The 144179-nt window shown below is 31.6% G+C and overlaps 1 protein-coding gene across 1 annotated transcript; it reads left to right on the forward strand.

Moving 5' to 3' along the window:
* Positions 1–61138: 61138 nt before the first annotated feature.
* Positions 61139–105280, forward strand: LOC134717536 (poly [ADP-ribose] polymerase tankyrase-1-like). The gene is made up of 11 exons (XM_063580025.1): positions 61139–61162; positions 62468–62560; positions 62848–62906; positions 64461–64644; positions 69485–69583; positions 71165–71263; positions 72751–72840; positions 74398–74496; positions 103173–103271; positions 104777–104875; positions 105182–105280. The coding sequence occupies exons 1-11, from the start codon at positions 61139–61141 to the stop codon at positions 105278–105280; spliced, it is 1044 nt and encodes a 347-aa protein (XP_063436095.1).
* Positions 105281–144179: the final 38899 nt, after the last annotated feature.

Below are 144179 nucleotides of genomic sequence, written 5' to 3' on the forward strand. Positions count from 1 at the left end.
GTTTACCTCAATTGATTAAGGAATGATGACCAGTAGGTTATACATAAATATTCATCAATGAGAAGGCACGTGAGGTGCATGGATATGATATGTTATAAATGTTACCATAACTGTATGATACTTTATAGATTTACGAGTTTGACTGTCCCTTTGGTGTCTTTCGTCCCTCTTTTATAATTGTTGTCATTAACAAATGATCTACAAAAAATTAACAAAAATCAGCAACAATACAGTTTGTATTTCTCCCTTCTGTGCATGAAAATATACAGCCACACAACACATTACGGGCATATAAAAGGTCTAACACACAATTGAATGATAAATAAAAGAGGGACAACCGATACAAATGGGACATTTAAACTCATAGATAAAAAAAAACAAGGCTAAAAAAGTAAAAGATAAACAGATAAATAATAGCACACAAAACATCACCTAAAAAAAAAAAAAGTAAAATCACAAAAATACTAAACTCAGAGGAAAATCAATTTGGAAAGTCCATAATCACATGGCAAAATCAAAAAACAAAACGCATCAAAAACGAATGGACAAGAACTGTCATATTCCTGACTTGGTACAGGCATTTTCAAATGTAGAAAATTGTGGATTAAACCTGGTTCTATAGCGCTAACCCTCTCACTTTAATAAAAACGACTTTGCAACTTGTACCCCATTAAAACTCGGGCTTATCTCATATTCTCCAGGGGGGGGGGGGGGGCAGTTCCTGTTCGATTTGATAGTACACACAAGGTAATAAGTCTTATTCAGTCGGTCATATAGGTGAATTATATGCATTAAACATAATTACAAAAAATGCATTATTCAACTTCCATTATTTTATGTTTTTTCTATCATTGACATAACACAAACTAATCATTTTTCACATACATCAATGTTTATAAACTACAAATCAAACAACTCGAAAAGTTTTAAAATGTGTATTTCAGTCTGACTGTTACAATGCTTACTGAAACATCGAGTATTCGCGCTCATAATTTCATGCATTTGTAAATCCGACATTCGCTAAGTTAGGCATGTTCCTTAGCCTGTTAATTATATCAAATTAAACATGATGTTATGTCTAGTCGTTAGTGGTTTGAGTTATGTCCTTTTTGCTACATTTTACTTATGTCTTTTTTGTACTCTTAGTCGAATTAATTTCCATTTTCCCTGCATACAGTATTCTGCTAGTACAATTATTAATTACGACGGTCGCAGAATTTTTAATAGTCTTTCAAAATCGTCATAATGAAGATAGTTATAAGGACTAGTATTGTAAAAATAATTTACGTGAACTTAATCTTAATGTGACCAAAATTACGCAGGTCGATTTTTATACGACCGGGCAAACCACAACAATGTAAAATCACAAAAGTACTCCAAGGAAAATTAGAAACAGAAAGTCCCTAATAAACTTGCAAAATCAAATGAAAAAAACACATCAAATGAAAGGACAACCACTGTCATATTCCTGACTTGGCTGGTTTGATAGCTCTAAACCTCTCACGTGTAAGACCGTCACATCAAATTTTATGATATTGATAATAATGCGTGATCAAAACAAACCCATACACAATAAGTAAAAATTTCTCAAATAAAGGTAAATAGATTAGTTCGATAGGTCACATTCGTGAAATGAGAACGGGATTGTAGTTACGACAAAAGGAGCATATCTGATATCATCTGTATAACAGGTATTCCATAACGGTCAACCAACCCATGCATGTCATGAGGGCTTCAGTAAAATTTTATATTGAACAGGTCACAATTGGGACGCAGAAGATACACATACATCACATAACACAACCGTGAGGTCAGTAGGTGCATGAAATATAAATACTCGTCTTTTCGGCATGTATAATTTTCTTTCCTGTTTTCTCAGACTTAAAATCAAACATTTCTGTATTTCAAAATCAAGCTTGATATTATACTGCTATATCCTTGTTATACTGAATATATATTTGTTTTCCTAGACGGGATGTCGTATTTGTTTATAGGGCATGTTAATAGTTTTTTTAAATGATTTTATCTTAAATAAGGCAGATTTGATTCTCTTTCGATTCTTTTCTGATCCCGTAATGTAATATGAAAGCCGATTGTAACAGTATATCTTCTTTGCGATATATATATTGCTTTTTGCTGAAAGCCTAAACTTGAAAATTATAAAGAATCATCATACTTTATCACGATTTAGGTCGCTTCTTACTATTTAGAATACGTCAGGTCATAAGTAGTCCATTTATTTAAATCAAAATGAATAATACATTGTAAAATAGTAAATTCGCAAAAATGAAAGATTCCATTGTTGCTGTTCAAATATTTTGAAAGAAAACTAAATATACACATTTGGTTGTTTTATATAGTCATTTAATGGTTAACTTATTGTTAAATTGTTAGTTGGATGGAGAGTTGTCTCATTGGCACTTACACCACATCTTCCTATATCTATTTAAAGACACTTACAAAATATTATATATAATAATACCAAACAATGTCAAAGGTTGTTTTATGAATAAACAACACATTGATGATACCTCGACTGGGGTAACTTATTCATCTAATAAAATAGTTATAAAAGAGGGACAAAATATACCAGAGGGACAGTCAAACTCATAAATGGTACCAGGCTCACAATGTAATAACCAAAGTTTCCCTAATGTATGATTTTTTGTTTTATTTACATAATTTTGCCAACAGCATGATAAGCTGTAAAATGATATACTTAAGTTTTCATAATTATACAGAGCAAGCAAATATTTGTCAAACCAACAAGAAACTACTTTAACATGAAGGGTTTAGCAACACAACATTATTTATACATTTTATATTAACCCAGTGCTAAAATCAATAGTACGTCTACAGGCACTATTAAACCATCGAGCATTTTCAGTGTACCCACTGTTAGTTATATTTTAAAGACATGTAGTCGTCTGAAGCTCTTTTTATTTAAACAGATTAAACCTTATATTTCGAAATATATTTATTTACATGAAGAAACAATGGCAGCTACTTGAACAACATGAACTCAAACTTATCGTAACAAGCTTAAAACCTTATGATAAATGCTATATGGAATAATTGTAAGGTAACGAAATTAGTTGAAGAAAACGTAACGGAACAATAAACATCCTAACTCACAGATGATACAAGTTTGTCATGTCTAAAAACGTATTGCTCGCTATGGACCGAATCTTGTTGTATTGAAGATGTCTGAAATATAAAACATGTCTTTGTCACTATTATACATGGCAGGATAATAGGTCAAAAGATTAAAGATAACAGTTGCGATCTTTTTTGCTACTGCAAAACATAAACGAAATTGACCTAACTTTGAAACCAATATTCAAAGATGTAAAGGATTCAAGAACTGTCCTTGGTATTACACCGGTGTGCATTTAAGGATAGCATGATAATAAACACAGATTTGGTTTTGCTAATATACATAAATACATTTGCTTACATTTTGATTCTAATGCAATTTGGATGCAACAATTTTTTTCATTGGCTAAAAGTTGCCGTCAAATCCAAATGTTATGAGTAGATATGTGTTTGCTTACTACAACAGCTCATTTATTAGATTCCATGCATCAATCATTAGCATCTAGCACAACATAATACTGATATCTATTTATTTATTTGTTTTTGTTTTTGTTTACATTATTATAAAACAATTACTTGTAGAATTCAAATGGAGATAGGATTTAAAATGTTGTCCTGTATTTTTTTTATAGTTGTAATCATCATCATTATTGTCCTGCATTTTTTTTATTTTTCATTCTTTAGGGACCTGTAATTTTCATTAGTTCACTGAAATTGTTTTCATAAATAGTCATCCTGTTATGCTAAGTTACTGATCCTGCCCTTGTTTGTCCCAAAGCCTGTCTTGACTTTTTCAAATTTCATCCAAGCCCCCCTACTCAAATGAGGGTGGATATGACCTTTATCGGGACTCCGGGATCGAGTGTTTCTACGGTCAAGATTTAAGGATTGACCCTTTCGAGATCCGGATTTCTCTTTTTTCGAATATCGGGATGTCGGCATTTTAATTTATTTAAATTCGGGACCTCGGGATTTCGGAATAATGACCCCCTTCTACCCCCAATTTCTCCAATGGTAGCTCCCTCCGACAATAAAATTTTAACCAAATAAATAAGAATCCCTGGACAATTTCACTATGCTTATGTTCGTAGATCTTCTCATCAAATTGATTAAAACAAAACTGAAGTGACTCCACAATACTTTTTAAAAAAAAAAACTAGTATGTTTAAATAAAATGCACTATGGCCTTAGTTATACATGTAGTAATGTAAAAAAGATTACGAATAATTTATGATTTTATAATTGCTGTCATACTATTTTAAGTGCAATTGAATATTGTATGGAATAATTTATATTCGTGTAAAAAATAGAAGATACCCAGAGGGATAATCAACCACTAGTGCATCATTAACATGTCACGGAACAAGGCAAAAAGAAGAAAAACACATTCCATTCAGTCCAAAAAACACTACACATATTGTTGCTTTCTTAATTCATCTGAATAAAATAAAATATATCTTTCTAGTATATTTTTCCAACCTTTATCTTGACAGGTGTAAAAAATGAACGGGTGTATTCTATTCCGTCCGCAATTTTAGGGAAAGTAAAGTCTATATTTAGAATCATAGTTGAAAATGAAACTACACATACATGCGAGTATGATATAAATAGAACATGTTATTTTCGCTTTATCAAATTTTAATTTCGAAGGGATAGCAACATTTGTTATTTTATTTTGTTGTGCTTTTGTCATGTTTGTGGATCTTTCAGATTTTTTTTTATCAAATGCAATTTTGAAATAAATATGAAAAAGAAAGTGTGGTGTTATTGCAAGTGACAAGTGAAAATGTTTTATTTTTCAAGTCTCAATTCAAGATTACTATTGAATAGAGTAATCATTCTCTTTAATACTAAGGGGCCCAAAAAATAATGTGAAACTTGTAACTACCGTGCTTTTAACTAAAAACCCAGATGCATCTAATTGTCAAAACTTCTGCAGAAATACTAAAAAAAGTTCTATGTTTAACGAACTTGATTTAACAGTAGAAGGATTTTGCACATTCAGCTCTATTTCATCTCTCAGAAGCCGTGGTTTTGTCCTTAAGTTTTGAATCGTATATTATTGAATCTTGCAAAAAGACCAATAAATTTGAAAATCTTGATCATGTAAAGCATCTGCCAACTTTAAAGCTTTTACCTATGTATCATGTGTATTTTTGGTGTGTCATGCTTTTAATTTCAACAGCTCGTATCTGAAATCAAAAATCAATTACATCATTGTGTTGCCCCTGCAAAGTCGGGGGGATTGTTTTACCCCTGTCCGTCTGCCCGTCCGTCCGTCCCATTATTGGTATATAGTTATTTGGCATAACTCCTCCTAATGTTTGATTCATAGGAAGTATTCACTTCGCTGTCTTTTGAGTATATGAGTACGTACACTGCGCTTCAAAAGAAATGAGGCCCTTTTCAAACAATTTTATGTGACTACATGTCCATTATGTACTCCGTGTGCATTGAATGGCTAAGATGTCATAAAATGTGTCTATATCGATTAAAGCTTTTGTTACATGATTTTTAAAAATTAATATGAATTCATAACTATGTGAAAGTCATGGCCTGTACAAGTGTTTCTTACCAAAAACACAAGTATTGTCTTTGAGGTCAAAGTTCAAGGTCACATGACTGTCAACATTTTAAGAAGGCACACCACCTAATGATTATATATCCACATGCCAAAGATGTAGGCCTAGGTCAAAAGGCAGAGAAGTTATGGCCTACATGGTTGTGTTTTTCACGGAAAAAAACCCATATAGTTGACCTTGAGGTCACATTTGAAGATCACATAAAGGTCATCATGATGCAAGACACTTAACCCTGTGATGATACATCCACATGCCAAATAGCTAAGGCCTAGTTCAAAAGACGAACACAATTATGGCCATTATGTACTTTTTAAATAGATTTTGCTCTTATTTAATGAACCAATTTGAGGGTGGGGCCTAATTTAAACTTAAATTCCAAAATATCTGACGGTTAAATTTAAAAAAAAAATTGCAAGAACAAACGATTAGTATAGCACTTCAAATGCTTAGTTTTATGAAAAAATTAAACGACACATTTTTTTTTCAAAAAAAGAATTCTTCTTCAAATACTAAAAGCACAGCATTCACTTTTCGGGGCTGATTCTGATACCCCTATTAAAGTTCTGGCAAAATTTTTAAACCGGAATAAAAACACTTACAAGAAAGGGGTATCAGTCAACATATATTCACCTCAGCTATCATTTTTTTTTATTTTAACAAATTCAACCCTATACCCATATTTCAGAAACTTTCAACTTTGGCCGATACTAGTATGTAAAAGAGATGCCATATTTAAGTTTTCAAAACTTTTAAACCTGTTTTAAAATTGTTACAAGATGTTTAGGTTGACCTAGTTTATCAATGAAAAAAAATAAGAAAAATTAAACGACAGGATTTTTTTTGGGTATAGTGTTGGGTACCCCCTTAACTTGATGATTGAATTGGTACATTGTTAAGTCCATCGATGAACACTGTTTATTTCGATCATTGATTTCAATACATATGACTTAACATGCGATTAAAACCGTTTTTAGTGTTTTCAGGCCGAAGTTTATCGGTCTAGCTGAAGAGAAAAGTGTATGTTGCGTGTATCCTAAACATGATTTACTGTGCTTCATAATAGAGTGAAAACCGGACGGTTGAATTAATAATTGAGATCAATTAGAAGAAAATCTGTATACACATATTTTCTTTTAAAAACATTAACATAAACGTAAAACTCCCACAAAATTATATATTTATATTTGATAGTGAATAGTAAATGGACAAAGAGGCAAACAAAAAGGTTTTTGTAGTTAATAGTACATACATCTACCCTTAATAGTGCATTTTATTCCAATGAAATACACATTAAGCTGAATATGAATATAAGGGAAACGCAATAGAAACCAAAAATGTGAAAATATCTTGCATATAAAAGGCACTACATGTCAAAATATCCTATTGTTTCTGTCATACCGACGTGAACAAGCTAATGGTAGTTATGTCACTTAATAAATCTGGATACAAAACTATGCTTTAATATAGTATATTTTTAAGCATTTTCATGTTGTGTCACTAGTGTACCTATTTGGTGTCCATGTCCTATGTACTTCAATACAATACAATAATGAGATAACAAACTGACGTAACATGTTTACTTACATTCCATACAGTTGTGCACAGTTTTCAAATGCATTTACAGGAATTCCAGTAATCAAATTGTTGTTGATGTAGCTTATAGACAATAGAAAAAAAAATCATTGTAATTTTGAGGATCAAAGTATCTCCCTCGACAATCAAGATATATATAAAATTAGTTTGTCTTTTTATAATAACAAAATGCTTAAAAAACTAATACATTCCAAAATATGTTCCAGTAGAAACATATTAAATGATTCAAATTCAAATTGCTTAACCTTTTATGTTAATGATGTGTGTTTAACAGTTTAAGCAAAAAATCACACAACCGTATTGATATTAATCAAAATGTCCTGAACCGATTTTGAAAAAAGTTGTCTCCTGGAATGTTTGCCTTATGTGTGGGAAATATTGTTTTTGAAGTATTTGAAAACTATAAATCTGAAAATCTGAAATGTATATCACAAACTATAGTCAACTTAAACACATTGACGTTACTTGCTTATTTGGAATTACGTCTTTTATACAAGACGAATTATAAACAAATGATATTATTATATAAATGCAATCTCAACAGAACAATTAGTTTAAAAAGTTCATCACATGAAATAAAACTTTAAACATGTATCAAGTTTTGCATATAATTTAAAAAGAACATTATACTACAGGTATTTACATTAACAAGTGCATCTGGACATTTTATGTTTTATATATAAATTTAAAGTAATTCAAAACTTCAAATAAGAAAATGATGCATTTGGTTATTTTTTTTAAATAATATGTCTAGTTTGTCCATTGTATTATAAAACGTATGTAAATATACTTATTCTAAAAACAATCCATAATATGTCAAAACTCAGAAGAATTTTCTTTTTTTTATTCATTGTGGAAGATTCGCCGATATGTTTTCTGTACGCAGCGAACTCATCCTGACCTTTCTCATAAAAAACTGTTCATCGCAATACGCATTGATCTGTCATTGATATAAACATTTATCTTATTTTACATGCTCCGTGTATACACGTGCTTATTTATCCATGCTTCTGTGATGACTGTTTACTTTAAGGTGACAATCGGCAAACTACAGATCAGATTCAAAACAAGACAATTACTGAGCTGTCATATTGTCACATCATAACAGATCGAGGAAAATATTTTTTAACGATTAGACTACATGAATGCATAAAATATGATAAAATCGTGCACAGAAGACAACGTTGATGATAAATACATGTATTGGTTCAAGATTTGGATAAACACTATTTTTCACCAGTCACTCATATCAATTAAAACTGTTATGTGACAAATTTAGTTTTTAACGTTCATTGTTATTGCTATTTACCTTTATAGATCTGAAAACTGAATTATTAAATATCAATACAATCACTACAATAAAGGACACACCTACTAAAACCACATGGGACCAATTATATATGGTATATGTCACAAAACTAATTTTATGTACATACATGGTGTGTAAATTTGGCATCTCTTTACAAAACTGAATGTCAATGTCTGTTATATTGTTTATCTGGAGATCTCTAGAAAAAAAATATCATCAAGTCACAATATTATTCGAGCATAGTTCTAATACTGCAGGTTTTGTAAATAAAAACATGTTTTCAAATTAATATCTTATAGTTTGTGAACATAGTCAAGCATTTGATACTATTGTATTTATTTCGTTTTCGACAATATTTTGAATATACTGTTTTTTGGTCACACATTGTCTTTTAATATTTTTTTAAGATTATTTGAATATAATTATCATTTCTACCAGGTGATTTTGTGATGAAGTTGGTACTCCATGCAATTAGAAATAACAGCTATATAAAAAATACCATTATAAGCTTATCCTTTGATTTTAAATAAGTCCCATATTGTTGGTAGGAACAATACGATATTTTTAAATGTCGCAAAGGGTATTCCTTGCTGCAGGAGGAATATCGAATCATTTCAATATTTAGACAAATTCGTTTTAACATCAGGCCAACCATGTAAGATGTGTACTTTTGTGGAACCACATTTTTTGTTCTTCCATAGGTGTTTGAATTACGGCCAAGGAAGAACAAATAATCTACAATTAATATATTTAGTTTTTTATAATGTGTTTTTAGCTAGATTAGATGGATTAAATCCAGCGTAGTATTATCACTGGTTCAGACGTACTCATTATATATATGTATATGTATCTTCCTTCCGTACGCCTATATCACCCTTCTCTGTCGCTCCATAATCCTCGTATCAAGACTTAAAAACGAGACCAGGCATTATCAGCGACGTCACAATGTGAGAGAAGAAGTTATCAGAGACGTCACAATGCGAAAGGAGAAGTTAAAAAACTTGCTTTCGTCAAGCTTAAAACTGTCTTAGGGAGAAAGAAAACACCAGTAATAGAACGATAAAAAGATAATCGGGTTTACTACGTATAGATATAGTAAAATATCAGCCGCTCGACACAATGTGAAACTCTTTAGCTTGTTCGCTTCGCTCACTCGCCAAAAATGCTTCACATTATGGCTCGCGGCTGATATTTTTTTATATCAATGTGTAAAAAAACCCGATCATCTTTACATATATATGAATAAATAAATAGTCAACGATACAATTACAAGGCAAAGGATCATATAAACAAGATAAACATGATTCAGTTCACTACAAAATATAATATATAGCAAGTCTAAAAGGGTACAACATAACCAAAAACACAATAAAACCAACAATATGTTAGATATTTCGGATAACAGATATCCTCCCTCGGTAATTGCACGATGGCAAATGAATCATGTCAATTCAAACTAAGATTATATCAAAATCTTGAAATGTTTACAATTTAAGCGAACGGTGGAACAGTTTTAAAATTTCCAAACACGGCGCATGGAATACAAAGATATGCCAAAATAAAAATAGTTTTTTACGATGTAAATTGGCACAACTCTAAAATCACAAAGGTGGTGACAGTTCAGATGTTACACAACTGCGTGGAAATACAGCCCAAATAAACAGTCCTGATCGATCTAAGCTGGTATAATATTTAAAAATATGACAAAGTTAGAGCAAGTGCAACAGAGACTGCGTATTTAAACATCCGAAAAATATAGTAATTTGATGATAAAAAAATGAGTAATAAATCTTTACTAAGCTTAAGTTATAGAACGTGGCTGCGTATTTACACATCTCTGCTAACTGTAATTAAAACACGTATATTTCAAAAATTCCTGAAAAGTGTCCAGTACGGAAGCTGGAGTTACTGGACACAAGTAATGGCAGGGCCAATGAGTGACTCTTCTATGTTTTTTCATTAATGCCCTCTCGGAAAACTGTCCTAAGCTTTCTTATCCACAAACTTTAAGTCTGTCAGCCTTTGATCAATCCTCGTTGTGATCTATGATGGTGATGGTAAAATTTTTAAGATCAGCTTGGGCGTGCCCATGTGATCTTAAATGACGACTTACGGGGAGTTCGGGTTTGCAGGTGAAGTCACTTCGATAACCATATATGCGTTTGTTGAATGGCTGTTCTGTCTCGCCAACATACTGCATGCCACATCGATACTGAAGAATGTATACAACATTCTTGGTTTTTCAAGTTACATTACAAAATAGTTTGTACACAGACCCAGTTGAGTGGCAAGTAAATGTTTGAGTATTCAGTATTTGTTGGCAAGTCAGACATCGTTTGTTACCACATGCATCGCACCAGCCTGTAGTTAAACAGCTTTTATCAGAGAAGACGGCAGCTTTCATGATTAATAATTCTTTTAGACTTGCTGGTCTCCGTAAAGCTAAGACAGGAGGATCGGGAAATATTTTGGATAATTTCGCTTTTACTTACATTTCACGTTTAATCCGTGCCAATTGGCAAAGTTTTGCCAATCACCCTAAATTATCCAAAATCTTTCCCGATCCTCCTGTCTTAGCTTTATGTCTAAAATACTTATTTGTGAAAGCCTCAATCTTTAGAGTAGCAGATAGCATAAAAACCAAATGTACCAAAGATACATAAGTTATTATTATTTTGCATGATAAATGAGCGACAAGCCTTATTTATATATTCAAACAATCATATGTGTACTTACAGAACATATGTATCATTAGGAAGTGCTGGAATGCGTCCCAAATATTTTGAGGCACAGAAAATGCTAGAGCCTGACGAAAACTCATCACAAGAGCAAGTCGACGGACATGTTCCTCCTTCTATTCCAATACTGACCACAGCAAAAAAGAAGATAAAACTAATTTTCATGCTCATCATAATATTTGAACTGATTTCGTCGTTTCAGACACTCGTATTCAAGCTTAAATATGAAAAATATATCAATCAGGCCATAATATGTCACTTTTCAGATAGGTTTTGTAAAAAATAAAAGTGTTCGCATCCGTGTATACTCTCAACCTTTTTATATGTAATGTATAATCACTAAATACAATTTACATTTAAATATAAAGAATGAACACAAATGCGGCCATTTCTATTGAAGACGAAAACCGTGACGTTTTCAGTAATTTAGCATGACTTAATGATGCTACATGTAGTAATCGATATATGTGTATCATATATTGTCAAAAAACTGCCAATATATATGCAACAGAGGTATTCTACTTTCAAATAAATAGCTAAAACTTAACGTTAGAATTATTTTGTAAAACTGATCTATTTTAGACCAAAAAGGGGTATTACTCCTTTCTGTTGATACTTTAACTATTTATATATTTATTATATATAGCAAAAAGAAACCAACATTGAAAAATAAGGCAATTTGCTACATATAATGATTTTCGTATTCAAGCTTTTTTAACGAAGGAACATTTGATTAAAATCAGAAAAAATGACGTTTTCAAATATTAGGAAAATAGCTACGCTTTTTTTTTGTTATCGATTGAAGTATTTTTTTAATTTTAGTAAACTTGCAATTTTAACCTTTTACAACATAATGCATAAGGTGATAAACACAACACACTTAGTGTATTTGAAGCGTCATATTCGGTTATCCCGAGTAAAGGTTATATTAAGTGCTTCAAGGATATAAACAATTAAATCTTAAAGTCCGAGTATTTTTTTTTTTCAAACTGCAAACGTATTTTGAAACATTTTACACATAGTTTTACATAAATGTCACAAGGTTTTGTTTTCTATTATCTGAAATTAAATCATCCACCATTAGGTGCTATTACTAATCAAATGTTTATGTTTTGTATTGGATACTTTTGTATATACATTTGATATATTTAGTATTAATTGCAAAAAAAATTGAGATAAGGAAGAACTATATTTATAATTATTTAATAAGTTTTATATGGCTTTGTCTATTTAATACTATGCGTAGCTTTATTTTCTTTTGTGACAAACATAATAGTTATCAAAAGTACCAGGATTATAATTTTATACGCCAGACGCGCGTTTCGTCTACATAAGACTCATCAGTGACGCTCAGATCAAAATAGTTAAAAAGCCAAAAAAATACAAAGTTGAAGAGCATTGAGGATCCAAAATTCCAAAAAGTTGTACCAAATACGGCTAAGGTAATCTACTCATGGGGTAAGAAAATCCTTAGTTTTTCGAAAAATTCAAAGTTTTGTAAACAGAAAATTTATAAAAATTACCATATAATTGATATAAAAATGTATAATTTGACAAGACTCATGAAAAATATCAATTCTTACTTGTTACTGAGGAATAGTATAATCGGAAACATAGCAAAATTAGAAAGATGCCAACTAATATATTTCGGAAACCTATTCAATTTAAAGTCGTCGTGTTGCCATCCTCCTGTTGCCTTTCTGTACGTTAGTAGTCTAGTCTTTTTTCCTTTCATTTCGTATTCGAAACCAAGAGTTTTCAAATTTAAATTTTAGTTCCTTAAATTTGATGACAACGAAAGTTATGAACAATGCGGTAAACACTCGGAGAAATAATTATGTATACTTTAAGATCAATAGATCAACATCAAGGTCACTACGAGTATGACTTTCTGAAAAATATCATTCCCGTGTATAAATTTAAGTTTATTTAGTTGGCTTAAATGGTAACATAAAATATTGAATAGAGAAAGGGACATTTTTTTTCAAATCACAAGTCAAAAGTCACTGTTCAAGATGATAATGTAGACAATTAATAGTAAATTCTAGTTTGATTTTGGTTTTGATAGTTTCTGAGTAAGGATATGATGGAGGGGTTGTTTTGATGTAAGGTGTTTTGAATATTCGATTTTTTGTTTTATAGAAAACTAAAATCATGTTTGTGTTTACTCAATACTATGGATTTATTATAACTCATAAGTTACTAATTGTTGTGGGTTTCGTTGGTATATTGTTAACCTTAAATACATGTGTTCAACGAATTCCAAATGTTATATCCACAAAAATAGATAACCACGAACGACAATTAATGAATCCAAAATATAAACAAAAGTGCACTATATGATGACTATTAAAAGACACAAAAATAAATAAAAAAAAATCCATCTTTACTTAAGACGAAAACAACATTGAAATATCTACTACACACATGGTTACATGATCAGGAAACACAGAATTAACTTCACCGGTCAAATATTTAAACACGATTTCCATAGAGTTTTTTGTTCTTGTTCTTCAAACGACGTTGCTTTGGGATGTTCCTCAACCATCCAAACATGCCTGCACTCTGTCCTTGCATCTTTCGTGGAGACACGTACTGACAAAAGGAAATCGAAGAAAAAGATATATATATACGTTATTGCAAATTGTTTAATATTCCGAAACTGAGAGAACAAAACATGGCGAATATAGGTATACTTTATATGTCTTATGCTAATGACCATTAGTTCAGAGTTATGACAGCGCTACTATAAACGATGTGCTTTTAAATAATCATCAACCTATCTTGTGAGACTAGGTTTTAATGTGCGATATTTTCTATTGCTTTGTTCAGTCTCACCTTTCACTCGAAAAGTTATAAACAAACCAAAAAAATGGCAGTAATTATTATTTTCTGTTTCGTTATTTTCCTCTTGACGTCTCTGTTATATCGATGAAAATTCTTTGAAAGTACTGTTTGTTGTAATAAAACAGGTTGACGTCATGCATTACACTTTATCTAAAAATATACTGTCACATTATATTTCAGTAGTTACGGAGGTTCAGTAAAACATGTGTATGCAGGGTAACATCATAAACAGTTACCCTGTTGGTTTCTATACAAAGTTTTAAGACCACATTGCTTGTGTTGATGCATTATTGTAAACACATATTATTTACAAACTTGGTCGTCCATGCAGCTCTTTAATTTGTTCGGTTTTTAAACATCCGTGGCTTTTAAGTTTTGGATTTGAGTGTTTCTTAATAAGGTTAATCGAAAAAATATGCTTCAGACACATGAAATGCATTTGCTTCATTTTAACAACACTTATAAGATAACTTCTCTGTCCCAAAGGCTACCCCAATTGTTAGTTATTCGGTACTGATATAATTTCGAAAAAAACCTTAACAACTTATTCAATATAGATATAAAACTAATGAGGTGCAATTAAGACTTATGTTGGCAATACGTTTCAGTGTAATTTGAAATTTCACTTTTTTATCGTTTGGGCAAAAAATATATAGGGTCGACGAAAAAAAAGTCGATTCGTACAGAGAGGGATTTGGCAAAGAAATGATATATATCCCGTGCACAGATTATAGCAGATGCATCTAGTGGGAAATATAATATAAACCTAATTCTTTCTGAGGGACTAAACGAACTTTTCCTAATAAAGATCGCAATAGCGTATTTCAAAAAATTATATGCCATTATAACGCTCAAACCATTACCTTCTCTTGTTCTTATATTTTAGCAGTTCACGTCGGATCATGCCCATCGTACGCTGATGTTGTATCTAGACTATAAATTCAGGTCACACGTACATACAATGATAATATAATACATTGAATGAAGTAAAAGAATTTCTTAATCATCAAATTGTTGTTTGATAACTATGTAAGTTCTGATTTAACAAAAAATTAGCAACAATTTTTCCAGTGACAATACAAAAGACATTTTGTTTTATTTCGATCACATTTCCATTAATAACCAAATATAATAAAACAATTCATTGGATTCTAACATGAACAGCTGGTACGGTTAGTATGCATTTAACTGTTGATAATATTGATTGATAATTAAACTGAAAATACAGTATATAAATCAGGATATATGGTTAAGCACAGAATGTATACAAGTATAACATTCATTAGCACAATCGATTATCGAAATATCTTGTACTGACAAAATATAATTAACATAATGAAACATTTCGAGAATAACTATATACACTTCAAAATATTGTATATCGTCATGTCTAATAATAACATACTAATGAATGATATTGATGGGATATGACATAATGTTTTATAAAATCATACTAATTTATAACATACTTATGATTGATGTATTATAGCAAATAACGTAATTCTACTGGTTCAATAGAAATACATTCCATGCTTGCTCTTTTAATTAAGCTAGACAGGACTAGTTTGATATGTAGTTATGAGTACGTAGTTGTATGATTATAATAACTAATGTTTGCAATCACGTAATTATTAAAGGAACGGCAGACTTCTGATCTTGAGTTTGAATTTCACTCTTGTATGTTTCTGCTAATGTGCTCTGTAAAATTATATCTATTTTTAATCGTTACTGACACATGTGTTTTAATGATTGAGATTTAAATTTAGATTTTCTGTTTACCTTGAAAACCATTCACACATAACGCTATGCACACTACGATGGTTATTTAGTTGACTTTGTGATAAAATGACGGGTAGTTTAACTGGATTATCGTGCATGTAAAGGTAATGATTAATTTTAGGTTTTTCTCATGCTTGATATTATCTGTAGAACGGATGATTTGGTCTGCCATGTAGCATGCATAATCTATGTTGTGAGTGTTCCAAATCATTGCATGCATTACAAAGTGGTTTACTTATCTACATGCAGACTTCTTATACGTTCATGTATTTCACATCCAATTTTTTATGGACATAGTCTTTATAAAGCACAAAGGTGACAATATTCACCTCAGAAACTTACAAAACCTTTGAATAGACTTATTAAGAAGGGATATAATTACGATACTGTTGTCAATTCATTAAATATTGCATATTTTGGCGTCAATATTGAGTCATTGATAAGGTCTTTGCATCGGAACTAAACACATTTATTCTAAAAACAGTTGTTGGCATGACACGGGTTATGTTCTTCTCATATATGTTATGATGATATGATACTAAACCCCTAACGGGAAGAATGGTGCCTGATGTTCATATGATGAAATCATAACCTTTCAGTCAGTTTGCTTGAAGTCTGCAGCTGGCATGTCAGTTAACTGCTAGTAGTCTGTTGTTATGTATGTATTATTGTCATTTTGTTTATTTTCTTTGGTTACATCTTCTGACATCAGACTCGGACTTCTCTTGAACTGAATTTTAATGTGCGTATTGTTATGCGTTTACTTTTCTACATTTGTTAGAGGTATAGGGGGAGGGTTGAGATCTCACAAACATGTTTGACCCCGCCGCTTTTTTGCGCCTGTCCCAAGTCAGGAGCCTCTGGCCTTTGTTAGTCTTGTATTATTTTAATTTTAGTTTCTTGTGTACAATTTGGAAATTAGTATGGCGTTCATTATCACTGAACTAGTGTATATTTGTTTAGGGACCAACTGAAGGGTGCGGGAATTTCTCGCTACATTGAAGACATGTTGGTGACCTTCTGCTGTTGTTTTTTTATTTGGTCGGGTTGTTGTCTCTGTGACACATTCCCCATTTCCATTCTCAATTTTATTTTAGACTATAGACTTACATATATTGTAAATGTTAGAAACCTCATCGTATGTTTTTTTGTTTGTTGGTGACATATCCTTCAATGTGTAAGTTAAATTTATTAACAATCATTTAAAGACAAAAAACGATAAAATATAAAAAAGACGATGTGGTATGATTGCCAATAAGAACACTCTCAACAAGAGACTAAAAGTCACAGAAATTAAAACTACCGCCTTCAACAATGCATGCATATTGGATTGACATTTTTATATATTTATGGAGACTATTAACCACTCTCTATAATCACGTCTCCCTACTATTATTCTCTAATACGAGAGTCACTAAACTGATATCTTATGAACCCTTGTTGTCGTATCAGTTTTGCCATTAAAACAGTACACTGGAAGGTACGAAGGACACGTTAGTTTTATATTTATTACTACACCAGAATAATTCTACTATGTTCATCTCGCCAAACATGGCAATTTTTTTTACTATAACATAACACATTAAAACCAAGGACTTTCTTAGCTTAGTAGCAAGTGCTTAGGGTTTCTTAATAATGATGTTTCACTGATTACACTTAAAAAATATGACTAAGGTTGACCTCAGGCAAACTTTAGTCAATCTCTTAAACTCCCTTATTTTGCATACAGTTTCAGCTCTCGGTTCACGTCAACTTTTTCTGGCCTTTTACATTTGTGTATTATACTGTAACTGATAAATATTTTGTAGACGATACTCGCGAATTATATTTACATATTTAAACAGACTGTCCTTTATATATTTTGTTGATAATTAATATTATCATCGCCTTCTGAACGAAGGTTATTCTGGGAACAGATATTTTAATGAACCAAATATATGCAGTATTTGATTGTTTATGAATGTGTTGAATGCACATGACTACAACCATATATAAAATCGTATCCTAATTGTATTTTCTGCTCACCATATTTTCTAAAATGATCAGTTACCACGAAATCATTTGTTTCTGAACACAACAATGTCTTTTAAAGGCCATGAAAATTTAAATACAATTATTTGCCTTTCGAAAATAATGTGACTAGAACTTGTTTTTTAATGGTGTTTGATCATTTAGATATCACAAAACCAAACATAGGCGGATATTAAATGATTTTAAAAATCTTTAGATTATTTAATTGCTTTTAGATTTGAAGCGTTTGTAAAGAAGGGTATTCATTATTTTCTAATACAAATATAATTTATGTGACACAGCACAAACATGTCAGTAATACAATCCAACTACATAAATGTCAAATAAAAATAACAAAGAAAGCGGAGATTTAAAGATAATCAAATTCATTTTCACTGGTTTTTATCAAATTCTCATAGTTGATTTATAGCCATGTAAAACATTTATCCAAACTATTAATAATCAAAAATTAAACAATAACACGGTGGGTATGGTTGTCCTGCGAGAGAACGTACTGTGCTGGTGATTCGGTCCTGACGGGTGCTGGTGATCAATGAAAAAATGTAAACAAAGACGAAAATGATGATTTTTGAGGTTTTCACTCATAAAAAATGGAAGAAAACAGTTGAGATTTTTCAATTTTGTTTCTTATGGGTTCATATATAAACCATTGAAAAGTTGACCCTCTAAACTGTTTCAGAAAGCGTAACACAAAAATGCTCATTTTCAGAAAATCTCGAACTGAAAAAATAAAACAAAAATGCTCATAGAGTCCGCTTTCTATACCGCAATCCACACGACAAAAGTATTTAGTAAAAAAACATTGCAATCTATTAAAATTTAGCATTTTCTCAATTTACTCATGTCCTGATACTGTGCTGGTGGGTCCTGTCATTGTGCTGGTGGGTCCTGATACGGTGCTGGAGATTTTGGATAAGAGGTTGGTCATATTTGAAACAAATGTTACAAAATCAATAAAATGGGGCAGATAATTGTTGTCAATAGGATCTATGACTCCTATTTTAGATCTTGTGCATTCATTTGGCTGTTTAATATGTGTTTTCAAATGATCGTAACTTGTATAACATAATTAAATAAAAGGGCAACATATTTCGTCCAATATCAGAGAACAATATATAGTATCTAAAATAAGAATAGTTTTATTAAGATATTAAATGCCCCTTACATTGATGCTTCAACAATAAAGCCCATGCCGCATAGACATGTTTGTCAGCGCTCCGCATACCCCTTCCCACTTCCACCTAACCAAGCCTCCTCATTTCCTCCTTCATTGCCGGTTACAGTGGTGTACCAACACAAAAATGTATCACATTAAATAATAACACAAAGACACACATTATTGAACGACGAATGCTCGCAGGTACTGAAAGCTATTTCAAAGCCGCATTTTCAACTAATAGATAAACCATGTTCTCATATACAAAAATCTCAATCGTGTCGATTAAAAAAGTCTCAAAACTTAAGTTCACATTTTAATGTTTGATGAACCAGAACTGTAAAAGTGTGCAGTGAATCTTGTGCTCACAACAGTTATTGTCATAATTATGTTTACATAAGACTTATAAAGGAATTAAGAAGGTACCAAAAAATGTTTTACAGTTCAATTTAATGATCATGAATTGAAAGTGAATGGTCACTGGGAGGGTCAAAATCTTAAATTGCTTATAAATGTTGCGGGACCCAGTTTCGTTATCTGATCTGAATGTTCTGAAATGTGCAAGGTAGATAGACATTTTGATTGTTTTTACTCGGAAAGTTTTGCCCTAATTGCTTGAACTTTTGGTATTAAAGCCGATTTCAAAGGGAATATCTTTGGTTATATTGCTTGATAAACAGAAAAGTCTTAGGTAATGTAAACTACCCTACTTTAAGAGTATACACTAGTCCGACAAATGACACATCTTTCTGTCTGTACGACCAGGCTACTTCGAAAGGAGGGTACGGTTTAGCTAATAAGCAAGCTAACCAAAGATATTATGTTTGCCTACATACTTAATGGAATCGGCTGTAACTAAAAACTCGAATACATTTTAACAGACAATGGTCATGTTTGTTGATGCATATTGTTTTTCCTAGATTCACTCTTGAAAAATCATTTGGTAACATTTGGTCAAGTAATTTCAGAAAAGATCTTTTTGTAATTGCGGACGCCAAGAAAATACATGAACCTCACACGACCCCTCGACAAAGGTGAGCTTATATATGATCTGATAGCGTTTCAGGTTGATAACCATTTGAAATTAAGCTAGTTTGTGTGTGTGTGTGTAGATTTGTATTGTTTTAAACTGTTATGACCTTTTAAAGTTAAATGTAGGTGTTAAATCTGAGAATTTCTTTTTTAAACTTATATACTTGTTTTAAACTCAATTGGTAGTATGAAGCTATTGATTGATTGATTGTTGGTTGCTTAACGTTCAGTGGCAAATATTTCATGCATATTCAGGACAAGAACAAGTTCACAATAAATACAATAGGTAGGTCTTGTCATAAAAGAGGCCAATTGTCGTGGAATTTTGGACTGCCACTGGAAAATGAGGATGTTTTCAGTCAGTTTAATTGAAGTCTGGAGCTGGCATGTCATTTAACTGCTAGTAGTCTGTTGTTACTTATGTATTATTGTCATTTTGTTTATTTTCTTTGGTTACATCTTCTGACATCAGACTCGGACTTCTCTTGAACTGAATTTTAATGCGCGTATTGTTATGCGTTTACTTTTCTACATTGGTTAGAGGTATGAGGGAAGGTTGAGATCTCAAACATGTTTAACCCCGCCGCATGTTTGCGCCTGTCCCAAGTCAGGAGCCTCTGGCCTTTGTTAGTCTTGTATTATTTTAATTTTAGTTTCTTGTGTACAATTTGGAAATTAGTATGGCGTTCATTATCACTGGACTAGTATATATTTGTTTAGGGGCCAGCTGAAGGACGCCTCCGGGTGCGGGAATTTCTCGCTACATTGAAGACCTGTTGGTGACCTTCTGCTGTTGTTTTTTATTTGGTCGGGTTGTTGTCTCTTTGACACATTCCCTATTTCCATTCTCAATTTTATGTATTGGATAGGAACAGAAAGTTTGCCTTGCAGCAGACCACCTACGGACCCCTCAAAAAGTTTTAGTTTAGTTTAAACATATTTATTTATAGTGGATTGGGAAACAAGTTTTGCAACTTATATTAATCCCTTTCCACTTTGCGAGTGCGAGTGCTGCCTTGTAGCGGCATTAGCCTACTCTTTTTCGAAATCTACAAGGGTGTCTTTAACGTGCAAGAGATATGGCGTCTTCTCGGGAATCGAACCAGGAACCTTTGTGTTAGTAGTCCGATGCACTACCACTAAACCACGGCTCTCTCAAAGAGTTGGTGCAAGGGTTCTTAACGTGCAAAGAGTGTGGCACTCTCTTTACACGAGACATCGGATTTAACGTCCCCATTCTGACCGGACGCGACTGCGAACTTGATAGATCCCGCACAGCCAAACGGACGCCCCACTTCGGCAAGAGTTTTACTGTCGGTCGGGAGAAGACTAAGTGACTATATTTCTAATTCCCAGTAACCCTTGGGGAATTTTGAAATGCACAATTAACAAAGCAAACGTTAGTTTCAAATACTTTTAAATAGATTTTTAAGGATAATGTACCCTTGCGTTGATCCCATGCTGAACATAACAAAAATCTCTGTACAAAGGTCGGTGAATTTTCTACAAAAATAGTGATTTTATTTCCCCCAAATTCTCTTTTTCTACTAAATACAATAATGAACTATAATTACACTAGTACTTTTTGGGGCCCTTTATAGCTTGTTGTTCGGTGTGAGCCAAGGTTCCGTGTTGAAGGCCGTACTTTAACCTATAATGGTTTACTTTTTAAATTGTTATTTGGATGGAGAGTTGTCTCATTGGCACTCACACCACATCTTCCTATATCTATATAAATAATAATGCTTTGCAAGAAGTTTCCCCATGACATATATACAAAAGTATGTCTCTATTATTCATTGTCTGCAGCTGTTTTGATACTTTTGCAGTTTGCACATTTCGTAATTGACATGCCACAGAAGGGGTCATAAACCATACCCGAAAAGATAAACTATTGATCTAAGTACTTAATTTGCATCTCTGAACCCCCACCCCGGTTTGTTTTTAGGAGGGTGTCTAAAAATGGTCGATTACAGACAGCCGAGTACGCATTTTACTTTCCAGGCGTGTTTACGTTGATTGTTACTGTCCTGAAAACTGATAGATGGAAACAAAAATGTTTGATATATCTGGCTTTAGATTCAGTTTTTTTTTAATATAATTTAAGGCTACATTTTAATATAATAATTCTAAGAATTCACAATAAAAAAAAATGCAGAAAAAAATGGATGAAGTGAAATATCTTAGTTAGGAGTCCTTACTACAGAGATGGTGTGTTTGACACACAAAACGTAAAAGCTTAGTGATATTACCAATATTAAAATAAAAGTGTCTTTTTGTTAGGTATTTTTTCAATTTACTCATTTTCAATTATAACTAAGGCACATTTGATTTTTATTCTTAAAAATATTTAAATATAGTAAAGTAGGACACATTGTTCACTTCCTCACCCGTAATTCTTTATCAAAAATATTTATTTATGTTGGAATTTTGAAATGAAAAAGCTAAGAAATCTAAGTTTTGTTAGTGTTCTCTAGGTTATCTCGTCTTCGTTCTCTGACATATTCTAGTCTGCCCTTTCATAAAATAGTGATTTTTTAGTGTTCTATCGAACTTTTGAAGAAAAAAAACTGATAACCATTCAGACAAAAAAGTTATGTTGAAAAAATCTTACAGATACAGCAAGTGATTCTTAACAGCTATAAGATACATTTTTCTTTTAAAATACAAACTTTTTCATCTTATGGGAAACTATTCCAAGCTTAAAACTTTCACTGTAACCTTGCTCTTACTTATCCCCATCTCCCAAATAAAACCGAAACAAACAAACCCGCAATACTATTTTCATTCTTATAGTCAGCACTCAATTGTTCACAAAAAATGTGTTTTAAGCTGATAAAGACATATATAGCTTGTTGTTCGGTGTGAGCCAAGGCTCCGTGTTGAAGGCCGTACTTTAACCTATAATGGTTTAATTTTTAAATTGTTATTTGGATGGAGAGTTGTCTCATTGGCACTCACACCACATCTTCCTATATCTATATATGATTCAAACGATCAGAAAGTCCTTTGTTCTATATTTTTGCTCTCCATTTTTATGCAAAACCTTTTACATTTTTATTTAATGGGTTATTGTTGAAGGTATTACGATGACGTATGGTTATTATCACATACTTCCTTTGTTTTCTTATGGAAATTTGTTCATTGACAACAAACATACCACATCATCTATACTTTATATAAGTATTGTATAAATTACAACGTATTTTCGTGATCTTGCAAAATGATCGTAATCCCGAAAATCGTAAACACATTTTCTTATCTTAAAAGGGGGCAAGAAGGGTTCCATTAACCGGCAAATAAATAAGATTAGAGTTAATTTTAAAAAAAAATAAAAAAAATAGGGGTATTTTTTCTTGCATAATAACAGTACACGGATTCACAACAATGTCAATTTCAAGAAACCAGGCAACAGTTAATTAGTAAATAACAGTACAGCATCAATGATCTTGAATATATGCCACTTTTAACTAAAATATAAAGGCACAGAACCAGGACATAGGAGCACAGAACCAGGACCGTTTTTCTTATCACCAGCACCGCGTCAGGACAATTCCGTTTAACGAATTTGCACGACATTTGCAATATAATATTGTTGTAATATACTTTGCATGGTACTTATGACGCATCAGAGAAAAATTAAGCGACAAAACAGTCGTTTTATTGCCGTTCTGATACAATGTAAACAAACCCACCAGCACAGAATCAGGACCCACCAGCACCCGTCAGGACCAAATCACCAGCACAGTACGTTCTCTCGCAGGACAACCATACCCACCGTGAATAAACATGGCACGGGAATGAAAATACCTAGCTTCGTTGTATGTGTATGTTAGGCCGTGTTCACAACAAATGATATGTACAGAAAACTTGTTTACATATAGTTTAATGTAATGTACACTGGTTTCACATTAAATTTGTTCACATCTATAAATCTTGTTTAATTACCTGTACATAAGATTTGTTCACACTAGTTAACTGTTTCTCATTTAAATGTGCATAACGGAGTACCGAAAGCAATTGTTTCGGACAACTTTTTGAAACAGTTAGGGAACGACCATTTGACCTCTAAAAGACGGGATGGATTTTTTTCCTTAAAATATTTCGATCCTCTATTTGAAAGAAAGATATTTTGGTCATAGATATGATAAAAAAAAATTCTGAATCCAGATTTTCCTCAACCATTATAGTGTTCAATATCGAAAAAAAGATACTTGATTGCTGGCATCGAAAACAAAAATGAATAAAAACGTTCACGCGAAAAACAATCCGACTTAGAAAAAAATGTCCCACCCCCCTTTCTTTGTAGTTGAATGGGTGCGCCCTTATGAAAGCCTTTTTGACGATTTGCAGTAGTTTGAAACTACTAAAGATGTCTCGATTATGCATTAATAAACGTAGGCTGTAGCATAGTGCTTACAGACGAAGAAAAAGTATTAAGATGTTAAGGATTACTACAGTTTTATCTTTTCGGGTTCTTTAAAATTGCATTTCTTCTCCAAGGAGTATTTAGAAAATATAGAGTTTATCATTTTTTTTGTTTTAAGTGTTTTTTAACAAATCTGAGATATTAAACAAACAAAACAATTTACCTCACACTTTTTTTAGTATTGCATTTATGAGTGAATCGTTGTTGGAGTAGAGACCAGTGGCAAATACTTCCGTGTACGTCCGATCGATTCGGGAAGTCCTTTTTGAATGAATCAGGTGTTCGGCAATGATGATGCTTTGAGTCCTGATAAGGGGTTAATAAAGCTACCTACAGTTTTGTTGTATACAAATAAAGTTTAGACACATATATTTCTGTAAAGAACTTTATTAATAAATGTTATAAATATCATTTGTATTACAAAATCGTTCCTTTCTTAAATTTACTGTGGATTCAATATTATTCGTTGGATACCAATTGTCATGGATTTAGTGGGTACAGGTGAACCACGAAATTAAATGTTCAACGAAGAACATATTTTCTATAGGTTTGTACGAAAATAAATGAATCCACAGTAGTTGGTAAAAATAAAGTTCTACATTTCCTAGTTTTGTGTACACTTAACCTACACAAGGCCTTTATTGACTATCGACTGCATGTAGATAAAACATGAATTAAACTACATGTAAACATTGAGTTTTATCAATGGGAACGTAATTGTGTTTAGTTAACGTGTGAGCTACACTTACACAACACCGAGTTTAGGTCAATGTGAACACGGCTTTAGTCTAGGCGCTATCTAATTGATTATTGAGTTGACCTAATGACTATAAGAGCGATGTAAACATAAATATAGATATACAGATTAAGCAAAACCGTGCTGTTAGATTATTCTAGGTATGTTAAATTTCATGTTATAGATGAAAAATAAATGTTCAACGTCGTTTTTACCTGTATTCGAATGAGTTGTTTTGTGGATCGAATCAGTCAATCAAATGATTTACCTGTGTTTCTCTTGTGATACAATGACGGGTAGTTTAACTGGATTATCGTGCATGTAAAGGTAATGAATAATTTTAGGTTTTTCTCATGCTTGATATTATCTGTAGAACGGATGATTTTTTCTGCCATGTAACATGAATAATCTATGTTGTGAGTGTTCCAAATCATGGCATGCTTTACAAAGTGTTTACTTATCTACATGCAGACTTCTTATACGTTCAGGTATTTCACATCCATTTTTTTATGGAAATATTCTTTATAAAGCACAAAGGTGTCAGTATTCACCTCAGAAACTTACAAAACCTTTGAATAGACTTATTAAGAAGGGATACAATTACGATACTGTTGTCAATTCATTAAAGATTGCATATTTTGGCGTCAATATTGAGTCACTGATAAGGTCTTTGCATCGAAACTAATAACATTTATTCTAAAAGCAGTTGTTGGCATGAAACGGGTTATGTTCTTCTCATACATGTTATGATGGTATGATACTAAACCCCTAACGGGAAGAATGGTGCCTGATGTTCATATGATGAAATCATAACCTTTCAGTCAGTTTAATTGAAGTCTGCAGCTGGCATGTCAGTTAACTGCTAGTAGTCTGCTGTTATGTATGTATTATTGTCAGTTTGTTTATTTTCTTTGGTTACATCTTCTGACATCAGACTCGGACTTCTCTTGAACTGAATTTTAATGTGCGTATTGTTATGCGTTTACTTTTCTACATTTGTTAGAGGTATAGGGGGAGGGTTGAGATCTCACAAACATGTTTGACCCCGCCGCATTTTTGCGCCTGTCCCAAGTCAGGAGCCTCTGGCCTTTGTTAGTCTTGTATTATTTTAATTTTAGTTTCTTGTGTACAATTTGGAAATTAGTATGGCGTTCATTATCACTGAACTAGTGTATATTTGTTTAGGGGCCAACTGAAGGGTGCGGGAATTTCTCGCTACATTGAAGACATGTTGGTGACCTTCTGCTGTTGTTGTTTTATTTGGTCGGGTTGTTGTCTCTGTGACACATTCCCCATTTCCATTCTCAATTTTATTTTAGACTATAGACTTACATATTTTGTAAATGTTAGAAACCTCATCGTATGTTTTTTTGTTTGTTGGTGACATATCCTTCAATGTGTAAGTTAAATTTATTAACAATCATTTAAAGACAAAAAACGATAAAATATAAAAAAGACGATGTGGTATGATTGCCAATAAGAAAACTCTCAACAAGAGACTAAAAGTCACAGAAACTAAAACTACCGCCTTCAACAATGCATGCGTATTGGATTGACATTTTTATATATTTATGGAGACTATTAATCACTCTCTATAATTGCGTCTCCCTACTATTAATCTCTAATACGAGAGTCACTAAACTGATATCTTATGAACCCTTGTTGTCGGATCAGTTTTGCCATTAAAACAGTACACTGGAAGGTACGAAGGACACGTTAGTTTTATATTTATTACTACACCAGAATAATTCTACTATGTTCATCTCGCCAAACATGGCAATTTTTTTTACTATAACATAACACATTAAAACCAAGGACTTTCTTAGCTTAGTAGCAAGTGCTTAGGGTTTCTAAATAATGATGTTTCACTGATTACACTTAAAAAATCTGACTAAGGTTGACCTCAGGCAAACTTTAGTCAATCTCTTAAACTCCCTTATTTTGCATACAGTTTCAGCTCTCGGTTCACGTCAACTTTTTCTGGCCTTTTACATTTGTGTATTATACTGTAACTGATAAATATTTTGTAGACGATACTCGCGAATTATATTTACATATTTAAACAGACTGTCCTTTATATATTTTGTTGATAATTAATATTATCATCGCCTTCTGAACGAAGGTTATTCTGGGAACAGATATTTTAATGAACCAAATATATGTAGTATTTGATTGTTTATGAATGTGTTGAATGCACATGACTACAACCATCTATAAATTCGTGTCCTAATTGTATTTTCTGCTCACCATATTTTCTAAAATGATCAGTTACCACGAAATCATTTGTTTCTGAACACAACAATGTCTTGTAAAGGCCATTCAAATGTAAATACAAATATTTGCCTTTCGAAAATAATGTGACTAGAACTGAGTTTTAAGTGGTGTACGATCATTTAGATATCACAAAACCACATATAGGCGGATATTTAATGACTTTAAAAATCGTAAGATCATTTAATTGCTTTTAGATTGAAAGCGTTTGTAAAGAAGGGTATTTATTATTTTTCAATACAAATATAATTGTTATTTGACACAGCACTAACATGTCAGTAATACGATCCCACTACATACAAATAAAAATAACAAAGAAAGCGGAGATTTAAAGATAATCAAATTCATTTCCACTGGTTTTTATCAAATTCTCATACTTGATTTATAGCCATGTAAAACATTTATCCAAACAATTGAAAATCAAAAATTAAACAATAAACATTGATAAAAATGGCACGGGAATGAAAATACATAGATTCGTTGTATGTGTATTCTAGGCCGTGTTCACAACAAATGCTATGTACAGAAAACATGTTTACATTTAGTTTAATGTAATGTACACTGGTTTCACATTAAATTTGTTCACATCTATAAACCTTGTTTAATTACCTGTACATTAGATTTGTCCACACTTATAAACTGTATGTCATTTAAATGTTCATTACGGAGTACCGAATGCAATTGTTTCGGACAACTTTTTGTAAGTTAGGGAACGACCATTTGACTTATAAAAGACGGGATGGATTTTTTTCTGTAAAATAATTCGATCCTCTATTTGAAAAAAAAAATTGTCATAAATATGATTAAAAAAAATTAATCTGAATCCAGAGTTTCCTCAACCATTATAGTGTTTAATGTCGAAAAAAAGATACTTGATTGCTGGCATCGGAAAAAAAATGAATAAAAACGTTCACGCGAAAAAACATCTGACTTAGAAAAAAAATGTACCACCCCTCTTACTTTGTAGTTGAATGGGTGCACCATTATGAAAGCCTTTTTGACGATTTGCTGAAATTGAAGATACTAAAGATGTCTCGATTACGCATTAATAAACGTGACTGTAGCGTAGTGCTTACAGACGAAGAAAAAGGGTTAAGATGTTAGGGATAACTACAGTTTTATCTTTTCGGTTTCTTTAAAATAGCTTTTCTTCTCCAAGGAGTATTAAGCAAAGAAAGAGTTTATCATTTTTTTGGTTTCTAAGTTTATTTTAACAGATCTGAGATATTAAACAAACAAAACAATTTACCTCACATTTTTTTTTTGTAATGCATTTATGACTGAATCGTTGTTTGAGTAGAGACCAGTGGCAAATATTTCCGTGTACGTCCGGTCGATCCATCCGGGAAGTCCTTTTTGAATGAATTATGTGTTCGACAATGATGGTGTTTTGAGTCCTGATAAGAGGTTAACAAAGCTACCTAAAAAAAAAGTTATAACAAATAAAGTTTAGACACATATATTTCTGTAAAGAACTTTATTAATAATTGTTATAAATATCATGTGTATTACTAAATCGTTCCTTCCTTAAATTTAATGTGGATTCAATATTATTGATTGGATACCAAATGTCGTGGATTTCGTGGCTACATGTGAACCACGAAATTAAATTTTTAACGAAGCATATATTTTCTATAGGTATGTACGAATACAAATGAATCCACAGTAGTTCCACTTTCCTAGTTTTGTATACACTTAACCTACCAAGGCCTGCATTGACTGTCGACTGCATGTAGACAAAACATGAATTAAACTACATGTAAACATTGAGTTTTATCAATGGGAACGTAATTGTGTTTTGTTTACGTGTGAGCTACAAAACACAACACCGAGTTTAGGTCAGTGTGAACATGACCTTAGTCTAGGCGCTATCTAATTAAATATCGAGTTGATCTCTAAGTCATCCGATGACTATAAGAGCGACGTAAACATAAATATAGATATAAACAGATTAAGCAAACCCGTGCTGTTAGATTATTCTAGGCATATTAAATTTCATGTTATAGATGAAAAAAAAAAGTTTAACGTCGTTTATACCTGTATTATAATGAGTTGTTTTGTGGATCGAATCAGTCATTCAAATGATTTACTATGTTTCTCTTTGAATGTTGACATTTTGATTCTTTAAATAACTTCACAAATACAATTCACGTGTTATCCATCATAACGACGCTCCTGGTTCTCCGCCTTCTTCCACCAATGGAAATTGACCACCATATAATAACATAAATAGGCTGTTATTAGCGTTTAGAACTAACCTATCAATCAATCTAAATGAAGACTGTTTTCCGGTAAAGAGTATATTATTTTTCCGGTAAAGAGTATTTTATAACATACAATATAAAAAAAATCATTCAAACTATATTTACTCATTTTTAAAGCTACAATGTATGTTTGAACTGCTGGCCTCTAGGCTAATTAAAACATTTGGGAATATAAGTAAACCAACAGAGGTATCGTTCCACACCATGAAATATTTTAATAAACTGATTAACTTCTTTCATCTAATGTCCTGATATTTTCTGAGGGAAGTGGTATTAAAATGATGACAAAGTGGCTAAGCAAGATATCAGCTCTAACCTGAAACACTTCAATTTCACGTGAACATCATATTTTATTTTAGTTTAGAACTTCACATGAATTCTTAAAATTTAGATTTTCAAACAATATTTAAATTTTCAAATTTATTCCAAATCATGTGAATCTCAATTTAAATAAATTTTACAGGAACATTTTCACTTGAGTTTTAGGTATAAGTTCGTTTGAGGTGAATCTCTCATGACGTTTTCACATGTATACTAAACATTTCTGAAGTCGTTATTATTTCGAGACAATTTATTATTCAAATATGTAAAATAGTTATTATATGTTTGTAACAGAGGTTGTTTTAATGTGTCTTTGGTATTTTAAGTCATAAACTCATAACAATACAGACACATGTATACATTTTGTAATCAACAGTAAATCTTCATCGGAATTCCGAAAATTTAACCATATAAGGAATCTCTTCAGCAAACAAAAATGTTGTCTAGAAAAACATTATGAACAAATCATAAGTATATACCTAAGAATGTGCAGTTCTTCAGTGAAAATGATGTCAGACATCAATATACTAGATAAAACCGAATGGCTTTTAAACCTTTTGGGAATTATTTGTTGAGATTTTTTTACTCATCCTCGTTTAATGGCTTAGGCCTTAGTAAATAAAATATTTTCCTTTTGTTTATTTAAAAAAGATATTTACACCATTGAAAGTATATGAGTATGTGCATACGCCTTATTTGAAATTAAATACATTTATAAATGAAATGTATTGTGACGTTACCACGTTGACAACCATTCATAACACTGTTTTGTAGTCGACTGTAATTTAAATATTCTAAAGATAAAATATCGAGCTATTCGTGTGAATATAGTTAACGACTTCAATCATGATAACGTAATTTACATTGTGCAAGTGGAGTTCGTTACAAGTAAAGGTAATGTCTTTTTTTAGTTAAATTTGGTTGTGCAAGCGAATTTAATGAATGATTATCATTAAGGTCATTAAGAAGATTAGCTCATTTATCAACATTAATGACTTTCTCACTTACCTCATATCATTCGGATAGGTTCCCATATCGTCTGTCTTTTAGCATAAGCGTGCAAGCAAAGCACCCACTTAGATCTTAATCAATAATATACTCAAGCATATATACATGTGTTTAATATTATTTGAGCCAATGCAATTGCATGTATATACCTACGAATGTTCAGTTCTGGTGCAAAAATAATGAGAAACATCAATATACTAGATAAAACCGAATGGCTTTTAAACATTTTTTGGAGTTGTTTGTTCAGAAATTTGTTATCATCCTCGCTTAAGGGTATATGCCTTAGTTTATTAAACATTTTCCTCTTGATTATTTAAAAAAAATATATGTACACCATTGAAAGGATATTAGTATGTGCATTATGTGCAAACGCCTTGTTTAAATTGATCCTTGCATTTTATAGTGACGGCATATTGCTTATGATTAATGTTGTGATACCCTAAAAAACGATTAAAAACACATATCGGCACATGATACCGCCATGACATGTAGGTTTATGGAGGAAAATGGTTATAGTGAGAAAATCGCCGTTAACAACGAACATAACATTCAATGTTGTTATGTTGTTCCAATATGAATGTTAAGTCGGAATGCATTTCAGCATTAAATATGAAATATCATATACATTCTTAAACTTGAAGAAATATAAGATAAGTATTGAGACAAAGATTTATTAACTAGAAATCTCCACCAACATTCTGCCATACTGTATTCAGCAATGAGCAAAACCAATAACACATATCATTTGTAATAAGAGGTCATAATATCGGAAATAATTTAACAAACAAAACTTTTGAAATAGTTTTTTCTGCACTTTAAATGTTCAGCTAAATATAATATAGTTCTAATACATACTTGTACGTTGTAGAATGTAAAAAAAAACCCTCATTTTATAGTTGTTATTAGGGACTGACCATTAGCTGGATTTAGCAAAATATTTAGGAATGTTGGACCTCAATACTCTTCAACCTCGTACTTTATTTGGCTGTATAAACGTTTGTGGATTCGAGCATCACTGATAAGTCTTTTGTACACGAAACTCGCGTCTGGCGTAAATATAAAACTATTAAACTACATGTAAACATTGAGTTTTATCAATGGGAACGTAATTGTGTTTTGTTTACGTGTGAGCTACAAAACACAACACCGAGTTTAGGTCAGTGTGAACATGACCTTAGTCTAGGCGCTATCTAATTAAATATCGAGTTGATCTCTAAGTCATCCGATGACTATAAGAGCGACGTAAACATAAATATAGATATAAACAGATTAAGCAAACCCGTGCTGTTAGATTATTCTAGGCATATTAAATTTCATGTTATAGATGAAAAATAAATGTTTAACGTCGTTTATACCTGTATTATAATGAGTTGTTTTGTGGATCGAATCAGTCATTCAAATGATTTACTATGTTTCTCTTTGAATGTTGACATTTTGATTCTTTAAATAACTTCACAAATACAATTCACGTGTTATCCATCATAACGACGCTCCTGGTTCTCCGCCTTCTTCCACCAATGGAAATTGACCACCATATAATAACATAAATAGGCTGTTATTAGCGTTTAGAACTAACCTATCAATCAATCTAAATGAAGACTGTTTTCCGGTAAAGAGTATATTATTTTTCCGGTAAAGAGTATTTTATAACATACAATATAAAAAAAATCATTCAAACTATATTTACTCATTTTTAAAGCTACAATGTATGTTTGAACTGCTGGCCTCTAGGCTAATTAAAACATTTGGGAATATAAGTAAACCAACAGAGGTATCGTTCCACACCATGAAATATTTTAATAAACTGATTAACTTCTTTCATCTAATGTCCTGATATTTTCTGAGGGAAGTGGTATTAAAATGATGACAAAGTGGCTAAGCAAGATATCAGCTCTAACCTGAAACACTTCAATTTCACGTGAAAATCACATTTTCTTTTAGTTTAGAACTTCACATGAATTCTTAAAATTTAGATTTTCAAACAATATTTAAATTTTCAAATTTATTCCAAATCATGTGAATCTCAATTTAAATAAATTTTACAGGAACATTTTCACTTGAGTTTTAGGTATAAGTTCGTTTGAGGTGAATCTCTCATGACGTTTTCACATGTATACTAAACATTTCTGAAGTCGTTATTATTTCGAGACAATTTATTATTCAAATATGTAAAATAGTTATTATATGTTTGTAACAGAGGTTGTTTTAATGTGTCTTTGGTATTTTAAGTCATAAACTCATAACAATACAGACACATGTATACATTTTGTAATCAACAGTAAATCTTCATCGGAATTCCGAAAATTTAACCATATAAGGAATCTCTTCAGCAAACAAAAATTTTGTCTAGAAAAACATTATGAACAAATCATAAGTATATACCTAAGAATGTGCAGTTCTTCAGTGAAAATGATGTCAGACATCAATATACTAGATAAAACCGAATGGCTTTTAAACCTTTTGGGAATTATTTGTTGAGATTTTTTTACTCATCCTCGTTTAATGGCTTAGGCCTTAGTAAATAAAATATTTTCCTTTTGTTTATTTAAAAAAGATATTTACACCATTGAAAGTATATGAGTATGTGCATACGCCTTATTTGAAATTAAATACATTTATAAATGAAATGTATTGTGACGTTACCACGTTGACAACCATTCATAACACTGTTTTGTAGTCGACTGTAATTTAAATATTCTAAAGATAAAATATCGAGCTATTCGTGTGAATATAGTTAACGACTTCAATCATGATAACGTAATTTACATTGTGCAAGTGGAGTTCGTTACAAGTAAAGGTAATGTCTTTTTTAGTTAAATTTGGTTGTGCAAGCGAATTTAATGAATGATTATCATTAAGGTCATTAAGAAGATTAGCTCATTTATCAACATTAATGACTTTCTCACTTACCTCATATCATTCGGATAGGTTCCCATATCGTCTGTCTTTGAGCATAAGCGTGCAAGCAAAGCACCCACTTAGATCTTAATCAATAATATACTCAAGCATATATACATGTGTTTAATATTATTTGAGCCAATGCAATTGCATGTATATACCTACGAATGTTCAGTTCTGGTGCAAAAATAATGAGAAACATCAATATACTAGATAAAACCGAATGGCTTTTAAACATTTTTTGGAGTTGTTTGTTCAGAAATTTGTTATCATCCTCGCTTAAGGGTATATGCCTTAGTTTATTAAACATTTTCCTCTTGATTATTTAAAAAAATATATGTACACCATTGAAAGGATATTAGTATGTGCATTATGTGCAAACGCCTTGTTTAAATTGATCCTTGCATTTTATAGTGACGGCATATTGCTTATGATTAATGTTGTGATACCCTAAAAAACGATTAAAAACACATATCGGCACATGATACCGCCATGACATGTAGGTTTATGGAGGAAAATGGTTATAGTGAGAAAAACGCCGTTAACAACGAACATAACATTCAATGTTGTTATGTTGTTCCAATATGAATGTTAAGTCGGAATGCATTTCAGCATTAAATATGAAATATCATATACATTCTTAAACTTGAAGAAATATAAGATAAGTATTGAGACAAAGATTTATTAACTAGAAATCTCCACCAACATTCTGCCATACTGTATTCAGCAATGAGCAAAACCAATAACACATATCATTTGTAATAAGAGGTCATAATATCGGAAATAATTTAACATACAAAACTTTTGAAATAGTTTTTTCTGCACTTTAAATGTTCAGCTAAATATAATATAGTTCTAATACATACTTGTACGTTGTAGAATGTAAAAAAAACCCCTCATTTTATAGTTGTTATTAGGGACTGACCATTAGCTGGATTTAGCAAAATTTTTAGGAATGTTGGACCTCAATACTCTTCAACCTCGTACTTTATTTGGCTGTATAAACGTTTGTGGATTCGAGCATCACTGATAAGTCTTTTGTACACGAAACTCGCGTCTGGCGTAAATATAAGATTTAAATCCTGGTACAGATGGGTGCAGTCCTAACCTGTAGAGCAAATTGACTTGATAACCAGTCATTAGGACTGGTCAAAGTTAACCTGTGACCAAATTTAGGACTGCTCTGACCAATAAGTAACCACAAACTGATACTTACTGAACTTTATTTTGTCAACAATTTATTTATGCTTGTCCGTTTAAAACACGACGTTTCGCGGAAAAAATGCAAATGACGGTAACTGGAACCTGGCGGTAACTGGTCGTCGACCAGTATAGTATGTTTTACGATTAAATATAAAAAATATTGTGTCTGGTCACTGTACTATAGAGACAATTGTGTATCAGATGGTGGTCTGTAATAGGATGATATTAAGATGATTTTTTTGGAGCCAGCGATATTGATTTCTGCTCAGATTACTTGTCATTCAGTTTCTTGTTCTTTTACCTCTGAACTTATTAATTCTTTTGTAATTGCTATGACACCCCCATAGCTTTGGTTATTGATATTTGGTGCCCTGTCATTGCGATACACATTATATAAATCTGATGGAAGGTACTCGTAGGAAGAGGTGTGTGGTTCGTACCATGTTTCGGTACCTAGTATGATATCTGGTTTGACAGTATCAATGATTTCTAGTAGGTCCAGTTTTTAATTGATTGAAAATTCATGTTTGAATTGTAATGTCATTTTGATATTTTTTGTTGACACATTTATACGACTGTGTAAACTTTCAGCCTAAAGTTGTTTAAACATGTTGCCAACAGACAACACCGGAATTGTTACCGTGACACAGATATATAGGCGATATATTATAAGATCATAACAGAGAACCAGTAAAACGTTGTTATCTCCCTTATTGTCGGGTTGTTACCTTAAATAAGATAGTGAACTCGATCTTTCAATTGAACATGAGGAGTAGTAGACAATCAAAAGTCTTAACGCTGATGCAACATTGCAGTCATTGTGATCTTAGATTAATCAGTAGAACTTTAATTTTGTTGATAATCCACATATGGTTAACAACACTGGTAGAATATATCTCATCACAATATTTTTTGAAGTCTATCTCTTATTGTAGAAAGATTATTAGTAAGATATTTTGAAGTCTGTTAAGTCGAACTGTTTGATGATCCAGGTATGTAATTTAGAAAGCGTATGTAAAATCTCCTAGTATTTTAGGGGACGATTTTTTAAATTATCAAGTCTATTAAACTTGGACACATAGAGGCTCCTATGGGAACATCCACTTTCTGTTTATTTATCATGTTATTAAACTCAAGTTCTGTTTTTTTCTAGTGAAATTCTTAGTTATTCCAGAAATTCTTTCCTTGGTTGGAAAATTAAACCGTGAAACAAAAACCAAACACATAACAATACAGTTAGTATCACTTGTCCAAACATATTTATGTAAGAACAGTTAGTTCATTAGTGTTCTTCTACACGTCAACACGCGAGAAATTGTTGATACCTGTTAAATTTTAATTTAACTGCTAATGTCGTTGTTTTCCTGTGGTTTTTATATCTTACAAAGGTTGATATCATTTAGAAGTGTTTGCTTCTATATTAAGATGGCTTAGGTTTGTATACATTATTCCGGATGTAACGTTTACTTCATTCCATTATAAAGCTAAGTAGTGCTGACAGAGACGACAGTTCTCTTGTATATATCATAACATAATCAAATTGACAATTATACCACATTTAGTCATTTTAACATTGTACGCAAAATAGTCTTTAGAAAGAACTTTAAAAGACCGGTATTGAGAAAATATAAACAAATAAGAACTCACAACGACCTCCTCCTGAAATTTCATGAAATATTCACCACTCGACCTTATTAAACAACCGTTTTAAAAAAATAAAATGCATATGTTACTAATAAATTAAACCTATATTTTACAATTATTTTTCTTACAATCTTGCAAGTTTGCACCTTAGATTAGAGGGGGATGTTAAAATTCTGAAAACAGAGGTCAAGGTACTAAGGAACAATGTAGAAAACATGGAAATTCATGCTTAATTCATGGATGATAGTATTAAAGACATACTCAACACACTACTCCCTGATATTGAGGGAAAATATCAACAGAAGAAAATAAGGGTGAAATCTTGAGTGTTGGGGCCGAAAACGGAATCTGGTGATAAGTGGTGTGAGCAGATCCCCCTTGGCCGAGATGTCTAAAGCGACCGATGTATATGTCCAGTGTTAAAAAAAACAATTTTAGAGATGCCCAAGGAGCGCATCGAAAAAAATGTTGTTCCAGGCCGTGCATAAACTACCAGTTAAAGAGGAGACAAAGAGAAAAGAAAGATTAGTGTGCGATTGAATAGCTTGATAAATAAATGAAGTTCTGACAGCTGGAATGAAATTAAAACGTGAAAGTGGGTTTAGTGTCGTGTCCGATGAACCGCCGTCTGTTGCAAAACTTCGTTTTTATCTATTAAATGAAAGACGTGTACTGTTTTCATTAGAACAGAGGCAAGTCCATCTAGTCTTTATTAAGAAGTACCCGTGTGTAATGCTGAGAAAGGAAAAATCAGCATAGACTTTATATCAGACCTTCTCGTGAATTTTTTTTACTTCAACTGAAATAAAAAAAAAAATCAAACAAGACACATAAGAACACTCATATTGACATTGGGTTTATTGTTGTTGTATGTAATTACTTTGTTTTTGCTTTTTTATTTTTGTCATTGTGTATTTGAAACTCTCTCTAAATTGTTTTTTTTTTGCATTATGTTTGCTAGTAAATCCGCACATGGCTTATTAGGTAGCCATGCGCAAACTAAACGGGATCTTTTGACGCTAGCTATTCAGACAAAAAAAAAACAGATAATAATAATACAATTGTACCCATTCTAAACTAGAGAAAAACATTTAATGTGCCTTTCGAGAGTATTTAGGTAAAAAGTATTCAAAACATGCACTCTCTTTGAATTGCGTCTTGTAGGTGTAAATAGTTTTAATAAGCTTTGAACGTGGTCACGGTCCATCATAAAAGTTATAAAGTTAAGACAGTAATACTTTTCGAATTGCTATTTATGTCTTGAAACATCCACATATACGGAACTTGTCACTAAAGTGTCTTTCAAAACTGTCTCATCTTTAAAGTTACGATCAACCTGAGAGACGAGTCAAATTAGTCAAAGAAAATACAGAATTATCTGCATTAAAAAAAGGGAGCACTCTGGTCAGCAAAAACAAAGTAAATTCCGACCATCAAAATTAATCATTACAAAACTTGAACTGGGAAATAGATTTGCAAATATTTACACCATACATAGGGAAAAAAATTCTTTAAAAAGCATGAAGAAAGGACAACACTTTTTGTTTGTGATATGAACTATACATTTTTTACACAAATTGCAGGGCGAAGAAAGAAACCCATTGTATTCAAGTTAAATAATTTTATTAAAACTGTAAAACTATAAAACGGGAGAAATTTGGTTATTATTGGTTAGAAGGTTCATACAAATAATGTTTATGTCACTTTCTTGTCTCTCTACTTATTTCGACTTTAGTTTTTTAATATTACTCTGAATATGTTAATTGACTGTATAATTTTAGAACATATACATGTATCCTTCACATATGTTAGTGATATAGGATATGGATAGTTGACACAGCATTTTTTTTTTGTGTAAAATTCAAATGAATTGTTTTACGTGTAAAATTCACCAGATTTCTTCAAATATTATAATCGAATATCATAAAGATCTTTAAATTTTAATCAAAAATATTTCACATGCGATTATTGTGAGTCTCCATTTAAGTGATTTCACATGAACATATTTGTTTGATTTGCATGTTTGTTTGTTTTTTTGTGTCAAACCAAATGTTAGCAAAAAGGGCGTTAATTTGACGTGTTTTACATTACAATTACTTTTCTACTTTTAGACTCATTGATGTGCCATAACCATGAGCAATCTAGATGAGGTAAATATGGTTTAAAGTATTATTTATCGGTTGTCAATGTTGCAATGATGAAGAAAACATAACATTTTTCTATTTATATATAATCAATTATATCAAATTAAGAGGGTTCAAGAGTGATACTTCATGTTGTTGCTTTTTGTTGTTTTTTGGGGTTTTTTTTTGGGGGGGGGGGGGGGGTGGGGGGGTTGGGTAATTTTTGTCATTAGTATGAAAAATATTTATAAAAAAGAAATTATATACATATACACACTGAATATACTAGAGAATAAAAACAGAATAACAAAAACTTACAACAATTAAAAACCAATTGTTCAGAGAACAATTGAAGGTCTTTCCATCAAAACAATGTATTTTGATATGAAAAGTTGTGAAACTAAGTTTAAAATGTCATTTCAATCGTCAAATGATAGCTCCTAGTAAGCTGATTCCAAAAATATATTGTTTCCATACATTTTTTTAAATAAGGGAGATAATTTGTTACTTCCGGTTTGAAAAATGTTACTTCCGATTATATTTGAATATTTACTTGACACTGATTCCAAAAAGATCTGGTTCTATATACCTTTATATTAACAAAGTACAAAAAAATAGCTATTTCCGGTTTACAAAAGGTCACTTCCGGTTGTTTTTTACAAGGTTAAATGGTTTGATACCTTTTTCTAAAAGTTGTATATCTTTCTCATGTATACATATAGAATAAAAGCAAAGGTCAAAATCTAGAACGTCAAATTAAGCTATGACCTTGAGATCAATTTCAAGGTCATAAACCAAGGACCTCAAATCAAAAGACCATAGGTCTTTATTATATTTTGTTAATGAGTTATATCACCAAACGCGTATTTTTAAATACAAGAGGGGAGAAAACTCCCTTTTACATTCAACTTACGCTTGCAATCAAAATTTACATCTTACGACATGTCGCAACTAACAATTTAGTAAAAATAATTTGTTGATATCTTATACAGTCTTTGGATATAAGTGAAAATAAGCCAAATTCAAATATTAGAATATGACCTTGACCTTTGACCTTGACCTAATTTTCATTTTTTGGGACCAAGGACCTAAAATCAAAAGATCCTAGGTCTCTATCACTTATGATTTATAAGATAGAAATGCATATCACTTATATCGAATGCATAAGAGGAAATAACTCTCATATGGAGCGGTCATATCGCTTCGGTCTAAACAGGACAAATCATGCGAAGGATATAACGAGCAATTTTGTAAAATAAATTTGTCATAATCTTTAACGGTTGCAAAGGAGATGCGCTAACAAGGAAAACAGTGTTTGGGGAGATAACTCCTACAAAGAAAAGAATTCGTTTACGCAGGGTAAATTTCAAAAGCGCATAAACTGTTTGATATCATATACCAAATATCTAAGCGACATATTGCGAAACACATGTTTATCGCAAGAACAAAATTAGGCGGAAGAAAAAAAAAAAAAAATAATCAGAAGAAAAACAATAGGTCTTTCCACAGAAAAGTGGAAAGACCTAATTAAATCAACAGGTACACATTGAACGAATGAACCGATATGTTGTTATTTCCATCATATGGTTATTCTAAGATAAGTGAATGTCTCAGTGACTACCACATTCTATATTCAGGTCGTTTTCCAGTATTTGAAATGCTTGATAATGTTTGACATCTAATATCATATAATATAACCGAGATTTTCAGATAATTACAATAAAAAATATAAAACACAAAAAGGAAGACCACCCATTACTTTTACTCTGTGATAATGATAAAAAAAAATAGATAATAACTGCAATTGCAATATGCGTGGTTGTATTGTTGGTTATATTATTGAAAAAAAATATGTCGTATGATTGCCAATGAATCAACTCTCCGCAAAAGACCAAATGATACAGACATTAACAACTATAGGTCACCGAACGGCGATCTGGAACCATGGTCAAAGCCCATAAAACATAGTCAACTATAAAATGCCCCGACATGATAAATGTAAAACAATTCAAACGAAAAAGCTAAAACAATGTTAAAAAAATGAACAAAACAAATGTGTAACCCATCAACAAACGACAACCACTGATTGACAGGATCCTGACACATAAAATCCTCCCTATAACCTGGTTCAGGTATGTAACAGTACAACATAAGAACGAATTATTTTTTCAAAAGGGAAAGATCTTTCTGTATTTCTTCTGTTTATTATTATTCTTCCGCCAAACTTTGACGAAGTTAGCAACCTTAACCGTAAGACATGTTGCTTTCATGTTCACACTTTGTATCGGTGTCATGCATATCTATCAGGAACTCACCCTGTGAGTCCAAATATGTTGTCGGTTCGGAGTAATCCCTCCGAAACCTGAAAACCTTGTTATCATTCCAACACCGTAACCGTGATAGGTAGAAAAAAAACGAAAAGGAACAGACCCTGGTTCTTCATTACATTTGGATCGAAAAGATTCAACGACTCATAGGTAGGGTTATGCCCTTATTAAAATTAACCCCTGTCGGTTGGCCACCAAAACTCAGAAACCGTAAGTCCTACACACCTAGGATCTTCACCATTCATCATCAAGTCATGTGACTTTTAAAAATACTTCAAGGTCAAATGTGTATGTTGACCTTGACTTTTGACCTAACACCTTGTTATGGAATAATCTTAGCATCCTTAAAACTTTCAGAAGTGTTGTATAGTGGAAAATGTTTGGGTCATTAATGCGCAACTTTGTTACATTTTGACGGAAGATATTTGACCTTTCTGTAAGGGGCATAACTCTTGTTTTAGGTTTCTGAAAAAGCAAAATCAGCTTTAGCTCTATGACCAAAGGTCCTACACCCATGGGGTCTTCAGCAATGACATTGGGGACTACTGACCTTGACAAAGGTCAAAAGGTCAAAGGTCAAGGTCATGCCCATATTGCGAATTATGTGTTTTTGATCTTATTTAAAGGATTTTCAGTGTGTTTTAAAGCTTTATATTGTTGACCTTGACCTTTGACCTTTTTATTTTTTGGTTGATATCTCAAAACACGGTTAATCTTACAGAAGTAGTAAACAGTGAAAAATGTTAAGGTGACTGAGGTACAACGTTTTTACATTTTGAACGAAGAGATTTGACATATTCTTAAGGGGCATAACCCCTGTTAATGGTTCCGAAAAGGTTAAATAGGCTTTTATTCTTGAACTAAATGTCCTAGACCCATGGAGCCTTTCGCAATGATATTGTTGACTGATGATCTTCACAAAGGTCAAGGTCATTTAAAAAGCGAATTTGTTGATTTCTATATTTTAAGTGTTTTGGGTGTAAGAACTTTTTACATTCTACGTCTATTGGAACATGTATTTTACATTACAAAAGGAAAGACCTCTCAAATGTTCAAGAACAATTGACATTTTAATTACCTTATATTTTTCTTATCCTGTTATATTACTTTCTCTTTGGATTTATTGCTCTCTAATCAATAACTATTTTTTTTATAAAAGTGTTAAGTCCATTTGTCTTTTTTTGCTTTTTGTTGCAGATATTTCGATTACTTTTTGTAGCCTTCATATTAAGCGTTATAATCATATCACAATAAATACACAATAATTAAGACTATATTCTTCATACTGTGTTTGTTGAGTTTAAATACATGTACACAAACACAAACACACACCAAAACACCTACACAAACACACACACATTTAAATTCATATTGACCGATTTTTATAGGGGTTCACATATTTCTATATTTAAAAGCGTTAACTGGTAAAATATACTTTCCTTCACATGTTTACCAATTAAATTGAACTTTTAATTGAGGATTTTCTTTAAATTAAATATTCGTGAGTATACATATACACCTTGCAAAATGCATTGCAGCACTTCCATTAAAAAACAATATAAAATGACATGATTGTAGATAAGTATAATTTGGTTTAAAATTCATGGTATTTACTTACTTTTCATCTAATATTAATGCTACTTGGTTTTGGTTTTCACAAAAAAATACAAATTGTGCAGTACTCGTTTTTCCAAAGATTGGTTCTGTATGAAACAAATACAAATGTTATAAAATTGAGAATGGAAATGGGGAATGTGTCAAAGAGACAACAACCCGACCAAATAAAAAACAACAGCAGAAGGTCACCAACAGGTCTTCAATGTAGCGAGAAATTCCCGCACCCGGAGGCGTCCTACAGCTGGCCCCTTAACAAATATATACTAGTTCAGTGATAATGAACGCCATACTAATTTCCAAATTGTACACAAGAAACTAAAATTTAAATTATACAAGACTAACAAAGGCCAGAGGCTCCTGACTTGGGACAGGCGCAAACATGCGGCGGGGTTAAACATGTTTGTGAGATCTCAACCTCCCCCTATACCTCTAACCAATGTAGAAAAGTAAAAGCATAACAATAGGCACATTAAAATTCATTTCAAGAGGAGTCCGAGTCTGATGTCAGAAGATGTAACCAAAGAAAATTAACAAAATGACAATAATACATAAATAACAACAGACTACTAGCAGTTAACTGACATGCCAGCTCCAGACTTCAATTAAACTGACTGAAAGATTATGATTTCATCATATGAACATCAAGCACAATCCTTCCCGTTAGGGGTTTAGTATCATACCATCATAACATATACATGCATGAGAAGAACATAACCCGTGTCATGCCAACAACTGTTTTCAGAAAAAATGTGTTTAGTTCCGACGCAAAGACCTTATCAGTGACTCAATATTAACGCCAAAATATGCAATCTTTAATGACTTGACACCAGTATCGTAATTATATCCCTTCTTAATAAGTCTATTCAAAGGTTTTGTAAGTTTATGAGGTGAATACTGACACCTTTGTGCTTTATACAGAATATTTCCATAAAAAATTGGATGTGAAATACCTGTACGGATAAGAAGTCTGCATGTTGAGCTATATTTACGAATGATGTCTTTATACCGATGATCACATTTAGTAAATGTTTTGACTAGTTTGTGATATCGAAAACCCTGGTGCAACAATTTGTCAGTAATACATTAATGTCTCTTATTAAATCTAAAACATTGTTACATACACGAGCGAATCGTACAAGTTGAGATATATAAACACCGTAAGATGGTGACAAGGGAACGTCACCATCTAAAAACGGATAATTAACGATAGGAAATGGAAAATCATCCCTTTTATCATAAATTTTAGTATTCAGCTTTCCGTTAGTGATATAGATATCAAGATCGAGGAAAGGGCAGTGGTCATTGTTAGTATTAGCTTTATTTAAAGTAATTTCACCAGGATAAATTTCATTAATATACATACTGAAGTCGTCATTATTGAGAGCCAAAATAGCATCCAAATATCTAAAAGTATTATTAAATTTGTTTATCAGATGTTGTTTTGATGGGTCTTTGCTTATTTTCGTCATAAATTGTAACTCATAACAATACAAAAAGAGGTCCGCAATAAGTGGTGCACAGTTAGTTCCCATTGGAATTCCGATAATCTGACGATAAACGGAATCCCCAAAGCGATCAAAAATGTTATCTAGTAAAAATTCAAGGGCATATATAGTATCAAAGCATGTCCAGTTGACATAGTTTTTTTGTTTATTGCTACTAAAAAATGACCTAAAAGAGTTTGAACATATATATTCACATTCTGATTTTTTGAATGCCCATTTAATTAGGTGTGTGATTTTTTTCTTAATGAGAATTGAGGCAATGTGATATACAGGGTAGAAAAATTTAAACTTTGAACAGATTCAAAATCTCCAATATAAGCATGCATTTTATCAAGTACTTCCAACGAGTTCTTGACACTCCAAAAGTAATTTATTCCACTATTTTAGAAGGCCTTATTTGAACAATTTATTATAAGGTTTTTAATTGTACCAAGTGTGCTGGTAAGAATGATAGACAATTTAGTAGTTGAACAATGGCTTGAAGACGAAATAAATCTATATTAGTAAGGGGTTTTGTGTAGCTTCGGAAGCCAATACATAGTTGGGACTTTCATTGTATTTGGCTCTGCTTGTAAAGCGGTGGCGAAAAGTTTATGTTTGTTACAGATTTCGTTTTCTAAAAATGGAGTCAGTTGGAATGTTGGTGAATTGGTGATTTCCTTTTCAGAACCTCAATGTAAAATTTACGTCAAACAATAATAATATTATTAGCAGCTTTCTCGGTCGGGACAAAAACAAATTCCTTGGCTAGTTCTTTTAGTTTATGTTTGATACGAGAAATAGGTTTATTGTGGTTATTGTTAATAGTAAAATGTTCTTTAAAATGTTGAATACGTATATCAACTATTTTCATTACTAAATTAAAAAAGGAGTCCAAAGATTTTTTGTCAGCTTTTTCCCGTTTTATCCATTTTATACAGTAAGTATGGAGTGAGTCGTGGATGATATTACGACACTCATTCCAATTAATAATTGACGGGGGACGATATTTAGGTCCTTTACTGAGAAATGATTTTAACTCTCGGTCTTGAACGATGCTAAGATCTCCTGTTATTACATGGGAAATGGGTCCATAAATGTATTCGGAATTACTGCAGTTACATGAAGTAGGTGTATTTTCACTGATATAAACATCTTTACACAATTGACTATAATTAAACACAAATTTCCGAGTAGATTTCTTGTAAATATAACAAATAAGGAGTAGCTCAGTATTGTCAAAATATCCAGGAATTTGTTCTTTAACAGAATGGTCGTTAAATATACCGGCAATATTTACAAAATCAAAGCCTTTATTGACATACTTAATTTTAATAAAATGTTTTTTATGATCCTCAGGGCGATCAATTTTGGGAAATAATTTAGAATAACAATATGCCATAATAATTTGAACAATTTCATATTTAGGACTGCTATATGAAATTGTGTTGCAATCCTCCAAAATTTTATTTAACTTATTAACCGGTAACGAACAGAGTTTTGTAAACAGATAATGTCTGCCGTTGTTTTTTGAAATAGAAATTAGGTCCGAAATATTGGAATGATTGGCCCGAAATTTTCTTTGATTGCAAATTGTTCTACGACCGTGAGAACGGTTTTTACGAACAGTTTTAGAAACTATATCCAAAATGTTAACGGAATTGGTTCTAGATATATTACCAATTCCCATGATATTATCATTTAGACCGAGAGGGTAAACTGTCTGTTATTTTTTAATCCAATTTAATTCATTTATTTTCCGTGATCGTACAAACTTTGAATGCGATTCACCAGGCCGCTTATTTACTACTTCTAAAGGTTGAACTGCTAAATATTTAGAAGGATTGGTGTGCTTCTTAAGGTGTTGGTAAATGATATTTTTTAATTTATTTGGTCTTTTAAAACGATACAGATGTTCTTGAGTGCGTTTTGATAAATATCTTCCAGTTTCTCCTACGTACTGAATACCACATCCCGGTTTGTTTCATGTGATTAAATAAATAATACTGTTTGTTTTTCAAGTAATATCAGTTTCAAAATTTAAAGAAAATGTGCGACCATTAAACGTGGACCTTACCGTATTGTTGGTGGAAAGACGGGGACATGTAAGTCATTTTTTGGCATGACACTTATCGATAGAAGGGTAACCATAATTTTTATTGTTAAAAATTATAGCGATGGTAGTATTTTTAGATAACCGATTTTGAAGATTGAGACGTGTAGATACCCTTTGAACAAGTTTAGTATTTAGTATTTTTCCATTTCTAAGCTTCATAATTGTTTTGTTAGTGAATTACATAATAAGGAGCAAAGATTGGCGTCCAGAATATGAACCAGCATAAAATAATTTAAGTTATGTAAAAGTGATAAATTTATTCGGCTGAAAATTTCAAACGCTATCAGTATTAATTACCCGAAAAAGATAGTGAATATCAGGGTAGGACTGATGGCTGACTAAATAGTAGAATGGGGCGGAATATTGAAATACCACTTTTTGATAAACATTCCTAAAGTAATGAACTAGAGCAGTTCTCGCCCAGACACACACTCCATAATCTAGTATATTATAAGAGCATAAACCTAAAGCACGGGGAGGCACTCTACTGCCTCCACACGGCACTAAAGACAAACTCTGTAAAAAATAAAATTGAGAATGGAAATGGGGAATGTGTCAAAGAGACAACAACCCGACCAAATAAAAAAAACAACAGCAGAAGGTCACCAACAGGTCTTCAATGTAGCGAGAAATTCCCGCACCCGGAGGCGTCCTTCGGCTGGCCCCTTAACAAATATATACTAGTTCAGTGATAATGAACGCCATACTAATTTCCAAATTGTACACAAGAAACTAAAATTAAAATAATACAAGACTAAAAAAGGCCAGAGGCTCCTGACTTGGGACAGGTGCAACAATGCGGCGGGGTTAAACATGTTTGTGAGATCTCAACCCTCCCCCTATACCTCTAACCAATGTAGAAAAGTAAAAGCATAACAATACGCACATCAACATTTATTTCAAGAGGAGTCCGAGTCTGATGTCAGAAGATGTAACCAAAGAAAATAAACAAAATGACAATAATACATAAATAACAACATACTACTAGCAGTTAACTGACATGCCAGCTCCAGACTTCAATTAAACTGACTGAAAGATTATGATTTCATCATATGAACATCAGGCACAATCCTTCCCGTTAGGGGTTTAGTATCATACCATCATAACATATATGAGAAGTACATAACCCGTGTCATGCCAACAACAGTTTTTAGAAGAAATGTGTTTAGTTCCGACGCAAAGACCTTATCAGTGACTCAATATTAACGCCAAAATATGCAATCTTTTATGACTTGACAACAGTATCGTAATTATATCCCTTCTTAATAAGTCTATTCAAAGGTTTTGTAAGTTTATGAGGTGAATACTGACACCTTTGTGCTTTATAAAGAATATTTCCATAAAAAAATTGGATGTGAAATACCTGAACGTATAAGAAGTCTGCATGTTGAGCTATATTTACGAATGATGTATTTATACCGATGATAACATTTAGTAAATGTTTTGACTAGTTTGTGATATCGAAAACCCCGGTGTAATAATTTTTCAGTAATACATAAATTTCTCTCGTTAAAACCTAAAACATTGTTACATACACGAGCGAATCGTACAAGTTGAGATATATACACACCGTAAGATGGTGACAAGGGAACGTCACCATCTAAAAACGGATAATTAACGATAGGAAATGAAAAATCATCCCTTTTATCATAAATTTTAGTATTCAGCTTTCCGTTAGTGATATAGATATCAAGATCGAGGAAAGGGCAGTGGTCATTGTTAGTATTAGCTTTATTTAAAGTAATTTCACCAGGATAAATTTCATTAATATACATACTGAAGTCGTCATTATTGAGAGCCAAAATAGCATCCAAATATCTAAAAGTATTATTAAATTTGTTTATCAGATGTTGTTTTGATGGGTCTTTGCTTATTTTCGTCATAAATTGTAACTCATAACAATACTAAAAGAGGTCCGCAATAAGTGGTGCACAGTTAGTTCCCATTGGAATTCCGATAATCTGACGATAAACGGAATCCCCAAAGCGAACAAAAATGTTATCTAGTAAAAATTCAAGGGCATATATAGTATCAAAGCATGTCCAGTTGACATAGTTTTTTTGTTTATTGCTACTAAAAAATGACCTAAAAGAGTTTGAACATATATATTCGCATTCTGATTTGTTTAATGCCCATTCAATTAGGTGTGTGATTTTATACTTAATGAGAATGTGAGGCAATGTAGTATACAGGGTAGAAAAATCAAAACTTTGAACAGATTCAAAATCTCCAATATAAGCATGCAATTTATCAAGTCCTATTAACGAGTTATTGACACTCCAAAAGTAATTTATTCGACTATTTTCGAAGGCCTTATTTGAACAATTTAGTATAAGGTTTTTAATTGTACTAAGTGTGCTGATAAGAATAATAGACAATTTAGTAGTTGAACAATTGCTTAAAGACGAAATAAATCTATATTTGTAAGGGGTATTGTGTAGCTTCGGAAGCCAATACATAGTTGGGACTTTCATTGTATTTGGCTCTGCTTGTAAAGCGGTGGCGAAAAGTTTATGTTTGTTACAGATTTGGTTTTCTGAAAATGGAGTCAGTTGGAATGTTGGTGAATTGGTGATTTCCTTTTTCAAAACCTCAATGTAAAATTTACGTCAAACAATAATAATATTATAAGTAGCTTTATCGGCCGGGACAAAAACAAATTCCTTGGCTAGTTCTTTTAGTTTATGTTTGATACGAGAAATAGGTTTATTGTGGTTATTGTTTATAGTAAAATGTTCTTTAAAATGTTGAATACGTATATCAACTATTTACATTACTGAATTAAAAAAAGAGTCCAAAGATTTTTTGTCAGCTTTTTCCCGTTTTATCCATTTCATACAGTAAGTATGGAGTGATTCGTGGATGATATTACGACACTCATTCCAATTAATAATTGACGGGGTACGATATTTAGGTCCTTTACTGAGAAATGATTTTAACTCTCGGTCTTGAACGATGCTAAGATCTCCTGTTATTACATGGGAAATGGGTCCATAAATTTATTCGGAATTACTGCAGTTAGATGAAGTAGGTGTATTTTCACTGATATAAACATCTTTACACAATTGACTATAATTAAACACAAATTTCCGGGTAGATTTCTTGTAAATATAACAAATAAGGGGTAGCTAAGTATTGTCAAAATATCCAGGAATTAGTTCTTTAACAGAATGGTCGTTAAATATACCGGCATTATTTACAAAATCAAAGCCTTGCATTAACCTCATTTAGAACTTTAAGATTTTAATTTAATAATCATTTTTAAACAATAAATGTATCAAAAGTATTTTGTAGAATCCAAATTATACACATTCTACAATCATGTCATTTTACATTGTTTTGAATGGAGGTGTTGCAATACTTTTTTTATAGGTGTATATAAGTATGTTCATGACTTATATTGGATTTACAATAAACAGGAGTAACTTGGCCGACTATTCATTTGATTAGCTTCATTTTAAGTATTATTAGAGAGTAGAACATATATGTATAATCGCCAATATAATTCTTTTACACAATGGAGTATTAGCATGGTATGAATCCTTACAAGAACTTTATGATGCAGTTTCGATATCGATTTTTTTTTTTTTTTTTTTTTTTTTTTTTAAAAGTAACAATATCTTTATTGCATATTTGCTGTAACAATTTACTAAGTGTACAGCTTTAACTTACAGTACTTGCAACCTTAGGCGTTACTATTTCAGCGATCATTCAGCGGTCATCGATCAGTCACCGATCAGTCAAGTTCGCGTCAAACTCACGTCAGCAATCCGTCAGACTTATAGTAAAAGTAATTGACTGATCGGACTGATCGGACTGATAGAACCGATCGACCTTGATGACGGATTGACCTGTAATATGTCACATGATAAAATAATGCAAATTACGGAATCTTCGTTTCGTTTAGTTTAATTAAAATGGCGACAAGTGAAAATCGAACATGATACATTTTGCTTTAATAATAATTTTTTAGCAAAGTTTTATTGAAAAGAGATGTACAGATAAAACCTAACATAAATATTATTATTAAAGAATGGTATTTTTGTTTTATTTAGGTTATATATTTTCAAACACGGCGGGTTTTAAAACGGTGTCTACATCGCGATTTTTATTTCATTATCAAGTGGGTGAAATAAAAGGAAGTCAGTAGGTATACTTTGTATTGCCTGATATAAATATTTTTTCAATATATTACAAAATACAATATATCATAAATAATTAAATACACAAATGAAAATACATAAACATAGATATATAACCAAATTTTTTGGCAAACATCCGCCACTACGAATTTATAAACGGGAAAATAAAATTTAACAAAGGAGGGAGGGTGGGTAATTTCAACGTAATATCAAATTCAAAAATGTAAAGAAAACACTTTGCAATAGTATAAATAAACAATTAACAACAAAGGAAAAGTTTATATCCAATAAAAAGAGCGAAATAATATAGTGAGTAAATTAAATGCAAGAGTTTATACTAATGAAAATCTAGTTTGAACCAGTGTGATTACTGAGGTGTAAAATATAAATTTCACTGTTTTGCTAATTAAATAATTCAAATCTTAAATTAAACCTTTTATTTTCCAAATATACTCGGGAAAAGCAACGATTTGTATAGTAAGAACAAGGATTTGCATAGCTATACAAATCCTTGTTATCATCATAAAATTCATTAAAAAAAACTTATCATAATCAAGGACTCTCTATAAATATTCCTGTCACAATCGAAGCCTATAAAATTTTAATAAAAAGAAGACTAATTTTTGATATTTTAAACTACACGAAATAAAATGTAAGTAAGATTTATCTGACACTCTTAATTTCATTAAAAAAACCCTATTCTAATCTATAAAGAGTACAAAAATCCAATGGTGGTCAATAATTTTTAGTAAGATGAAGAAATATTTGCATTTAAGTCTATAAAAAGTACAAAAAATACAAAGGCGGTCAATAATTTTTAGTAAAATATTTGCATTTTAGGCAACGCGTACAAAAATTAAATATTTTTTTCCTTAACGTAGGCATATTTTATGAATAACAGCCAATTCTGATGTACAAAAAGTACTCAAATCATATGACGGTCAATAATGTGTATCAAAATAAATCAATAACTGCATTCTTATTCCACCAAAATAAAAGTTTAAGTATTTTAATTCTCATTATATCTCAATTCTGATTAGAAGACTTGTCTCAAGATTGTAAAAATAACTGATTTCAAATAAAATAGCATCATTTCTAATAAAAAGAAGACTAATTTTGGTTATTTTAAACAATGCAAATAAAATTTTAATATGATTTCTCTGACACTCTTTTAATTTCATGAAAAAAAATATTCTAATCTATAAAAAGTACAAAAAATACAAAGGCTGTCAATTTTTAGTAAAATATTTGCATTTTAGGCAACGCGTACAAAATATAATTATCTCTTTCCTTAAAGTAAGCATATTTTATGAAGAACAGCCAATCTTGATGTACAAAAAGTACTCAAATCATATGACGGTTAATAATTTGTATCAAAATAAATCAACAACTGCATTCTTATTCCACATAAAATAAAAGTTTAAGTATTTAAATTCTCGTTATATCTCAATTCTGATTAGATGACTTGTCTCAAGATGGTAAAAATGACTGATTTCAAATAAAATAGCATCGTTTTGAATAAAAAGAAGACTAATTTTGGTTATTTATAACAATGCGAATAAAATTTTAGTATGATTTCTCTGACACTCTTTTAAATTCATGAAATAAAACCTATTCTAATCTATAAAAAGTACAAAAATCCAATGGCGGTCAATAATTTTTAGTAAAATGAAGAAATATTTGCATTTTAGGCAACGCATACAAAAATTTAATATTTTTTTCCTGAACGTAGGCATATTTTATGAAGAACAGCCAATTCAGATGTACAAAACGTACTGAAATTATATGACGGTTAATAATGTGTATCAAAATAAATCAATAACTGCATTCTTATTCCACAAAAATAAAAGTTTATATAGTAAATATTTAACTTTAACTCACTAATGATGGTTATGAAATTAGTTGATATATTTAATATTATTGACGTTATATTTCGCTAAACCAGTTACCTTCATCAGGCGTGTTTATCTCACAAGGTGAAATCGGATACATGACCAAAACAAATGGTTGTAGCTTGAACTACACAAAATTTAAGTAAACGTTTAACATATTTATTGATGTTCTATATAAAAGATATTTTTGGTGTTTATTGTGAATAGCAATTATTAAATCCAAACAAATAGTTACTTAAGGTAAATATAATGAAGTACAGAATGTATTCCTTTGATGTGGGTGGAACAGTTTTTTCAACCCTCTCATTAAGTCCATCAGGTGCAAGAGTGCGTAGCTGATGCATCCATAATCTTTCTCTCTGTTTTCTCCTTTAGAAGTCCAATTTTGGTTTACTTTAATTATTTTAAATGTGATATTTTCAAAAGCATGCTCTGTTTTTACGAGATGTCTTGAATTAAATAGTTTCTCACGTTTGTATAAAATGACCGGTGATTGTTAAGTCTGATGTTGAATTTAGTTTCTGTTTTACCAACATACTGCAGCTTGTAAGTTCCACAAGCAAGAATATGAATACTATTTGCAGTGATGCAATTAGACGTGACATAGATGTTGTATCGCTGTTTTGTTACTGTATGTGCTGCTGAAAGAGTGGTCAGTGTAGGCGACTTGTACAGCTCTTACAGTTGCTTCTCCTGTATTGTTTTTAACACCCAATTTTAATGTGACACTCATTTCCTTGCGATAGGCAATAACAGGAGGCAAGGTTATTTAAATTAAGGCAGACATTTTGACTTAAGTTGTTCTTTAAATCTCTATTTTCTTAAAATCGATTAACATTACACGACAGATATTTGGCACAAGTATGAACCATGTCTTATTGCTTTAATCAGAGTAAAAATCTCATGAAAGTAACACGTACATTTTTTTAATTAGTTCAAATTGTGGTAAATTTCAGCTACAAAAATAGTCTTACTAAAAGCATGAAATACTTATACTAAATATATAGTATTTTCAGCTTTCGTTATATGTATAATTTAATTTTAAAGCTAAATGCTAAGATGTAGAAGATTGTGGATCAAACCTGTTTTTATAGCGCTAACCCTATCACTTAGACCACACAATTTTAGAAGTCTCTTGTTTCTTTACTTTTAATGTGACACTCATGTCTTACGATAGGCAATAACAGGAGGCGATGTTAACATTTCTTTTAACATTTTGATTAAGGGAGAGTCATTTCCGATACTACGCCAGTGCTAGCAGATAGTAGATTTGTTAAATCGGGATGGAAGGTGACAACAAACGGAATTCTATCTGCGCGGGTCGTCTTATCTTTTTATTCCATGAAGATATCCCAATCTTTTTCTTGTGCTTTATCAAAAGCGTCTGTGGTATTTTTGGTTTGATATCCTTTCGATTTCAGTTGTTTGTTTAGCTGTCCAAAACGATAGTTGAGTTTGGATTTCGAGGAGCAAATTCGCTTTAGTCTGATGGTTTAACTGTAAGGTTTACTCATGGAGCAGTGTGTCGGGTGACAACGTTTTTGATAAAGGAACTTGTGTTTATCAGTTTTCTTTGTTTTTTACAAGTGTAGTGGTGTCGAGAAAGGCAAAATATAAAAAAAATCTTATAAATGATCGAAACCAACATTGCGTCATTAGGTAAAGGACTTAAGGGATTTATTTTCTTCAAAAAGTCATATTTAATTTACATGTTTTTCTCGTAAGTTACCATCAAATCACAAGTTGACATTTTGTAGACAATAGACAATACTTTATTAATAACTTTATCAAATAGGTTTCCAAACGAAATTCCTCTTTATAAAATGAATAAAATGCACCTCTTGACGAGTTATTCATTTGTGAAAACCAATGTTGGATGAATTGATCATTCAGTTTTTGTGAAATAATGTTCTTTAATCCCAGTTTATCCAATGGAAGTTGATTTTGCCAAAAAAACTAATTCCATTTTCGTCAAATATGTATTTAACGTACGTAATCCATTTAAATTTTGTGGGGTTTTGAAAATGTAATTTGAGCATTAATTTATACATAATGGAAGATAACTTGTTATTTTCCGATAACAAGTTATTCCAAAACAACACCATTTTACGTTTAATAATGGTTTCCAAAGGGAATCTTCCCAGTTCCCCATACACCATATAATTTAGTGTACTGCTTCTTAATTTCAAAATGTTTTTGCAAAATTGAAAGTGTATTTTCTCAATGCTTTCTTTATTTTCAAATCCCCATACCTCTGAAGCATATAATAAAACAGGACTTACCAATGAGTCAAAAAGTTTTAGCTGCAAATCGACGGGAATGCATATATTTTTTATTTTTCGGTATAGAGCATATAAAGACTTATGTGCTTGAACAAGAAGTTTTTTTCGTGCTGTACAAAAGCTACCGTTGTAATTGAAAAGTACACCAAGGTAGCAGAAGGAATCAACTATTTCAATTTTTTCACCATATATCATAAAATTCTGATTTCGTTTTACTTTCCTTTTACTAAAAATCACTGCTTTGGTTTTGCTTGTGTTAATCTTAAGCTTCCATTTTTTACAATATTCTTCAAAACATGCAAGGTTTTTTTTGTAATCCTTCTGCACTTTCAGACAATAGCGCAGTATCATCTGCGTACAGTATAATAAACAATTTAACATACATTTCTAATGATTCCAAGCACAGCTTTGAAATATTATTTAGACTTTCTATATTATTTTCCACAAAATAACTTTCTAAATCATTTAGAAACAAAGAAAATAAAAAAGGTGATAGATGTTCACCTTGTTTTACTCCTGTATGAGATATAAAAAATTCGGAAAATTCATTTCCTTTCTTGACACATGTTTTTATATTTTGATACATATTATAGATCACATTAAATAGTTTACCTTTAATGTTTGATTTTTGCATTTTTTGCCACAATCCTGACCTCCATACAGTGTCAAAAGCGCTTTTAAAGTCTATAAAAGTGCAAAATAGCTTCTTACCAAATGAAAAATATATAGTAATTAAAGAATACAATACAAATATATTGTCAACAGTAGAGAATCCTCTACGAAAACCTGCTTGTGACTTTGAAATCAGGTTTACGTGATCTGCATATTTATTCCACCTGTAATTCAACATAGCAGAAAAAGTTTTACTAAAGCATGAATTCAAAGTGATTCCTCTGTACATTTCGGGATCAGATCTTGATTCTTTATTTTTAAATATAGTAATCATGATTCCATTAGACCAACTGTCTGGAACAATTCCAGTATCTAAAATCAAATTGAATAGCTTAACATAAATTGGCATTAAATCGTCAATTGTATTCTTTATAAACTCATTTAAAACTTCATCACTACCTGAAGCTTTGCCATTTTTTAAGTTTGAAACAACTTTTTTAATTTCATCTTCTGTTACTGGACTGTTTAAAAATAACTCAACATCGTCTGATAGAGTATCAAATTCCAAATCTTGTTCGAAATAATTTTCTTTCTCAACAGTTTCATTTAGTATTTTAAAATGATCATACAATGCTTTTAGAGATATATCGTCATTGTTATCTTTTTTTTTACTATCATTTAGATTATTAAGGATTTTCCATAGAGCTTTTGTATCCTTTTTAGAAATGTTACGCAACTCATCAGCAGCTCTCTGTTGATAGTTTGCAAAAGATTTATTTAATGTTATTTTATGTTCTTTACTAGCTTGTCTCATTTTACTGCTGTTTTCAGCATTTTTCAAAAAACTATATCTCTTTCGAGCTTTATGAATTTTTTTTCTACTTATCGAGCATTTTCTATTAAACCAAGGTTTTGAATGTTCATGTTTGTAAAAATGTTTATGTTAATTTACTTTCCCAAACGTTTCTGCTGCCGCATCTTTAAAATTTTTGCTAATATCTAAGACTATATTGTTTATATCATTTTGAGTTGCATCATTATTTACGGACAATTCGTCCAGTTTATTCATAACAGTGGTCAAAATACCTTCGGGATCTTTGTGAATCCGATCAACGTATTCAGATTTCTGTTCACTTTTCCATCTGACAAAAGTTTTATCATTTCTATTGTTGATAACAATTGAATCTGATTTACTAAATGTGGCCTGAAGTCTAAAATTTATAAAAGAATGACAATCAGAATATAACGGTATAAAGTCAGCAATTTCAAAATAAACAATCAAAGGGAAGAGCATTGATGAAATAATTAAATAATCAACAACACTTGAATCGTTACATGTTTTCTCCCCAATATCTTTGCAATATATAAATTATTTTTTCTGCACAACTCTAACAGTCTATGACCATACTTATTAGGTCTACATGTACACTGAGACACTCTTTGTGAGGTGATTTTGTTTCGAGTCAGATTCTCATAATTATACAAATAATCTAATATATCAGCATCACAATCTAAATCAAACATACTAACAACTGACTCATCAGGTATAATATAATCGGGTAAAGTTTTTGAGTTAAAATCGCCGACTAGGGCAATATAACAATTTTCAGTGTTTGTAAGGATATTCAATTCATTTTCCAATTCTTCAAAAGCTTCTATAGTAGAATACTTAGAATTTTCAGGTGGTACATAAACACAACCAAAAATTACATCTGAATTAAGTGACAAAATTGATTTCGAAAGTTTAAACCATAAAACAAATTGACTCTCAGTATTATAGAAATTCAACTCTTTTTCTAAACTCTTTCTATAAATAACAACTATTCCACCTGATGCTTTTTTAAATTTTTTTCTATTTTTTGTGACATAAATATAATCGTCTGGTAAGTTTAAATTATCTAAATCAGTTAACATCGTTTCAACATAAATACAGATATCATGTTCAAGCAAAATGTCAATGAAATCAGGAGACAATAGTATTTTCTTAAGTCCACAAACATTTAAGAAACAAATATTTAAACTATCATTGTTAATTGTATATTTCTTATTGACAGTTTCATCATTTTTCGATTTCTTTTGAGGTTGTCCTCTTGCACCATTCCCCTATCTGCCAGAATTTGGTGAATCATCTGTGTGCGGTTGGCCAGGAGACGGTCCCTGTCGCTGTCTTTTGCTAGGAGGGGTATCACTAGAATAAGACCCTTTTGGGCTCGTGTCATGGTTTGTTGATGAAGAGCCCGTATGCTCCGTTCTAGTGTCCTCTAGTACCGTGTTAGGAATGTAGAGCTGATTGTCTATGTATAGCCTATCACGCACGAGAGAGGCTTGTCTATTTTGCTGTTTGGCCTGTTTTAACACCGGATAAAGTTCCTTCCGCTTTTGTTCAATGTCATGAGGAAATTGCTCCCGTATTCCATATGGTCTACTTTTTAGTCTGGTAGCATTTGCTAAAACATATTCCAGATCACGGTGATATAGGAATCTTGCAACTATCGGTGCTCTTCTGTTGTCACCCTTTGTTCGGAATCGATGGACATTCGATCCTGTCGTCGATCCTCAGCTCATCGTATAGAAAAGATCGCAAAAGCTCTTCCGTATCTTCACCCGGAACTCTATGCAATCCCGTAAAGATCAGATTGTTTTTCATTGACCTGCATTGCAAGTCAAGAATGGCTGCCTTTAAGGACTCAATTTCCTTTGAATTGATGACTGGTGGAACACCCCGTCGGACGATGGTGTTGTCTTCGAGTTTCTTAATTCTCGTATCATGATTGTTTATATTACGTCTGTTAGTTTTTACTTGTCCAGATACCTGATCGAAAAGATTGCTAACACCTTGGCAGCTAGTCTCGCAGTCTGACAGCTTTTTGTTGAAATCGCTCGCCTGGTTTTCTAATGTTCTAACCCTAGCTGACACCGTTAAGAAATCTTGTTTCAAATCATCAAGGCGCTTCTCCATACTTGTTTCCATTCGTCTCATTGTAGAGTCGATACCCGTAACTATTTCCAAAATCATGTTAAGCAATGTGCCGGAGTTCAGATTTACATCATTGGAAGCGTCAACTATTCTTTGACTCTCTTTAATCAACCTCGACGTATCGCTCATCGACATTCTTTTTGATATGATTAGTTGTTCTTATAGGTGAATAGGTCAAATTTACTATAAAACAGCTGATTTTACTATAGTCTAAAGTCCACTTTCATTCAATGTTTAATGAACAGTTTTCAATAAATACACTGTTTATCCCCCAGGGTATACAGGAAAGGTCTCAGTGAAAATAATAGTTTCGTTGTTATCAAAAACTTCTAATATGGGTTCAAGATCTCCGAAATTTAGACAATAAGCTCAAAAAGTATAATATTTACAGTTATTGAAATCTTACTCCAAAATCTCCTGTATAACTAACCGAAATCCATTTTTTTTGTTGAGAGAGTAACAACACTTCATTTTCTTTCTTATCACGTGTTATCTTTGCAGCACTTTAAATTGCGGAGCCATTCTCACTGTTTTATTAAGCGTTAGGCCTGAAAGAGATTCAAGAATTTCGATACTATTCAAAGTTAATGAAACTCCTTGTTTTAATAAAGTTTTGTCATTTTCAATCTGGCCTACCTTAAAAGTATGTGACACCCATGACTGATCCCGCACTCAATGAAATCCAGCCATTATTTGATATGTAAATCTTTATATCTGTATACAAAGTATTTATACACCTCAATAAGATTTCTAAAGGCCATATTTTTTGAAAGAACAATACATTAATTCCCATTCTATCGAGTCAAATGCTTTTGTTAAATTAAAAAAAAAAAATTGCTTCATCTACATTGTATTTTTTTTAATAATTTATAATATCTTGGATTTGTCAAATATTAAACCCAATATATCTGCTTTTTACGTTCCTTTTTTTTTTAATCACTGTGCATAGTTTTATGCAATATTGGTTTCAGTCTTTGTGCAAAATAGCATGCTTTAATTGTTTTTGTCTACATTCAATAAAGAAATTGGTCAATAATTATCTAAATGTAATGGGTCTTATTCATGTAAAAAGCAATTAATCCTAGTTTTTATGAGAATTTGTCATTTTTTTTGTCTCATACCAATGATTCAAAACTGACATCTACATCAAGGTTATGTAAGTTGGACCAGAAAGATTTATAATATTCAATTGGGAGACCATCAAAACCCGGTGTTTATAAGTTTTCATTTTAATGTCAGATTTTGTACATTCCTCTATTGTCAGCTTTCCTTTAGTTTCATTTCTCCATGTTTAGTTAGTCTGCTATTTATTTTTGTATTTTCAATATAATGTTCAAAATCTCTAAATTCTGGCTTAGTTGACTTATATAAATGTACATAATAATGTCTTCCCGTTTCTAATATCTTGCCTTGATCTTCGTTTATTTTTCTATGCATCTATCAATTTAACTCGAGATCTTATTTGTGCCCATTTTATTTATCTGTTTCCGTGATATTGATAAGCTTGAAGTGAAATCGCAAAGTGGTCTGTATGAGACAAATAGAAAACAAAATGTAAATACAAATATCAGCAATAATAGAGTTCAGAGACAAAATGATATTTATACGTATATCACGAATAACAGTCTCAGCCATGACTCTGTGAACATGGTGAGTTGCTAGTCTAAATACATGTACACTCATACATTTATTTTCAAATTGACCTACATAAAAGGTTTCCACTTATGTCTATATTTAGAATCGTTGACTGGTAAAATATATTTGCACGAGGATTGACTTTGAATCAACATAACTTACATAGAAATATATAATTATATTTAATTCAACATAGATATTTCTAAAAGGATATTTAGTAAATAATTCGTGATTTGTATATATGTTTAAAACACTTTTTCCAAAATGCAAAATTCCAAAAACGTTCAAAAAAATTAACATAAAAGTTGCATAAAGCTTGAGGTAACTATCAAACACTGCTGTTCTATTTGTTTTTCTTCACATTGATAGTTAATACTATCAATAGTAAATGTTTTTCTCTCGGTTTTGGTTTATTACTCCGTTTCTTTTGTTGTTGATCGAATTATAAATATCGACGAGATAAATACTACTGTTGCCTTTATATATATAAAAAAAATTAGGATAGTGCCCAATCAACGAATTTGATAGATTTGGTTTACGGAATAATACACGGCTATAATTTATATCAATGGAAAGAGGAGAACAGCCTTATTAAAATACCATTATCGTCGTTGTCTGCAGTGGTCACGTTTTATTTATATCAGGGTCAAAGGTAAAAGCGAAATTTTCCGGAAAACGCAGAGTAATATTTATATAGCTTGTTTCTCCTACATATATGTGTTTTGAGCAAATATAAAAAGAGCTGATTTAAAGAAGAAATATCTTTTGTTTTTACATATAGAACTTATTTTATACTCTCGTCACCAATTAAGAATTTAGATTTTTTGCCTAGAAGGGGCAAATTTCAAATTTACAAACATCTGATAAATAACAGTGACCTTGACTCATTTTTGTTTATTTTTTTACAAATTTGGAAATTTTATAATTATCCAATTCGTTACCTGATGACCGGAACCAAATTGACAGACGAACAAGAACTTGGCTCAGCTTTTTAATGAATGCAGTTGTGTCTGCTAGTGTAAGATAGTGTAAGACTTATAGCAAGTATGTAGGTATAATAGTTTGTAATCATCAGAAGGAAGATGATATAGGTCGGAAGCAACTTGCTATACTAAAATATATATATATACATCATCTTTCCATACTCTCATAACCTCGATAAAGCTTTTTTTGTAGTCCCTCGCATATTTATAAGCATTTCAGTAAAAGAAACCTGACTTATAACACACTTATCCCATTGTATTTTATTCCTACTTCATTTAAGGCTTGATACATTGATCGACATATTTTAACAAGAGTTTAAATGTGTGACATATTCCGGATATGAAACGTGACTGAAGGATTTGATTTGTATATTACAATTATACAATAACGATCAATAAAAAAACCAATTCAAGTTAAAAAAGCCAACCAACAAACAAAAGTTCATAAAACAAAACAACGATCTTCAAACTTACTGGACTATTCAAAACATACGGAACAATCATACAAGACATATATGAAGTGAATGACACATGTTCTAGTTGATGACCTGAAAGTGTAAGATACAAAACGATTTACCACATGAGATAATGCGTGTTTGAGTTAAGGCAGACATTTTGACTTAAGTTGTTCTTTAAATTGCTATTTTCTTCACATGATTAACATTACACGAAATATATTTGGCACAAATATGAACCATGCCTTATTGCTTTAATCAGAGTAAATATATCAGGAAGTAACACGTACAAATTTTTATTTCGTTTAAATTGTGGTAAATTTCAGCTACACACATAGTCTTACTAAAAGCATAAAATAATTATACCAAATATATATAAATATTTTCAGTTCTCGTTATGTGTATAATTAAATTTTTAAGCTTAATGCTAAGTACTATTTGAACAAAAACACTGAATGTTAAATTCATATTCCTGACTTGATACAAGCATTTTCAAATGTAGAAAATGGTGGATTAAAACCTGGTTTTATAGCGCTAGCCCTCTCACTTAGACCACACCATTTTGAAAAACGTGATCATGGGAGCTTACTACGACATTCATGATTAGAAAATATCATGATTTTCCAACAATTTGCATATAAATATAGCCGTGTATTATTCGTTGACTTATACTTTTAAACTAGAAGTCACTGGGCTTCTTAACTATGTCGCCGTAATTGTTTCTGTTATATACGTGTGAATTCGTTTGTGTGTGACCATTGTCGATATTGGAATTTCAATATACAGGACTAACTTGGCCGACATTTATTTTATGAACATATATGTATAATTGCCAATATAATTGTTTTATACAATGAAGTATTAACATGATATTTATCTTTACAGAAACTTTATTATGCAGTAGTTCGTGAGAATTTTGGCGAAGTTATAGAATTACTAGGAAGAGGTGCATCAGTTAATTATAAATACGGTTATGATGTAAGTGATTATGCAGTATATACAATTGCTTTTATTGTTGGAATAAATATTTTCTTTATTATGGAATTATAAGTGTCAACAAGTGTAATTCAGATCTTATTTATATATAATATTTTTTGTGCTTGACTACTATCATACTTTTAGCAGACATCTAGTCTCACATACAGCTCTGCGAATGGTTATGCATAATTGTTTTTATGTAATTTTTAGCCATGACGTTGTCAGTTTATTTTCCATCTATGGTCATATTGCTATCTGTATTGATCATATTATGTCATGTTTTTCAGAATCAAATGGATAATCATAACATTGCTTATACCAATGTCGACTGTATAATGTATCACTGGTAAATTATTAAACCAGGGATATCGTTTCCATAAATTACTTAAAACATTTACTAAATATTTCCATAGATATACAGATTTGGTTTTGAAGTTTAGTTGTAGCTGTAGAAAACGTAGTTCAAACAGGATTGTACATCCTCATTTTTACGGAAATGTTGTTGCCCGTGCCCTGAAATTTAGAAATAATCCTAGTAAACGTATCGCTCCTTTAAATAAACTTATTCTAAAAGGTAACCAATTCAACACTGTAATAAGATCATTGAATCTTGTTTTTATTGGAATAAATATTGATTTTGTTATTAGTAAATTAAGAGAAAACTAAATCTTACTAGTATGTTATTTACATATACACATTCATGGATAAACAATCTGTCGATACCTGTATCTTGGCATTGCACAAGGTCATGTTGTTCTCTGACTGTTTATGACGTCTTTACACTGAATCCATTCGATGTTAGGTGTGTACGGTTTGATAATTTAGTCTAAGATGCATGATTTTTTTATAAGTTGTTAGTAGCTTTGAACTAGCTGTCAGTTAACTGCGAGAACTCTCAGCTATGTTCCAGTGCCTTTTTGTTGTTTATTTTACGTCCACTTTTTTTGTCCATATAATGAGTTAAGCCGTTTTCACCTGATTTGTATAGTTCGTTTTCGTTTTGTTCTGTCATACCACTGTACCAGGTATCACGACTTCTGATTTCACCAGTAACTTAACAGGAAATACTTATTATACTCAATCTTTCGAACCTCTGGACTGTTCCACGGACAATGTAGTGTACGGAATCGAATGTACTTTGTGTGGACTACTCTATGTTGGTGAAACTCGACAAACTTTACGTAAAAGGATGAATCAACACCGGTCTGATAACAAAGATCCCCATTTCAGGGTTCTTTATAACCATTTTAATCAACCGGACCATGATCTTTCGTTATCTATGAAAGTACGCATCATCGAGAAAATTTATCACCACACAAATAGTTCAGTACTTCGTACTCCTTTCGAAAAAGATAGAGAAAATTTCTGGATAAGGGAACTAGGTACTGCAATGCCATACGGTTGCAATGTCAATGTTAAAGGAGTAGGAAATTTGTCAAGTCCAGCCTGCAGTGATGTTAATGTAATCATGGACAAAAACGTTACCACCGGCCTAATGTAAAAAGTCTTCCAAATTGAGATCGGCCTCAGGAAGCTTTGATGACCTTCTTTCTCATCTACATCATCCGTTAGGGTTACATTACATTATAACTATTCTTTTTTCACTACCGGTTAGTTTTCTAAAATGTTTGAGAGATTATGCACTTGACGAAGGAGGCACCAATACATTTTCTCCAATATACTGACTTGTCAGTATAATTTGTGATGTAGCTTTTTTCCGTCTCTTGAAACCAGTAAGATCGGAACCTGTACATGAGGAAAAGAGGAAATTCCTTCCTGTTCACTTTACCAATAGAGGAATTGATGCTATCAACACCAGCAACGTTCTACATCACAAGGAGGTAACATAAAAAAAATCCTATTTATTTTCAAAATCAGTCGTTCCTATTGTATCTTACAGTTACACCAAAACCATTGCACCCAAAATATTTAACTATAAACAAGCATTACAGGACCTTGATTTAGAACAATACCTAAACAAACCTCCGACATGTGACTGTTCCCACTCGCCTTACAATTACAGCCCCTCTGGCCATGTTATTATTGGGGATCTAAACATAATTCAACATGAACATCTCCGAAAGGTGATTTCTCGTGGTCCCAAGTTTAGAGAACCCCAACACATCAATTGGAACCATAACTTCAAAATAATTATGGATTCCATTGAGAAATATGCCAGAGCATGGGCTTAACGAGAAGAAGTTCAACTGGACACATTGTCAGAATGGGTCAAAACAATCAGGTCTCTGATAAAACGTCGCATTCATAAGTTGAAGAACTGTGTGATTGATCGAACCAAGTCCATTTTTAGTGACAAAGAGGCTGTAAAATGTCTATCATCTCTTCAAGATAAATATGTTGTTGTTCCTGCGGACAAAGCTTCATATAATATTGTCTTTATATGTAAATCGTATTACTACGAGTGTCTTATAAAAGAATTAGGAATAAATGAGCAATCAGGTAATCTCACATACAAAAACATATCATTTGACAAGGATGAGATTTTAGCGAATCATAAGTCCTTCATGGCTTCTATGAACATTACATTGAACAACAAATCGGAGGACTTACCTTGTTTGTATTGGATACCTAACCTGCACAAAATTCCGTACAAACAACGGTACATTGCTGGCTCAACTGCTTGTTCTACTAAAGAATTGTCCATTAGATTGACTAAAATTCTGTCCGCAATTAAAGAGGGTCTTCAGATATACTGTGAAACTGTTTACTCACGTAGTGGTATTAATCATATGTGGATTCTTAAAAACTCTAAAGAACTTCTGGATAATTTTAAATCTGGATCTTTTTCTGAAATTAGTTCTATTAAAACTTTTGATTTTTTACAACCTTGTATACAATCATTCCCCATGTGAAATTGAAAACCGTCTAAACGAAATAATCCACAATGCTTTTCATCATAAAAATGGTAGCATACGCTATAAATTTATCACGTTGGGATACCATAAGGCATATGTTGTTAATAAGGAACAAAAGGGTAAAACATACTACACAGAGGAACAAGTGATCAGTATGCTAGAGTTTCTTATTGACAATATATTTGTTGAATATGGAGGTAGACAACAAATTTCAACAAATTGTCGGCATTCCTATGAGAACGAACTGTACGCCTCTCCTTGCCGACCTCTTCTTATTGTCATATGGATCGGAGTTCCTTCAGACACTTGTTAAAAAAAAGAAGATAAAAAAGCCAGGTTATTTCCATATACAATCCGAACTTTTCTGATTGGGTTCCATTAATATACCCATCATAACTAGAAATTAAAGAGACCACAGACACGACTTCCTCCGCCTCATTTTTAGACTTATACCTCGTATTTGACATACAGAGTTATCTCAGTACCAGAATCTATGACAAACGAGACGACTTTAATTTTGAAATTATCAATTTTCCCCCACCTTAGCAGTACATTTTTTTTGTAATATACCAACTTCACCTGCATATGGAATATACATTTCCCAATTTATTAGGTATTCAAGAGCTTGCAGCTACTATTCAGACTTTGTAAAACGTCACCAGTGTCTGAGCAGAAAGTTGATGAACCAGGGGTATGTCAAAGAACGTCTCGTCCTTTTTCTAAAAAAGTTCATCGGAAGATACCCAGAACTCGTTGATAAATATTCCGTATCAATAAATAATACAAGATGGTCTTGAAATATCGATTTTGCGTACTGACGTTGGTTTTCATCTTAATAACGTGTTATAGTATGTTTGTTTGGTTCATACATCGTTGACAATGTAATGGAATTTGATGCGACTGTCATACAAGTGAGAGGTTTAGCTAGTTATAAAACCAGGTTCAATCCACCATTTTTTACATTAGAAACTGCCTGTACCAAGTTAGGAATATGACAGTTGTTATCCATTCGTTTGATGTGTTTGGACTTTTGATTTTGCCTTTTGATTTTAAATTTTCCTTTTAGAATTTTCCTCGGAGTTCAGTATTTTTGTAGTTTTACTTTTTATATGATTGCGTTGGATAAAAACCGCAATTTTTATACGTGTGCATGTCAAACAAATTTCGTTGTAGAAGGGTCTAAAAACAGCACGAACATATATAAATGTAAAAAAAGATATTGGTATAGAATGATCTTGTCAAAGTATGATCTAATTAAAGAATGATCTTATTAGAGAATGTTCTCATTAAAGAATGCTATTATTTGAGAATGATCTTGTTAAAGAATGATCTTGTTAAAGAATGATCTTGTTAAAGAATGATCTTGTTAAAGAATGATCTTGTTAAAGAATGATCTAATCAGAGACAGATCTTGGTAAAAAAGGATCTAATTGAGGAATGATCTTGTTAAATAAGGATCTTTTTAGAGAATGATCTTGTTAAAAAATTATCTTATCAAAGGATGATCTTGTTAAAGAAGGATCTTATTTAAGAATGATCTTTTTAAAGAAGGATCTTGTTGAATAATGATTTTGTTACAGAATGATGATGTTAGAGAATGGTCTTGTTAAATAAAGATCTTGGTAAAGAATGATCTTGTTAAAGAATGATCTTGTTAAAGAATGATCTTGTTAAAGAATGATCTTGTTAAAGAATGATCTTGTTAAAGAATGATCTTGTTAAAGGATGATCTTGTTAAAGAATGATCTTGTTAAAGAATGATCTTGTTAAAGAATGATCTTGTTAAAGATGATCTTGTTTAAGATTGATCTTGTTACAGAATGCTCTCATTAAAATATGATCTTGTTAAAGAAAGATCTTATTAAAGGATTATCTTGTTAACTATTCATCTGGTTAAAGAATGATCTTTCAAAAATGCCCCCAAAAAGTTTGAATATAAAAACGAGGATTTGGTATGATTGCTAATGAGACAACTTTCGACAAGAGATCAAATGACACATCAATTTCATTTCATTTTGAGTCTTTTTTTTTAAAACAAAAAGCGCGTCAATCATATGTCAATGATACTGTAGATATAAAAGATTTTTGAAAAGTGGGTGTTTTTAATGACTCTAATAAAAGAGGGACGAAAGATACCAAAGGGACAGTCAAACTCATAAATCTAAAACAAACTGACAACGCCATGGCTAAAAATGAAAAAGATAAACAGAAAAACAATAGTATACATGACACAACATAGAAAACTAAAGAATATACAACACGAACCCCACCAAAAACTAGGGGTGATCTCAGGTGCCCCGGAAGGGTAAGCAGATCCTGCTCCACATGTGGCACCCGTCGTGTTGCTTATGTGATTACAAATCCGGTAATTAGTCTAATTCGGTAGGTCACATTCATGAAAGGGAAGGTGATTGTAGTTACGACGTAAGGAACATATCCGATATTATTTGTGAAACGGTTATTCCATAACGGTCAACCAACTCGTGATGGCGTCCGTTTAAACTTCACCATTTGGAACTCCTGGTTCAACAGCTTCATTGTGAGCAGTAACCTCTATCAAGAAAATAATTATAGGAAATGAAAGCACGGGAATATCGTATCAATTTGAAGATATATACCCCGTATGCAGGTGCTGCTGGAATGTTAACGTTGCTACTTAGAAATGGAAAGTTCACAATTAGAAAGCTGAAATCATCTCTTTTGTCGGAAAGTTTTGTTAACAACCGACTCTCATTGTCAATTTAAATAAATTGATGGCCAGGAGAATTTCAAAATAAATGATTAATTACATTCTCCGGGAAGCAACATGTCATCAAAAGTTTGTTAACTTACTACTTAATTAAAAATCTGGTTTCATAACTGGCTAAACCTCTCATTATTGTGACAAATGTATCGCATTCTATTATGTTGACAAGGCTGTGTGAAAAAAACCAAACAGAAATAATAAGTAAACAATTATACTTTTTTAAATACGTTCAAATAGTGGGTTCTGCAGGAATATCTTATGTCGCTTGCGTCGTCGAAACATAATGCGTTAACTTTTCGTTGTAAATGCTGTCTAAGTATACATCATCTGCTCATTATGATATCTATATTAATTAAGTTTTGCCTTCTGTGTGTATATATGGTAATTTATCACATTATTTACAGTGTTAGGGTGACTGCCTTCTAATTTTCTGCACGTTTTGCAGCTGTAACTATTGACAAGTTTGAATATAAAAACGAGAATTTGGTATGATTGCTAATGAGACAACTTTGACAAGAGATCAAATGACAAATACATTTCATTTCAATTTGATTCTTTTTTTTTTAAGCGCTTCAATGATATTATAGATATAAAAGATTTTTGAAAAGTTTTGAGTTGTTAATTGCTCTTATAAATTGATGACCAGGAGAATTACAAAATAAATGATTAAAACTCTAATTAGAAAAAATGTTTAAAAACGCACTATTTTAGCAATTGTGTATGTTTGATTATTAAAATATCTCCGATTTTTATACTGTTGATACCATTTAAATTGCCATTACAAATCAATAAATGATAACACGAGGAAAGATCATAACGCGTATTATTGGAAATACTATCGAGAAAAACATAATTCAAAGTTTGAAGAACAATCGCAAAACTTCTGACATTATATTTAATTTTTAACGATTTATCTCACAAGTTAAAAAAAAATTACAGGATACAAAGTTTGAATTTTGAAAGAGATCAAAACATTAAGAGTCAAGTATTAATACAAATTAAGTTATAATTAAAGTTATCTGTAAAGCTTACACAAACAAAGACCAACTTCCACTGTCTGCACTAATGTTATGCATCCGTACGGTAACACATTCATTACAGTGTATTGTAGTTGATCTGATATTAAACCGAAAGTGGGTTATGTCTTTTTTTTCATTTTCTTGATGGTAGTGTTTTGCTTGATTGAGTTATGGAGTATATATTGTCTGATGTTTGATTTTAGTTCAATCGGATGATTAGAATCCATCATCTGTTTCTTATAAATCATGTTTTTTTTTTTATTTTCACTTTGTTGAATTGCAGAGAGCTACTCCTCTTCATCAAGCAGCTGTAAGGGGAAATGTCGAAGTCGCAGATTTGTTGATCAGAAACAGCGCTGATGTTAATGCTTTTGACCAAAATGTAAGTCATTTATGATGCTGAAAAGGACACTTTGATACTCTGTGTATTGCACATTTTCGTGACAGAACGATTATGCTTCAAAGCCGAGTGAAGGCGTTTCCCAAACATGTGAAGATATTAATTTAAAAAAAAATGCCCCAAAAAACCAAACAACTCACCAAATCCACAGAAGGTTTAATTTGTTAGATCGATTTAAAAGTGCCATCATTTATTGGAATATATACCTAGAGAAAGTCAGATGGCTAGATTTTGTAGAAAAATAAATCATGTCAGACTCAGTAGCACTAGCTTCGCACGGTATATTATGCTGATACATTCTCCGGGAACCAACAGTTCATCAAAATGTTGTTAACTTACTACATGTACCTAATTGAAAATCTGGTTTCATAACTGGCTAAACCTCTCATTTTTGTGACAAGTGTATCAAATTCTATTATGTTGACAAGAATGTGTGACAAAACCCAAACCGAAATAATAAGTAAAGAATTATACTATTTCAAAATACGTTCACAAAGTGGGTTCTGCAGGTATATCTTATGTCGCTTGCGTCGTCGAATAAAAATGCGTTAACTTTTCGTTGTAAATGCTGTCTAAGTATACTCATCTGCTCATTATGATATCTATACTAATTAAGTTTTGCCTTCTGTGTGTATATATGGTAATTCATCACATTATTTACAGTGCTAGGGTGACTGTCTTCTAATTTTCTGCACATTTTGTAGCTGTAACTATTGACCAATTTGAATATAAAAACGAGAATTTGCTTTGATTGCTAATGAGAAAACTTTTGACAAAATATCAAATGACACATTTCAGATCATTTTGATCCTTTTTTTTCTTTAAAAAGCGCGTCAATGATACTGAAGATATACAAAAAAAAATTGAAAAGTGGGAGTTTTTAATGACTCTAATACATTGATGGCCAGAATAATTTCAAAATAAATAATTAAAACTCTAAAATTGAAAAATGTTTAACAACGCACTATTTTAGCAATTCTGTATGTTGGATTATTAAAATATCTCCGATTTTTATACTGTTGATACCATTTAAATTGCCATAACAAATCAATAAATGATAACACGAGGAAAGATCATAACTCGTATTATTGGAAATACTATCGAGACAAACATAATTCAAATGTTGAAGAACAATCGCAAAACTTCTGACATTTTATTTAATTTTTAACGATTTATCTCACAAGTTAAAAAAAATTACAGGATACAAAGTTTAAATTTTAAAAGAGATCAAAACATTAAGAGTCAAATATTAATACAACTTAAGTCATAATGAAAGTTATCTGTAAAGCTTACACAAACAAAGACCAACTTCCACTGTCTGCGCTAATGTAATGCATCCGTACGGTAACTCATTCATAACAGTGTATTGTAGTTGATCTGATATTAAACTGAAAGTGGGTTATGTCTTTTTTTTCATTTTCTTGATGTTAGTGTTTTGCTTGTTTGAGTAATGGAGTATATATTGTCTGATGTTTGATTTTAGTTCAATTGGATGATTAGAATCTATCATCTGTTTCTTATAAATCATGTTTTTTTTTTAATTTTTACTTTGATGAATTGCAGAGAGCTACTCCTCTTCATCAAGCAGCTGAAAGGGGAAATGTCGAAGTTGCAGATTTGTTAATCAGAAACAGCGCTGATGTTAATGCTTTTGACCAAAATGTAAGTCATTTATGATGCTGAAAAGGACACTTTGATACTCTGTGTATTGTACATTTTCGTGACAGAACGATCATGCTTCAAAGCCGAGTGTAGGCGTTTCCCAAACATGTGAAGATATTAATTTAAAAAAAAAAATGCCCCCAAAAAACCAAACAACTCACCAAATCCACAGAAGGTTTAATTTGTTAGATCGATTTAAAAGTGCCATCATTTATTGGAATATATACCTAGAGAAAGTCAGATGGCTAGATTTTGTAGAAAAATAAATCATGTCAGACTCAGTAGCACTAGCTTCGCACGGTATTTTATGCTGATACATTCTCCGGGAACCAACAGTTGAAACACAAGAATGTGTGAAAAAACCCAAACAGAAATAATAAGTAAAGAATTATACTATTTTAAAATACGTTCACATAGTGGGTTCTGCAGGTATATCTTATGTCGCTTGCGTCGTCGAAACAAAATGAGTTAATTTTTCGTTGTAAATGCTGACAAAGTATACATCATCTGATCATTATGATATCTATATTAATCAAGTTTTGTCTTCTGTGTGTATATATGGTATTTTATCACATTATTTACAGTGCTAGGGTGACTGTCTTCTAATTTTCTGCACATTATGTAGCTGTAACTATTGACACGTCAGAATATAAAAAACGAGAATTTGGTATGATTGCTAATGAGACAACTTTTGACAAGAGATCAAATGACAAATACATTTCATTACATTTTGATTTTCTTTTTTTTTAAAGTGCTTAAATGATACTGTAGATATAACAGATTTTTCAAAAGTGGGAATTTTTAATGACTCTAATAAATTGATGGCCAGGAGAATTTCGAAATAAATGATTAAAACTCTACAATTGAAAAATGTTTAACAACGCACTATTTTAGCAATTCTGTATGTTTAATTTATTCAATTATCTGAGATTTTGATAAAGTTGATACCATTTAAATTGCCATAACAAATCTATAAATGATAGCACGAGGAAAGATCATAACGCGTATTGTTGGAAATATTATCGAGACAAAAATAATTCGAAGGTTGAAGAACAATCGCAAAACTTCTGACATTTCATTTAATTTTTAACGATTTATCTCACAAGTTAAACAAAATTTACAGGATAAAAAGTTAAAATTTTAAAAGAGATCAAAACATTCAGAGTCAAATATTAATACATCTTAAGTCATATTTAAATTATCTGTAAAGCTTACACAAACAAAGACCAACTTCCACTGTCTGCGCTAATGTTATGCACCCGTATGGTATCACACTCATAACAGTGTAATGTAGTTGATCTGATATTAAACTGAAAGTGGGTAATGTCTTTTTTTTTCATTTTCTTGATGTTAGTGTTTTGCTTGATTGAGTTATGGAGTACATACTGTCTGATGTTTGATTTTAGTTCAATCGGTTGATCAGAATCCATTATCTGTTTCTTATTAATTATGTTTATTTTTTCATTTTCACTTTTTGTGAATCGCAGGGAGATACTCCTCTCCATGAAACAGCTACTGTCGAAGTCGCAGATCTGTTGACCAGAAACAGCGCTGATGTTAATGCTATTGACAATAATGTAAGTCATTAATGATGCTGAAAAGGACACTTTGATACTCTGTGTATTGCACATTTTCGTGACAGAACGATCATGCTTCATAGCCAAGATATTAATTTAAAAAAAAAATGCCCCCAATAAAACCAAACAATTCACCAAATCCACAGAAGGTTAAGTTTGTCAGATCGATTTAAAACTGCCATAATTTATTTGAATATATACCAAGAGAAAATCAAATGACTAGATTTTGTAGAAAAATAAACCATGTCAGACTCAGTAGCGCTAGCTTCGCACGGTGTATTATGCTGATACATTCTCCGGGAACCAACAGTTCATCAAAAGTTTGTTAACTTACTTCTTAATTAAAAAATCTGGTTTCATAACTGGCTAAACCTCTCATTGTTGTGACAGATGTATCGCATTCTATTATGTTGACAAGGATGTGTGAAAAAACCCAAACAGAAATAATAAGTAAACAATTATACTATTTTTAAATACTTTCACATTGTGGGTTCTGCAGGTATATCTTATGTCGCTTGCGTCGTCGAATAAAAATGCGTTAACTTTTCGTTGTAAATGCTGTCTAAGTATACTCATCTGCTCATTATGATATCTATACTAATTAAGTTTTGCCTTCTGTGTGTATATATGGTAATTTATCACATTATTTACAGTGCTAGGGTGACTGTCTTCTAATTTTCTGCACATTTTGTAGCTGTAACTATTGACAAATTTGAATATAAAAACGAGAATTTGGTATGATTGCTAATGAGACAACTTTTGACAAAATATCAAATGACACATACATTTCATTTCATTTTTGATTCTTTTTTTCTTTAAAAAGCGCGTCAATGATACTGTAGATATACAAAAAAAATTTGAAAGTGGGAGTTTTTAATGACTCTAATACATTGATGGCCAGAATAATTTCAAAATAAATAATTAAAACTCTAAAATTGAAAAATGTTTAACAACGCACTATTTTAGCAATTCTGTATGTTTGATTATTAAAATATCTCCGATTTTTATACTGTTGATACCATTTAAATTGCCATAACAAATCAATAAATGATAACACGAGGAAAGATCATAACTCGTATTATTGGAAATACTATCGAGACAAACATAATTCAAATGTTGAAGAACAATCGCAAAACTTCTGACATTTTATTTAATTTTTAACGATTTATCTCACAAGTTAAAAAAAATTACAGGATACAAAGTTTAAATTTTAAAAGAGATCAAAACATTAAGAGTCAAATATTAATACAACTTAAGTCATAATGAAAGTTATCTGTAAAGCTTACACAAACAAAGACCAACTTCCACTGTCTGCGCTAATGTAATGCATCAGTACGGTAACACATTCATAACAGTGTATTGTAGTTGATCTGATATTAAACTGAAAGTGGGTTATGTCTTTTTTTTTCATTTTCTTGATGTTAGTGTTTTGCTTGTTTGAGTTATGGAGTATATATTGTCTGATGTTTGATTTTAGTTCAATCGGATGATTAGAATCTATCATCTGTTTCTTATAAATCATGTTTTTTTTTAAATTTTTACTTTGATGAATTGCAGAGAGCTACTCCTCTTCATCAAGCAGCTAAAAGGGTAAATGTCGAAGTCGCAGATTTGTTGATCAGAAACAGCGCTGATGTTAATGCTTTTGACCAAAATGTAAGTCATTTATGATGCTGAAAAGGACACTTTGATACTCTGTGTATTGTACATTTTCGTGACAGAACGATCATGCTTCAAAGCCGAGTGTAAACGTTTCCCAAACATGTGAAGATATTAATTTAAAAAAAAAATGCCCCCAAAAAACCAAACAACTCACCAAATCCACAGAAGGTTTAATTTGTTAGATCGATTTGAAAGTGCCATCATTTATTGGAATATATACCTAGAGAAAGTCAGATGGCTAGATTTTGTAGAAAAATAAATCATGTCAGACTCAGTAGCACTAGCTTCGCACGGTATTTTATGCTGATACATTCTCCGGGAACCAACAGTTGAAACACAAGAATGTGTGAAAAAACCCAAACAGAAATAATAAGTAAAGAATTATACTATTTTAAAATACGTTCACATAGTGGGTTCTGCAGGTATATCTTATGTCGCTTGCGTCGTCGAAACAAAATGAGTTAATTTTTCGTTGTAAATGCTGTTTGAGTATACCTCATCTGCTCATTATGATATCTATACTAATTAAGTTTTGCCTTCTGTGTGTATATATGGTAATTCATCACATTATTTACAGTGCTAGGGTGACTGTCTTCTAATTTTCTGCAAATTTTGTAGCTGTAACTATTGACCAATTTGAATATAAAAACGAGAATTTGCTTTGATTGCTAATGAGAAAACTTTTGACAAAATATCAAATGACACATACATTTCAGATCATTTTGATCCTTTTTTTTCTTTAAAAAGCGCGTCAATGATACTGAAGATATACAAAAAAAAATTGAAAAGTGGGAGTTTTTAATGACTCTAATAAATTGATGGCCAGGATAATTTCAAAATTCTAACAAGAATTTGTATAGCTAGGTAAAACTCTCTTTTGTATGACAGCTGTATCAAATTCCATTTTTTTTTACAACGATGTGTGAACAAAACAAACAGACAAAAAAGATTATTGTTGTTACATACTTTTACATAGTGGGTTCTGCTGGCATAACTTTTGACCTTTTTTTTCGACGAAACATTACGTATTTTCTTTTCGTTATAGAGGTTGTCTAAGTTTTCTTCACCTACTCCTCATGGTATCTCTAATAATAAAGTTTTGCCTTCTTTTTAAATATTTGTTATCTATTGTAATAGTTTATGGTACATTGTTTATTATATCATGAGTATGTTCAAACTAATAGCAAACTTTACTTTTTTTGTTTTGTTCTTAATTTTTTTATACTACATGTAGTATTTTCTGTCATTTTATTTAGACGCTCATGGTTCAAACACATGAACAATTAATGTTTGATATTTTATTTCAAACTGATTTCATGTAAAAGTGCCTATCAAGATTTTATGAGGTAGACGAAATTGACCTTATAACGATCGTATTGATTTTTGTTCTTCGACTATATGTAGATCGGACATATTTTGACGTTATTTAATGACTTCCTTAGTTTGGGATTAATTGTAATTAGCAGGTTCCATTTAGACTGAAAAAAAATGTTTTGTTTTGTAAGATGAATAATAATTTTAACCGGCGTGGCCGTGTGTAAAGTGTATTTCGGCATTTCTCTCCGAAAAATTACTTGTGGATTGGAATAAAACGTCTTATTTGTAAACATTTTTTGTCGGCAATTGACTATTAAATAATAATCTATTTATTGTGTTTTTTGAAAATGTTGTGAATATAGGAGAAATGGCATTTCTTACCCTTCAAACCTATACTTTCATTGATGAAACATAACATGGACTTATCCAGTGTCCAGTTTGAAGGTCGTTTTAGTAACTGTCACATTCATGCACGTTCTGATTTAATCAATAGTCATGTGTGAAAAGTATAAGCAGTTTGAAGGTAATAACTTAACCCAATCAAATTGCGTAATATATAATAGCAATGACTGGTCTACATTATAATACGCAATAGGGGTAAACTGGGTAGGGAAAAATATAAAGATATTCAAATTGTTTTTTTTTTGCGATAACGAATACAAATTTGTTAAGCAAAAGTTTTGCTATAATTTCATAAACATGTCATTGTGTATTGGTACAGTTTTTGTATCTTTCATTTATGTATGACTCGAACTTCTCTTGAATTGAGTTTCAAATGTGCGTATTGTTATGCATTTACGTTTCTACATTGGCTAGAGGTATAGAGGGAGGGTTGAGATCTCATAAACATGTTTAACCCCGCCGCATGTTTTGCGCCTGACCCAAGTCAGGAGCCTCTGGCCTTGGTTAGTCTTGTATTAATATTAATTTTAGTTTCTTGTGTACAATTTGGAATTAGAAATGGCGTTCATTATCACTGAACTAGTATATATTTGTTTAGGGGCAAGCTGAAGGACGCCTCCGGGTGCAAAAATTTCTCCCTTCATTGAAGACCTGTTGGTGACCTTTGCTGTTATTATTGTTCTTTATATGATCGGGTTGTCTCTTTGACACATTCCCCATTTCCATTCTCAATTTTATGTAAGGCCATACAAAGTTTGGTCTTCGAAAGTCCACATAGTTATTGACTTTATACAGACAATTTATCCTTTTAAAACAAAGTAAAAATGAAAAAGACTAACAGAAAATTAATGGTACACACGACACAACATAGACAACTAAAGAATAAACAACAAGAACCCCACCAAAAACTAAAGGTTACACTCTAATTCGTAGACGACATTTGTCGATTTACAATTCAGATCATCGTAACTTCTGGTAAAATATGACTTCTTGGTCAAATTGCTAGTGAATTCAGCATCTGTAATTAAAGTAGCACAAGTTTTGCAGCCTTTGGTCTCACATTTTGAAATGCAACAGTGTTGTACTGTGTCATCAAAAACCAAAATGACTTTAAGGAGAACTAAACAAGGCTGTATATGTGTAATATTGCTGTTGTCACTAGGACGATGATCTGAATAAGTCGTGTTTGGGATTTTGTCATGTCTGGTGATGAGGGGACACCTGCCGTATCAGACGACACCGTGTCCATGGTGACGTCTGTTTCGGACCTTTTTATACTGGGCGACGTCCGAGCCAGTTTCCTGTTCTTCGTGAGTTCATGCAATTGTAGTTTTGCTACTGGGCTGATGTCCTCGGGGACAAAATGTCCACCAGCAGAGACATCGACCCAGTGGTAATAAAAGAGGGACGAAAGATACCAAAGGGACAGTCAAACTCGTAAATCTAAAACAAACTGACAACGCCATGGCTAAAAATGAAAAAGACAAACAGAAAAACAATGGTACACATGACACAACATAGAAAACTAAAGAATAAACAACACGAACCCCACCAAAAACTAGGGGTGATCTCAGGTGCTCCGGAAGGGTAAGCAGATCCTTCTCCACATGCGGCACCCGTCGTGTTGCTTATGTGATTACAAATCCGGTAAATAGTCGGTAGGTCAAATTCATGAAAGGAAAGGGGATTGTAGTTACGACGTTAGGAACATATCCGATATCATTTGTGAAACGGTTATTCCATAACGGTCAACCAACTCGTGATGGTGTCCGTAAAATTTACGATAAAGTGGACCAATCTCAAAAAAATCTTTAAAAAAAAAAGAAAAAAGAAACTATAGGTAGGGGTTGATATAAGAAAGTTTTATCATATTATAATGGTATTTTGTGTCAAATTATCCATGCTGTCAATTTATAAATTTGTGATTTTTCGCTGTTTTAAGAACAACATTTTTTTTTGTCAACTTGTTTGTTAGAAATGATAGAAAAATACATATCTAAGAAAAAAAGGAATATGTTTCTGGTAAAATAATGTATTGAATCCCTTCACCATTTTCTGGAATTTCTTGCTAAAAAGACTGACTTGATTGGTAATAAAACTTGAAAAAAATACTACTAAAAACTACTCCTTGTGAGTACACAATTTTTTCACAGTGTTAAGTTTTTTTTTATTATAACATTTTTTAAATTCATTGATATTTTCCACTTTTATCCCATATTTTTCCAGATTGAGACTTCAACGAGACTGAAACGTCAGAAGAATACATGTTTAAAGCAATGTGCAACATTTTTTTTTAAATCGAGCGTGTATAGAATGGGCCAAGTGAACTTTTCCAATCACTTGTCGTCCGTCGTCTGTCGTCCGTCGTCCGTTGTCCAGCGTCCGAAGTCGTCTGTTAACTTTAACGAACATTTTCTCCTCTAAAACTACTGGGTACAAATTTGGCAACAATCATCATCAGGGTATTAAGTAAAAAAAAAGTGTCCATGGATCCGGCCAGCCAACTAAGATGGCCACCATGGCTAACAATAGAACATAGGGGTAAAATGTAGATTTTGGATTATAACTCTTAAGCATAAGCATTTAGAGCAAATCTAAAATGGGGGTAATATTGTTTATCAGTCCAAGATCTATCTGCCCTGAACATTTCTGAAATTTTAAGATGAATCGGACAACCCGTTGTTAGGTGTCTGCCTCTGAATTGGTAATTTTAAGGAAATTGTGCCTTTTTTGGTAATTATCTTGAATATTATTATAGCTATATAGAGATTAACTGTTAGCAGCACTAATGTTCAGCAAAGTCAGATCTACAAATAAGTTAACCTGACCAAAATGGTCAGTTGACCCCTTAACGACTTATTGCCCTTTAAAGTAAATTTTGCCATTTTTTCTTAAATTTTTAAGAATCTTAAAATCTTCTCTGACACTGCTGCGCTAAATTTAACCAAACTCGGCCACAGTCATTATTGGGGTATCTTGTTATGAAAATGTGTTCGTTGACCCGTCCAGCCAAAAAAGATGGCCGCCATGGCTAAAAATATAAAACAGGGGTAAAATGTAGATTTTGGCTTATAACTCTGAAACCAAAGCATTTAGAGCACATCTGACATGAGTAAAATTGTTTATCAAGTCAAGATCATTCTGCCCTGAAATTGTTGGATGAATAGGACAACTGGTTGTTGGGTTGCCGTCCCTGAATTGGTAATTTTGAACAAATTTTGCCGTTTTTGGTAAATTTGGTAAATGTTTACAAAAACTTTTTTCTCTTTAACTAGTTGGCAAAGTGCATTATAGATAAATATATGAACTCAGTAAAGTAATATATGCAAACACATCACCATTACCAATTCACAAAATTTTGTCATGAATCGATTTGTGTCCTTTGTTTTCATAAAATTAACGGTACCAACAGATACGCATTTCGACAAAACATGTCTCTTCAGTGATGCTCGTGGCCAAAATATTTGAAATCCAAAGCTTACATACAAGATGAAGGGCTATATTACAAAAGATCCAAAAAGAATAGCCAAATCCTTGAAATGAATCATAGCTTTGCATGGGGGAGACACATTCCTTAATTTATAATAATTTCCAATATTTTGTAAGAGCAAATTTGAATAACACAAAAAATCCGTATTTTCATGCTAGTAACACAGTACTGGCTACTGGGCTGGTCATACCCTCAGGAACTAATTGTCTACCAGCAGACGCATCGACCCAGTGATAGTATTAAAATTAACGGTACCAATTTTCTTGCACAGGATGCGCATTTCGACAATACATGTCTCTTCAGTGATGCTCGTGGCCAAAATATTTGAAATCCAAAGCTTATATAAAAGATGAAGAGCTATATTACAAAAGATTCAAAAAGTATTGCCAAATCCTTGAAAGGATTCAGAGCTTTGCATGAGGGAGATACATCCCTTAATTTATAATAATTTCCAATATTTTGTAAATTTGTAAACGATTTCCTATCATGATTTTCTTGATAGAGGGTTACTGCTCACAAGGAAGCTATTAAACCAAGAGTTCCAAATGGTGAAGTTGAAATTTTACGGACGCCATCAAAAGTTGGTTGACCGTTATGGAATAACCGTTTCACAAATGATATCGGATATGTTCCTTACGTCGTAACTACACTCCCCTTCCCTTTCATGAGTTTAACATACCGAATTAGACTATCTACCGGATTTGTAATCACATAAGCAACACGACGGGTACCCCATGTGGAGCAGGATCTGCTTATCCTTTCGGAGCACCTGAGATCACCCCTAGTTTTTTGTGGGGTTCGTGTTGTTTATTCTTAAGATTTATAGGTTGTGTCATGTGTACTATTGTTTTTCCGTTTGTCTTTTTCATTTTTAGCCATGGCGTTGTCAGTTTGTTTTAGATTAATGAGTTTGACTGTCCCTTTGGTATCTTTCGTCCCTCTTTCGTAACAGCAAATTTGAAAATAACACACAAAATTCCGTATTTTCATGTCAGTACCAAAGTACGGGCTACTGGGCTGGCTAATATTCCACTAGTAGAGGCATCGACCCAGTGGTAGTAATACAATTAACGGTACCAATTTTCTTGCACCAAATGCGCATTTCGACAATACATGTCTCTTCAGTGATTTTTGTGGCCAGAATATTTGAATCCAAAGCTTATATAAAAGATGATGAGCTATACTACAAAAGGTCCAAACAGTTTAGCCAAATCCTTGAAAGGAATCAGAGCTTTGCATGAGGGAGATACATTCCTTAATTTATGCTAATTTCCAATATTTTGTAACAGCAAATTTAAATAACACAAAATATCCGTATTTTCATGCCAGTACCGAAGTACTGGCTATTGGGCTGGTGATACCCTCGGGGACTAATAATCCACCAGCAGAGGCACCGACCTAGTGGAAATAATAAAATTAACGGTACCAATTTTCTTGCACCAGATGCGCATTTCAACAATTCATGTCTCTTCAGTGATGCTCGTGACCAAACTATGCACATATAGGCCAAGTTGAGCGATACAGGCTCTTTAAAGCCTCTAGTTTTAACTGTTCTCTTTTTTCGAAATGTTTGTATAGATAATCAATAGAATAATAATACTATATCTTCATTAAGATACAAATATAATAAGATTAACGGTACCAATTCATCGTAAGTATGTCTTCAAAGTATGGTGATTTCTATAATGACTAATGTGGCGTACGTGACAGAGAGCATACATTTATTTTCCGTCTATTTCCTCCGTACGAAATGCGGTTAAATTTTGTTTTCAACTTATAACAGATTTTGATGTACTTTACGTTCGTTTTCATATGTGTTACAAAGGCGATTAACACAACATAAAAGGTGTTCACACATTACTTAAAAGGCGTTTGTCTTTAACGTAATATATGTTTGCATATAATATAATAAGTGTTTGCACACAATGTAATGATTGTTTGCACATAACGTAAGACAATGTTTACACATAATGTTAAATGTTTTTGCACATAACGTAATGTATGTTCTCAAATAACGTAATATGTGCTTGTACATAACATTCCAGTAGATTCACATAACATTCTGAATGTTAATAGAGCGTATCAATGTATTGTAAAACGCATATAAGCTATACCATACCCATTCCATTATATATAATACTTTTCACATAAGCTACATAAGGAATGACTGTAATATTTTTTTTATGAAGAGATTACACAAAAAATAAGGTGCAAACTGAATAATTCGCGTAGCTGATTATCTTAATGTGCACACATTTTGAATGTTATTCGAATAGACAGAAAACATTGTCACATGACAATTTGTTTTTATCAATGAGCTAAAAGACAAAACGTAATCAGTCAATCAAAATATGCGTTGCATTTAAAATTTAGTTATTTATGTAGAAACACAACATAAATCCAAAAGAATATAATCAGGTTTGAATAGAGCAAAGATGTATCAAAGCAAAGCAAAACGTTAAAAAACAATCAATAACATCTAAGACAGGTCGCAATTATTTACGGACTTATTTAAAGCAAGGACAGAAACAACATAGAGTAACGTAAAAGAAAACAAAGTTGGTTAATTTTAACGCAAAGAGGTATCCCCAAATATACAATAGACACAACTTATGTAATGCATTTTGCTCATAACAAAACATAACACTGACTTGTCGTATAACTGTTTGACCAAACAAACAAATTTATTGACATAACACAGAGATGCAGCGTCAAGAAATAAAGAAATGTACACATAATATAAAGAGGAAATGACAGGACGTAAAGACAAAACGTCAAAAACACATTAATATATATCCTGTAAACTGTTACGGCGTTCCATAAATTTGTATTTAAAAAGAAAAAGAAACGTAATGTTTACGAGTTTTTTAAATAACATTATATATTTATTCACCAAAAATGCTTGTGAAATTGTTACATCAAGAAACCAAGCTTTCGTTGATGCATCCTGACATATTCCCATTGGTTAGCCCTTTATGACAAATATTTTACCCTGAACTATATCGGCATAGAGGGCCGACCCGTGGTAAAATCAAGATATATTCAAGCTCCCACGCATTATTTGATTCTAATAGGACTATGACGGCAACTCTTTTCGATCGAAACACTCTAGTTGGAGGCAAATATTTGCCGTTTCTAAATAAACACGTTAATAAATTGGTGTTAACAAATGGAGCAAACTGAATTAGAGACATGCTTAAACTATTTACAAAAACGAAATTAGATAGTTTTGGATGACTTAGATGATTATTTACTTATATATCTCAAATATATAACAACATATGACTTATAACACATTTTAGCATCGGTTTATGGCGTTTCCAAGTTGTGATGTTTTCGGTCTCGCAAGCGTGTATTTTCCCCGTAAAATGCTTATATTTTTTTGTCATTGTTCTATGTCGTGGGGAAGCTCATTCATAAAAAAACCATATGCAGCGGGAGTACGATCGGAACAGCCCAAACAACGGGTGTGTACTCAAAGCGTTTGAAGGACGTCATGTTATAATAATAAGTATAAGTTTTAAAATGCAATTGTACAACATTTTAATACATTATGTTTTATTCTATATGTTCTATCAATCGTATAAACTTCTTTTCAGTGACTTTAGTAATGGATTAAGTTTCATTGTAACAGTACTGTTTGGGTTATATTTTTGTATGTATTCTTGAACAAACATTTGAACTGTACAGGCACTTGCCAAAAATGTAAAAACTGGTAAAACTAATGTTTTTATAATAACATGAATAATAATTTTCCTGATTAAAGTTAAATGACGTTTCCTTCAAAAATGAAATAGTTTATTAATTTTCTCAATTTTATTCTTCCAGTTTAATTTTTCACATTCTTTTCTGTTTTGACCAAATATATTCCCCATGCTTTGACTGGTTTATTTGTCCAATTAATCCTAGCTACCTTATCTTTGCTATTTTTCGTTTCCCTATCCATATACCCTCTGTTTTATTTTTATTCAAAGTTAACCAAGAAAATTATCCAAAAATGTATATTTCATTCATAGCAGCTTTGATTTATTTCGTATTACTGAGAAATAAAGTAGTATCATCTGCTAATTGTCAAATTTTAATGTTATGATTTTTATTATCTAGTGTATCTACGAACCCTTTGATATCTCTGTTGTTTTGACGTCTTAAAGCCATGATATCCACGGATAAGACGAAAAGAAGAGCTGACAAGGGACACCCCTGCCTTATTCCTCTTGAGTTATGAACTATTTTTTTTAAATCCTTCCATTATCAATAGCACAAATTTGTAACCCATTATATAATGTTTTTACTCAGTTTATAAAAGATTTATTCAATCCAAAATGTTTCAAAGTGATTAACATTAAATACCATTCTTAGGAATCAAATGCTTAAGTAAGATCTACAAAACCTATTGCCTTTTCAATAAAATAAGCATCTGCATAGTCAATAATATCTTGAATTTGTCTCAAATCATAACCAATTAATCTGTTTTTAATATATTCTGTTTGATCTTCATTGATAATTTTGGTTTTTATCTTTTTAAGCGTTGCGCTATAACAATGACAAAAGTTTTAAATCTATAATTATCTAATAATAAATTAGCACCATTTTTGAATACTAATGTTCAAATATTAGTGCGTTGTGAGTGCGATAGCCTTCCTTCTTCATTACCAGCGTTTAAAACCTTGATTGGAAAGTATCTTATATCTAACATCTGATAACATTCAACTGTAAAATCATCTAGCACTGGCGCTATTTTTAATTTCATTGCATTAATAGCTGAAGTACATTCTTCCATTGTTACTTCTCCGTCACAAACTGATTTGTCAATATAATTTGAATTATTTTCTAATTCAGTTTAACAAATATAATTTTCGACTAAATCTTTTTGTGACGTTAGTTTTTCATAGTATTGCTTAATCTGTGTAAATAAATCTTAAAAACATGTTAGAATGGAAGTAGGAAATGCATTCGTGATGTTAGTTTTTCGCTTGATATATTTGGTATTTTGTTGTAGATATATATAGGAAGATGTGGTGTGAGTGCCAATGAAACAACTCTCGATCCAAATATCAATTTAAAAAATAAACCATTATAGATCAATGTACGGCCTTCAACACGGAGCCTTGGCTCCAACCGAACAACAAGCTAAAAAAGGGCCCCAACATTACTAGTGTAAAACCATTCAAAAAGGAAAACCAACGGTCTAATCTATATCATAAACGAGAAACGAGAAACACGTATAAATTAGAGATACAAATGACAACTACTGTACATCACATTCCTTACTTAGGACAGGTGCAAACATTTGCAAAGCCAAATCTGTGTTTCTCCTCAACATGTAAAGAGTTTAAAGTAAATAAAAGGACTAACACAATCTATAGACGGTAAAATGTCCTCAACCATTTATTTGTTTATAATTTGGTGCGGTTGTCATACAAGTAAGAGGTGTAGCGCTTTGAAAGCAGGTTCGTAAGTCCACAATTTTCTACATTGGGAATAGATATAGGAAGATGTGGTGTGAGTGCCAATGAGACAACTCTCCATCCAAATAACAATTTAAAAATTAAACCATTATAGGTTAAAGTACGGCCTTCAACACGGAACCTTGGCTCACACCGAACAACAAGCTATAAAGGGCCCCAAAATTACTAGTGTAAAACCATTCAAACGGGAAAACCAACGGTCTAATCTATATAAACAAAACGAGAAACGAGGAACACGAATATATTACATAAACAAACGACAACTACTGTACCTATACCAAGTCAGGAATATGACAGGTGGTGTTCATTCGTATGATGTGTTTTATCATTTGAGTTTGACATTTGATAAGGGACTTTCCGTTTTGAATTTTCCTCTGAGTTCAATATGTTTGTGATTTTACTTTTTACCTCTTTCAAATAAAGATAAAAAATGGTTGCCAATGAGATAATTCTTCACAAGGGACCAGATGACACAATAGGTCACCAGCTGTACTGCCGCCTTTAACACTGAACAAATTTCATATCTCATAGTCAGCTTATATTTAATGCGTTTTCCTCGGTTTTAGTTTGTTACACCGATTTTGTTTTTTGTCCATGGATTTATGAGTTTTGATCAGCGGTATACTACTGTTGACTTTATTTATTTACCTACATATTTTTAAAAGCGGTTTCCCCACTTTTATTTGGTATAAAAGTGCATGTTTTTCGTGATTTTAACTGAAGGAATACAAAAAGGATAAACTGATTCAGACATAAGTACTTTATAACAATGTCAAGATGTAGAGGTAGGCGTTGCCGGCAGGACCCGGTTGGTGGAGGTCAGGAATTACGGCATAGGAAGGCTCATATGAAAACATAGCCATAACCAGTTGTGAGGAATGTGAGAAGGCGTCCTCAAGCTGATGTTCACGAGGAAGCCCCTACAGTAAGAAGACGGAGGGTTGATGAACCACAATTGGTTGCCCTGCACCCAGATCTCGACATACAAGAGAATGAGCCTCAATTAGCTGCCTTAGGTAATGTGAAGTGAACTGACAATATTGCTTTACTGAATGGCTGAATGTATCACAGTCGGAGTCTGGTAGCCCAGTTGCCATTTGGAGAAAACATATGATGGTTGCCCTTCAATGTTTTTATCTGAGACATTAAGGAGACATTGTCGATGAATGCAACTTGGTTAGCCGGTTGGTACATAGTTCAACTGTCCTAATAAATCCATGGCAAACAATTGCCAAAATTCAAACTTACTGTTTGCTGATTTTTGTTATGATAATCTATTACTTTGTCTTACAATTTTTCTACATTTGTATAATGAAGATAATCTGGAGTCGTTTGAAATATTACGAGTGATTTCAATGAATTTGGGTTATCTTTTATCTGGTATATCAAATTCCTAAATTTACTTCTGTTGGTTTCGTTTGAATATTTAATAAAAGGATTTCAGAGATAAGTTCTACTCAAATCAGCTCAGATTAATTATCAATTACAAAGTATATGAGGCCACACAAATGTGTCTATGTAAGCCCTAAAATTCAGTATCAACTTGTTTATATATATCATGCTACACTTCAGTGGTTTTTGATGCTATAGTTATGGCAACAGTCTATTTAAGCTCAAACTTAAACAGTTGTTGTTATTAACACATGTAACACATTAACACATTGCCTTGGTTATGCTCTTGTTCTATTCTGCTGTTGAGTCTACAATATAACCTTTTTGCCTGATAAAAGTCGTCTGAAAAAAAAAGAATAATGATATATTGTTAATTTTTATTAATAAAAATGAATGCTAATTTTCCTATATAGGGATCAATATATCATCTCAGATGAGGTCGGGTTATTAAAATGCATAAATGTTGTGCGTTCTTTAAAGTAGAATTAAGCATTGTAGCTCTGCCTTACTTGAGGGACCTATATATGTATGCGTTGGAAAGGAAATTAAATGTATTGTACATGTATGGAGTTTACCAAATGTACTTTCTTAATAGAGATGTTATATGTTCAACAACATAAGTGAATATTACTGATGCATGTGTAACCCAGTCTTGGTCATTAAATCTTACTTCCGTGTATTGTATACACATTTTAATCTATATTTTCATTATTTTTTGTACCCAAGCAGGACAACTTACCGTATAACTCATCCACCTTTTTTCTTGCTAAATTTTACTTTATTTAAATTTAAAAAAACAGTAAATGTGTAGCAGTGGCATCTTTGTTTGACAATTATTAAAGGCATTTTATCAGGATTTGATGTGTTGTTCTTTGATTTCCATCAAATTGTCTATTTTGACACTAGATTATTCCAGAATGTATTAATTAACACAGATATAAAACTGTCATTAATAAAATTGTATTTGTTAAACAGCAGAGAAATGTGCAATAAAAGATTTATCGTTAAAAAAAAAGCCATATTTTAAACTGATTTCATCTTAAAGTTTCAATTTGCAACATTTAAAAAAGAAATCAAGCGTTAATAAAGTGTAAAAATCCCCGTCAATAGCTTCAGTTCGAATGTTTTCTACGTGTGTAAGTATGATTGTATTAACTATTGTATTTCCTTAGGGTGATACGCCTCTGCATCAAGGAATCAACTCATACTGGAACAGCGGGAACAATTTAGTGATGGTGGAAAATTTGATTCGTCTAGGTGCAAATGTTTCAGTCTCAAATAACGAGGTTAGATTTCCAATGCATTTACACATATTTCTGATAATTGATATCATCATTGTTTCACTGTGCTCTTTTTTATGTGTAAAGATAATCCTAAAATTATAATACTGTATCTTCATCAGTATACAAGTATACATTCTTAGTTTTAAACACAGTTATATTACTTGACATCAGTAAATAAAATACAAATAGCAAAAAGGATTCCAGAATATTAATACTTTGGATTCATTTATTTTTGTTGATACTAATTTTCCTGATTTGATAAAAACTTGTGTTGTCGTGAATATTAGATTCCATGTTGTTATCAAAGTATGCATATGAGACAATTATTCTTGAAATTTGTATAACCAACAGTGGATAATAGTGAAAAAAAATAAGACACGTTTTATTTTCTGGTTCCTATAGGGCAACATAAGTGCTGGTGACGAGCATTACTTGTAAAAGTTTCATCTAAATTGTATGCCTATAATGAAATATTCCAATTCGTTTTGTACAATTATAATTCCAATACATTTTTTTAACAAAATACCAATGCAACCAATAGTCCATCAGCTGGTAGGGCAAAAATTCAGTTCTGTGTTACACCCCAGGGTACCGCAATTTTTTTGTATAAATTTAAAGAGTTATATCTGAAGAATATTTTAAGAGGTGTTAGACTTTTGAAAAAGTGTCCAAAAGGGGTTAAAATGGGACTTATTTCAGGGTATATCAAAAATTTTGTTTTGCACATTATTACAGAAAAATGTAAAAATAACCAAGTATTCAGTACTATACTTTTTTATTAAATGGAACACATCATATCTTATTATAAGGCAGGCTAATTTTTAATTAATTCTTAAATCGTAGAGGACCAAGAAAAAAAGGGGGAGGGTCAATTTCCAAAAGTCATGATTTTGAATGAAAAGAAGCATACGTACTAATGTTCTTGATAAAATGGTATATTTTTTCACATTAAAACATACAGCATAAAGTATATAAAGGCTGTTGAAAAAAAATAAAGGTAAGAAACAATAACATAGAATCAACGACAAACACAAACATAAGCAACCAGAAATGCACGATTCTGTCACAAATTTATACATCGCATTCATGAAATAACTCACATATTAAAACACACAAAACTGTCAGGGTTTCTAGATTTCTAATTTTTTTTTAATTTAACAATTGCATCACCACATTTTAAGGTATTACAGAAGGTCAATCCATAGAATCATCATCAGTTAGGTCACCTGCATCTACTGAATTATCATTATCATCTTTTCCATCATCTTCGTCGTCATCGTTAGCAATATCAATGATTTGATAATGCTCATATCTACAAGCTTTCGAGCATAAACATACAGCTATCTGTTCATGATAAACATTGTTGAACACATGAACAACTTTTTTGCCACAACCAGCTTTACATGAACAGCACATCAGAATTACCAAAGCATCTAACGGTGGTGGTTGGTCTAGGAAATTGATCAAAGCGCTCTAAACAATCCAATCATAGTTGTTTGGCAACAGACCAGTGTTGTGTTTAAGAGCAGATTTCCAAATCTTCGTCTGAAAGTTGGCTTGTTTAATGTGCTTTAACATTGCTTCTTTTACATTTCAAAACGTTCTGATCTTTATTTATCGATATTTTTAATTTTGTAGCCATATATCATATATATAGAACACGAAAACCTCTCGAGTGTTTTGACAACTCTTCGCCAACCTCTTCCAAGGTTTCAATAATATGGAATAGACCTTCTGAAAACTCCACATAACGTTTCAAAAAGCCGAATGCTTTGCTTTTTTTACACTTACTGAATCACAACCTGTATTGGTGTGAAATCCTGGCAGTTTTCTACAAACATTCTCACCAAATTTGCACACATTGATTGCACATTTGATAATCTGCATTTGGGGGATGCATCTGTCAGACTTAATACAATGTTAGAATTGATAAACAACTGTGAAAATAGTAAGCCAATACTTCCACAACAGTGTCAGAAGGTTTTTTAACAATGGAGTCGTAACCTTTGTCAGCTGCATGTTTTTGCATTTTATTGAGAAACATTTTTTATCAGCTTCTTCCTGTTTGATAACATATTTTCAACATATATTTTGTGTCACATACTTCCATGTGATACAAATAAATCAATACATTTAAGTGTAAATCTATAGGATTGTTTACTCTTTTCAAAACAATAGAATTCAACAAAAGCAACTTTTTTTTTGATTCCCACACTAACATACATTTCTTCCATTCCCAAGAGCACGATTGTGATGGTTTAGAACTTATCGTAATGATTTACCATCCGAAGGACCTTCCATTCTAATTTCGTTATGACTATTGTGCGATACTATTCAGTGACACAATCAATGCGGGACCACTTATCAAAACTAAAAGGATGGTTTTAAAAATAACAATTGCCAAATCAAAAAAAGTGCTAGGTATCCTAGTAATGGTTTGAATAACTGTCATGTCATCAAATATCCACATGCTTTCCTTAGGGAATGAGCCTTTTTTTAAAAGACCGCTCAGGATAGGTTTAAATTCTTTATTACATGTGTACCATCAAAGTTTGCAAGAGACATTGGAAGAGGACCTAATTCAAACTGGAGAACCTTCCGCATAACCAACTATCTTGTCTGGGCTATGACAAGCAGGCGACATTTGTTTTCATCTGCTCTCAATATTTGTTTTTCTTATCAGTCATTAACTGCTTGCCTTTTATTTCCTTTTTCAAAAATGTAAGCAATGATTTTCATTTGAGTGTTTTGAAGATATCGGTTGACTTTTGAATAAGCCGTTCCGTAATGAAAATTTCTGAAGCAAATTTTCCCTTTTCATACGCGTTAAGAAGGTCGTACATTAATTCCGAAGAAGCAACAGAACCCGAGAACAAGCCATATAACTGCTCAGATGTTATAATGGAATTGGCCAGGTTTGCAGTGTCTGAAAAAATTTCAAAACATCAGTTTCTTCTCGCTTCAATCGATTTTTTTTAGTTCTTTTTGGGCGGATGTTTCAGGGTTAACCATTCCTACCAAGTCTCGACATTTTAATGATATCAAAGCTCTGTCATGAGCATTTCGCAACCAACGTTTATCATAATCTTTCTTTAAACTGAAACCAACAAAGCCATTTTTTTTGTATCTCTAAGAGACCTAAATTAGTAAAAAGTATTACCAAACCCCACAACTGACTATTTGACGTTCGTTCAAAACGATGTTTATCGATTGAATGACTTAACAATCTGAAGTCAATCACTTCAGAGCTAAAACACAAAATGTAATCAAGCACACCTTTATTGAGTTCGATAGAGTGCACCTTTTCTGAACGCAAAAAAATCACCTTAATTTTTATTTTTTTCATAAATATTTCGTTACCCATTCACTTTATAAAATAATTTGTCTCACAAAAAGATTATAAATCGACAATTAAATGTTTGTTTTCAGTTGTAAATTGATAATGCTTTTGTGGGAATACATTGTACATGTTGTATACTGAATCAAAGACGGTAATTTGATGATTTCCGGTATTTCACGAGTATTTGCACGTACATATATTTTATTAAATAATTCATATTTTAGACGTTATATAAATACTCCAAATTATTTAAACATTGCATAATGATTAATTCTCAAGTTTAATTAACTTAAACGGGTAATTGTATAACGAACTTCTTTATGAAAGGAGAAAATATGCCTTAATTTGAAGCCAAAAAATCGGATTGTTTGTAATGTAAAAAACATTTTTTTTAAACAAAAAATCTTCCGAGTTACATTTAATATGAAAAGTTTTGTATCTGTTTTAGTTGTTTAAACCTATACTTTATTTTTTTTTAATCGCTTTATATTAAAAAAAATAATTAAAAATTACTTAGTCGTGATTGCTAAATGAGGGGACCATTGGAAGGGACGTTTTTAATCCTCTTTTTGGACACTTTTTGTTTAGTCTAACACCTTGTATTTTATCAGTAAGATAATGAAGTTGAATTCTATCAAAAAAAATCGCGGTACCCTGGGGTGTAATACAAACTCCTTAACTAGCACGCTTTTGAGAACTAGCTGATGGATTACAAGTGAAAAACAATTATATCACAGGAACACAATTTAACTTTAGCATTCTGCAAGATTATACTACCTTTCATGACTATAATAATTCAATGATTGTTATAAAACAGGAGTTCTTTCAAAATAAAAGAGTATATGTATGTAGACCATAAAACTTATTAAAGTAAACCATCTATTCATTTGAATAAAAATCGAGGCAGGAAATGTATTCCTTACACATGTTAAATAAAAAGTATTTAAGATTTAAAATAAACCCAGTATTTTTTTAACTTACGGACACTACTTTTATCTTATATGATATATGATAGAAGGCAACTATAATTCCGTTATCAGAACGCAAAAAGGTTTTATAATTTTCTCATGATGATAAAAGTTCCGGTTGAAACAAATGTGCTAAGCAAAAATGTCCACAAGAGTCTAAAAGAGTTCCAATGGCTTTAGTTGGAGATAATGGGCCAATGGAAAGGATAGTTACTGATACCCTTGGGGAGTTGCCAGAAACAGAGAATAGTTAAAAACAAGTCTTGGTAGTTTCTGACTACTACACAAAGGGGACGGAATTTTTTGCCATGCTAAATATGAAAGCTAAGACTGTGGCTAAGATTATAGTTGTATAAGTCATTGTGAGAATTGGTGTTCCTCATTGGATACACTCAGATCAAGGCAGGCAATCTGAAAGCTTGCTGTTTCAAGAGATGTGTTGTATTCTTAACATTAAGAAATCATGTATCACTCCGTATCTGATGATATGGTGGAACAGATTAATTAAAAATGATACAGCTGAAAACGACTCTTTAGAGACCCCTCATTTACAAGACATTGTTTTTCTCGTTTGAACTGTTTTACATTGTCATTTCGGGGCATTTTATAGCTCACTATGTGGCATGTGCTTTGTTCATTGTTGAAGGCCATATGGTGAACTATAGATGATATTTTTTGTGTCATTTTGGTCTCTTGCGGAGAGTTGTCCCATTAGCCATCATACAACATCTTCTTTTTACATGTATTATGTCTTTCTGTAAATGTTTTGTGAGGACATGATTTGACTTATTTTCTCTATCTAAATAGCCACACTCCCTTAATATGTTCTCCCTGGTTTTAATATTTTCATGCCAAGACAGTATTTTGTTGTAGGAAAAAAATATAAATCACAAAACTACTGAACTCAGTGCCAACATTCTAAACAGAAAGTCCCTAATTAAATGGCAAAATCATAAGCGCAAACACATCAAACAACTTGTTAACAACTTGCATATTCCTTAGAAAAGGTTCCATTGTTTTATTATGACATATTTAAAGACGAAGCACCGGACAACTGCAATTGTAATGTCACCTATCGTTTGATCGGTAGCCCAGTTACAATATTGATGTCATCGCTGTGTGAAACGACAGAACATTTTACACTGTTTTTGCTATGAAGGGCGACGCAGAAAACTATTAATTATTTCAAAGTCAACTCCGCAGTTATCTTGTTCGAACTAAAATATTTTAATCTTGATATACATTGTTGTACTGAATGAAGTCTGTTTGTTCATCCATTTTACGATTACCGCTCGCCTTGTCTTGATATTTTATCATAGTACACCCCAGTTCTTTGGTAGTTTTTCATAGTTTCTATTTCTGAAAGTGTAAATTAAATAAATATAATGTTACAAATAACAATAGATGTTGACCACAATGTGTGACGAGAGGGGTTTCTGGAAACCTCTGCACATTCCTCCCTATTAGAGACAATGATTATTTATAACAACTGATTTGTTTATTCTGTAAATCGCAAAGGAATAAGAAATTACTTATAGTGTTCACTTTGATTTGTTTTAATACATTGAGATAAAAATAATTGTAGGAAGTTTAATAGCGAAAAAAAAGATGTAATACTCCTCGGGATACAGCTTGTTTGGATGGCAATTAAGTAACAAAATACCAATCAAAAGAAGAAAAAAATTCACAGGAATAAAGTTTAACTTTTTGATGCTACAAAACTAAACTTCATTTCATAATTAGTTATTAAATGATCATCATACTAACTTCAACACTCTTAAAATGAAAGATAATGGATATACTTAAAAGCTATGAAGAGTTTTTTGGGATATAAAGCAGCGCATGAAATGTGTTCCTTACATAGATAGTATCTAAAATCTAAAATAAATTAAGGAAGTAAGTGAAGAATGATCTTGTTAAAGAGCAATATTGTTAAAGAGGGATCTGATTACAGGATGATCTTGTAAAAGAAGGATCTTATTAAAGGATGATCTTGTTAACGATTGATTTTGCAATTAGTTTTATTTTCAGTTGTTACACTTAAACAATTGAAAGATGTATAACAAAACAGTTTTTTTCCACAGTTCTGCGTATTTAATGTTTCAATTATTGCAGATTTTTGTAATGGTGATACCCTCTTTAATCGCCATTACAAATCTATAAATGATAACATGAGGAAAGATTATTATACATATTGTTGAAGACATAATTGAGAGACCAATAATTTAAAGTTTGAAGGACAACCGCAAAACTTGTGGCATTTTACTTTTTTTTTGAACGATTTGTCTTCCAAGTTAAAAAAATCTACAGGATGAAAATTAAACATTTGAAAAGAGATCAAAATTTTCAAAGTTAAATATTAATAAAACACATTTTTTGTCATAATTACATTGTAAAGTTATCTGTAGAGCTTACACAACAATCACCAACTTCAACTGTCTCCGCTAGTGTAATACAACCGTACGGTGACGCACCCATTACAGTCTTATGTAGTTGATCTGATATTAAACTTAAAGTAAATAATGTATTTTTCATTTTAGTGATGTTAGTGTTTTGCTTGATATGATGGTATTTTGTTATTGACACATTGGTTGTTTTTTTTCCATTTTTTTTCTAAAAGACAGCATTCTGTTGTTGGATTAAAGGGAAGTCAGTTCGACAGTTGAAATACATGTTTTTCTATCATAAGAGACTACCAGAACTGTGAATAAAAAAATTATAAAGCAAACCTTACCTTCAAATAAGTTTTGCTTTCATTAAATTAACATTCAGAGCTTACACAAACAAGACCAACTTAAGCGATAATTTGAAAGAACACAGTCTTAGTATACATATACTAGGGGGAGATTTTAATGATGCACTTAAACCAATCGATAGACAGTCTGTATGTCCTGGTAAATTTATTCAACCTGTTAACGGATTAAAGCAATTAATAAAAACTAACAAATTAACGGATGTTTGGAGAAATTTAAACACAAATAAACAGCAATTTACATGGAGAAGAAAGGATAAATCACAAGCAAGTAGACTAGACATGATTTTTATTGGGTCAGAATGTTTACCTCTTAAAGAATGGTCTAAAATTAAACCGGCTGGTATACAGTCTACTGATCACCAAAGTGTATTTTTAAAATTTAAGCCAGGGTTATCAGAAAGGGGAAATGGGTATTGGAAAATAAATAACTCAGTATTACAAAATAAAGATTATCAAGAATGTATAAAATGTTTAATTGATAAATATACATTTAAAAAAGACTCAATAGATTGTAGGCTTTTATGGGATTGGATTTAAAATCGAGATAAGGGAAGTAACTACAACTTACTGTAGAAAATAAAGCGAAGTTAACAAGAGAGCGAAGGCGTAGTTTAGAACAAGATCTGGAACAAAAGATGGAACCTATAGATGAGAGAAATAATGATGAAAATCAGAAATTAAAGATATGAGTAGAGGGGCATAGTTTGTTCCCATTGTAACGTAACAAATATGTTGTCAATCAAGAAATCAAGCATCTTGATAATATCGGTTTCAGAGAATTTTTTGTTTGAATCAGAATGATTCTTTACAAAGTAGGCTTTATCCCTCCCTAAGACAAGATACTTGTATCTACGTTGGCCATTCTTTTTTATGAAGCAAAGAAATACCAACTTTTTTAATTTGTCTTTTAGTTTGGAATGTGGAATACTTGTGTAAAGAGTAGAAAAGTCAAATGTTTTAATACTGTTACAAGATGATAGAGATTTAGATTGTATGTACTCTAAAAGATCTTTGGAATTTTTAAGTATCCACATCTGATTCACGCCACCTCTAGAATAGGCAGTTTCACAATAACTTTGAAGCCCGTCTTTGATTGCTGATAAAATGGATTTTAATAATTTAGAAAGGGTTTCGTGGAACACTTGGCAGACCAAGCAATATACCGTTGTATGGACACTTATGTAGTTTAGGTATCCAATACAGTGATGGAAGATCCAGTTCTTCATCTTTGGTTGAAATACCAAAGGAACAAAGAACAGACCTATGATTATCCAGGATTTCCTCTTTGGTAAGTGTCGTGAGGGTATATGTTGGGTTTCCAAGTGAATTGTCTATACCTAATTCGTTTATCAAGCAATTAATGTAATGACTTTTACAGACACAAACGATGTTATTTGGGGCTTTGTCTGCGGGGAGAACAACATATTTATCATGGAGGTCAGATAGGTGTTTAGCAACATTTGGATCTTTGAAGATTGACGTAGCATGGGCATTGATGGACCCATTCAGTTTCTTAATTCTGATTTGTATTAACGACCTCACTGCCTTAATCAAGCTTACTCTTAGCATGTATGGGCCCCGGTTACAATATGCATGCATTACGCTAAGGTGGGAACCGTCGTTCTGTCAGGGGACCCCATGGTAAAACATTGAAGACGAACTGTATTTCATTATTCCAAGATACCTTACTAACAATATTTACATATAATAACAATAACAATATATACAATGTTCATCAAATGTCTTTGTATACGCGTTGGCTAACAGTAAACGACGAACGAGAAAATAGAATAGAGTGTTTACTGAGTAGCCTGAACCAGTCGTATGTACAAACCTACAGCTTATACCCTAAACCGTAACAATATTGAAAAGAAGGACAACTTTCTGAAAAAAACCAACAGAGTATCAAAAAAATACATATTTATGTTACGAAACGATAACATTCAACATTTTCAGAGCCAAATTATCTTTTTCCTAAACATGTTAGAGTGTTAAGTAAATAAGAAGAATGACAAAATCTATAGAAGGTTAAAGACTGACCGATTTAAAACCTCAATCATGTATTTGTTTATATTTTGCTGCGGCTGTCATACAAGTCAGAGGTTTAGCGCTTTGAAACGAGGTTCAATTCACACTTTTCTACATTTTAAAAAGCCTATACCAAGTCAGGAATATGACAGGTGTTGTCCATTCGTTTGATGTGTTTTATCATTTGAGTTTGCCATTTGATTTGCGACTTTCAATTTGAATTTTTCCTCTGAGTTCTGTATTTTTGTGATTTTTCTTTTAACATTATTCAAATAAAGACAAAAAAACATATGGTTGCCAATGAGATATTGTTCGTCATAAGACACTTGAGGTCACCAGCTGTACTACTGGCATTAACACTGAACAAAGCCCATATCCCATAGTCAGCTGGAACTGTTATATTTTCAAATTTACATAACATGATTTCAGAGATCATTTCTTCTCAAATCATTTTCTTTTTTATATGCATTTTGTCTCCCTGTAATGTTTTGTGAGGACATGATTCGACTCATTTTCTTTATCTTAATAGCCGTGTCCCCTTCATATGTTCTCAATGTGTTTTTTTTTATATTTACGCCTAGAAAGTATTTTTTGTATTAAAAAAAAACATAAATAAAAAAAATACTGAACTCAGAACAAACATTCTGAACGGAAAGTCCCTAATCAAATGGCAAATTCCTTAGGAAAGGTTCCATCGTTTTATTAAGTCATATTAAAAGACGAGACAGCGGAAAACTGCAATGTTATTGTTACTGATCTGTTGATCGGTAGACCAGTTACAATATTGATGTTAAGGCTGTGTGAAACGACTGAACAACACCATTTTCTACATTTGAAAATGCCTGTACCAAGTCAGGAACATGACAGTTCTTGTCCATTCGTTTTTTATGCGTTTTGTTATTTGATTTTTCCATGTGATTATGGACTTTCATAATTGATTTTCCTCTGAGTTTAGTATTTTTAGTATTTTACTTTTTTAACTGTTTTTGCTATTAACATGATTAAGGGCGACACAGAAAACTGTTAATTATTTTAAAGTCAACTCCGCAGTTATCTTGTTCGAACTAAAATCTTTTAATTTTGATATACATTGTTGTACTGAATGAAGTCTGTTTATTCATCCATTTCACGATTACCGCTCGCCTTGTTTTTATATTTTATCGTGTTACACCCCAGTTCTTTTGTAATTATTCATAATTTCAATTTCTGAAACAAGTGTCAATTGAATAGATCTAATGTTACGAATAACAATAGATTTTGACCACAATGTGGGAACGGAACTGTACGGTTTTCTTATAATTTGTTTATTCGGGAGACTGTCAAGCGGGGCCCCGACATTTGCAAAATAACAAGTTGCTTGATTGAAACTTTGATGAACTCTTATGCTACTATAAAACGTTTCTGTTTCAAGTTTTGATAGTTAAACCATTCTTTACGTAAATATGAACCAATAAAATAATAAGAAATATATATGCATCCAAACGTTTTCCTTAGAATGGTGGAGCTCCATGTAAAACAATCAAAATTGTCACACAACAGCGATCAAAAATGTCAAATGAACATCGAAATATTAATGTTTGCTACCTGAATTTTCCCATGTACCTTTTCTGATATATAGTCTTACCTGTTTGAAAGTCTCAAAGCCATTGTCTCAGTAGAAATCCAAATATATTCATTTTCTCCATGGATGATACTTTTATTGACTGTACAATCGCTTGCAAGTTTACTGTAATATCACTCGGAGCCTTCCTGTACAATCGCTTGGAGCTTTTCCTTTCATCGTTTGGTCAACTAGATTACTAAGAAAGGAGGGTAACCTACTTTACCTAGTAATGAATTCACGCTGCAGCTGACAAGAAAGCTAGTCAAAGGTATTACCTTTACCTACACACTCATTGCATTTAACTGTATTAGTTTCTAGTGGCATACGACTAATTATAACTCTTAAGTAGATAATGTTTACTACTATCTCTTCTGCCACATTCATGATCAGTTTATGTTTTCCCTGATACTTTTGTCATATAAATATTTATTAAAACTACTGCAATCCAATACAATATATGTCTGGCATGATTTTTCTCTCCTTTTTCTATTACGATTTAATAACTTACAGTTAGTTATTTGGTATTGTTATCAATTTTTTTTAAACCTAAATTACACACTCAAAAGTGTTACTGATGTTTGAAGCTTTTATGTGAATGGATGCATCCTGCATTAGCGTATTCGGTATGCGGGGAGAGGGAGTTCCGTGGTTTGGACCCCCCCTTTTGTTCAGAAAGGCGGGATCCGCATCTGGTCAGATATCGTCAATGATAGTATTAAATGATGATCCGATCATTCAACAGATATTTTTTAGTTTGGTCTTGTGCTGTGCTAGTTTGGGTAGAAATGAGCGCACACATTTGTTTTTACCCGACCAATTTCTTGATGTACCTGTTCCAAGTCAAGATCCCGTAGTTCAGTGGTTGTCGTTGGTTCATGTCTGTCATATATGTTTTTCGTAAATTGTTTTATTATGAATTATCCCGTCAGTTAAATTCGAAAGGTATTGATCTTTATTTTCATATCGAGACCTTTTATAGCCGACTATAATTGCTTAAATCCATTTATTTTTTGAACTTTGACAATAATATCACATCTCCTTATTTTTATATTGAAAATATAAATTTGGTTTGATAAAATATTGTTCTCACTAAAAAAAAAATCAGTTTCGTTCGTTTGTCGGATGCTATAGTTGGGACTATTGAAAAGTTCCTGAATCCTGAGATTGATATAAAAAAAATCATATTGAAGGATTTTGTGTTTTCTCTGTCTTTCAGATAACAAGTCCTCTCCCATCCTAAATTAATTTGATTAACTGGAGCTTTTTCTACCAGTAGCTATAGATTGTAATAAACAGACATCTCATTTGAAATTATACCACATCTTCTTATTTTAATATCATGCTTATTTACATATTCGTGTTTTTTCTTGGATCAGGGGTTAGCTACCACCATTCCTCATTCGAATTCCTTTATCAAGTTACAATATCCAGATCCTTTGATGAAAAATTCGTTGTTGTATTGTTCAAACATGTATTTATCATCTTTTTTTTAAATTGCTGGTAAATAATATTTTAAATAAAATTCAAAATATGCTAATTACCCTTCTAAAGCATCAAGTCACCTTTCGGTAAAAATAAATATTCATTTTGTACGAGGGTTATTTTCATTTTTATTTTAGATTATATTCTTAACATATTTGTACTGCCTTTTTCTTTTTGTCTTGTATACGTATTCAGTGTTTGTTAGTTTATGTGCTACATATTTGTTTTTCGTTAATTTTTTGTACATAAATAGGCCGTTAGTTTTCTCGTTTTAGATAGTTATTTTGGGGCATTTTATAGCTGACTATGCGGTATGGGCTTTGTTCATTGTTGACGACCGTACGGTCACCTATATTTGGAAATGTCTGTGTCATGTTGGTCTTTTGTGGATAGTTGTCTCTTTGGCAATCATACAACACCTTCTTTTTTTATATCTATTGTACACATTTTGTTTTTTCTCTGATATAGTCACCTTAAAAGGGTTCCTTGCTAAAATCTTAATGCTGTTTCCCACTCACGTGGTATATTTACCTGAGAGTCACATGTTAATGTGGACTTTATAGGTCTTAAAACGTTTGTACCTATAATAACAGGAATAGATTTGTTATAATCTGTTTCTGGTACAACCAATAACGGTACCATCATGGATTCAGTATGAACAAGGTACTTTTATACTTCAACATATTCATGGTATGGTAACTGAGAACCTTCAGCGACTCGCACTGATAATATAAACTCATCTAGAGTTTTTACTGTCGGAACTGGATGTAAATATATCAATCTAGGTTCACTAATAGTATACACCATAGATCCACTATCTATCAAAGACTTACATTTTTTCCCATTTACATATACATCTGATTTATTTGACTTTTCAACCATCCTATCTAATAATGTAACTCTAGCCTAAATGTGGAACCATGTTTTACATCAACAAGTTTGAATCCCCAATTTGTCCCTGGTTGGAGATTCCTATTCGTTTAAACTATCTTACGTATACTGCATTACATGCCCAGACTCTCAGACTGATAAGTACCTCGGTTACTAACCCGATCATTCTGATATATATATAACCTCGACCATATCGTCGTGAATTATTTCCACATCTATTACACGATAATACCCAGTGTTAAACTGATTATCACATGTAGTCCTTGTTGCTTCCTCTTGTGTCTTTTTTTCTAGAGTGTCCAACCAGTTACCCATACGATCTATCTTTTTCAAGACATCATCACGTTTGACTGAATCTGAAGAAATAGGCTGATGCTGAACAATGCTAGTCGGCTTTTTTCTGAATTTAACATTTCAAGCACAATAGCCCTCCTTTTGTCCCTTTAAAATTGATCAAAATCCTTACCATTGTCAAATTTATACCTACTTGAATTGTTAAGCAGTGGATCTCTTATCCCGGACCAAAATTTAGAACGAACATTTCATTCTTTGTTTCAAAAGTACCTGTCTGATTTTGTTGTTTGGTCTCCTTATAAAACTTCTCAAGTAAGGCTTCGCTTGTATATTCATTACCATACACACCCTCTAACTTATCAGGTATCTGCTGAGGAGAGGCATACTCAGATAAAGACAACAACAGGCTTCGTGTCATACAATTGAATCAGAATTATTCCCTTCCAGTAAAACACATTGGACTTCAAACATCCAAGCATCAAAAGTCGCTTCACTTTTATCTTCACCAGAAAAAAATGGGAATCATGTCAGAGGCAAAACGCGGAATACTAAGCTGATACTTTCGTTGATTAATTGTCTTTTGAGTATCTTTTATTTGGAACTTAAGCTGTTTTGCTTGATATCTTTGTTAATTTGTTCTGGAGTATATTTTGTTTGATGATTGATTTTAGTTCCATTGTTTTATAATATCGCATGCTGTCTTTGTTAGAGAAAAACATTTTTTTTTTATTTTCACATTAATAGATTACAGGGAAATACTCCTCTGCACAAAGCCTCGAAAAAATTGAACATCGAAGTCACATGCAAATCTATTGATCAGAAACACAGCTGATGTCATCATTATATGTATTAATTATAGACGTTATAAATGGATTTGTTTATATTATATTCACCGAGGATGAAGATATTTGACCACTTTCTTTTTTATGAATTAAACGGGAGTGTTGGCAGATTTTATTCGAGTCTCCTTATCAATCAAACTGCTGAGGGATCCAACAAATGCAGCTCACTGCTTTTGTTTCTATTCTTATGCCGCCATTGGTCATTGACTCAGAAATCAAAAACAGCAAAATATAATTCAGATCGTTGTGTTTGTTTCCCAGATATTAGCCAATGATATCCTAGCGGAGAAAAATGTTCTGTCTTCATTTGTCATATCTGAAACATAAGGATGTTCTCAATAAGTAATGAAATATAAAAAAGGTTTATGTCTTTTAAATGTCTTATAATCCGTATTTTAATTAAATTCTTTTTGAAATCAAAAACGTGTCAATGATATAGTGTAGATGTAAAAGATCTTTGAAAAGTTTTTTTTTAATGGCATTAATAAACGGATGACCAGCAGGATTCCGAAATTATAACAAAAAATTCCAACACATGACAATTTGACGTCTTTAAATCATTAATAATAGCAGAAAAAAAGAAGAATCAAAGCCTTCCCGTTCGTGTTTAAATAAAAAAAAAGGAGAGGTGGTCTGATTGCCAATGAGACAACTATCTACAAGAGACCAAATGACACAGAAATTAACAACTGTAGGTCACCGTATGACTTTTAACATAAAGTAAAGTCAAAACCGCATAGTCAGCTATGACTATGCTTAACCATACAAACTAGAAAACTAACGACCAAATGTATGTACAAAAAGTGAACGAAAAACTAATATGTAACACAACAAACGACAAGTATTAAATTAATTTTTTAGAGCTTACACACCAATGACCAACCACAAATATCTCCATTAATGTGTTACAGCTTAATATAATTGTTCTGATATTAGACGGAAAGTAGTAAATGCATTGTCAAGATGTTAGCGTTTAGCTTGGTATCTTTGTCATGTGTCTTGTTATTCAGTATACATTATCTGATGTTTGATTTAAGGTACATCGTATGATTATAAACCATCATGTTTTTGGTATAAATAGCTTTATTCATTTTTTTCACTTTGATGAATTACAGGGTTTTACCCCTCTTCATAGTGCAGCAAATAGAGGAAGTGTCGAAGTCACAGATCTATTGATCAGAAACAAAGCTGATGTTAATGCTCCTGACAATGATGTAAGTTAATAATTGTGTTGAAAAGACAGATACTGATTTTGAAAAATACCAACAGAATCATGAAAATCTGCTTGTACAGGTAAATCATGTCAGAGGCGACACGATGGGTACTAAGCTGATACTTTCTTCGAATAATTGTCTTGTGAGTATCTTTTATTTGGAACTTAAGCTGTTTTGCTTGATATCTTTGTTAATTTGTTTTGGAGTATATTTTGTTTGATGATTTAATTTAGTTCCATTGATTGATAATATCACATTCTGTGTTTGCAAGAGAAATACCATTTGTTTTTTTTATACATTAATAGATGACAAAGCAGCGAAAAGTTTGAACATCGAAGTCACATGCAAATCCATTGATCAGAAACACAGCTGATGACATCATCATCTGTATCAATTATAGACGTTACATATGGATTTGTTCAGATTATATTCACCGGGGATGAAGATATTTGACCACCCCCTCTATTCATTTTATATAAATTAACAGGCAGTCTTTGGGAGATTTTATACGAGTGTCCTTATTAATCAAACTGCTAACAAAACCAACAAATAAAGATTGCTCCTTTTGTATATATTCTGATTGCGCCACTGGTCATTGACTCAGAAATCAAAAAGAGCAAAAAATAATGAAGGTCGTTGTACTTGTTACCCAGATATTAGCTAGTGATATTGTAGCAGGGAAAATGTTCTGCCTTCGTTTGTCATATCTTAAACATAACGATCCTCTCAAAAAGTAATGAAATGGTTTGATGTTTTACAAATATCTCATAATCCGTATTTTATTCAAAGTCTTTTTGGAATCAAAACGTGCCAATGATATGGTGTAGATATAAAATATTTTTGAAAAGTTGGAGTTTTTTTAATGACACTATTAAACGGATGACCAATAGGATTCCGCAATTCTAACACAAATGTCCATCACACGATATGTTAACATCTTAAGTTCATTATCAATAGCAGAAAGAAAAAATAATCAAAACCTTCCCGTTTGTGTTTAAAAAAAGTAAAAGAATATGAGGTGTGATTGCCAATAGGATAAATTTCAAAAAATACCAAATGACACAGAAAGTAGCAACTGAAGGTCACCATACGACTTTCAATTATAAGCAAAAACAATACCGCATAGTCAGCTATGACTATGCATAACCATACAAACTCGAAAAGTAACGACCTAATGTATGTACAAAAAGTGAACGAAAAACTAATATGAAACACAACAAACGACAACCACCAAATTATTATTTAGAGCTTACACAACAATGACCGACTATATATGTCTCCATTAGTGTGTTACAGCTTAATATAATTGATCTGATATTAGACAGAAAGTAGGAAATTCATTGTCATGATGTTAGTGTTAAGCTTGATATCTTTGTCATTTGTCATGTGTTACTGAGTATACATTATCTGATGTTTGATTTAAGTTATATCGTATGATTATATACCATCATGTTTTTGATATAAATAGTTTTAATCATTTTTTTTCTCACTTTGATGAATTACAGGGAGCTACCCCTCTTCATAATGCTGCAAAAGGAGGGCATGTCGAAGTCTCAGATCTATTGATCAGAAACAAAGCTGGTGTTAATACTTCTGACAATGATGTAAGTTAATAATTGTATTGAAAAGATAGATACTTATTTTGAAAAATTCCAACAGAATCATGAAAAACTGCTTGTACAGGTAAATCATGTCAGAGGCGACACGATGGGTACTAAGCTGATACTTTCTTCGAATAATTGTCTAATGAGTATCTTTTATTTTGAACTTTATCTGTTTTGCTTGATATCTTTGTTAATTTGTTTTGGAGTATATTTTGTTTGATGATTGAATTTAGTTCCATTGTTAAATAATATCACATTCTGTGTTTGCAATAAAAATACCTTTTTTTTTTATTTTCACTTTACTAGATTACAGTGAAATACTTCTCTTCACAAAGCAGAGTAAAGTTTGAACATCGAAGTCACATGCAAGTTTATCGATCAGAAACACAGCTGATGACATCATAATATGTATCAATTATAGACGTTACACGTGGATTTGTTCAGATTATATTCACCGAGGATGAAGATATTTGACCACCCCTCCTTTCTTTTTATATGAATTAACAGGCAGTCTTTGGCAGATTTTATTCGAGTGTCCTTATTAATCAAACTGCTAAGAGAACTAAAATGTAGATTGCTCCTTTTGTATATATTCTGATTTCGCCACTGGTCATTGACTCAGAAATAAAAAAGAGCAAAAAATAATGAAGGTCGTTGTACTTGTTACCCAGATATTAGCCAGTGATATTATAGCAGGGAAAATGTTCTGCCTTCGTTTGTCATATCTTAAACATAAGGATCCTTTGAAAAAGAAATGAAATGGTTTGAAGTTTTACAAATATCTCATAATCCGTATTTCATTCAAAGTCTTTTTGGAATCAAAAACTTGCCAATGATATAGTGTAGATATGAAATATTTTTGAAAAGTTGGAGTTTTTTTAATGACACTATTAAACGGATGAACAATAGGATTCCGCAATTCTAACACAAATTTCCAACACACGATATGTTAACATCTTAAATTCTTTATCAATAGCAGAAAGAAAAAATAATCAAAACCTTCCCGTTCGTGTTTAAACAAAGAAGAAGAAGATGAGGTGTGATTGCCAATAGGATAAATTTCAAAAAAGACCAAATGACACAGAAATTAACAACTGTAGGTCACCGTACGACTTTCAATAATAAGCAAAGCCAATACCGCATAGTCAGCTATAACTATGCACAACCATACAAACTCGAAAAGTAACGGCCTAATGTGTGTAAAAAGGTGAACAAAAAACTAATATGTAACACAACAAACGACAACCACACAATTAATATTTAGAGCTTTCACAACAATGACCAACTACAAATGTCTCCATTAGTGTGTTTCACCTTACAGCTTGATGTAATTGATATGATATAAGAATGAAAGTAGGAAATGAATTATTCATTTCATTATGCTAGTTGTTCGCTTGATATCTGTTGTATTTTGTTATGGAATATATATTGTCAGATGTTTGATTTAAGTTCCATCGTATGATTATATTCCATCATGTTTTTGGTATAGATACTTTAATTTTTTTTTCTATTTTCATTTTCAATGATGAAAAACAGGGATCTACACCTCTTCATGCAGCAGCGATTCGGGGGAATGTCGAAGTCACAAATCTATTGATCAGAAACAAAACTGATGTTGATGCTCATGACAATGTTGTAAGTTATGAATTGTGTTGAAAATAAGGACATTTGGTCTGAAACTACCAACAGAGTCTCATAATATTGCACATTTATGTTACGGAAGAATCGTATTCAACATGATTAAAGGTTATGATTTTGATAAACATGTGAATAGGAATCATCTATAGAAGTTTGCCTGATAGATTTTAAACCTCAATCATTTATTTGTTTATTTAATTTCGTATGTACCAAGAGAAAAATATTACTTAGGTTTATAGAAAAAAAATCATATAAGTACACTACTAGACGAAAAAAACTGTTCATACCAGCACAATCGTTCTAACACTGAAACTGTGTGTTAAAGTTATAATACTTGTTTAATTTCACTGCTGCAGTTATTTTGTAACTGTACCAACTTTCTACGTGTTTGTCTATTTTAAATCGACTACAACAACGCTTGATATAACTGTCACAGTCATTAAAGGTTCAAAGTTGTTACAGTTGATTTATGAACGTTCGAACTAAAAAACAACGTTGCAACAGTCATACATAAACTAATTAAAAAAATAAAAGGTTGTCACAGTCATCATTTGTAACAGTTATTTGATAATTATCCCAACACGAAAAACGTTAAAACACTCATAAATAAACTGTTTACACGCTGATTAGGTTGTTACAGTAAATATATGATTGTTATACACACACATATAGTTATACCGGGGCCTTGAATGGCTTGCTTTGCTCATTGTTGAAGGCCGAACGGTGACCTACAGTTGTTAATGTATGTGTTTCTTGTGGGCAATTGTCTCATTGGAAATCAAACCCCATCTTCTTTGTATAGCTTATTTATAAGTGTAGTAACTCCCAAGCATTGATCGTCATTAAGACTTAAACGTCACGGATACAAATTTCTGACAGTCAGGGATAGCGTAAAATATTTGTTATTTCATATATTTTACTGTGTGCAATATAAGGTTGTGACAAAGAAACACAACTATCACACTCACTTAATACATTGAGTTATGATAGAAATCGGTTTAAACAAATAGTATTCTGACAAATGGGCCGCTAAACATTTTGATATTCCCCCCTAATTTTTGGAGAGGAATAACTATGTCCATGGTGTCTGACTTTAAAAAATTTAATAAAAAAAAATATATAAGCCGTACGGCAATATTTTTAATTTTGCAAAACAAAAATAAAGCCCAACATTAAAGGTCGACATAACAGTGTGAAATAAGCACCGGGAAGAAAAATGCAGTTCAATAGGATAGGTTTAACAAGTGTGCTAATCGGAGTTATCCGCTATAATTACAGTATACTATATCATGTATATTGACCGTTATTAATGTTATTCGTAAAACTACGGGTATTGAAGACAACCTAGTATGCATGACCAATGATGTCACGTCTAATTAATCTAAAAAAATAATCAAACAAGTTTTTTTTAGATAATATTAATAATTGTCAAGTGTTAATACAGTTAAAGATACATTTGGTTACAAATATATTGGGTAACCTTTTTCCGATTTATTTGTAAGTAGTTGTACTTGGAACTAAAACTGTTTGAAATAACAGGTATCTATTGCTGATCCTATGTTGTTCTAAGATATGAGAGCGATGGAGTGTTAAATAATTACAGGTTATTTCTTTTGTTCATGTTAATATGAAATACATTGACACTACAGAGAAAAGTTCAAAGAATGAAAAAAAAAATTAAAATGCACTGTAACTATATAGATGCTTTGACTCTGTCAAGTGCATTTACATTAATAAATAAACCTTTTTTTTATGTAAATGTAAAATCTTTGTCCTTATGTTAATCAGGAAAATATTAGTTACATCCTTTTAACCCTGCCTGCTAATGTTTTCAATCATTGAGTATACTTTTTCATATTTTTGTTACCCGGTATACTTTTTACTTATTACAGCGTGTATTAAATAAAGCTTTGTAGCTCAGACAACACTTCTTTATTTTATTTTAGTTATTATACTAATTTTATTTTAATAATTCATTACTCAGATTACTTTTACAATAGACATTTTTTTATATCCAGGATAATATTGTATCCTGCTATTTTATATTTTATTTTTTATTATAAATCATTTTGAGGGACAATTATGATTTTTGAACATCATTATAAAATCATTTTTAATATATACCCATGACAGTTTACAATTCATTTCCAATGCAATAAAGTAGCGTGTCTTAATATGTGTATAAGCTTTACAATAGTACACATGACACAACATAGAAAACTAAAGAATAAGCAACACGAACCCCTACAAAGACCAAGGGTGATCTCAGGTGCTCCGAAAGGGTAGGCAGATCCTGCTCCACATGTGACATACGTCGTGTTGCTTACGTGACAACAAATCCGGTAAATAGTCTTATTCGGTAGGTCACATCATGAAAGGGAAGGGGATCAGTGTTACGACGTAAGGAACACATCCGATATTGTAACATGGTTATTCCATAACAGTCAACCAACCCGTGATGACGTCCTTAACATGTATAAAGGTATGATTTCAACTTCACCATTTGGAACTCTTGTTTAATAGCTTCTTTGTAAGCATCAACCCTCTATCAAGAAAATCATGACAGGAAATGCAAGCACGGGAATATGGTCTAAATTGGGAGATATATACCCAGTATGCAGGTGCTACTTAGAAATAGAAAGTTCACATTTATGAATATGAATAAATGGTCGCAATTGTACTGTTGAGAAACGTAAATTGTTTAATTTTTTAAATTCCTGTTCAGTTGACAATTGCAGTTACTCTGTACTGTATGTACAGCTTCATTATAGATAAACATATATAATGTGAGTGGTAATCAGAAAATTATCAAGTCACAACTCATAATAAGTTAACTTTTCAAGGTCAATTTACGGCCTTCAACACGAAGCTTTAGTTCACACTGAATAGAAAGCTTTCAATTTTTATCTCTATCACTAGACGCTGTTTAAGGTACTTCACTTGCTCCCCATGATAGTTCTATTAATTAAGTTTTGCTTTCATTCAAAATATATGAGTATTTATTACATTATGGATGATGTTATGGTGGCTGTCTGTAGTTGATCATTAAAGTCACAACTCGACCTCTTCAAACTATGATTATATATACACTACTGGACGAAAAACAACTGCCCATACCAGTCTTTGTGCGATTGACTTAGTCTGTAGAAGACGGAAGATGAATGTCAAACCAGTTGATACAGTAAATTAATGTATCTCCTAAGACTTTTGTTGGTTGTGAAAACATTAAATGCTACCAACTGTAGTTTTGGGACTGTTGTAGTAGTTTACATTCATATTCAATTATTACAGAATTTCAAAAAAGTTGTGGCAGTTGTATTATGTATGAATCAACCTTTGATGCAGTCAAAAAATGTTTGCTACAATGTTTTTAGAGCTGAGACAGTCGTTTTAAAATTTGTAACAACTTTCTACATGGTCATTAAGTGTTTATTGCAACTTAAAAAGGTTGCCACCGTCGTAATGGGTTGATACAGTCGGTAAATGTTTAATATATATATTTAAGCGTGACGGTTGCTACCGTAATCAAATAATTACACGTCTCACGTGCACTTTCTTTACTGAGATTTGATACAAGATTAATGGATACATTTACCTTATTAAAGTGTCACTTATTTATGACACAGATGTTAAATTACTCATCATTTGAATTATTATCATCTATTGTTATTGTTTTTTATTTTATTTAATTATTTTGCCATTGTTGTACATGTTTTTTTTTGTCGTTTCCGTTTATTTTCATGGCATTGTCCATTCTTTTTTGCCGGACTTGTGTTTTTGAATTATCATCTTTATTTTTCATTGTCTATTCAAGAGCCTATAAAGTGTTTAACATACCAGAAACCTTCGTATACAAATTGGGTTTGAATATTATTGCAGAAGATAATATAAGGATAATATTAACTCATTCAAATTTATAGGTTTAATAAATTATCATGAAAATGTTACGTCGGTGTACCTTTTTTTCTTTTCATTTTTGATTGTCTTCACGAATAACTAGAATTAAACAGTGCAATACGCTTCATAAACGAAAGTACGATTGTCGCTCTTTCTGATATAATCTCTCTTCCTAGAAGTTGATTATCAAAACGTGTAGGTGTTCGGTTTAATTCTATATTGATATTGTAAAAGTTCAAAGTATTGATTGAATTTCTTAAAAGAATTTTTGTTACATTTACAACTGCAAATAACTTTCGATAGACTTTTAAAAGTAAATGGTAAATTCAAATGTTTGATCATTTCCTTATATTGTAGGTCTACTTAACCTAGCATCCGGATGTGTTCATTCAAACATTTACTTAAGTTTCTAAATCAATATCATATCACTTTTGTTACATGTACACATGTTAATGACTTTCTACATATTTAAAAAAAGAAGGTTATTCAAACGAGTCTAGCAAATACAAACTGAGTATATCTTTTCTTAGTTTTGCTGTGACTACTTAAAGACATATACCTTTTTCCTACTTGTTTCTAATGAATACCCTTGCTTGCACTGATTGATTTCATTTATAACACTCTTTGATCAAAGCAATAAAGTTTTCTATCGTTTACTGTTACATAAATACGCAAGATTATACATTTTAGACACGTCCTTTTTATCAATGACACTATTAATTTATTAATTTAATGATACTTTTGCAGGTTATATTTTCTTTTTCGTCAATGCCGAAAATTTAAACTTTTAAAAAAGTTCCCTTATTAAGAAAAAATACCTGTAAGAAAGAAACTTAATAAGATACTTACAGCCAGACTGAGTAACAATTGAATACTGAAACAACATAAGCATTTATGAATATACTACATATCAATTTACAAGATTTAAAAGCACATGCATATACATGTATTGCTATTTTCACATCGTATTGGTAGAAAATTTCGTAATTGTGACCGAATTATGTATGAAACCTCTATTTTTATCTATATGGCTCTTTATAAATCACTTTTTTTAGTAATTCAGCCGGTTAAAAAGAATATATAACATCGTAATGCAACAATTTAGATTATAATTTACACCATAACATGGTGTTAAGGTAAAACCTAGATGCATACAAGTGAAAGATTTAGCTAGCAATTTAACCATATTTATTCAGCCATTTTCTACATAGAAAATGTCTTTGCCAAGTCAGGAATCTGAAATTGTTGTTCATTTGTTTTGATATGTTTGAAATTTTGTTTTGCTATTTCCTGGGGACTTCCGATTGGAATTTTCCTAAGAGCTCATTTTTTGTATTGTTTACTTTTCTATTTTATTTGTTTTTTGTGTGTTACATTTCTATATGAAATTAAAAGGATTCAAGATTGATATACAGACTGTATTCTTTACTGTTCTTTATATGTGCACACATGTATTGATGTTCTTTTTTTTGTTATACATATCCTTGTAATGCTTCGCACTTTTCAATATCTAATTACAATCTTGTTCTTGGTATTCTGTTCCATTATATAAGGATATCACATCATTTGTTAAATATATACACTGATAACTGCTATTGTATATAATTTGTAATTAAGGGAGCTACTCCTCTTTAGAAGGTAACAATGCAAGGAAGTGTTGAGGTCAAGAATATCTTGATTCGCAATAACGCCACAGTCAATGTTACTGACAGTTTTTATAACGTGACTCTGTACTTTTAAAGATCCAGTCAATATAACATTGTTCTATTTTATGTCATTATGATATATTTTTAGTATAAGTTACAAAATACGTTGAATCACAAACGTCAAAATTGTTCAATCGAGTAGTGAAATTAACTATTTGTGGATTTTTATAAATTCTTTATAATTTTTGGACTATTTTGAATCTCGGTCTATTTCTGAAATTTTTTTTTACATACTTTTGATTTTTTAACCCTGTATGCTAACATTGCCTATGTGAAATGTTAGAATTGTTTGTATGCACATTGCATGACATCTACAGGGCATTATTCAATCTTCAACAATAGACAAAATAAAGAAGTAAAGACAATTTTGTTGAGAGTATTCTAATTCTGTCAGATATTTTTCGACCGATTTCGGAATTTTAAACTTTAAGTGAAACATGTACGCTGGAAATGTGAACCGTATATTTAATGGTTTGCTGTTAAACAACTTTTTAAGGTTAAGTCCTCGATATATTCTTTTTTGGACTGTAATGCCGTGGTTTGCGATGGTTTATTCCCTCATACTTTTTTTTTAAATAAGGCAGTTAAGTTTCTAATTGGAAGTGTTTACATTATTCATGTCATAAACCCATCAAAGATACCAGGACTGTATTTTGTATTTACGTCAGACGCGCATATCGTCTACAAGAGAATCATCAGTGACGCTCGAATAAAAAAAAATAATGTGCTTACGTCTTCGTGATCAACGTTCAGCTGCATAACTTTTTAATTATAACCGGATTCTTCTACAAAAGTTATCGATAGCATAACTAAGAAATAGGTGTTTCAAGAACGGATCATTTTCATGAAATTAGTGAAAACTGTTTCTTAGTCAAGATACACTGATAATTTTATCAAAAAAAACCTGTATTATACTTTACTTTCACTTTCACTTTCCAAAAGCAACGAAAACAGATAACAGTGGTCAGAACAAATTCAAAATATGCACTAATAGTACCCAAAAATTGCACATATGAAATGCTAGTAGATTGTTACATATCACCTGTATATATCAACACCAGAGAGACACGAAGGGAAGATAAAACAAATATCTTAAAAGTCGCATATTTCCTTAAAACAAAATGTCTTCTTACATTAACAGAATATGCCTATTATAGTATGTACAATATATCTTGAAAAAGTGTGTTTTGTTTTTAATTTTACATGTTACCTTGAAATAAATTGAATCTAACACTACTTTTATAAGGAACTACAAGTTTAAACGATGACAGGCATCAAGTTTTTTAAAACTATTTCAAGTGTGTAAAATTTCTAGGTTAATATAAAAAAGAAGATGTGGTATGATTGCCAATGAGACAACTATCGAGAAAAGACCAACATGAAACAAACTTTAACAACTATAGGTCACCGTACACAATAAACAAAGCCCATACCGCATAGTCAGCTATCGCATAGTCAGCTAAGTTCTTGATACTTTAAAAATATTTGCTTGGTGTTTGTACTTATTTTTTTACTGAAATTTTACTTTAGCTGAACCTTGGTAACCAATGATAAACTAAAAATCAGTATATCTCTTTAATTCAATCTAGACGATAATTCTAGTCTGACTATGTTCAGATTCAGGACATATGTGCACTCGATTGCACTCGATTGTTTATCAACAAAAATACTTGAATACTCATCTGTTGGCTTCTGGGTTAAATGACCATCTATTCTTCTGGAATCAGTTAAATCCAAAGACATACCAGGTTTTTGCTGAAATTAAGCTGACTTCCGCTTTTTTTGAACATCTTGATATATTAAAGGAATCCGGTATACCAACGTTAACGGGGCTGAGGTTTTCAGAAAGGGCAGTTGCTGGATTTTTTGTGTAATATTAGGTACCTCCTTAGCAGAAGCATTTATATAAGTTAAAGATTTATATATTTGACGCCTTGAATTTGCGCATTTTAGAATATGTTTGGCTTTGGTTATTTTGTTTTCATCCCCGGTATCACTTGTAACTAGGTTTGTCTAATATTTCAAGTGGTTTTCAATTTCAACTTTAATTTTGCTAATCTACGAAGCGACAGCTAAACGAGACACCTACACCTCATTAATTTTATTTACGAACTCCTAACGGAGTTAAGAGTTGATATCACCTTGTTGTTTAACAGCTCTCTGAACATGTCCTGTAATAAAACATCTGGAGGTTCTTTAATTGATGTTGGATTATCTGGATCCATGAACAAATTCATATTGGAATTTACTAAGAAAATTTCGAATCTTCAGGTTGTCGCTGTAGTGCTGAATAATTATATAGGCAATAACATACCCCGAAATTTACTTTAAAGCTTGAAAACCTAACGCTCTCTATGCTACATTTAAAAACAAAGATAAATTAATTTCATTCTAATGAAATGCCCGTTTAAACGAATGCAATTACAAGTATTCAAAACAAACGTTAAGTACATGCTGCATAAATATACGGTCGGAATGGTCCACAAAACAAATCATACAATTCATGGTTACCTTCATAAATATGTTAAACTTTAAGAAACAAAGGATGTTCAGAACAAATATATTGATTTGACGACTTTCAGCGAATTCTGCATATGGAATATTTATCTGACTTTTGCACAATGCTCGTTCCTATCATCATTTTCGTGATAAATTATTGCTGTTGATATGGAATATATCTCACATACCATACGTAGTAGTCAAGTCAATGTTATATTGACAAAACCAAATATGCTTGAAGTCATTTAATATGTATGTTACATATGACCACATCATATACTCCCGAATTGTCGCGTAGTTATTGTCGAAGGACGTTACTGGTTCAGAAATCTTCCTGTTCAGTTGACCTTGAGTTGAGCTAAAAAAAAACGTGTTCACAACTACAAAAATTGTATACTTTATGTAAAGCGTTCACTTTAAAAACAACAACAACGTTAGTATATGAATGTTAGCAGTTAAAGGTCAATGTGAAGCCTTCATCACGCAGCTTTGGCTCAAGCTGAACATTATAGAGAGTTAGTCAACAATGTACTTTGACTTTGTTTTTACTCTTTTTGTTCTCGTGTCATTGTATTTAGACTTTCATAAATCAGATACAAAAACAATCGCTGGCTATATATCTGATTTTATGTTAAATTTGCAATTTGCATCATCTGTTTTTTTTTAAATCAAGTGTTTGTAAAATGTTTAAAATCCTAGTAAATAGATTAAGTTAAAATGTTTTCTCTGTGTGTAAGTATAATTGTAGTTACTATTGTATATCCTTAGGGTGATACGCCTCTGCATAAAGCAATCGACTTATACCAGAGTAACTATAATCATAAGGACATGTTAATTATGGTGGAAAATTTGATTCATCTAGGTGCAGATACGTCAGTCTCCAATAACAAGGTTAGATTTTCAATGCTTTACACATGTATATGTGATAATTTATATTCTCATTTTTTAACTCTTTTTTCGAAATGTGTATGGACATTAACAATACTATGATTATAATACTATATCCTCATCAGTATACGAGTATACATTCTTCGTTTAGAATAAAGTAGTATCACTTAACATCAGTATCAAAAATACAAATAGCAAACATTATACTTGAATAAGAATATAGTGGATTCATTTATTTTCGTGGATTGAGTAAAACTTACATTATCGGTGATATTTTATTTCGTGGTTCTGAAAAAGTCTGCATATAAGACAATCGAACATTTGTTTTTCAATGAACATTTTATTTCGTGATTCACCTGTAAAATTAAAATCCACAAAGTTTGACATTTACAAGCATAGTAAATCATTCATTTCAAAACAATTCCATGCTGTGGTGAGGTTCTTTTGTTTGCAATAGAGAAATTTAATAAACCTAATTAATTGTGGCTTGCTGTTCGGTATGAACCAATGCTCTTTATTAAAGGCCATACTTTGACCTACAATAATATACTTTTTTTCTTAATTGTGACTTGGATGGAGATTTAGATGAGAGTTGTCTCATTGGCACTCATACCACATTTTCAAATAAATAACCAAGAAAATATTTGTTTAAACAAATTCAGCAATTATTGAAGTAATGCTGCTATATCAAATAGAAACAAATTGCAATCATTCATAACAGAAATATGATTCTTTTTCAGTTGATAATGCGTTAAATAAAAAAGAAGATGTGGTATGATTGTCAATGAGACAACTATCCACATAAGACAAAAATGACACAAACATTAACAATTATAGGTCACTGTACGGTTTTCAACAATGAGCAAAGCCCATACCACATATAGTCAGCTATAAAAGGCCCCGATAAGACAATGTAAAACAATTCAAACGAGAAAACTAACGGCCTTGTTTATGCAAAAAAATGAACGAAAAACAAAAATGTAACACATAAACAAACGACAACCACTGAATTACAGGCTCCTGACTTGGGACAGGCACATACATTAAGACTGTGGCGGGGTTAAACATGTAATTGGGATCCCAACCCTCCCCCTAACCTGGGACAGTGGTATAACAGTACAACATAAGAACGAACTTTAAAAATCAGTTGAAAAAGGCTTAACTCATCATAAAGACAAAACATACAAGTGGACGTGGCTTTTGTAATCTTGCTTTCATCTTTTTTTCTTTACAACATAATAATATTTATTCATCTAATCTTGCTTGTTACAAGTTTCACCAAGAGTCCAAGCTTCTCTTGATTTACCCTGTTACACTCCACTGATTATGCAGGGAAATAAACAGCTGATCCAACTTATTCAGTTATAAACAAATAATATAAAGTTGTATAGTTGTCTTATGCAGAGATTTATCAATGCTAAAACTTCTTTCTAATTGACAATAACATTGAACATCTTGATTTATATGCATCTATTCCTTTATTAAATTCATTTTCTAAAATGCTAAAGACATCAACAGTTTTTGTTCTCTGATCGGATACATAGTATGACTTGTATATAGAAAAAACTTAAATACTGTTAGTATATAATTCAAAAAATAATAATTACTATCTGTGATTTTATATCCAAATACCAGATGTTGCAATTTAATATCAAAATCTAATTTACTTCTTCTAAAGAGTTCAAAGATTGTTTGCCAAGATTTGTTCAAATATCTACACTTAAAAAAATAGTGAGCATACTCTTCTTCTTGCTTATAAAAATTACACTTATCTTTCTAAGTTACTTTCCACTGCAATTACAGTTTTTTAGTTGGAACAATATAATGTAATTATTTCCATCTAAACATTTTTAATTTATTTTCAGTCCAAAAACAAATTTGTACAATGAATTCATATTAAGAGTTTCTTGTATTGGTAGGATTTTAAGCCATCTGTTTGTCCCTATTGACGACTCTAGTTTTGTATTTATCAAAGAGTTGTATAACATTTTAATTGTTAATAATGTAGTCTCAATAAAATTATTTTTCCATACGATTTTATTCCTCTTAAAAATTAATTGTAGTTTTGACAGAAATCTCTTTTTGAACAATTTGAATCCATTCTGCTGGTATAGATTTTTTTTTTTTATTTTTGAAATTCGGCGATCCAGTTTATTTTGAACTTTAATTTGTTTAGAATGTAGATTTCCGATAATGACATTTTATCATCTTAGATATCATTTATGTAAATTAGATCACTCCTAATCCAGTTCTCAAATATAATTGGTTTATTATCAAATTTTATAGATTTATTTCCCCATATTACTTGCTTTCTAATATCAAAAAAATGGTCTGGGTGTTTTGTTTGCCCCTCGCCAGTCAAATTCCAAGACTTTATTACTTCTTTAAAAAACGCAGGAATATCTTTAAGATATCTTAAAGATTTGATGTCACTAAAATTTTTATTAAATATTGACAAAATATTGTTTAAGACATTTAAGTGTTTAGTCTCAAGTTTACCATTTACCAATCTGTTCACGCATACTTTTTTTAAAGCAACACAATAACTTTTAAAGTCTACCATTTTAAGACCCCCCTTCTCATATGGACCAATCATCATGTTTCTTTTGATCTTGTCTGGTTTCCCATCCCAAATATGTTGATAGCTACTGTTTTCTATTTCTTTTATATAATTTTCTGGGGTTAGACATACGCTTCCCAAGAAAGTAAACAAAGGCAATATTAAAGTCTTTATAATTAGGATTTTTCCTAAAATTGAACGATTTCGCTTTTTTAATATCATATATAATTTATTCGTCTTTTCTATTTAACCATTCCAGTTTAAATTTTTGCATTCATCTTAACACATGAAAGAAACATGTTAAATTACTTGATATACGTTACTCCACCTTTACGTACATCGAAATACAACTACATAGAGTTTATTACTACAAAAACACGTATTGGAAGATTTGTATATGATAATCACATAACGTAAGCAATATTTGCGACAATCACACAATGTATGTATTACATTTTTACTTAGGGAAAGACACCACTAGATTTACTAGAAGATAAATGCAAAACAGCTCACTGGTATATTACAAATGAAGAGGTAGGATGTACATTTGTAATAAAGTAAAACTATATCCCATAAAGTGTAGTTGTATGCTTAATCTACAAAAAACAATAGCATTCCAAATATAACAGAGTTTAAAAACATTCATGTTGTTTAATATTTATAAAAAAGGAATCATAAAAGTTAATGTCTTCTTGTGAATATAGATGTGGGTCAATATGTTATTTAATGTTTTTATTGTAACACTTTTTAACCTATTTCTGCCATTTTGCTTGCAATAAGAATTATTAAGTACTAAGGAATTTGAATGCAAAGTATCACTAGTAGCACGATTTCAGTCTGAAACGGTCATTATGGTCTGATCACATCTTGATTGACTGGATTTACCGCTAGAGGAAATCGTCGAGACTTTTTAGACCGTTCAGACTCCGTTACGATCGATAGCCGCATCAGGTAAATCAGTTCGTTAAGGCATGTCCAGACAGAAAAGACTGAATCGTCTAGCGGGCTGTTTAGACCCGTTAAGACAGTGTCAGACCAACCAGACCATGGATTCAAAATTACGTTAAGATGTTGTCAGACCGTGTTCAGTCGTGTTCCGATTTTATTAATTTGGACAGAAAACGGGTAAAACTTTCCCAGTGTTTATCAGGGGTTGCTCCCCTTTTAAGAATAAAATTAAAATTAAAAAGAAGACGGTTTATGTTAACTGAAAGTCTGCCATGCTTTAATTGAATAAAGAAAATAATCAATTCTAATTCATACCCCTTCCTATTTAATTATTTAACATTTTCTATATTAAAAAAAACAACATAAGTGGTTCAAAGTCATACTGCTGCGCAAACCGTGGTGAATTGAGTTTTAAATCAACAGATTGCCGAAATTATATTTAATGATTATTCATTGAATATAAACATATAAAACTTTATATTTAATGGTTTACAAGTGATTGTAAATAAATATTTATGCAATTACAGACTGGTGCTGTGGGGAAACATGTGTAAACTTGACGTTACAGATAATTTGTATACCCTTAAAAATTACGGATGTCGGGATTAACACTTGAAAACGTAATCTAAGTATGTTTAATTTATTAAATTGTTGATGTTACTTTTCTTTAAAATAGTAAATAATATGCATTATCATTTAACTTTTCATGTTTTCTATATAAATTTCATTTAAGTTATTATCATTTAACTTTTCATGTTTTCTATATAAATTTCATTTTAAGTTATTGTAAACTTAAGACAGGAAAAAAACTATAACAGTACTATGTATGTCTTTTGTCGTTTTCTGATTATTGTCATAGCATTGTCCGTTCATTTTTGCCAGACTTGTGCGTTTGATTTCCATTTTTTTTTTATTGTGTCTATAATCCAAAAGCCATTTATAAATTTCTTAAATACCAGATAAAGAAGCGTTCGTAAAAAATAAAGATTTAATATTATTGCAAAAGTCTGTGAATTATTGAAAATATGACGTTCCGAAAACACAAGTCGCTATATTTAATGCGTTACATGTGGTGCGCTCTTTTTTAAATACATTTCTGTTAAATAAAAAAAAGTGTAAAAACAGTTATCGGAATCCAGCTGAAAAAAAGGAAAAAGGAATATAGTGACTATCTAACTTAATTTTCAAATATCGAATACACAAATAAATCTCTAACCATCAACGCTTGCAATTTGTTTTTACTGACAGGTGTCTGCTGGCATTCGATTGGATACCAGTTTTATGTAGGCGTAACAATTCATCCCATTTATCCAATCAGCTGTCTTGTGTGCGATCTCATGAGGTCCACATAGTTTAGTTTTTTATACATGTAACAAACGAGAAAACTCACGGCCTTATTTGTATAAAAAAAATTAACGAAAAACAAATTTGCAACACATAAACAAACGACAACCACTAAAGCACAGGCTCTTGACTTGGAACAAAAACACAGCCATAAATAATGTGGCGGGGTTAAACATGTTAGCGGTATCTCAACCCTCCCATATCTTTTTTAAATGATATTTCGTCCTAAATATGCATAAAATTTTGCCACTGGACGTTTTGCAATCAACAATCAATCGATAACATTTTGAACTAAAATATGAATTCAACAATTTAGTTAATTTTCTTAATTCGTTTTTGAGCAGAAATAAATTCCATAGAATAGATTAAGTATGTAAATATATGAAAACAGTATATTGTGGTCTTGTGATATAGTTGATATTATCAAATATTGGTTCCATTGTTTGCAGTTCGTCGCCTCCCCACTTGGCTGTAGTCTGCTCTTTGGTTGTTTTGTTGTCTCTTTCACACATTCCCCGTTTCCATTCTCAATTTCATCTTTTTTTTTTAATTTTTATTGTATATGCCAGAAAATGTATTAGACCAGTTTAAATGAAAATAAAGAGAATAAGGATATTGTTGAAGAGAAATTACATTTCCGTGTGGAATTCGCCTCAGGTGTTTTTTGAAGTTTGATATCCAACTTCTTAATCCGCAATCCACAAATCCTCGACAAACTTGTATATTGTATACCATCATGCTCATGTGACCATCAGGGACTGTGATAAATATGTTATGGTTTAAACTCTGTCAAAACCAAAATGATTGAGTATATATATATCTAATTTAAATTCATTCATGCATGCAGTAATACAACAAAATCATTTCTTTTAATTTATGATAGCTGCAAGTGATAACAATTGTCCAATCTTATAGCCATTGTTCATTATAGATAAGAATATAAAAAATAATAAAAATAGTTACTTTAAGGATGTCTGCTGCTCTAATTTAAAATAACAAGGATTTCATGTGGTTGCTTAAAATGAAAACAACTTTGATATTTAAACTAAATAAAGTAATAAATTCTTTAGTCTCGTGTGTAGTTTTCAAAATACGAGACATTTAGAAAATGGCGGGAAAAGGGTTTTCTTCAGACTTTACTATTTGTTAACATTGGATTTGTTTTTTACCCTTTAAACCAAGAAAAAATAACAAGGATTTCATGCCGCCGGATCACTAAATCTGAAATGATCTATTGAACAGATTTATGAAGACAAAAGTGGGGTGTCGTGTAAAAAAAAATTTAATACATTTGGATGGATAAAACCTGAAAAAATCGAAAATATGACAAGAATTCAAAAACATGACCAGCAGACATCCTTAATATACACATTAATTATTTTTTTTTCGTATTCTTATTTATAATATAGTATAGTCTAAAGTAATTTGCTACTCTGGAAAAATATTAATTAAGATTATTATTATTTATAATGTTAATAATCCGAAAAATTTAAATAAAAAGAACTTCGATTTCAACCAATGAAATGTCGTACACCATTCATTCACACCATTCCCGATTGCACGTTACACGATCACACCATTCCTCATACACCATTACACCATTCCCCTTACACCATACACCATAGCACCATACACCTTACACCATTACAACATACACGTTTTTTTGGGGAAGTTTACACCACCTAAGGGCTGAAGTGGTTAGTTCGTATAATAAGTCAACGTTCGGTATAAGCCAGGGACTCATGTTTACACCAGGAACGGTGAAAACTATAGACATCCAAAACCTTTGATTTTAAAAACATGGAACAATTTTATTGCCAATCAGCCAATTATTGTACAACTAAATAATATTTTTGACTTATTGGCACTCATACCACAATGCACAACTTCTTATAAGCGTGATTTTTTATTCAGCGTGCGCCACTCGGCACGTGACCAACGGCTTAATGCAAATTCCCAATCATCACAATAAAAAGGGTGAAACAGCTTGTATACTTTGAGCTTTCAAACTAAATGGTAACCCCAACCCCCAACATAGAATGGTTCAAATTTTGAGTTGGAGCCGTTAGACTGCTCTATAATTTGATATAATTTGTCTCGGTGGATCCAGGGGGGGGGGGGGGTTCCGGGGGTTGACCCCCCTTTTTATGGCCGATCAATGCATTTGAATGGGAGCATATACTAGTACTTGAACCCCCCCCCCCCCCCCTTTTACTCTGGGTTGGGACCCCTCTTTTTAAAATGGCTGGATCCGCGCCTGATTGCAGTACACTGCACTGTGAGTATTTGTTAGATAATCACGCGCGATTTTATCATTTAAAGGAAATGCTTCACGAAATAACTAAGATCAGTTTATTTGTACTCGTAACAAAAAGGAGAAAAGATGGGACTGCCTCTCTTCAATTGTGTCTATTTACCAAAGTAAAATCAAAATTTAATTCTCTGACAATGCACATGCTGATATATTGTATATGTCATTCCAACACTCACACTTGTTCTTTTATTTGTGTGGCTATTTAATGACCATTTTAATTCAAAGCTTGGATTTGCATCCTTCATTTTCCAGTACTCCAGAATATCTACATACATATCACAGTAAGACATTAAAGTTGTGTGTTAAACGTCAATGCGAAAGCAAAAAATCCATATTTTTTTTTAGAGGGCACATGTGTTTCTTTCGTCTGACAGCAGGTATACATCACAGTTATCGTAAATTATAGAAACATATATAAAAAATCGAAAAAAATCATTATTTTTTTAACACAAAACAAAGAAAAGAACTGATAAGTGCGGGTAATCCATGCGCCTTGCCTCCCTGATGTTTCGATATTTTAAAAATTAAATATTCTTTTATCCATTTTAACACGAGGAAACTACACCAGTGAGGTCCATATATGTCATAAACTTACAGCTGGTCCTGAATATGCATGAAGTATTTGCCACTGGACTTTAAACAACCAACAATCAATAACACTACAACTTATAGTATATATAGTTGCGAAATACAAAACGTATATTATAATTTTACATTTAGCCAAATAAATAGAATACAATGATACACACTACTTTATATAACTGACACAATTTAAAGGAATACTCTCTAAACTATACAAGTAGAGAAGCGAACAGTTTCTTTTGAATATTAAACAAACTTCCGAACAGTACATGTTTTTTAATGGTTTTCTATGCGGGGCTCAAATATTTTGCATGGTCTTTTAGTGTTTAGACATATATGAAATTGTAAGAACCTTTAACGTATAATAGTTTAAAATTCGTTATTTTGCTCAATATAAGAAAAAACAAACACATGTATATTAAAAACTGACGGTCAGAAATCACTAGTACGTATATACACAAATTCATTAATTCTTTATGAACGTTTAGCCCTACGGCACCTTTTTATTAAGAATGATGATGAGAGTAATTGTAAAATATAATAGGCATATACTTTCTTACGTTATGGGTCATTGATTTTGTTACCTGTTGACCCGGTTGATTACTAGCACGTGCCATTGAACTCGACCAGTTTAACTAACACAGATTTTGTTTTAAATGAACGCCATACATATATACTAAGTACTATACACATATTATATGAATTAGAAAATAAATATTATAAGGATACAACATTGTTGAATGGAAATGTTTATACGGTGATACTTTAACACGGTCCCGACAGAGACTGAATGCAGTATCATGATCAGCTTTCGGGATCCGGGAAGTCTTTTTTTTAAATTTCCGGATGTCGAGAATATTTTTTTCCAAGTTTAATAGAGCAACTCGCACGAAAAAAAATAAACATAAAAAAGCAACAGCTTCCACGGTAAACTATGACATATATAAACAGATAACGAATAAAAGCAACTGTAATACTTAAAACAAAAATATGCATGTGTTAATTTGCCTCCGCTGCATTTCTGTGGTTTATCTCATTGGCAATCATACCACACTTCCTTAACTTTTTTAGGTAACGTTTAGGATTTTCCGTTACTTTTTAATCTTCAAATACGAAAAACATTTTCACCGGTGTTCACAACATTTTAAGGTTAAATTTATGGCATACATTTTGGTGTGTATACAATAACATCCGTCCTTGCATTTAATTATCAATATATATTTATATAAACTTACATTTATTGAAAAATAAACAATTATATAGACGAATAATTTATTAGTTCCTCAACAAAACAAGAAAAAAAAATAAAGAATCAACAGAAGATTTAATCTTTATTTATCTTTTTAATTAACCAAAATATACTTCAAATTGTAATATTAAAATAAATATACACATATTAATCTAAAATGCATTATCGAGTAGAAGGGGCGCAACTCGTGGTATCAAAACCGGTATACTGAACGGATCTAAACAGGGTCTGAAAATTTTGAACGTAATTTTGTATCCATGGTCTGTTTTGGTCTGACACTGTCTTAACGGGTCTAAACAGCCCGCTAGACGATTCAGTCTTTTCCGTCTGGACATGCCTTAACGAACTGATTTACCTGATGCGGCTATCGATCGTAACGGAGTCTGAATGGTCTAAAAAGTCTCGACGATTTCTTCTAGCGGTAAATCCAGTCAATCAAGATGTGATCAGACCAAAATGACCGTTTCAGACTGAAATCGTGCTACTAGTGTATATGGGTCTGCCAAAAAAAAAAAAAAAAGGACGAGTATCTTAGAGTTGAAATGTCAAAAGCTGTTGAAGATGTCTTTTATTTTTTAATAATAACATCAATAACCAAAAATTACATGATACAATTACATGTATGTTTCAAAACAATCTAAACTTTTGATTGGCTGAAAATACTGTATAATCACAAGGCATTCCAATTGAGCGAAAATGATGTTTATAGCGAAAAGTCAAAGTACATGTATAGGCCAATACTTGATCAAAAGGTAATTTATACCTTTTCGTGTATACACCGACACAGACGAATATGATATTCAATTCGCCAAAGATATGTGCATCTAGCCGCTTGACGACTTGCATAGATATTTTATTAAACATTTATTTTCAAATTCGACTGAAATTTATTTAATTAGCTCTAAATAGTGTCAGAGTTGATAGAAATACATGTGAAGTATATGTAACAGATAGTTTTGTTTAAAACAGAATTTAAAAAGACATATAAAGAGAAATTAAGTAATGATCAATTTAAGCCGGTAAGGGCCCAAATTTCAAGTTCATCAAACGAAAGATTGTGGACACTTTCTAAACACTTGAGTGTCTATTTCAAATGATTCAATTACTTTATGTGAAAGATTTTAACTGAAAACTAAAATCGCTCCGATTCAAGCTAAAATAGGGAAAATCTATCAATATGCCAAACAAACGTCTCTTTTCAGATGTTTTTGTCAAAACTGAAAGTGGCCGCATCCATGTTCATCCTCAACTTTTATGTATGTAATGTACATGTATTATCATCAAATACAACTTCCATTTCAATATTATGAATGAACACGAATGCGGCCACTTTCATTTAAGACGGAAACCGTCTAAATTGTAACTAAAATACTAAAATTGTGAAGATTTCAGTAATTTAGCATGGCTTGATGATGCAAGTACCCGATATATGGGCATTGTATTGTCAAAAACAGCCCATATTTATGTAGTAGAAGAATTCTTCATTCCAGTAAATAACTTAAAGATGACATTTTCACGATTTTGTAAAATTGCTATATTTTGGGGTCAAAAAGGGGTCTTACTGAACCTACTCCTTTGTCAAATTTGGCACTCATAGGGACCCTGTGAAAGGCATGCATATGATCATTTGCCCAAAATATAAAAGAAAAATTAAGATTGAATATTTTCATGATAAAATTGTGAGTGTGTTAATAACAGCGTTCGTGTGATGAGTATCACTAACACAATCGGCACTTCTGTGTTGGCCCGTAGCGGAATTGGCATACAGTGTTACCCTCGTCCGTCAGTCCCATAAACATAAACAAACGATAAACACTGAAGTACAGACTCCTGGCACATACATACAGAGTATTTGGACCTTTTTTCCCAACGTTCTATTTAACACCGCTGTTATGAACATGATTAGTTTTTTTGACGATACATTCTGACTTAACTCAACGAAAGAATACGACTGTTGTACTTCAAGTGGCCATTCTTGTGTCAGTTTATTTATGTATTTTCATAAAACGCTGTTCATTATTCACAAACGTATTTGACACAGAGCCTTCAATATACCTACGATGATGGAATGTAACATTTCCGGTTTGAAATTTAACCTTCTTTTTTTTTTATGTTAAAACAATTAATTACATCTCCCATCATTGGTATTATGAGATTCCTTGGTTACTAATCTTTATTGTTATATACTGTTATTCAGGTAATAATAACATATGGAACAAATAGGAACTAATAGATTTTTTGTCACATGTAGTGATGTACTCATGATCAGATTCGTGTACCTCAACCAAATGGTTTGAAATAATACACAATGGTCACAACACGGTCATCTTTATGTGGAAGTTTACTCGTGTTTTTTTTTACCATCAGGAGCATCGGTGCCCATAGATATATTATACATTTACTTCAATAAACAGCTTATTTACTGTTCATGAGTTATTAAATGTAAGGGCTAGCTTCAAACTAGTCGTAAGAAAATGTGGTACGTATACCAATGATACAAATGTTCAACACAGAGCCTTAAGATAGGAAAAATGCTAAATATGTTGTTTCCAATCTCTGACGTTAGTTGGCCTCAACCAAATGTGTTAAAACAAATACAAAGTGTGTATGGTTACAAATGGGTCAAAACTGTATGAATCCTGTATCTATATGTGGAAGTTTGCTAATGATTTTTTTTAAAAACTAGGGCATATGTGGCAAATAGACATAGTCTACCTTTATTTCAGTAAACAGCTAATAACTTCCATTCAACTCTACTTCTAATAGAATTGACTTATATACTTTTTCAGGATCTCGGTGCAATTTAGCAACCAAAAGTAATATTTTAAGTTGCATGTGAAAAGCATAACAAAGTGTTTCACTAGATTGCGCTCTCTGTCTAAGTGTACTTTAAAGTTTATTTGCACTGACTTCAGTTTATTGATATGCGTATTACTTCTTTGTGAATTTTGAAGATATAAGAACAGACTATCTAAATCTACATGTCCAATGATATCTTAGGTAAAATGATTGAAATATTTTGCATTATCTATTACAACTGGTAGCACATGATGCTTCTGAAGCAGTAAATGTTCTCTAATTTTTCACGGACATTAAATGATTCAGTTTTCCTTTGAACCAAACATTCTTTAAAGTTGAGAATGGAAATGTGGTATGTGGAATGTGTAAAACATACGGTAACATGACAAAAGGACAGAAAGTTGTCGAAGGCCACCAATGGGTCTTCAACAAGGCGAGAAAATCCGTCGCAGTGAGGCGGGCTTCAGATAGCAAACTGTGTACTAGTTCAAGCTCCAAAACATTAAACTGGGCTTGTAATTATACAAGACTAACAAAACAAGTAAAAACTTCTGACTTGAAGTCAAGGTAATCATACCAAGGGATACATCCACTATGCATAGGTCAAGAGTCAAAAAGTCATAGTCTGGTCAAAATTTCCATATCAAATATACACAAAGTAGTCATAACAATGTATTATGAATGTGTAGTACATAACAAATGCAGAAAACCTAATTCAGAGTCAGAGACACAAAAGATATATAACTAAACTCAATTGAACAGTACTTGCACTGCAGGTCACTATAAGTTCATTCAGCATAGAACATAAACTCTTGCAAAATTAAAACCATCTTTCACAAAAGTTTGACATGATTTTTTGCAACGATCATCTTACCACAGGTAAAAGAGAATCAAGTCGTGTAGTTATGTCAATACATTAAAACGGCAAAACTCTAAAAACTAGTATTGATAACCTAACCATGTGTAAGTACTATGGTAAACTGAAAGAAACACACGATACAGTCATGAAATTGAAAAATTGCAATAGTACGACCAGAACATTACATCGAAAACAGAGTTATAATCAAATAAAAGTAATGAGACATACGAATTTGTATTCACAAAACACATTATAAGGTACCTAAGTTTTTTGTTTTTTTTTCAACTTTAAGTATTTTTAGTTCACTACTGGTTGTAAACAATGTCCCTAAGCGCTACAACAATGACGCTAAGGTTCCTCCCTGTTTTGTTAATTTGCTAATGAAACCAGGGGACTTGATTAGCAAAATATATCTTATATTGATATCTTGTGTTAGTTGCATTTTACAAAGTATTTATTCGAGCACACAATACATATATATTATTCAGTGTTATTATATATATAAACAATCATATAAGATAGTAATAAAAAGAAGAACACCTAATAACCGAATGTTTGCCCGTCATTTGTTTTGATTATATAAAACTAGTTTAACCGAAAGTAGAATGATCAAGAATGATCAAGCATGGTTGACCTCATGGCCCTCATGGCTTGACAAATAATTTCATGAAATGGTGAGTAATTTATTATTGTCTTCAAGTTACTTATCAAATGTGTAAATTTTTAAACTTATAATAATCGAATATTTCACGTAAGTAAGAATGAAGTATATCGAAGAGATCACAGAAGGAGCTATTGACTCCTGATCTTGATTGATTTGTAAATTATTGATTGATTGATTTTTTTGTTATTTAATTACTGTAATGTTTATATAAGGTCTAATTCACATAAAAAATAAAAATATAATCAAAGTTTTGATATTTTCCTATGAAATTTTCTAAAAAATAGACTATCTGGATGATATAACATTTGTGTTTCAATTTCATTTTTGAGAACTGACAGCATGTTCACAAATTTAGTTCCCTTTTCTGATAAATAAAAACATTTAAAAAACACAAAACAAATCATTATTATGACATGACTAAGTGGATTATATTCAATATCTTCAATTTTATATCCAAGTACAAGATTTTCAAGACAGAAGACATGTTGGTCTATATTAAAATACATTAATATGTCATAAATTATTGACCAATTGACCAATAATTTTTTACCCATTTACATTCAAAGAAAAAATGATTATAGTTATCACATTTGGAACAAATCTCACAATTTGGATTATCAGATATTTCCCAACGAAGCAAGTTATGATTGATTGCTGTAATATTATGCAGTAATTTCCATCTAAACATTTTCATTTCATCTTTTAAAAAATGGAATGTAAAAGTAAGGTTCTTCTTTATGAAATAAATAACGTTATCAAAAGTGAAATGATCTTTCCATACAAAGAATCCTACTGGGAGCTCATTATTAAATTTTATTAACATATTATATATTTCTTTGAATGAAATTTTGTCCAGATTGTAATACAATCCATGGCTATTCATCTTTATATCTGGTTTAAAATTAATTTTAGTATTTGTAGATGTTTTACTCTTTAATTTTTCTTTCCAAGATTTGGGTATAGCTTTACGTAAAATATATGTTTCTGCTATCCAATTTTGTTTCTTTTTAAGCTTGTCTAAAACATTTTGAGACATTTCTCCTTTATCGTCGAGTATGTCATTATATAATATTATATCTTCTTCTATCCAATGTTTGAAATAAAAACTTTTGCCAATTGGTTCTTGATATATTGATTTAACCATATAACTTGTTTCCTGATATCTAAAAATTTCTCAGGGTTTTTTGTCTTCCCGCCACCATTTTTATTCCAGCATTTTAAGATTTCAAAGTAAAAAGTAGGCATTTTTTTTTCTAATGATTTGTGAGAACCCAGATTCATTTTAAATATGAGGTTTCTACCCCAAAACTCACTGAGATAGTAGGTTGGAATAATTTTCCAGTTTGCCCAAGTTTCACCTGTAAGTCTTTTAACCCAATTTATTTTCATTGCTTCTATGTAAGAATCTAGATCTGTCACTTTTAACCCCCCTTGTAAATAATCTTCACTTAGCACTGAGCGTTTAACTTTCTCACTACCACCCTCCCATAAAAAATTATATATCATCTTCTTAAACTTAGATATGATTTCTTTGCACAGATTTATTAGTGATGCAATATATGTTACATTAGGTATGACTAGTGTTTTGATGATATTGATTTTACCAATCATGGTTATTTTCCTTTTTTTCCAATCATTAATTATTTTTTTTCTGATTTTTCCAACTGTCTTTCTGTATTAAGTTTTTGATATTCTTTCTTATCAGAGCCAACATAAATACCAAGACTTTTTACGTTATGTTTAAAATAATGTTTTCGAATTTTTCCTTGCAGTGTTTAAGTTTACCTAGCCATATACCTTCTGTTTTGTTTCTATTGAGTTTGAGTCCAGAGAGCGATCCAAAGGTTTCAATTATATTAAGTGCATGCTTTACTTCATTTTTAGTTTAAAAAAAAGATTTGTGTCATCTGCTAACTGTGAAATTTTTAGACTATGAGTTTTTTTAATAAATTTTGATTTGTATTCCCTTTATATCATTAGAGTCTCTTATTCTGCAAGCAAGTAATTCAACCGATAAAACAAACAATAAGGCGCTTAAAGGACATCCTTGACGAATTCTGCGCTCAATATTAAAGGTTTCTGAGATCCACCCGTTATTTAAAATACATCCTTTTATGTCTTAATATAGGGTTTTAACCCACTTCTGAAATGATTCATTAAACCCAATTTTCTTTAATGATTCCAACATAAAATCCCATTCCAGTGAATCAAATGCTTTAGAAAAGTCTATAAATAATATAGCTCCTTCAATATTAAAATTTTCAGAGTAATCTATAATGTCTTGAATTTGACGCACATTGACCCCTATATAGCGATTTTTTATGTATCTATTTTGGTCTCTATGGATTATTAATGGTAATTTTTTGAGCTTTTGAGCTAAATTATATGTTTTTAGTTTAACACATATATCTAATAAAGTTATTGGACGGTAGTTATCCAGGGACAAAGGGTCATTTTTTGGGGGGTATTAGATAAAGATTCTTTATCATAACAAGTATTAGAGACTTTCAAAACTATGTTCTTAAGTTTTGGCCAAAATTGTCTGTAGAACTCTACAGTTAAACCGTCCTTTCCAGGTGTTTTGTTTAGTTTCATTTTAAAAATGGAGGATGTTAACTCTTCTAATGTTAATTTACCATCTACCTGTTTACTTTCAGAAGATGTCAAAGAATGATTTATGTTTGTACCCTCAATATATGATTTTAAGATTTCAGTATCAGGGTTAGAGCTTTTATATAGGACTTTGTAATACTCTTTACACATATTAAGAATTTCACTTTGATCTACAGTTACCTCCCCATTTTGGGAAAATAACTTATTGATAGATTTATTTGATTGCCTGTGTTTTTCTAAAGATAAAAAAGAATTTTTGTATTTTTGTCACCTTCCTCAACCCATTTTATTCTTGACCTAATTTGTGCCCCTTTCGCCTTTAATGAGTATATATGGTCTAGTTCGTTTTCGAATTGTTTAATTTCATTAGAAAAGAATATTATTTGTGTCTGTAGGTAATGTATCTAACCTTTCGTTTAAAGTTTGAATAAAGCTTTCCAAAATATTGATTTAATTTTTTTCTTTCTTTGGCTTTCGAATTACAATATTTAATTGTAGTGTCTCTTGTATCAATTTTGAACAAGTCCCACTGAGTAAGAAGATTTTCAATATTAAATTTATTCTCATACTTATCAATCAATTTATTTAATTTTTTTTGATATTGAAAGTCAGCTAATATACTATAATTAATTTTGAAGTAACCATTTCCTCGATTACTTGAATAACTATCTAATTTTAAAGAAATAGCTTGGTGGTCTGTACTTGAAATTTTAGCAGGTCTGATGTCAGCTGTTACTGTCAGCATGCGTACTTGTTATAAAAAAAGTCAATCATACTTGCCTCATTTGTAGATTTTTTTCTTTTCCAAGTGTATTGTTGTTTGGTTTTATTTAATAGCCTCCAAATGTCTATCAGTTTATTTATTTTGATTACCTGTTTATGATTATTTACTGTTTTTTTTAAAACTTTTTATTAAGATTCTTATTTTTTGTATCTAAACTAGATAGACGGTCATTCATATCTCCTCCTACAATCAATGCACCAAGACTGCGCTCTTCAATTAAAACTTGTACTATTTTAAAGAATGTGTTCCAAGCGTGAACTTCATTTGGTGCATACAAGTTTAATAAAGTAAATATCTTATCTTGAATTTCCAAATTAATTAAAATTATTCTTCCTTTATTGTCACAAAATTCATTTATTAGTTTAAAATCAAGTGTTTTGCTTATAAAGAAAGAAACACCTCTCGAATTTGTTTTGCCTAGTCTGTGGTGGTGTTTTCCATGAAATTCATTATTAATTATCGTTATAATATCTTTAGAGAAATGGGTCTCTTGTGCCATTAAAATGTCACACTTTTGTTGCTGAAACCATGTGTATAGTCTAAAGCGTTTTTCTTTCTTTGCTAACCCTTGACAATTTAATGAACAAATATGAATACACCAGTTTATTTATAGATCTATATATAGCATTGTGAAAGTTTAAATCTATTTTTAGTTTCATTACTGACTTTCCGAAAGTCTCTCTTAATAGGTAATTGAAATGTACCAGATTTAGATAGTTTTGAAGTGTAATTATTTTGATGTTAAAATTGACACTTACGGTATTTATATAAAATATGCTACTTTCTAACTCGTAACAAACTTTCTAATCTTTTTTCAGATTCAACATCAAAGGTTGATGTGTTGACCTTGTATGAATTGACAACTACCTGAATTATATTTACTATCAACATGTGCATGATATGGAATGTAAACAAATGAATAATTCTTGGATTATCGTTTACAGGATTTACATTGCAATATTGTGTGGATACATCATTATATTGTGAAATTGATATTCCAACAGAATTTAACCATTTATGGAAATTTATAAATTGACCTACTAGATGAATATACTTTGACAGTATATCAATCATAAACTTAGAACTATAAAATTGAATTAGTTTGCCGCCTATCTGCAATCCATGTATTCTAAGTGGATTATATTGGACATATCAACAAATTCTTTTAACGTGATGCTGATGCTTTTACAGTTCATGAATACAGTACCAGTTTCAGGCGACTTATAAGCAGTGTTTTTTTCCGACAGAGTTTTTGTCCCTTTATTCAAAAAATTGTGTTTACAGTCTAAACAGTCTTCATATAGACTTTTATCTGTTTTGAAATATTTACCATATTTTTAAATAACTCTTTACATGTACTTGTATTTAAATTTTTCTTCTTTGAATGTATTCTATCTGTTATATAGACATCACACTCACAAAGTATGTGTACTGTGGATTCATTTTTATTCGTGGTATACGAATTTTCGTGGGTTTCGTGGGTCACTGTGAACCACGAATTTAAGAATTCAACGAAGAATAATCCCGATAAATGTGTATGGAGTTGGATGTTTATTTCCGGTTATGTTATGCAGTTCTAGTAAAGTGATGACTAGCGATAAACATTGTAACATAACACGTGTTTTTGTATTGAAAGAAGATACAAGTATTTTAATTAAATCAATAATAAATATATCGAATATCAGTGATAATTTACTTTTTAAAATTGATTAAAACATCATGGAAAATAATTGCAAGTTGTAAATTTCCGTGTCATTTTTTTTTTGTTGGTTTGCTAGTGATTGAAAATCAATGGGATTAAGTACGGGGATATTGCCCGTAGGTAATATTGTTTATGACAGGAACATTTATTTTCACACCTTTTAATTATATGACTGTTTATTTAATCGTGATTAGGGAAATGAGCTTTCAATCATAAAGTTTTGATTGCATTATATAATTCCGACAAGCATTTATAAATTGTAAAACAAACAAATAATTAGTTGTCTTTGTCCATTATTGTAATGGAAGTTTTTAATGAACACTTAAACCTAAAATGACCAAGCGAGGATTTTGACAATTCAAAACTTTTTCAATTAATTCCTTCATTGTAGTTTGTTTTATTATTGATCAAATAAAGGCAACAGTAGTATACCGCTGTTCAAAACTCATAAATCCATGGACAAAAAACAAAATCGGGGTAACAAACTAAAACCGAGGGAAACGCATTAAATATAACAGGAGAACAACGACACAACACCGAAACGGACCAAGCAACAGACAAAACACCACGAGAATAACAAATATAACATCAAAACCAAATACATAAATTTGGGATGGACAAGTACCGTGCCACGTCTTATCTCAATATCTCAAAAATAAGAGAAAACACATACGACTCAACGTTAAAATGCAACACACACAGAAACGAACAATGTTATAACAAGGAGGTTATAGGATCTCCTAAAAGAAATCCTCGAATTACGTATCTGAAATGTCTTTTTTCCTCTATCCACGAAAATTGATACCCACGAAAATAAATGAATCCACAGTATGTTAACATTATAGACAAAGTCTATAGTTACAAGAAAAAATAAACAAAAATATATATACAATTTGAATAAAATTGTAAAAACATATATTATAGAAAATGTTGTTGTTGTTTTTTGAAGTTTGTTTTGAAGTTTTTCTTTTGAGGAATTTAAGAATTTTTTTTTCACATGTTCCTCTCTTGCTTGTAGCTCATCAGTAGGGGTAGTTGCATTTTGTTTGTTGCGTGTTCTTGTCTCATTGTTGGGTTTTTGAGAAGGTGTTCGAAAAGCTTCCTTTAAGATAAGGTCCATACTTTGCTGTTCACTGGAAGAGCGGTGTTGTTTGTCTTTTTTGATTTTTTGTCTTTTAGCCTTTCTAACCTGCCTCTTTTCCTCTGTAGAATTCGTATCAGATGCTTTTGGATTTTCTTTTTATTGATTGTTTTGGTTGTTTTTGTCTTGTTTCTCTACAGTTTCACTCATTTGTTTGTTGAATGTAAATTTGTTTTTTGAATTCGACAAATCTGGTGATTTGGATTTACTATAATTTCCGTTTTCCTGATGCCTAGATTTGTTGTCGGAATCAGCTAGAATCAGATTCTGATTGGCTGTCTTCACTGGAGGAGACAGTTTCAGCATTCCACAAGTTTGACACAACCAGTCATTCGGACAAGTAGTACAGTAGTTATATTTATGTCCACTGTTTCCACAAGTTCTGCATACCCAGTCATTAAGACACTCAAAAAGCTTAGTTTTCATTAAAATTATTTATCTAAAATGTATGCTTGTAAATAAAGGAATAAAAAGATATGGAGTAAATCTTTGTAGTAATAATTCAAAGTAATTTATTTAATCCAGCCTAGTAATAAGAAGTGATTTCAGAATATCATTTACTGCATTAAGTTAAAGATAATTTACTAATTTTTTTTTAAATAGTTTTACCAAACTCAAGTAATCCGGTTTTACTGCAAATATTTGAATGTTGTCTCTTGTGGACAGTTGTCTTATTGGCAATCATACCTCATCTTCTGTTTTATGAGCATTTAGTAATGTACTACGGATTTTCCACAAGGTTGACACAACCAGTCATTCGGACAAGTAGTACAGTAGTTATATTTATGTCCACTGTTTCCACAAGTTATGCATACCCAGTCATTTGGACACTCAAAAAGCTTAGTTTTCATTAAAATTATTTATCTAAAATGTATGCTTGTAAATAAAGGAATAAAATTATATGGAGTAAACCTTTGTAGTAATAGTTCAAAGTAATTTATTTAATCCAGCCTAGTAATAATAATTGATTTCAGAATATCATTTACTGCAATAAGTTAAAGATATTTTATTAATGTTTTTTTAAATAGTTTTACCAAACTCAAGTAATCCGGTTTTACTGCAAATATTTGAATTACTTAAACATGCTGAATCAAAGTAAAATTAAGTAATTGTATCGATTTTTGAACAGCGGTATACTACTGTTGCTTTTATTTTTAGAAGGTTAATATGAATGTAATATAATTACAAAGTACTTTTTGAAAGTGTATACTGGGTCATAAGTCCCCTAATCTGCATTCATGCATAAAATGAGACTTTAATGTGTACGCATCATGTCTCATTACTTGTTACGTTGATGACATTTTCTAAGTTATTTGTCTCCCACCTTAAATTGTATTCTATCATTGAAATGGTTAGATTGAAGCATTTTTAAGCTGTTGTTACAGGCATTTGAAAAAGCAAATTTCCGTAACTTCAATATACACTGTAACTAGATAATATTTGCTGTTGTTTCCTTAGTCTCTTAAGAACGAAGCTTGTTCAACTTATTATAACAGTACACACAAGTAGTTATGTTTAACTTTCGTGATAATTGTCATGCTGAGATATGATTGTCATGTTATCATGTTATCCCTTATTATTTGTTGTTAAAGGGTAATTCACCTTTGCATCAAGCTGCAAGTAGTGGAAAAGAGAATATGGTTAAAGCGTTGATAGGTCTTGGAGCCAATGTGGCAGCTGTTAATATGGAGGTAATATATTAGTTTTGTTTTAATTTCAAATTGCCATGGAATTGTCTGATTGAGTATTGTTATTATTATTATACTAATTATTCTATATTAACAAAGTGAATGTGTTCTTTTTAGAGTGAAAAGTAGGAAAACATTTTATAAAATTGAATATTATAGGTTAGATTTCAGATAATACCAGTAGTTTTCAATAGTAACTTCTTTACGGTTAAGGTAACACGATACCGAATGACATTACGCCATGAGTTATCGTTCCTGTCGTTATCGTATAACGTTCACACATACATGTATAAGCCAATGCAGCAGGTTTTGCGTGACATTTTTAACAGTAACTTTCCCTAGATGCAGAGTGCCGATAGTTTTGATGCAATATGTAACGGTTATTTGACATAGATTATTTTATCGATTTCCGGCGATCATTCTGCTCATTGTAAATCTTAAAAAATGTTACTTTCTTTTTATATATTTTGTCTCTTTGATATTTAAGCATCTGCACGCTTTATCTATAAATGTTCTTATGCATAACAGACACAGTGTTATCACTTTAATTTTATTCTTGGTATATATATAGGAAGATGTGGTGTAAGTGCCAATGAGACAACTCTCCATCCAAATAACAATTTATAAAAGTAAACCTTGGTTTATATTGTAATACGTAATTATTCATGATTCACGTCTTATCCCCATGAAATTTTGTTTTAAAAGTAGAAATATAATTAAAGAAGCATAGGATGATGTGTGAAAAAAACGGAAAATTTTACAACTATTTATTCGTAACCATTTTTAAAATGGTCATCAACAACACCGCTCGGACAAAATTGAAATTTATTTGGATGAAAATACGGATATAATAAGGGGGAAAAGCACAATACAAGCAGACGTTGGAAATCATACAGAAAACAGTTTGATTGTATGGAATGTAAAAAGTGGTTATTTAGTCGAATACATTTTTCTGTGTTCCATGTGTAAACAGTCTCTGAAGTTCATTGGTCTGTTCATACATTTTTGTATTAAATTCGATATAGTTTTGGAAATATTTTAAAATACAGTGCCAGCCTTGTAATCGTATAAACCAGGTCTACTTAGGACGGACAACAACATCGGAATGGAGCATTAGAAAGTTAACTAAGGCTGACAAGCACATGGGCATTTGATTCGGAAGAAATGAAATAACAAAATTAAAGTTCTGTTACAGACTGAATAAAGCCAGCCCCGAATATACACTTGCGTCTACAAACAAAAGTTGATAGTCGTGGCTGGCTGTAGTCAGACCGGTTCAGTGTTCCCTGATTCTGTTATAATTTTTATCTCGAAATTAACATGCAAACGACTGACTTTTTATTCAAACGGCAAGAGACTGTAAAAACGCTTGATCTTAAAATCATTTACATTTTATATTCGTGTTAATTTACGCTTGCATGGGTATTCGGTGTTTTTTTTTAGTTTTTAGTTGGAAATAATGTACATGTACAAGTTGGGAGACAAAACGACTGAAAGAAAATTAACAAAGTTACCTTTTATGGCTCTGAGGGGCAAATTGCTCGCACACTAGGCGTTGGAAAAGGCCCAGACAGTTTCTTTCTTAAAATTCGATTTTACAACAAGTATACAAGTATATATATACATGTATAGCGTCAGTTAACATTTTCCAGACCATCATCGCGGATGTCCTGCCTCTATTGCAAAACCTACCTATTGTATTTATTGTTAAGTTGTTCTCGTCCTGAACATGCATGGAATATTGCCCACTGGACGTTAACCAACCAATAGTTAAAACAATCAATCCTACATTTTAAACCCGTCACTTGGAACTTTAGTTGTTAAAATTTAAATCATTGCCTCTAATGTTTTCAAAATATTCGGCAAAGTTTAATCGCAGACCGCGAGGAAGACCAAATTGAACAGTTACGCAAAACTTATTATCTACGTTACCGCTTGCTCATTATGGAAGTGGGAAAACATTAGACTTCATTTGTTAAAGTACAAGTACAAATAAAAAAAAATGTGTACATGTACATGTTATTTGTAAAAAAGTTCGCTGATAGAATGATAAATGGAAATATGTGATATGCAATTTATAAGATAGCAACAGCTGGACATTAATTAAACGACATCAACACCAAAGACATAAAAAACGTGACTAATTGCTAATTTGAATAGATCTTTACACTTCTAATTTGTAGTTTAAGTAAACGTTGGGAAATTTTGAGTATGTGTAGTATAATTGTAATAGTAATATTTCAGTCCCTTGGTAAATATTAGTTTAAGTCTTGAAACTTTTGCTCTTCTCTAGAAAATTCAAATCATAATGAAATGTAAGGAGATGCGGTAAAATTTCAAATTAATCAACTTTCCACCAAAGACGAAATGACGGAAATGCTAGCCTTCTTACATTGCTACTACATTTCAGATCTCTAAATTACCATTCCATTATATGAACTGCATATTCAAAAATATGCATTGTCACCAAATTACGTTTAGAACACGTATCTTCATATTGTTCAACATTTGTCCTTTCGACCGTTAATCCCGCACTTAGTATATATAGGGTTTATTCGGCTAATTATTTAGGACTACAGTCGTTTATCTTCAGCTTTAAAACTATGTATTTGGTGTTTCTACTCATATTATAGGTGCGCATATCGTCTGGATTTTTCTTTTTTGTTTCTTGACATGTTGCTGGATTAGACATTTTGATAAAATAGAAAGGCACACATAGAACAGACTCCGGCTTACATCTGATAGAGGTTGAATTTCAAGCTGAAACCTTTAGATTTCGAAGATGTTTTACTTATATAAAGAATGCATATATGATCTCAAAATTTGTTATGTAAATAATTTTTCACAAATGACAGAATGTTGAAATTTGTGAAATTTTGCATACAGTTTGCTAACCCGAATCATTTAGTCCCTCCCCGTAATCGATCTATCATACTCACTTCATGTTAGTGTAGTTAGCGGAATATAACGACTGAATTATTCGTTAACAATTTGCAAGGTTTGTCCGACTTGCTGAGAAAACAAACAACACATTTACACCACGCAGAGTATACTATACTACATGTATTGTGTGTACCAAGTCAAGAATATGACAACTGTTTATCATTCTTTTGATCTTTTTCAGATTTTGATTTCGTCATTTGATAAGGGATTTGATAAGGGATTTTTTTGTTTTGAATTTTTTTTGGAGTTTTTTTTTTTTTTTTTTTTGAATGTGTATTTAACCTTGTTTGATTGGTGCATCAAATGTGTCTTTTATAAACAACTGTTTTGAAAATTGTATTGTATCGTCCCGAACATGCATGAACTATTTGCCACTGAACGTTAAACAACCATCAAAACAACTGTTAAATGAATCAATCTGTTTAAAATACTAAATTTCTGCATCATGGGATGCAGTGATGATACCAACATTGTCTAATATGATGAAGTTAAAAATCAGTTATTCGAATGAATCTCACGTGAAATGTTTCGTTTAATTTTTACGTAAACTTAGCAAAAATCAGAAGGTTTTGTTTATGGTGTTAATCAATTTTTGGAACAGATATATTATTTAAATAATTTTATTTCAAATATTTACGTGAATTTAACGTGTACAAAATTCCAGTGATTTATGCATGAACTACTATCATAAGATTTACATGGAACCTATTCACGCAAGTTTCAAGTATAATTATGCTCGTTTGATGTGAAATTAGACGATGTTTGTATTAATTCATATGAGTGAAATTCTATGTTCAGGACTAAATAAATAAATATATTTATTTAATTCAGTAGAATTTTATATTGCATTTCTAGGAACTTTTTGACAGTCGACAGGGGAAATGAAAATAAAATATACTAATTCAGATTACGACAAATATTTTTTTCTCCATTTCTCTGAGAAAGGAATAACGTTATTTTCTGTACACCATAACGTCACACGTTTTTTGGTCAAATTCTAGATCTATCGATCAATTTTGAAGCCATTTATTTCAAAAACAAGGATGGTGACATATGAGTTTCTATACGTGTATGGATTCCCTATGCAATCCTGGATATTAAATTAGTTTTTTGTTTTTTCTCCGTATATAAGAAAATAGGCATCAATTCGAAAATCTAAAAAGGTAAGCCGAAAATAAGGCATTTCCCTTATATACCTAAGTAAATATGTCGCCAAAATTGACGTGTTCTAATAAAAATTATAAAAAAACAAAAATGGTGACCCCCATTGTTTAATACAAATTCCGATGTAACTTGATTCAAAGTATACGTATGACAAAAAAAATAGAAATCGGGAAATATGCTATTTGGTATCGTGTTACCTTAAAAGTGTTCCCCTTATACATATTATAATATGAAGTTTTGACAACATTTATATCCTAGAATGGAAATTTCATATGCACTTCTATTTTTTCAAAGGTAAAAAGATAGGCCTTGGGGGCATACTTTCAACATAAATATGCCTCAAATTTCAAAGAGCTGCAACTTTCACTTAATGTCAAAATGAAACTTAAACATACCAGACGAATGGACAACAAATATCGTGTTTCTGACTTGGTACAGTATTTTCTTATGTAGAATGTATACACTGTTGTGCACAAAGTATAGTTCATCGACGTTTTGTAGCGATGAACGAATCCGTTTGAAGCAACGAATTTATTATCAATAGCGTATAACAAAAAAATGATATGGTGCCTTCTTAACCTGTAATACACACTTTTTCTATATCATTAACATGAATAAGGCGTGTAAATCTTTTTTTTTCATTTAAAAGAACAACACGTACTTTTTATATCTAATATCGCAATAATTTCTTTAATAAAATTCTAGTAAAATGTAAGAACATGCTATTCAATAAAAAAATTAAGATAGAATAACAAACACAAAGTCAAAATGATGGGAACATGAAAAACAAAATTATTCATTTTCAAAAATTTAAAACTGGCTATATCAGGGACGCGCATATGGTTTCCCGAAAGAGGAAGAACGGTGATTGTTCTTATAAAAAAGGTTTTTAATGCATATCTGTTGAGATGACGCTTCGTTTATGTGCATTCGTCATAAAAAGAAATCATTATAGGTCAATGACAGGCCCTCAGCGCTCACACCGAACAATAAGTTATAAAGGGCCCCAACATTACTAGTGTAAAACCATTCAAACGGGAAAACCAACGGTCTATTATAGTATGTCTTGCATTGTCCAACATTTTGTTTTACATACGATGTATCTAATTCCTCTTTTTACAAGTTGTTCAATTCCAATAAAATCAACGGTACCAATTTTGTTGCACCAGATGCGCATTTCGACAATACATGTCTCTTCAGTGATGCTCGTGGCCAAAATATTTGAAATTCAAAGCTTATATAAAAGATGAAGAGCTATAATCCAAAAGGTCCAAAAAGTAAAGCCAAATTCGTGAAAGGAATCAGAGCTTTGCATGAGGGAGATACATTCCTTAATTTATAATAATTTTTAATATTTTGTAACAGAAAATTTTAATAACACAAAAAATCCGCATTTTCATGCCAGTACCGAAGTACTGGCTACTGGACTGGTGATACCCTTGGGGACTAATAGTCCACCAGCAGAGGCGTCGACCCAGTGGTAGTAATAAAATCAACGGTACCAATTTTGTTGCACCAGATGCGCATTTCGACAATACATGTCTCTTCAGTGATGCTGGTGGCCAAAATATTTGAAATCCAAAGCTTATATAAAAGATGAAGAGCTATAATCCAAAAGGTCCAAAAAGTATAGCCAAATTCGTGAAAGGAATCAGAGCTTTGCATGAGGGAGATACATTCCTTAATTTATAATAATTTTTAATATTTTGTAACAGCAAATTTTAATAACACAAAAAAATCCGTATTTTCATGCCAGTACCGAAATACTGGTTACTGGGCTGGTGATACCCTCGGGGACTAATAGTCCACAAGCAGAGGCATCGACCCAGTGGTAGTAATAAAATCAACGGTACCAATTTTGTTGCACCAGATGCGCATTTCGACAATACATGTATCTTCAGTGATGCTCGTGGCCAAAATATTTGAAATCCAAAGCTTATATAAAAGATGAAGAGCTATAATCCAAAAGGTCCAAAAAGTAAAGCCAAATTCGTGAAAGGAATCAGAGCTTTGCATGAGGGAGATACATTCCTTAATTATAACTTTTTTTAGCTTTTTTTAGCTCACCTGGCCCAAAGAAAAGAAAAAATAAACAAAAATATATATACAATTTGAATAAAATTGTAAAAACATATATTATAGAAAATGTTGTTGGTTTTTTTTGAAGTTTTTTTTGAAGTTTTTCTTTTGAGGAATTTAAGAAGTTTTTTTTCACAGGTTCCTCTCTTGCATGTAGCTCATCAGTAGAGGTAGTTGTATTTTGTTTGTTGCTTGTTCTTGTCTCATTGTTGGGTTTTTGAGAAGGTGTTCGAAAAGCTTCCTTTAAGAAAAGGTCCATACTTTGCTGTTCACTGGAAGAGCGGTGTTGTTTGTCTTTTTTGATTTTTGGTCTTTTAGCCTTTCTAACCTGCCTCTTTTCCTCTGTAGAATTCGTATCAGATGCTTTTGGATTTTCTTTTTATTGATTGTTTTGGTTGTTTTTGTCTTGTTTCTCTACAGTTTCACTCATTTGTTTGTTGAATGTAAATCTGTTTTTTGAATTCGACAAATCTGGTGATTTGGATTTACTATAATTTCCGTTTTCCTGATGCCTAGATTTGTTGTCGGAATCAGAATCAGATTCTGATTGGCTGTCTTCACTGGAGGAAACAGTTTCAGCATTACAGGATTGGGCTGTATGGCCGGATTTTCCACAAGTTTGACACAACCAGTCATTCGGACAAGTAGTACAGTAGTTATATTTATGTCCACTGTTTCCACAAGTTCTGCATACCCAGTCATTTGGACACTCAAAAAGCTTAGTTTTCATTAAAATTATTTATCTAAAATGTATGCTTGTAAATAAAGGAATAAAAAGATATGGAGTAAACCTTTGTAGTAATAATTCAAAGTAATTTATTTAATCCCGCCTAGTAATAAGAAGTGATTTCAGAATATCATTTACTGCATTAAAATAAAGATAATTTACTATTTTTTTTTAAATAGTTTTACCAAACTCAAGTAATCCGGTTTTACTGCAAATATTTGAATGTTGTCTCTTGTGGACAGTTGTCTTATTGGCAATCATACCTCATCTTCTGTTTTATGAGCATTTAGTAATGTACTACGGATTTTCCACAAGGTTGACACAACCAGTCATTCGGACAAGTAGTACAGTAGTTATATTTATGTCCACTGTTTCCACAAGTTCTGCATACCCAGTCAGTTGGACACTCAAAAAGCTTAGTTTTCATTAAAATTATTTATCTAAAATGTATGCTTGTAAATAAAGGAATAAAATTATATGGAGTAAACCTTTGTAGTAATAATTCAAAGTAATTTA

This window comes from Mytilus trossulus, chromosome 5, assembly GCF_036588685.1.
Source record: "Mytilus trossulus isolate FHL-02 chromosome 5, PNRI_Mtr1.1.1.hap1, whole genome shotgun sequence".
In the NCBI taxonomy this organism is placed as follows: domain Eukaryota; kingdom Metazoa; phylum Mollusca; class Bivalvia; order Mytilida; family Mytilidae; genus Mytilus; species Mytilus trossulus.

What these genes read in the sequence shown, in the direction of transcription:
- LOC134717536 (XM_063580025.1), top strand. Translation starts at nt 61,139, where the DNA reads ATGAATGCAGTTGTGTCTGCTAGT. An exon ending in ATGCAGTTGTGTCTGCTAGT is followed by an intron (nt 61,163 to 62,467) that starts GTAAGATAGTGT and finishes TTATCTTTACAG; the next exon opens with AAACTTTATTATGCAGTAGT. An exon ending in TTAATGCTTTTGACCAAAAT is followed by an intron (nt 69,584 to 71,164) that starts GTAAGTCATTTA and finishes GATGAATTGCAG; the next exon opens with AGAGCTACTCCTCTTCATCA.